This window comes from Bubalus kerabau, chromosome X, assembly GCF_029407905.1.
Source record: "Bubalus kerabau isolate K-KA32 ecotype Philippines breed swamp buffalo chromosome X, PCC_UOA_SB_1v2, whole genome shotgun sequence".
In the NCBI taxonomy this organism is placed as follows: Eukaryota; Metazoa; Chordata; class Mammalia; order Artiodactyla; family Bovidae; genus Bubalus; species Bubalus kerabau.
In genome coordinates, this window is record NC_073647.1 from 121,542,370 (window position 1) to 121,664,272 (window position 121,903).

At 40.7% G+C, this 121,903-nt stretch overlaps 1 protein-coding gene and 1 long non-coding RNA gene across 2 annotated transcripts; one reads left to right on the forward strand and one right to left on the reverse strand.

Annotated features, from left to right (window-relative positions):
- Window positions 1-21,382: 21,382 nt before the first annotated feature.
- OTC (ornithine transcarbamylase) lies at window positions 21,383-94,848 on the reverse strand. Its single transcript, XM_055565009.1, has 10 exons — window positions 94,722-94,848; window positions 79,669-79,807; window positions 77,489-77,570; window positions 66,085-66,172; window positions 44,723-44,876; window positions 42,597-42,719; window positions 33,687-33,740; window positions 33,457-33,606; window positions 30,750-30,887; window positions 21,383-21,890 (listed from the first exon to the last, which is right to left on the reverse strand). The coding sequence occupies exons 1-10, from the start codon at window positions 94,796-94,798 to the stop codon at window positions 21,831-21,833; spliced, it is 1,065 nt and encodes a 354-aa protein (XP_055420984.1). The 5' UTR covers window positions 94,799-94,848; the 3' UTR covers window positions 21,383-21,830.
- On the forward strand, window positions 21,792-28,870 carry LOC129639774 (uncharacterized). The gene is made up of 3 exons (XR_008708594.1): window positions 21,792-21,928; window positions 25,184-25,276; window positions 28,105-28,870. It is a non-coding gene; the product is annotated as an uncharacterized LOC129639774 (long non-coding RNA).
- Window positions 94,849-121,903: the final 27,055 nt, after the last annotated feature.

The following is a 121,903-nucleotide window of genomic DNA, read 5'->3' on the forward strand; positions in this document are numbered from 1 at the left end:
AAAAGATGTTGAAGCTGCATCTTCAGAGTCTGTCAGAGCTACTAAGTATTCTTTTGATGAATGCAAAACCAACATGAATAATGTTGAAAGATTGCCATGAATCACATTTGACACTTTATCTTGACCAGTATAACCTGATTCAATTAAAATTGGGTCATCCTTCCCCTGCATCAGAACCCATGGAATGAGGAACAGATAAGTCATATTATTTTAGTTTTGCAAATGGATGAATTTCAGTAAGGTCATTTGGTGAATTGGGTCTCCAGATTCATTAAACTGGACATGCAGTAATTTTTTTGTGCTTAAAAAAATGCCCAGATGTTTTTGGCAACTGGATCAGCTACGGATTTAAGAAAGAGGGGAATATATCATTAACCTACAGATGTTCCAGCAGCTTCTTCATCTTAATATCGTTACTGAACCAAACTTGGGTCTACTTGCCTGTGTACAATAAAGCCAGTCTACTGACATCGGGTTTTGATGAAGTTAAGTGCAGTGTGCATTGCAGGCTGCCAAGCAAGGAGTACAGAGCCACTAAGTGCTTAAAAGACCCAAACTCCCTGAAGGCTTTCATAGAAGGATTTTTAAAGACAGGGTGAGGGAGGGGAGTTGTGCAGTACGTGATCAGCTCATGAATATCCTTCTGACTGATTGGTTGTAAGGTAACGGGGCGTCAACATCATCAACCTTCTGATTCCAACCAGTCTGGAGTCTATGTGCTTGTGGGTAGCATACAGATAACTTCTTCCACCTGGCTGGGGTTTCAGTCTCTGCAAAACAGCACAAAGGACTTGCCTCAGAATATTATTTATAGCCCTGAAGGAGGAACTAAAGGTCCTTGACCTTGTTTAATGGCTAAACTATTATTCTTTTGTCTTGCTTGACTGTTTTCCATTCTTTCTGCATTTTTCCAGTTCTCTGATTAAATTTATTCTTTGACTAAAGTTTGCCAACAAAGGTCCATCTAGTCAAGGCTATGGTTTTTCCTGTGGTCATGTGTGGATGTGAGAGTTGGACTGTAAAGAAGGCTGAGCACCAAAGAATTGATGCTTTTGAACTGTGGTGTTGGAGAGGACTCTTGAGAGTCCCTTGGACTGCAAGGAGATCCAACCAGTCCATTCTGAAGGAGATCAGCCCTGGGATTTCTTTGGAAGGAATGATGCTAAAGCTGAAACTCCAGTACTTTGGCCACCTCATGCAAAGAGTTGACTCATTGGAAAAGACTCTGATGCTGGGAGGGATTAGGGGCAGGAGGAGAAGGGGACAACAGAGGATGAGATGGCTGGATGGCATCACTGACTCGATGGACGTGAGTCTGGGTGAACTCCGGGAGTTGGTGATGGACAGGGAGGCCTGGCGTGCTGCGATTCATGGGGTCTCAAAGAGTTGGACACGACTGAGCGACTGAACTGAACTGAACTGAACTGAAAATTTTTCTACAGACAAAAGGAGGTGGAGGACATGGGGGGAGTCCTTTTCTGGGAAGGCCCCATAGGGTCCTGCTCAGTTACAATATCTCATGTGAACACCTTGGTGCCCCCCAGAGACCTCACTCTTGAGAAAGGATCATTTGGATTTCCTGTGCTTTTAAAAAGGTCTCACTGCCACCTATATGCTGGGCCCCACCTCCAGCCTCTCCTCCCCTTGTACATTACCCTATGAGAGTCATACCTTCAGTTACTTTTTTTAATCTTTATAAATTTATGTATTTTTTAATCGAAGGATAATTGCTTTACAGAATTGTGTTGGTTTCTGCCAAACATCAACATGAATCAGCCATAGGTATACCTATGTCCCCTCCCTTTACCTTTGCTCTTCCACCTTCAGTTTCTTTAAGTTGGACTGACATCTGGTGGGATTTCAGACATTGAAATTTTAGAAAAGAAGATTTTTATTTTGCAGTTTGGAGGAGCAAAGGCCTGGGAGGAAATATTACTAGGACAAGAGTGGGACAGAAAGAGGATAGAGTATGAATTTGGCTTGAGTTTATTTGTTTTTTATTATGCTGTGAAGTAGAAAGCTTAAGATTATTCTTGATAACATACCCATGAATAAATGTGTCAGGAAGGAGTACTCTGAATCAGTCTTGTCACCAATAAGAGAGGAGGATGTCACCAGCCTCTGAAACACTCTCCCATGGGTAACAGATCTATTAGGCAGATAGCAGCAGCAGATCCAGCAGCAGAACACGATTAATGTCATGGAGAAAGCTCCATGGTGGCTGGTGAATGAACATTTTATAAACAAAAAAAAAGCCTAACTGTCTAAAACCTGAAATGTATGTATTTAATTTTCTTCAGAAATGGTTTGCAATCATCTTTCCTAATCACTGCATTTTTCAGGATGGAGAAAGCCTTTGTGTTGGTTGGTGGTACACTTCAAGTTCTCGGAGTGAATGATAGCATTGTGAGTTGAATGATTCAGAAGGATTTTTATTCTCTTTAATGTATTACTTTAATAAGTAAATTTAAGGCAAAGTATTCTCCACCCTAAGTGCTTTTGCAACATTCCACCAAGTCCCCGTAGTTTATAGAATAAGCCTGATTCTGTTGGAAAGGTGACCTGCCTAGCCAGAGGGAAGAGAAATCACTCTTGGGCCTAAACTTATTCCCAGTGTTGACATATCTTTCCAGATGCAAACCTTCATTCCTGAGAGGTCTGAGCCCTTGGGAATCATACCCTTATGAGGCTGGGGTGGGTATACTTGCCCATACACAGTCATCCACGGACTCTCTCAAAGAGTCGGACACGACTAAGCAACTGCGCTGAACTGAACACAGTCATAATTGGGTAAAAGAGTACCAAGAGGTGCGCAAGGACATCACCTGGGTAGCACACACATTCCCCATGCCACCATTATGTCAAAGCAGCCCTGCTACCTCCTGCTGATCAGCGCCAATTGCTCTTGTCACAATTGATTCCTCTTCTTGCCTTCTGGTCCCTGGGCACAGGAATCCATAGTGTCCTGGTAGTAGTCATGGCTTGTAGTTCAAAGGGACCCTTTCCTGCATCATCTGGCAAGAGTGTGCCCTCTTTGAGGACCATGACCACCAGCTCTGTCCATGTCCAGAGTTGATGGGACTGGAAGCATGGAGACCTCCAGTGGTAAGTGGGGCCACTCATGCTTCTACCCCTTGATCTCTGGATCCATGTATTCTTTGGATGTAGAGCCAGATAGAGGTCTCTGATTTTTAATATAGACACTGTATCCTGAAAGGCACTCCATTCTTTCAGAGTGTTGCCCCCAAACTAGCAATTTAGGTATTCCTTGGAGTGTTCTCTGAGGCTGAGTGCCTCTAGATAGTGTCACGTGTGATACAGCTATTGGATCCCATGGTCATGGGCCCACTCCTACCCCTCCTTTGCTGTAAAATGGGTCCCCTGGTCAGATGCCATGTTGCATGGGATTCCATGTTTGTAGATCAAGCCTTCCATAATCCCCTGGATAGTGATACTTGCTAAGGCTCTATAGGCAGGAAAGGTAAACCCAAGTCTAGAATAAGGATCTATACCTGTGAGGACAAATGATGGAAGAGACTCAATGCTGTTTACTTGATACCAAATGACCAAAAGATAGTGCCAGATATGGGAGCTCAGTTTAGGTCTCTAATGCCAATATGTTGGACATTTGGAGGCACCATTAAGCTAGATCATCTTTAGTCAGTGGGAGTCCATGTTATTGTGGCCATCTTGCAACCATGGCCACTACATGAATATGCCCATCATGCCAGTTCTGGGGTGAGAGATGATAAAAGGCTAGCTGATGTCAACTGTCTGAGTCATTTTGTCTTCTTAATTGTCAGGTGCCTTGTCTGTGGTGGATAATTTCTGGTGGACATTTATGTGTGATACAAAGACCTTCATATTTTATAACCACTCCCATACATCTACCCACATACCTCCAGAACTCCTTGGATCTGATTGTCTAGTCTTCCCATCCAGGCCATTGGCCACTTCCATGAGTGCAAATATTCTTACCTCAGACTACTGTTCCTTCTACACAAACTGAATGGCCAGATATACCACTTTGGCTCTACCCATTGGAAAATCATCCCTCCCATTTTCATTTAGGGCCGTTCTCGAATGTGATGTAATGTGGCCACCATTCATTTTTAGCTTTCCTTCACATACTGAGCAAGAGCTTTAGGCTTCTCCTTCAGCTGTGTGTATGAGAACCCTCCCCCTGGGTCTATAAGGTTCAATCCTTGCTGAGGCACTGGTATAACTCTTGTAGATGACATGCAGATCTAGGCTACCTGCTCATTCAGTTAACTTGAGTCCTGTGGTCTTACTCAAGCCCTGTCCAGGATGTAACATTTCCATGTTGTTATAGACTGATGCAAGGCCTGTCTTACTTTATGACTTAACAGTTCAGAGAGAACCCAACTCATAATGTGTGGTTCCAGCTGCATGTTGGTATCCTTAGTCAAACGTTGTGTCCTTACCAGGGCCCACTAACATACCAGGACCTGTTTCTCAAAAGGCATATAATTTTTCTGCTGTGAATGGCATACCCTTGCTCCAGACTGCAAGGACTTACATTTTTTTTTCCTCCCACTGGAGCCTGCCATAAATTCCACACTGTATCATTTTCCACCACTGACACTGGGAACACCCTAAGGTCTGCTGGATTGTATGGCCCACATGGCCATGTTGCTTGCACCATAACCTGAACCTCCTGTAGAACTTTCCTCCTCTGGCCCCCTACTTAAAGCTGGAAGCCTTCTCTACCAGAGTAATATTCCTAGGAGTAGAATGTCCTGCCTCCAGGACCGAAAGAGGCTGACCAGATGCTATGCTTCTTCTCTGTGGTAGGGGATGCAAGATGCAGCACTGTTTTTTACTTTAGAGTGGGTATTCCAGCACACCCCTGAACCCTGGACTCCTCCACTGGGATCACCACCAGTGAAACCTTTGGCAAGTAAGTTACTATGACTTTGAGCCAGAGACTCTGCATGTCTTACCTACCAGCCAGAACAGTGTCATCATTACCTGCAGGCAAGTGAATGACCAGGTTCCAACTCCACATCTTGGTGCCTATATTCTGAGACCACTCCAGTACCACTTATATAGTCCAGGTCCTGCAGGAAGTAGATGCCACAACAGAACTAGGCATGCAAGAGATTTCTTAGAGACAGTGCCTAGGACCAAAAATGGGGAAGGAACAAAGGGATGCTGGATGGAGACCTCAAAGCAGATTCAACTCTGTGTGAAGGAGAGAGAGAAGGGAGGAAGAAAGTAGGAAGGTTGGGTGGAAGCATCTTAGACTGCAATGCAGTTCTGAAGGAGTTCTTCAAGGCTGTCAGAAAGTCCCAAGCCAGAGATTTTATCAGAAAAGCCTTGCATCCAACATGGATGGACCTAGAGAATATTATGCTCAGTGAAATAAGTCAGAGAAAGACAAATACTTTATGTTATCACTTATATGTGGAATCTCAAAAATAAAAGTAATGAATATAACAAAACAAGAGAAAAGTCTTGCATCATTGGCTTCGAACAGGCTGTGAAAAGCGTGACCTTGGCATCTATACAATGGTACATTTCAGTGCAGCAGCTGGGACCATCAGTCACTTATGGTCCTTGCACTAGAGGATCTGAGAGCTCTATTTTCATGGCTGCCACAAAAGCTTTGTTTCCCTTCATGGAAAAGAATACTAATACGCACATGTAAAAATGTGTGCAATTTCATGGGGTTCATGGACCATCTCAAGTCCATTCATTGGATTGCATGGGTGGTTAAGAACACCTGTTTTCAGAATTTACTGCTGATGTCATTTAATGAGAATAGACTGCTTTGGGTTTTTATCTAAAAAATAAGCAGCATATCTTCAAAAGACACAGATTCCTTAACGATGTATTGTATCCTCTTCATTAAAACGAATGCCTATAGCCTCTTAATACATACAGTACTCTATAATCTGATAATCTGAATATCTTGACTGGATATAAGGATCCAAGCCAAAATAGTCCCATTTTGGGGAGAGTTTTAACAGTAGGATTGGGAAGCCATGAAGGCTTTTTGATCTTGAAACCCTCTCCTGTCTCATAGTTTAGCAGAGCAGAAGTTTGGTGAATCTACCAGTTCCAGACCTTTGTTCTAATAAACAAGATGCCCAATTTCTTTAATCAAATAAAATGTTTTCAATATGGTACTCATTCTTGGTAAGCAGTGCAGTTGAAAGAGTGTAGTGGAAAACATTTACAAATCCTGGCAAAGAATGACCCTGCACAACTCATTTGATCCCTGCGTATTAAGTTCCCCTAGAGTTGCAAAGAATAGAAAGAGATAAGAAAGCCTTCCTCAGTGATCAATGCAAAGAAATAGAGGAAAACAACAGAATGGGAAAGACTAGGGATCTCTTCAAGAAAATTAAAGGTACCAAGGGAACATTTCATGCAAAGATGGGCTCAATAAAGGATAGAAATGGTATGGACCTAACAGAAGCAGAAGATATTAAGAAGAGGTGGCAAGAATACAAGAAGAACGGTACAAAAAAGATCTTCATGACCCAGATAATCACAATGGTGTGATCACTCACCTAGAGCCAGGCATCCTGGAATGTGAAGTCAAGTGGGCCTTAGAAAGCATCACTACGAACAAAGCTAGTGGAGGTGATGGAATTCCAGTGGAGCTATTTTAAATCCTGAAAGATGATGGTATGAAAGTGCTGCACTCAATATGCCAGCAAATTTGGAAAACTCAGCAGTGGCCACAGGACTGGAAAAGGTCAGTTTTCATTCTAATCCCAAAGAAAGGCAATGCCAAAGAATGCTCAAACTACTGCACACGCTAGTAAAGTAACGCTCAAAATTCTCCAAGCCAGGTTTCAGCAATACATGAACCATGAACTTCCAGATGTTCAAGCTGGTTTTAGAAAAGGCAGAGGAACCAGAGATCAAATTGCCAACATCTGCTGGATCATGGACAAAGCAAGAGAGTTCCAGAAAAACATCTATTTCTGCTTTATTGACTATGCTAAAGCCTTTGTGTGGATCACAATAAAGTGTGGAAAATTCTGAAAGAGATGGGAATCCCAGACCACCTGACCTGCCTCTTGAGAAACCTATATGCAGGTCAGGAAGCAAGAGTTAGAACTGGACATGAACAACAGCCTGGTTCCAAATAGGAAAAGGAGTACGTCAAGGCTGTATATTGTCACTCTGCTTATTTAACTTCTATGCAGAGTACATCATGAGAAACGCTGGGCTGGAAGAAGCACAAGCTGGAATCAAGATTGCTGGGAGAAATATCAATAACCTCAGATATGCAGATGACACCACCCTTATGGCAGAAAGTGAAGAGGAACTAAAAAGCCTCTTGATGAAAGTGAAAGAGGAGAGTGAACAATTGGCTTAAAGCTCAACATTCACAAAACGAAGATCATGGCATCTGGTCCCATCACTTCATGGGAAATAGATGGGGAAACAGTGGAAACAGTGTCAGACTTAATTTTTCTGGGCTCCAAAATCACTGCGGATGGTGATTGCAGCCATGAAATTAAAAGATGCTTACTCCTTGGAAGGAAAGTTATGACCAACCTAGATAGCATATTCAAAAGCAGAGACATTTGCCAACAAAGGTCCGTCTAGTTAAGGCTATGGTTTTTCCAGTGGTCATGTATGGATGTGAGAGTTGGACTCTGAAGAAAGCTGAGCGCTGAAGAATCGATGCTTTTGAACTGTGGTGCTGGAGAAGACTCCCTTGGACTGCAAGGAGATCCAACCAGTCCATCCTAAAGGAGACCAGTCCTGGGTGTTCATTGGAAGGACTGATGCTGAGGCTGAGACTCCAATACTTTGGCCACCTGATACGAAAAGCTGACTCATTGGAGAAGACCCTGATGCTGGGAAAGATTGAAGGCAGGAGGAAAAGGGGACGACAGAGGATGAGATGGTTGGATGGTATCACCGACTCAATGGACATGGGTTTGGGTGGACTCTGGGAGTTGGTGATGGACAGGGAGGCCTGGTGTGCTGCAATTCATGGGGTTGCAAAGAGTCAGACATGACTGAGCGACTGAACTGACTGAACTTTTTTAATGTTTACCAATATTTTTATTTATTTATCACTTTAATTGAGGTGAAATTTACATAATTCACAATGAACAGATTTTAAAAGAACAGTTCAATGAATTTTTACACACCCATGTATGTAACCACCAATCAGGTCAAGATACAGAACATTTTCTAGGGCTTCCAGAATGCTCCTTCATGCTCCTTCCCAGTCAGCATCCCCCATATACATAAAAGTAACTACTATTCTGACTTCTGCAAACATAGATTAATTTTTCCTGTCCTTAAACTTCATGAACTCCTTTGTTTCTGGTTTTTTCCATCATACATTATATCTGAGATCCATCCATGCTTTTGTGGGTGACTATACTTTATTTATTTTCATTGTTGTGTAGTATTCCACTGCACAATCATCATTTACTAGCCCATTCTACTATTGATGGATATTAGCATTGTTGCCAATTTAAAACCATTATTAAAAAAACTGCTATGAATTCTTTTTTTGTTTGTTTTGTTTATTTGGTTTTCTTATAAAATTTTTTAAATTGAAGTATAGTTCATTTATAATGTTGTGTTAGTTTCACATGTATAGCAAAGTGATTCAGTTTTTATATATATATATATATATATATGTATATTCTTTATCAGATTCTTTTCCATTATAGGTTATTATAACATATTGAATATAGTTCCCTGTGATATACAGTATACCCTTGTTGGTTATCTATTTTATTTATAGTGATATGTGCTTGGATTCTTGAAGATGTTTTTTGATGGACACGAGTGCTCATTTCTCTTGAGTGCACATCCAGGGGTGAAATGGCTGGGTCAGTGAAATATGTGTGTTCAGCTTTGCTAAATATTACCCAATAGCTCTATAATGTGGTTGTACTACCAGTTTTCACTCCCATCAGTAAGGTGTCAGAGTTTTAGCTGTTTCCTATCCTATGCCGGCCTAACAGATGGTAGATACAGCAATTCCTTTAAACTTGGGCCATTCTGGTGGAGACTTTCCACTTTTAAGTAAGATTAACTGAGCTATTATCAGTCAGACAAAGGCATGTCAGTGCTCTCAGAACCTCTTAAAGAGCTTGGGATGGTTTTACCCCACTGGATACAAAAGGTTGTGATATATATATATATATATATATATATATATATATATATATATATATATATATTTTATTGACTATTTATTATAATATTCTTGGTTCTTTGTAAGCAGACCTATAGAAGTAACAAAAGAAACAGTTCTATAATTTCAGACGCCTTTGGAAAAGCCACTGGAAATGATTCCTGAAAACTGAAAGTTGAGTCTGTGCCCCAAGCTGAAGTGGTACAAGGAGTGAAATGGCCACTTCAGGGACCAGAGAAGTTGTTGGCTCCAGAGGAAGGAATGGATCATGCATTTTATTACTTAGAACAAGTGTCTATTCTTGCTTAAATGTGCATAACTTCTTCTCAGTGGCATTTAAAGGATTAATAATTTAATCATGAAAGGACTTGGACTTTCTTAGGTCAGAGAAAGAGAGATGTTCACATTGATAAGGTTCTGCTGTTATTGAGCTTTTACTAATGAAAGAGGAAGGACAAGGAAGCCATTATTAGTTATAACTAAGTATTTTCCATACTTCATTCTATTCTACTCTCAGATCCTTGAGCAGGAAATATGTCTGTTTGATCTATTAATCTTTAAACCAAGATTTGAAGACAAGAAATGGAGATCCATCATCTCCTTTAATCCTTTCCCTTAATTATTCTTACCCTCTAAAATGGCCTTGATATGTCTGTGGGGCTCTATTCCTAAATTATTTTGATTCAAAATAATTAAAAGTGAACAAACGTTTATTAATTACTTTCTTTGTGCTAGGTAAATGGCTTGGGGTTCCTGCATCTATTATTACATTTACGCTTCACGCCAAGTATCTTGCTTAAGTTCTTCTCATCCTGTGAAGCTAAGAGATTATATTTTATATTATATTTATGTTATATTTTATTAACATTGCTTTAAAGATAGAACTATTAAAGCAAAGAGGCGAAATGACCTGCTTTTGTATGTTTCCTTATAATTTCAAGTTCAAAGTGTTTATTCCCTTTCTTTGACTTTTGGATTCAAGTTGTCAAGCCCTGTCGGTTTTCTCTTGGATCAAGGCTTCCATTTCCACAGCTGCTACTCTTGTTCAGGGAACAAAATAGCCACAAGACTGGTTTCCCAAATAAATCTACACAGTATCACCATACCAATCTTGATGAAACATGCTTTCATTATGTCACTCTCTCCTGCCATACTATTCATTGGCTTCCCAAAGCCTGCAGGAAAAATTCCACACTTAGTAGCTTTTTGATGAAGACGCTCCTCAGTCTTGTATCAACAAACTTTTCCAAACACTTCTATATACAAATCCTCCATTTCAAACAATATAAACTACTTACTGATCATCATATAAGAATTCCCTCTCACACATTTGCTCACAGACCTGCCAACCTGAATTCCCTCTCCTTTTCCTTTGTCTAAGCAAATGTTGCCAGGTCTTCAGTGGTGAACTCATATCCATCCACTGACCTCATCAGGTATTTTCTCCCTTCTCTGAACTCCTGCGACATGTCTCAGTTGTATTAAGGAGACAGCAAATTACTTACAGAGTAACAACAGGATGAAAGTGGCATGGTAGATTTGAAAATAAATTTTGTGCTCCTTAAACTGAAAGAACTCAAAATGTGAGATAACAATAGAAGTGGAAAATTTAATTAGGAAATGAAATACATGTTAGTAACATTTTGAGCATTTTCTATACAGCAGTTCATACATTGTTTTCCTGGACTTGCACATTTATTTCTATAAATAGGCACTATTATTATTCTCTCTTTCCAGATTAGGAATCTGAGGCTTAGATGTATTATAGGATATAGCCAAGATCATCCAACTAATGAGAGGGGCATCTGAATAGCACATATTCTTATCCCTTAAAGTATAGTGCGCTTAAAATGTGATCCCAAGTTGCAGTTGCTCCAGGAAGACTACAATGAAGGTGAATACAGAGAAACAGAGGAGGGCAAGAATTAACAAAAGAGCAATGAAAAGATGGACTGAAGCATAAGTCAATACAATGGAGCTTAGGATTTTGCTAGCTTTGTCAACATTTGTCTTCCAGGGTCCTCCTTTTATAAAAAAATTGTAAATTTGTAGATTCTTAAATGGCTCAAATTTAGTCACCTATTTGGTTCTCAGCTTTAAAGCTGTGCAAATGTCATTTTCCAGGTTTATCAGCAGTTGTGTAGACTTTGAGGGCTAACTCATACCAAACAAATGTCTAAGAGATTGATGGATAAACCAGATAGCATATATTAATGTTGTTGTTGTTGTTACTTAGTTGCTCAGTCGTGTCTGACTCTTTTTAGTGACCCCATGAACTGTAACCCACCAGGCTCCTCTGTCCATGCCATTCCCCAGGTAAGAATGCTGGTGTGGATTGCCATTTCCTTCTCCAGGGGATCTTCCCAACCCATGGGTCAAACCCACATCTCCTGTGTCTCTTGCATTGGCAGGCAGATTCTTTACCACTGAGCTACCTGGAAATCCCATATTCATGTACAATGACACTATTTTACAATACAATCAACTCATAGCTGTCTGCATAAACCACTTCTAATGGATACATCCTATCAATGGCTTCCCATTGCACTTAGAATAAAAACCAAAATTCTTGCTTTGACCTCAAAGGCCTATGTGAACTAATCCCTGTTGAACTTTCTGGACTTGCTCCTCTCTCCCTTGCTCACTAAATTCTAGCTCTACTCACCTTCTTCCAGTTCCTTCAAGAAGTCAAGCCCCTTTTCACCTCAGGACCAACCTGTACACTATTCCCTCTAGCTGGAATACTCTTTTCCATTCTTCACTTAATTATGTGAGGATCAGAAATTAAATACCTTAATTTCTTTTACTGACCTTAGTTAAAGAAATGTAATTTTTACAATTATATCTAATAAAAAGTCTTGAGGGGAGCTAATCTTATTAGCGTAAGTACTTTGAGAATTAATTCAAAATGTCAAATGGTTGGTACAACTCTCAGGAAGATAATTGAGAGAACTCGGAGGACATTTAAATTCTGGTGACCATGTAAAAAGGCACTGTTGGAAAAATAGCCAGTAAGAACATAAGTTTTTAAATATAAAGATACATGCTATGTTCCTTGTTAATGAGATGAGATGTTCTATGATATGACTTGTAAATACAAAATGTCTAGTGTAATCATTTCTGCTTGTAAAACATGTTTGTTAAAGGGATTTGTAGTTATTTACTTTGGTGATAAAATAATTTTGTAATAATAAATGGAAGGGGCTCACTTAAGTAGTAAATGAACTCACCAGCCCTATTGCTCAACCTATAGCTGTAGATCTGGCATCACCTCAGACAGATTGGATCCAAATCCAGTTAAAAGCCTGGGCCCTGGCATTATTCTCAGCACTAAGGATTCCATTTTAAGGCCACCTTCTCTGAGAGGCTTTCTCTGAGTACTGTATTTAAAGCAGCACAACTCAAAATTTGGTAAAACTACAGAAGCCCAGGCCCTCCCTATTTCAATAAGCCAAGGCCCTCCATATGTCAAAAAGCCAAGGTCTCTGTAATCTTTATTAGCTCTCCAAGTGATTCTAATACTCACTGAAGTTTGAGAACTACTGATCCAAATGTGTGCTTTTTCCTTCTGTCCCTTTATTCTGTATTAGAGCATTCTGTTTGTTTCTGTCCCAGCTCCTATCATAGTATCTATTTCCATGTGGTTGTCTGTCTGCCCTACTAGACTATAAACACCATGAGGGCAAGGATCACATCTTTCTTGTCAGTTGCTATATTCCCAACATAAAACAAGTGCTGGGTGCAAAGCTGGGACTCTAAACAATAGGCTCAGTATGCATAGTGACGAGTTACAAGCTTGAACAACAAGCTTGCTATAAGCCTTGAACAATGCCGGGATTTGTGGCCTCTGTAGGAGAGGTGTTTGATCCAGGGCCAGTGATGAGGCTTGATCGCTCAGAGCTTTTTGTGTAATAAAGTTTTATTAAAGTATAAAAGAGATAGACAAAGCTTCTGACATAGACATCAGAAGGGGACAGAATGAGTACCCCCTTGCTAGTTTTTAGCAAAGAGTTAAAACCTATTAGCAAGCTGCTAATTAGAGAAAGGAAGGGCCTCAAAACTGAGGGAGTGGCACCAGGTTGCTCACCCACAACATGCATCTTGAGATAGCATTGGCAGGAGGTGAGTCATCCTGGCCATAAAACAGTTGACATGAATCTTGAAGAAAGGCAGATTTCCAAACAAATACATAGTTCATTAACATAGCTTAAGGAAGACATTTCCATGAGAAAAATGCATTGGTTAGCTCAAGGTTTGAAATAAAGTTAAGTTCTGGTGAAACCAGGTGTTGCCATGACAACACAGGATTAGAAGAGAAAAGAAAAAAATGTTTGAAACTTGGAGTTTTATTTCCTCCTGCTGCTTGGAGACCTCCCTACCAAGGCTATTAACACTCTCAATAGGATGAATAAAATGGATTTTTATTCATAATGAACCCAAGACTCACTTTATAAAAGTGAGTCACAAACTTTATTTTTCACAAGAATCCTTTTGGGGAATGCTGAAGTGAAAGTGAAAGTCACTCAGTCGTGTCCGACTCTTTGTGACCCCATGGACTATACAGTCCATAGAATTCTCCAGGCCAGAATACTGGAGTGGGTAGGGTAGCCTTTCCCTTCTCCAGGGGATCTTCCTACCCCAGGGATCGAACCCAGATCTCCCACACTGCAGGCAAATTTTTTACCAGCTGAGCCACAAGGGAAGCCCAAGAATACTGGAGTGGGTAGCCTATCCCTTCTCCAGCGGATCTTCCTGACCCAGGAATTGAACCAGGGCCTCCTGCATTGCAGGCAGATTCTTTACCAACTGAGCTATCAGGGAAGCCCTTTGGGGAATGCTGCTAAATATTAAATTAGATAAAATTAGAGTTGAGTCAGCTGTTCTGGTTTAATCAGAAATGGATGTTCTAGAGCTCTTTCCACTTGGCCTTCCATGGTTCTCTGAAGGCAGTACATGACCTTGCTTCACAGTGGGTGGTCCCTGCGCCAGCAGCATCAGCAGATGGTACAGAAGGAAGGGTAGGCAAGACTGCTGACACCTTAGCACAAATGAAGGCAACAGAACCAAAAGTCATTTTATTCTTTATCACATCCAAGAATTTTTTTAAAAGGTTCACTTATTAATGCCCTTGATGAAGCAGTAAAAATTATTAAAATTAAAATTTTAATACATGTTTCTTTAATATTTTGTGTGATGACATGAGAAGTAAGCACTAAGCCTTTCTGTTGCATAACAAAATGTGATGATTGTCTTGAAGAAAATAACATGTGCAGTTCTTTGAGTTGTATGTCAAACTAGCTGCCTTTTGTATGGTATACAAGTTCTAATTAAAAAAAAAAACTCACAAACTATGGTCATTTGGCAGACATCTTGAAAATGAACGAGGTGAACCTGTCAAGCAAAGTAACTGAAGGTATTTGTTGCCAAAGATAAAATTTGAGCCTTCAAGAGAAAATCAGAATTGTGTAAAATGTTTATCCCCTTTGCAATACTTAAATACTTTTCTAACGAGATAGGTCATTGTTTTAGCCTGTTCAAGCTGCTGTAGGCATTTACTTCCCATGGTTCTGGAGGTTGAGAAGTCCAAGATAAATGTACCCAGTATGATTATGCTCTGGTGAGGACCCTATACCTGGTTCATTGTCAGTGCCTTCTGTGTCCTAGCCTGGCAGAAGGAGCTAGGGAACTCTGAGTAGTCGCTTTTACAAGGGCATTTATCTCATTCATGAGGGCCCCATCCTCATGACCTAAGTATTTCCCAAAGGCCCCACATACTAATACCATAATCTTCAGGGGCTAGGATTTTAACATATGAATTTTGGGGGCACACAAACATTCAGACCAAAGCAGTGGTGGTGTGAACAAATGCAATTTTTTTTTATTTTCCATAATGTAATACAGCATTATTTGGAAGATCTGCATGAATCAGTGACCTAGTATTTTCCAAATGACTGATGTGGAATCACACATGTGCAAAAGATTTATTCAAAGCGAAGTTTACCTAACGGTGTAGAAAAGTTCACTGATGTGGTCAGATCCCACATTGCAACTCATCTCTAAGGAGCTATCACTTGCAGAGTTTCAGTGTAACATCCAAGAATATGGATGATTATTTGAAAAGCTACTTCCTGTTTTAACTGTTATACCTGTGAGGTTGGATCATCTATCTCCCTTTACTTCAAACCAACATAGTACCATGGATGGAAAGCAGAAACAGATATGAGAATACAGATGTCTTCTATTAAGGCAGGCAGCAAAGATGCAAAAACCAAATCAATGTCATCCACTCTATTCATGAACTTTGTTTTGGAAAATATGGTTATTTTCATAAACTATTATAGGTCTAGTATTGTTAACTGTAAATTAATCAATATATAAATATTTCTGAAATTTCTCAGCTTTAATTTCTAATGTGATATATACCACATAAAGGAATATCTTTGAGGTCTTTCTAATTTATGAGAGCATAAAGAGGTCCTGAGAACAAAACATTTAAGAGCTGCTGCCTTAAGAACAGTTTGAAAATTTCTTCCTCTGAGCACTTCTAGCCTCAAACAAAGATAAATAAACCCTGATGAGTGCTCCCTAATCCCTTTCCCCTTTTATCAGCTAGACCTCAAGCCAAATGCCTCGAATTTATTTCACATAAATGTACATTCCTGTCATGCTTCCCTAAGCAAAAGAGTTGTCAGTTTGATTAGATTTTGGGACTTATTGGCTTCCATGATTCAGTTGGGCAAAGAGCCAGGCCACTCACCTGGGTAGCATATGTATTCACAAACCAGCTTCTAGAAAGATATAGCTCTACTGAAGCATCAACTGCTGGGTTCTGCCAACTTCAGAGGACAAACTCATTCTTTGCCCTTTTTTGGACACCAGCTGTTCAACTCAATGTTTCTGATGGTGGGATATAATTTTGTTATAAAGGTAAAAGAAAAAATATAAAAGTATTAGAAACAATCGATCAAATAAAAGGAGGCTGGTGTTTATTTAGCACTGGCTTTAAGCCAAATACTCTTATATGTGTTACTTCATTTAAATATTTTAGCAACACTATGAGATGGGCATTATAATCCTCATTTTACAGATAAGGAAAGTGGGATTAGATGGCTGTTGTGTAGTAGAGAAGGGATAAAATCCAGGCCTCAGTGGCTCCAAAGACAGATTACTAGTCAGAGGATCTGGGTTATGTCAAATGCTTTATGATGGTGCTTTATGGATGTGGAGATAAAGACACCTCCAATAATTCTTTAGCAGTACTTCATACCAATGGTTCTCAAAGTGTGGTCCCTGGACTGGCAGCATTGAAATCCCTGGGGACATGTTAAAAATGCAGATTCTCAGACCCTGGTCCAGACCTGCTGAATAAGTAGCTTTGAGGGGAAGTGGGGAAGGAAGGACCAAGGACAGACGAGGTGCCAGAGGCACCAACCTCTAAAGGTGTTAAACTATCACATAAATAAGCCTGCAATATTGTGTCAGTTAACTCAGAGCTACTCCTCTCTGGGGAAAGAAAATTGGTCTATTCCACGCAGCTAATAAATCCCTCATTATGAATTTGAACATGTGACAGGAAAATATTTGTTATTTATAATGGTCTGCTTCCTTCTTAAGGAAGACTGATCCTGGTAACCGGAAACATTTTTTGCTTGCTGAAGTTTGAGCTCTTCACCATTTGTCTAATGGCCACTTATCTTCCTACTCCTCCCTTGATGCCTGAAGGATCAGCAGAACAGTGCAGACCTCTGAAAAATCTTATTCATGTATCTTCTTAGATCAGATTCCTGAGAAGCAGAGCCTGAGATGGGGACTCTTGTGCAAATGATTTATTGAAGGAGCACTCTTAGGAGAAGAGAAACGAGGGAAGAAGGTTAAGCATAAACTTGGGCTTCCCGGGTGGCTCAGTGGTAAAGAAGCCTCCTGCCAAAGCAGGAGACACGAGTTCCATCCCTAGGTTGGGAAGATCCTCTGGAGAAGCAAATGGCAACCCACTCCAGTATTCTTGCCTGGGAAATCCCATGGACAGAAGAGCCTGGCAGGTTACAGTCCATGGGGTTGGAAAAAAGGGTCGGACACGACTGAACAATGAAACAACAAAAATAACAATGACCAAGGATGTGGTCTCCAACAGATACTGGCTTCAGCCTGGGGCATGAGTTTCACCACTGTGTTCGTCTTGCCTGGAGGGAAGAGATCCTCTCTGTCAGTTACTCATTGGCTGTGAACTGCCAGTAGTGAGATGATTGCGAGAGTCTAACCTCCTGGGCCAAGTGGTTCCTGGTTGGTTGAGGATAGTGTTTCAGAAAAACGAGCAGCTGTGAGCCATCAGTATCTAGCCCTGATGGCAGCTGGGGGATGGGCAAGGCCAGATAATAGACATCTGGATGGGACACCAACAGCATCGACTCCATGAATGCTTTTTGGATCTTGGTTCACATCTCTGAATGTCTGTATCTATCTCGGCTTAGGTGTGAGCTCTCCTCTCATCTGCTGGCCTCACAGAGTCACAGTCCCAGACCAGCCAGTTCCCTATTCCCCATGTAGCCTTTGAAGGACCCCAGATAGTTTGTGGAGGGGTGTTGAACACATGCATAATCCCTCCCTGTAGAATATCTTTCTCTCCTAGGAACGTTTTGTTGCTGTTTCCTGTTTCCTTATTTTGTAAAATGAAGGGATGATCTGGATTATTTCTAAGCCTCATTCAAAAATTTATTTACCTAATGATTTTGTTCCAGAAGGCAGCTGTTGTGCTCGCCTTGCTCTGGGAATGAGCTCCAGAAGAACATCAGTTAGAAACTAAGTCTAGTGTCATTGATACAAGTCAGGCATTCTTCAGTCTGTGAAAAGATTTAGTTCATATAAAGGAATGCACTTCCATTTGCTCTGACCAAGGTTCTTTTCTCAATGCTGCTGCTAAGTCACTTCAGTTGTGTCCGACTCTGTGTGACCCCATAGACGGCAGCCCACCAGGCTCCCCCGTCCCTGGGATTCTCCAGGCAAGAACACTGGAGTGGGTTGCCATTTCCTTCTCCAATGCATGAAAGTGAAAAGTGAAAGTCAAGTCGCTCAGTCATGTCCAACTCTTAGCGACCCCATGGACTGCAGCCTACCAGGCTCCTCCATCCATGGGATTTTCCAGGCAAGAGTACTGGAGTGGGGTGCCATTGCCTTTTCTCAATAATTGATACTAAATTTTCTGGACAATTATTAGGGATTAATTTATTTTAATTAAAGAACTTCAGAGTTGATTGCAGATTCCTGCCTCCATGATGTGTCATGTATTAGCTACACAAAAATGGACAGACGTTATCATTTCCATTCTGGAATTTTGAAACTGCGGCAGAAACTGAGGCAAAACACCAAAAGCATCACTGAAGTGTCCCTACGTGTCTCACTTTAACAAGTACAAGGTGATATTGAAAAAAATTCCTGATGTAAATAATTCAAAGTAGGGTTAACCCTACCAGATACTTTTGTGTGACTTTTGCGTGCCTTTTTTGTGACTTAAAGCACCTATTCAGGCTTATAAAACTCTGAAAAGTGTACCCTCTGGGTGGGCAACTTTAAAAAAGTCATTCCTTCCTCCTGGCCGTAAGGCTCTAAGGAGGCACAAGCCTTGGCATCTGAAGTGTAGACCAGGTTTTAGCCCTTACCTTTGAAAAAGTAAAAGTGTTAGTCACTCAGTCATGTCTGACTCTGTGACCCCGTGAACCATAGCCCGCCAGGCTCCTCTCTTTGTGGGATTTTCCAGGCAAGAATACTGGAGTGGGTTGCCATTTCCTCTTCCAGGGGATCTTCCCAACCCAGGGATCAAACCCAGGTCTCTTGCATTTCAGGCAGATTCTTTAGACACACCTTTACCTGAGACCTCGGCACAGAGTACATCTTGGATGTCAGTATATGGTGCTCCGGTTGTAGGTGTCCAATCATTGTGACCAGACTGGTTTTCCATTCTTTGGTGAGACCTTTCATGTTTGTCATCAAGCCTACAAAATTGCTAAGTGATGCCATGTCTCAAGACATGCTGCAGCTCATCTTCATTGATGAGAATGTCCAAGACAAAAAGGCCCAAAGAAAGACTGTGTTCTGGACACCCTGTCTGTATGTATTCCTTATACCTTTTTATTATGTGACAAGGTTTGTCTTAGGTCTTTAGCATTGATCAAGAGGCTCTAACCATTTTAACTGAAGTTCTAGAGTCACTTATTTATGTAGGAGGTCAAATGTGGCATTACCATGTTCATCTAGGCAGATCTTTCTGCTTGGGGACATTATAATAGTCAAATCATTAGCACAATATTCATTCAAAATATCTGATGTAGAAATATTTTTCCAAAGTTCCTAGAAACTTATCACTGGAAGAATACAGGAGTGGGTTGCCATGGCTCCTCCAGGGGATCTTCCTGACTCAGGGATTGAACCAGCATCTCTTAAATCTCCTGCATTGGCCTGGGGATTCTTTATCACTAGTACCACCTGGGAAGCCCCCATTGCAGTATAATCATATGTATTTTTACTTCCAGTGTTACAGTAAAGAAAGCCTGGAAGAAAGGCACTCTTTGACTAGTTATATTAAGTTGATAGGATCTACTGCACCAGTGAGCCAAAGGTCATTGCTGGAGGTTTTTGTTAATCTCTGTCATTTGCAGTAGTTACACAGGAAAGGGAATGAAGGAGGAAAGGGTAAAATGAAACAGGAGATAAAATAGCTTTGGAAAAAAAATAATACTAAGTCTTCCTTCCCTGGTTTTCTTTATTCCTGACAATATAAATAATGTCTTCTTAAGAGGAAAAGTTAAGAAAGCAAATAAATTCCTATAGGCTTATAGGTTTGGGTTGAGAACAGTGTTAAATGGTGTGTTCATAAAATAAGAAAGCTTTGGGACATTTTGAGGTAGTGACTACATTTTGACAAGGGAATGATACAAGTTCTTTCCCTTTGAGGGAAGAAGATTGTACCTTCTCTTTGGCTCAAGAATAGCCAATAAAGAGATGAGAGTTCATTATAGTAGGGCAGCAGTCCCCAACCTTTTGGGCACCAGGGATGGGTTTTGTGGAAGACAGTTTTTCCACAGACTGGGGGTGGGGGTGGTTGTAGGATGCTTCAAGTGCATTACGTTTATTATGCACTTTATTTCTATTATTATCACATCAGCTCTACCTCAGATCACCAGGCATTAGATCTCCAAGGTTGAGGGACCCCTGCTATAGGGGATCATTTAGAAAGTGGAAGATTACTCAGGACATTGTCCTTTGTATGGAGGCAGTTTGAGGGAAAGCCCCTACAACCCACACAGCACCTCTTGGTTAAATTGTCCTTATACTCTCTGCTGAAAGAAGACAGCTTACAAAACTCCACTCTTTCTTTCTTAAGTGTTCCCAATAAATCGCCATCAACGTGAAAGTCACCTTTGTTATTTACTAGAAAAATTGAATTTTTCCCCTGTAATATTATGCGCTTCCCCCCTCTCCCTACTAAATATGTTTTATTGCATCTTCATTGCAGATCTAATTTGTAATTCATCTCATACTCACTCATTTAAGTCATAGCTATCTGTTGAAGAATATCAGTCAACTAGGCTGGAAACATTCTTCCAGTAGTAGAAATGGAATGTCAAGTTAATTACTCTTCTTGTCCTCTATAAAATACATTACTTTTGAAAAGTTTCACTTATTTAACATTTGAACTAAAGATTTTAAATTATATCATAATAATTCAATACTACACGTTTCATTCACCCACAAGAGACATCTAGCTTTAATTACATAAAAATCCAGTGGTGCAAATTGTTCTTAGCTTGAAGAAAAATTAGAGGAAAATATAGAGTAAAATGTGGCAAGTAGTGGATTTATGGGAATATCCAGTGCATGGTATGATGAGCTGCATGACAAACACAAACATGAAAAAAAATTAAATTGCTCCTGCTGGAGAATTTGAACCTATGAAAATGTCACTAATGGACATTATATTCCTATTTAGGTATCCGTGGTTTTACTACTTGTTCACAAAGGCTTCTTTAGGCTTGTAGCATTAAGCATTCATTACAGAAGAGAGATGTGTGCTCTCGAAGGACCCTCCTTCCACAAATGACTAGAAAAAACTCCAGAGTTTGGACACAATTATAGCTGTTTTTCTAAGAATTTCACCATTTTGCCTCCATAAGTGAATGTCTGTTTACCCCATTTGCCTGCAAATTGTGTTACATCAGCGAGATGGATCATTTGGCTTCCTTGTTGGTCCTAGGGGATATGAGCACAGCCCATAGGTCTGCCAGCAGCTGACTTCCTCATAAATGTTTACTTATAAATTAGCGTGGGTGATAATTTATTAGAGCAATAAGCATAGATTACTTTTAATGGCATAGGCATTATGTGTTATGAACACAGTATTTTATGTTTAGTTGAAGCAAATGTATATGATTATTAATATCGTACCCAAATGTAACTCAGAAATTGTGAATTAGAAAGTTTAAACCAAGTTAAGCCACATGTTACAGTGCATCAGGACTGAAATTAGGAGCTTCAGGAAGGTTTCACAGTGGCAAAGCAATAGCATACCATTCACCTATACCATGTGTTAGAATTTGTTTATTTCTGTGATTTGTTCTCTTCTCCTTCCCTCATAAACTGACTCATTCTGTTCCTGAAGAACATGGTTTCTCTCTTGAGAAGCATCAGCGCATCAAAACTTTGGCTTCTGGAGCTGAGGCGAATAATCTGTCAGCAGGGATACCATGACAGCCTGGAATGACACACAGAGAAAGAGAAAGAAAGAAATGGGTAAATATTAGCAAGATCCTACTTAGGGACCAATGGAAGAGGAGCTGGGTTACAGCTTTGAAGACCTATGGCAGACATGTGTTTCCTAAGGAAATGATAAGGGGTCGCTTCCAAACTAATACTTATTTTTATTAAGGGAGCTCATGAGGGATCATGATGACCCAAATATATACACAAACACCATGCTTTTTTAGGCCTCACTCCCGGACCAATAGGGGTGAGAGCCGAATGGAGGTACTAAGGCGGTAGCCATGATTGGCTTTTCTAGTCATAAGTGAAGCCTGCTGCTGCTGCTGCTGCTAAGTCGCTTCAGTCGTGTCCGACTCTGTGCGACTCCATAGATGGCAGCCCCCCAGGCTCTGCCGTCCCTGGGATTCTCCAGGCAAGAACACTGGAGTGGGTTGCCATTTCCTTCCCCAATGCATGAAAGTGAAAAGTGAAAGTGAAGTTGCTCAGTCGTGTCTGACCTCAGCGACCCCATGGACTGCAGCCTTCCAGGCTCCTCCATCCATGGGATTTTCCAGGCAAAAGTACTGGAGTGGGGTGCCATTGCCTTCTCCGTAAGTGAAGCCTACTCACTGAAATTGAAGAAAGTGGAGAAAACCACTAGACCATTCAGGTTTGACCTAAATCAAATCCCTTATGACTATACAGTGGAAGTGAGAAATAGATTTAAGGGATTAGATCTGATAGACAGAGTACCTGATGAACTATGGACAGAGGTTCGTGACATTGTACAGGAGACAGGGATCAAGACCATCCCCATGGAAAAGAAATGCAAAAAAGCAAAATGGCTGTCTGAGGAGGACTTACAAATAGCTGTGAAAAGAAGGGAAGCAAAAAGCAAAGGAGAAAAGGAAAGATAAACCCATTTGAATGCAGAGTTCCAAAGAATAGGAAGGAGAGATAAGAAAGCCTTCCTCAGTGATCAATGCAAAGAAATAGAGGAAAACAATAGAATGGGAAAGACTAGAGATCTCTTCAAGAAAATTAGAGATACCAAGGGAACATTTCATACAAAGATGGGCTTGATAAAGGACAGAAATGGTATGGACCTAACAGAAGCAGAAGATATTAAGAAGAGGTGGCAAGAATACACAGAAGAACGGTACAAAAAAGATCTTCATGACCCAGATAATCACGATGGTGTGATCACTGACCTAGAGCCAGAAATCCCGGAATGTGAAGTCAAGTGGGCCTTAGAAAGCATCACTATGAACAAAGCTAGTGGAGGTGATGGAATTCCAGTGGAGCTATTTCAAATCCTGAAAGATGTTGCTGTGAAAGTGCTGCACTCAATATGCCAGCAAATTTGGAAAACTCAGCAGTGGCTACAGGACTGGAAAATGTCAGTTTTCATTCCAATCCCAAAGAAAGGCAATGCCAAAGAATGCTCAAACTACCGCACAATTGCACTCATCTCACATGCTAGTAAAGTGATGCTTAAAATTCTCCAAGCCAGGCTTCAGCAATAAGTGAACCATGAACTTCCAGATGTTCAAGCTGGTTTTAGAAAAGGCAGAGGAACCAGAGATCAAATTGCCAACATCCACTGGATCATCAAAAAAGCAAGAGAGTTCCAGAAAAACATCTATTTCTGCTTTATTGACTATGCCAAAGCCTTTGACTGTGTGGATCACAATAAACTGTGGAAACTTCTGAAAGAGATGGGAATCCCAGACCACCTGACCTGCCTCTTGAGAAACCTATATGCAGGTCAGGAAGCAACAGTTAGAACTGGACATGGAACAACAGACTGGTTCCAAATAGGAAAAGGAGTATGTCAAGGCTGTATATTGTCACCCTGCTTATTTAACTTATATGCAGAGTACATCATGAGAAACGCTGGACTGGAAGAAGCACAGCTGGAATCAAGATTGCTTGGAGAAATATCAATAACCTCAGATATGCAGATGATACCACCCTTATGGCAGAAAGTGAAGAGGAACTAAAGAGCCTCTTGATGAAAGTGAAAGAGGAGAGTGAAAAAGTTGGCTTAAAGCTCAACATTCAGAAAACTAAGATCATGGCATCCGGTCCCATCACTTCATGGCAAATAGATGGGGAAACAGTGGAAACAGTGGCTGACTATTTTTCTGGGCTCCAAAATCACTGCGGATGGTGATTGCAGCCATGAAATTAAAAGACGCTTACTCCTTGGAAGGAAAGTTATGACCTACCTAAACAGCATATTAAAAAGTGGCTCAGATGGTCCACACAAATAGGTAAGTATCTAAGATAATAAAATATGCTGTCACTTTTAATCATGTTAATTAAAAAACAACAAAATATAAAAAAATAAAAACAAAAAGCAGAGACATTACTTTGCCAACAAAGGTATGTCTAGTCAAGGCTATGGTTTTTCCAGTGGTCATGTATGGATGTGAGAGTTGGATTGTAAAGAAAGCTGAGTGCAGAAGAATTGATGCTTTTGAACTGTGGTGTTGGAGAAGACTCTTGAGAGTCCCTTGGACTGCAAGGAGATCCAACCAGTCCATCCTAAAGGAGATCGGTCCTGGGTGTTCATTGGAGGGACTGATGTTGAAGCTGAAACTCCAATACTTTGGCCACCTGATGCAAAGAGTTGACTCATCGGAAAAGAGCCTGATGCTGGGAAAGATTGGGGGCAGGAGGAGAAAAGGACGACAGAGGATGAGGTGGTTGGATGGCATCACTGACTCAATGGACATGGGTTTGGGTGGACTCTGGGAGTTGGTGATGGACAGGGAGGCCTGGCGTGTTGCGGTTCATGGGGTTGCAAAGAGTCGGACACGACTGAGCGACTTAACTGAACTGACTGACTATTGGCTGGTTGTAGAGAAATAGAATTCCTCCCATCCTTGTGTTTACACTGTGGTTTGGATACTTGTAACCTAGAAAAGTTTAGAATAAATTAGATGTAGATTATTAAGGTTAATGAATAATGTCTTTCTGAATCTGGGTTCTCCTGAAAGAATATTTATAAGCTAGAGTACAGCTGCCCATCAGCAGCAAACAGGAATTTTCACTTTTACTCTTCTCAACTTCCAAAATCACAACAATAGTAATAATATCAGAGACAGTGATGATAACAAATGCTGACTGAGTGCTTACTATGTACCAGACTAAGTGTCTTACCATCAACATCTGTCGTCATCACTGTTGCTGATATTATCACTGTGCTAGGTACTGCAGTAAGGTAGAGAGAAATGTTTGTAAATTAGCTCGTGTAACACAACAACCTTCTAAGGGAATCTCTACTATTATTGCTTCTAGATGAGAAACTCAAGCCTGGAAACAACACAGAACTGGGTTTGGACCCAAGTTTCTCTGACTCCACTGTTAAGAGGTAGTTTTACTGCGTTTCAGGTACTTGCTCTTGCTTCCTTTTTTTTTTTTTTTTTTTTGCATTCTTCCTTTTATTTTATTTTTATTGAAATATAATTGCTTTACAATGTTGTATTGGTTTCTGCTGTACAACAAAAAGAATCAGCTCTAAGTATACATATATCCCCTGCCTCTTGAGCCTCCCTCCCACACCCCTTGCCAATCGCACCCCTCTAGGCCATCGCAGAGCACCAAGCTGAGCTCCCTGTGCTGTACAGCAGCTTCCCACTAGCCATGTATCTTACACACGGTAGTGTATGTATGTCAGTGCTACTCTCTCAGTTCATCCACCTCCTTTCCCCTGTGTCCACAAGTGCGTTCTCTGCATCTGCATCTCTATTCCTGTCGTGCAAATAGGTTCATCAGTACCATGTTTCTAGATTCCATGTAGATGCATTAATATATACTTGTTTTTTCTCTTTCTAACTTACTTCACTTTGTACAACAGGCTATGGGTTTATCCATATCACTACAAATGACTGAGATTCATTCCTTTTTATGTCTGAGTGCTGTTGCTTTTTGACCAGACTATGTAATATCCTTTTCTACTGTGTGAGGTAGGAAGAGATATGAAATACAGATGAGGAGACTGCAGACCAGGTATTTCCTGAGTGGTGGCAGTGAGGCGTGGATCTGTACCTGCCTGTCCTACTCCTTGACCACCATTTTCATATGAATAAACTGGACTTAGAGGAGTTATGATACTTTCCCAAGACCACACGGAGAGCCAGAATTTTAACTTGATTTCCAAAGCCCATGTTCAAGAACCAAACAGTATTCTATATTGCCTTCAGGCTACAAAAATGTATTGAGCACATATCATTATAGGGAGAGGACAGGTAACAAATAAAAAATAAAATATCAAGGAGTGATAAATGTCATTAGAAAATTACAAAAAAAAAAAAAAACAGGATAAAGGAGGTTGGGGAACCACTTAGAGAGGGTGGACAGGGAAAATCTTGTTAAAGAGTGACATTTAAGTTGAGATCTGAATGACAGGAAGAAGACAGAAAGGTCAAACACTAGAATAAGAACATCTTCCAGTAAAATATTTTAAGCTTTTTTATGGGTTCCTGGGATCACCTCTTAGGTTTGGTTTTGTTCTTAATGGTCATAGCATATGTCAAATTTATTTTCAAGTATTAAATCTTAGAAAGTTAATTATGAGTAGAGCTGCTGCCAGATGTAGTTAGATACAGACATAACATATATACATACATACATAAGTAGGCATTTCAGGTCAACAACAATTTTTCTTAAACTATAAATATGTTCCAGATATTACATAGGACATGTCTATTGGTGGTGGTGTTTAGTCACTAAGTCGTGTCCGACTCTTGCGACCCCATGGACTGTAGCCTGCCAGGCTCCTCTGTCCATGGGGTTCTCCAGGCAAGAATACTGGAGTGGGTTTCCATTTCCTTCTCCAGGGGATCTTCCCGACCCAGGTATTAAACCTAGGTCTCCTGCATTGCAGGCAGATTCTTTACCGACTGAGCTATGAAGAAAGCCCTCAGGACATGTCTATACTAAACAATTATTTATTGTCTTAATAAATTGTCTAAACACCACACCACATTTGAAACTCCAATGTAGCTGGGTATCCTGTATTTTATCTGGCACCCCTCACTTGCAGAGAAGAGATGGTAAAATACTGTGAACTACATTCGCAGTGGTGTTGTATATCTAAAGGTCATCCTGATAGTAGTACTTTGAAGTGGCAGATTTTTTGCAGGGTCCCTTTAGGTTTCTTTAGCTCCACGGTAAAATTTGTAGGCAGAGGAAGAAACCCACCTCACGTTTCTTGAGTCCTGTAGCCTTAGTAATTATTGAAAAATATAAAAGCAAGCTTTGTGGTGAGGAGAGGGTGTGTGTGTGTGTGTGTGTGTGTGTGTTGTTTTCTTTTTTTTTTTTTTTAAACAAAGAGATCCAAAGGCCTGTGCACTATGGAGAGAATGATGTGATTACCAGAGTGTTCTGAAAAGCACTGCTGGAAATCTCCCAGTATGAGGGCCTTAAAAAGCTAGTGTGAGTGCTGAATGAGTACACGTTTGCTTTAAAAACGTTATATGCTTTTAGAACAAGCCCGTCACCTATTTAGTTATTACATTAGTCATTATGGGCACCTCAGAACTTGAGGCTGGATTGTGTCTCTCCTTCCTTCTTCTATCCTGACTGTAAATGAAACTGTGTGTGTGGAAATCACTCTTCAGACAGTAGTGCTGCTCAATAGGACTTTCTGTCATGATGGAAACATTCCCTATCTATGCGGTCAAATACAAATAGTGGAGCCACCAGCCCTATGTGACTGTTGAGCACTTAAAATGTGGTTAGTATGTCTGAGGAATTGAATCTTATATTTTATTATCTTTTAGTTCATTTTTGTTGTTTGGTTGCTCAGTTGTGTTTGACTCTTTGCAACCCCATGGACTGTAGCCCTCCAGGCTCCTCTGTCCATGGAATTCTCCAGACAAGAATACTGGAGTGGGGTGCCATTTCCTTCTCCACTTAGTTAGCTGAAGTCTAAATTTAAATAGCCACATGCCCCTAGTGGCTACTGTGTTGGATAGGGAGATTCTAGAGGAAAACAGGTATTGTATCTTTAGAACATTCCAGGAGAAACTAGCAGAGCAGTGCTGAACCTAAATGCCATTCTATATAAGCCATGTAAGAATAATTTCTCTGCCTATAAAATAGGAATTTAGACTACATAATCTGTAAGGTCTCATCCCACTTGAAAATGCCATGCTTCTATGAATTGTACAGACTGTGCAGAGACTGAACAATATTCTTTTTTTCCTAATCTGCAGTGCCTGGAAGAGAGCCTGGCACACAGTAGATGCTCAGTATATGGTTGCTGAAATGAACTTAACTCTGGGACGTCCACATCATCCGGTTTGGAGACATAAAGAGGACAGCGTGTGTGTCACCAACCCCCTTCCAGAATCCATGTCGGGTATCACTAATCAGTTATGTCACTCTTTCCTTCCGAGACCACAGGCAGGCTTAGAAGCTTCTGAACGTAGGACTCCATGTAGCCTGCTGATGAGATTGAGGACCTAAGATTAAAAGTCATTTGCCATCTAGATAGCTCAACCTACTTATTTTATGTGGAAGGAAACTGAGACCCAGAGAGGTCACACTTAGCCAAAATGATGTGGCTGACTAGTATCAAAGACAGTTACAGAATTCAAGTCTTCTCACTCCCAGTCAAGCATTCTTTCTATTTTAGATTCTTTACTTTCATTTTAATATGGCTGTGCATCTTTTTTTTTTTTTTTTTAATAAATTTACCCATTAGGGGAAGTCGATACCTCAGGAAGGTGGGAGATGGAGAGAGGGTGGTAGGACTTAGATGGTGGAAAATGGGTGGGCATAAGACTTCACTGTGAATATGCGTGTGTATATATATATATATGTGTGTGTGTATGTGTGTATAATATATATACACACAAGTGCATAATAAGCTCTTTAAAAATTCAGAAGTACAGAGCATCCTCATAATTATATTTTGGAAAATGTACTTTTAGTTCCCCCTCTGGCCCCTGAATTTCTACAAAAGAATCTATTTTAACAAATTTGGGTTGATCTATCTTTGTCATTGCCGTCATCTTCTGATAAAGAGTAGAGCTTGAGGAAAATTCGTTGCTATCTTTCTTCCTGAGGTATATGGCTGGAGAGCTCACTTTTTTTTTTTTGGCATCTGGATCTTTGCTATTCAAAATGTGGTCTGCAGGACAGCAGCATCTTCATTACCTGGTTGCTTATTAAAAAGGCTGAATCTTGGGCCACATCTCAGACCAAATCCAAATTTGCACTTAACGAGTCCCTAGGTGATTCAAATGGATCAAGTGGATCAAAAGCTTTAGAGGCACTGGTCTAGATGACATGATAATTGCCATTTTGGCCAAAGTTAGTGTCCTGAGGGTGTAAGCTGAAAGGTACAGTTTAAAAAAAAAAAGTCATTCCTCTTATTAGATATGACAACTTGGGCCTGATATACCACTTTTCATTGCAAAGGGAGTCATGTGTGTGTGTGAAAGTCACTCAGTCGTGTCTGACTCTTTGCAACCATGGACTAGAGCCTGCCAGGCTCCTCTGTCCATGGAATTATCCAGGCAAGAGTACTAGAGTGGGTAACCGTTCCCTTCTCCAGGGGATCTTCCCAATCCAGGGATTGAACCCAGGTCTCCTGTATTGTAGGCAGATTCTTTACCATCTGAGCCAGCAGGGAAGCCATACTGGAGCTCAAATCTCTGCATTAGATCAACAGTGAAGACGATAGTGGTGATGATAATTATAATAACAATATTTACAGTGTATTAGATAACATACTAAATGTTTTGTGTATGTGTGTGCTCAGTTGTGTCTGAATCTTTGCAATCCCCTGTACCATGGCCCGCCAGGCTCCCCGCTAGGCTCCTCTGTCTATGGGATTTCCCAGGCAAGAATACTGGAGCCAGTTGCCATTTTCTCCTCCATGGAAGCTATAATGGGTTATCGGGCATTTCGTTTCCAGGGCATTAGGTACCAGGCTATGGGAGTCTGTGTCAGTGGTGTTTTGGTTACAAAAGAAGCACAGTGTTGTTGGGCAGTTTTCCTGCCTGTGTTTCTGAATATGTGACATACAATAATGAATCATTCTGGGAAGTGCCTAATGTCTTTTAACAAATTTCTTTTTATTTCTCTACCTGAAGTAGACTTTTTTTGTTTTCCAGGAAGACCCTAGCTTATATAGTAATGGAGATCAGTTAAATCACCAAAAACTAAAAAATGGTGGTACTAAATTATGGCACTGGAGTGTTCCATTTTCTAGAGAAAAACATGGTATTTGAGATATTGTAAAGCAGAGATGTGAGGTTAATGTTTCCAAGAATAGTGGTGGTGAAGATGAAACTAGTGGCATTTTGTTAAAGGGACTAATAATATTTAAGATTAGTCTTGCTGCAATTTTGGCAATGTTCTATACCTAAGAACAATGTTTATCTACTGTCTAAAGCCAGTAGAGAACCAAACAATTACCTAGGCAATGACAGAAGGGAAGAAAGAGAGGAGGAAGGAAATAATATTTCTTTCAATGCCCATTTTGTGCCAGGCACTGAATTAGGGGCTTCTGTAAACATTAACAAGGGGATTCTAAAATTATTGTATAAGAATTATACAACCTATTATGGTTGACAGGCAATGGTGGCTAGTGTTCAGGCTGATCAACAATGGTAAGAATTTTTACTAAAATAGATATATTTACATGGGGGTCAGTCTTACTCCATTAAAAACTATACATGCTTTAAGCACTAATGATCTCTTGTGAACTTTCTGGAAAAAAATAGATACCATATGAGCAAGTAATGTATGTGGGTAATACCAGCTGCTTATTGTTTACCAAAAGGTGTGAATGACCAAGTTGGGGCCACACAGAGAACTCCCCATCCTCCAATCCCCATTTCTTGCTTACCATGATTGTCCACTTTCTGTTTTCTGCCTCTGGGAATACAAGAGATCGTGGAGAATAAAACACTTCATCGTCCACTTCTTCTGGCTTTCTGGGCAAGCAGTGTAAAAATGTCCAGTCAGGGGCAGCAACTTTAGCAGTCTACAGAAGAGATGGAGATAAGACTGTGTTTTGATATGTAGCTATCACATTTGTCTTCTTCAAAGTCAGCATCTCTGACCTGGAGTCAAGTGAAGTCACTCAGTTGTGTCCGACTCTTTGTGACTCCATGGGCTGTAGCCTGCCAGGCTCCTCCGTCCATGGGATTTCCCAGGCAAGGATACTGGAGTGGGTTGCCATTTCCTTCTCCAGGGGATCCTTCTGATCCAGGGATCAAACCCAGATCTCCTGCACTGCAGGCAGACTTTTTACAGTCTGGGCCACCAGGGAAGCTCAAAGGTCCATGCAAAGGGAGAGATAAAGGAGCAGACTGAGGATTTCAGCTCAAGGCACCCAGCAGAAATGTATATACTTTCAGCTTATGAAACTTTCTAGTCATTTTTTTAATTCGGAAGATCACCACTCCAAATAAAACCACTAATTCAGTTTTCTAGTACTCTGTCTAGTGAGATAGTGGACCTTTCAGTAAAGAATTCTACTAGGGTAAGATGCAGATGAGAGCAAAAATCACCAATTATATCCCAACGTATTGGGTTTGCCAAAAAGTTCGTTTGGGTTTTCCTGTAAGATGGTACAGAAAAACCAAAATGAAATTTTTAGCCAACCCAATATATTAAAGGTTGCCTTTATATGATTGTATTATATTTTTTAGCCTGTCTCCAAATTATGGTTTTTAGCACTTGAAGCAAATTTTTTTTTAATTTTATTTTATTTTTAAACTTTACATTTAATTATTGGTTAAAACAATGTTGAAAAAGAGCTCTGAGATAGGAGTGCATTAAACAGGATTATGGGCACTATATACACTAGGTGATTCATTCTTCATGTAAATGTTCTAACAATTTTAATTTTCTCTAACAGTTAATTCCTAAAAATTACATTTTCCCATCCATTTTAGTTGTTCACTTACAGATTCAAAACTATATTCCCTCATAAATTCTTCCCTCAAAATTACTGCCTTTGTGCTAAACCTTTTTTGTTTTGTTAAAAAAAAATAGAAAATGGGCAAAGAATATGATATGATATAATATGAAAGAATATGATAGCAGTTTATAGAAAAACATATGGAAATGGCCAATAAACATTCATAGATGTTTAACTTCACTAGTAATCAAAGAAACACAAATTTTAAAAAGCATGAGATACAGATTTTTCAAAATTACAAATGTAAATAGCAAATAAATGGAGAGAGTGTAGAAGGAAGTTATAAATTGTCAAATCTTTTTGGATGGGCAGTTTAGCAGCATTTCTCATATTTTAAAAAGTATATACTACTTCACCTAGAAATTCTTCTCCCTAAAAGAATTCTATTCTCTATAATACCTGCACAAAGAAATATATATATGAGGATCTTCACTGCAGCATTGTTTGTAATTGGGATAATTGGAAATAGCCTAATTTTTTTACAGGAAACAGATAAAATAAGGCCCACTCATACTTTGGAATTCTATGCAGTCATTAAAAAGAAGGAAAAATATCTAAATGAATGGACAAGAAAATCTAAGATTTGTTAAGTGGAAAAAGTAAGTCAGAATAATATGTCTAATCTATCATTTATGATAAATCATTAGCGGTGTAGGGGTGTGGGTGTGTATAGGAATACGTAAATACACAGAAAAGGTCTGCAAAGAGACACATCAAATTGTTAAACAGTGGCTACCTCTGGGAATAGTCACTGTTAAGGGGCTAGGGCAAATACATTTTCACTTTATTTTTCTAATTTCATTCTATTGTCATGTATAAATAAGGGGCTTGTATTTATATTTTAAATATTTTATCAATGAAGCATCTATTGCAATTGCTTAATCCGATTCTCCACCAAACAAAGGAATTGCTCTGCAGACAGAATCCCAATGTACACCTGACTTTTAGGATATTCCTGCAGAACTGTGGTTCTCAAAGCTTGACCCTGGGGCAGCAGCATTGCACCACCTGGGAACTTGGAAGAAATGCAAATTCTTGGGTCCCACCCCTGACCTACTGATTTAGAATCCCTGGAGAAGGGGGGTCCTGCCAGCTGTGTATTAACAACTCCAGTCAATTCTCAGTCACGCTCAAGGTTGACAAGCCATGCTTCAGAGCTTAATGAAAGGCATCAGACTAGATGGAATTCCCCTGGGATTGCCCTGGAGGCAGTTAGCAAAACTAAACTGGCCTTAAGAGTCCTTGGAAAATAGAGGCAAGGGCTAGCCTGAAGTCCTGAACTATAGGGCTTTTCTTAGAGCTGAAATCAAAAGAAACTGCTTGCAACAGAAGTCGCCTAGTATATCTAAACAGATCATCAAGCATTCTGATGCCTCTGCTGTTGCAAGAGGGAAAGGCTGGCTTCTCTCTTGTGCCTGGGTTTCAATTCCTTCATTCTGGACAAAAGTGTCTTTCCAAAGGGCAGAGCTCATCTTCAGGAGGAGAGAAATCACTGGGGGATACAATCAGCGTGTCCTTGATAAGGAAGGAAAGGACGGTCTGCTCTCCCAAAAGTGATTGAGTGATTAGCTGATTCTGGCCTTTATGAATGGGATTAATGAACCTTCAGAGAGGCATCAATTTGTACCTTCATTGTAACCTGGTAACCTTGGAAAGCCTGGAGCCGCTTTTTCTTCTCCTCTTCTTGTCCCATGCTTATCCAAGTGTCTGTAATTAATACATTGCCTCCACAAGCTGCTTCCAATGGATCATTTGTCAGCGACAGCTTGGTACTGTTCTGGCATACACAAGCAAGCTGGTTAAAGAACTTCATGAGACAGGGAAAGACAATGACACCTTTACATATAAGGAGCATACCTCCTTGGCATACTGCTCTGCCAACTTGGTTATACTGGGATCCGGCTCATAACCCTGCAGGGGAAAGAATTGACTGTTATTTGGTGTGGTTTTTTTTTTTTAATTATATATGCATCACTTTCAACAATATTCCTGCTCTCTTTCCTGTTTCTGCTTTAAGTCATAGCCCAACCTACTGAACATGCCTACTCCCCATTTTCAGTAGAATATGATGTTGGCATCTAGAATTTCAAACCTTAAGAGTGCTTTTGGGAATTTAAAAAGGTAATCAATTGCCCCATTTTGCTTTGATTATTTTTGACCTCTTTAGTCCTAAAGATAAATGGGGTGTGGTGCTTTCCAGCTCTTGGTAGCACCTTTTCTTGTTCCTCTAATAGTTTAAGAAGATTATATACATAAGTCTACAACTACCTGCATTTTTGTCTCAGAGTCTTTCTACAAGCGTTTTTTTTTTTTTTTTTAATGCTTTTGTTTTCCTTTGGTCTGAAATGCTTTTTCCCACCCACTCCATGTGGATAATGCTTTCAGGTCTCAATGCTCTCAGCTCAAATGTTTCCTCCTCAGAGAAACCTCCCCTCAGCGTCTCAGCTAAATACTAAGAGCCCGCGCACACGTCTTAGTCTCTCCAGCCAGTGTTCTGCAGGCAGGGAGCTGGCTTTGAAATGGCCTTTGCATAGCAAATGTACTGTTTTTGCTGAAATATATGTGTTTGGGTTTGTTTGGTGAGGGCAGAGTCAGGACTTGAGTGAGGCACTCACTGACAGTCGTGCAAGCATGAATTTTGCGCCCGAGGTTCCTTGCTTGCTCACTCTGGTCTCCCAATCCCATAGAAAGGCAATGCCAAAGAATGCTCAAACTACCGCACAATTGCACTCATCTCACACGCTAGTAAAGTAATGCTCAAAATTTTCCAAGCCAGGCTTCAGCAATATGTGAACCGTGAACTTCCTGATGTTCAAGCTGGTTTTAGAAAAGGCAGAGGAACCAGAGATCAAATTGCCAACATCTGCTGGATCATGGAAAAAGCAAGAGAGTTCCAGAAAAACATCTATTTCTGCTTTATTGACTATGCCAAAGCCTTTGACTGTGTGGATCACAATAAACTGTGGAAACTTCTGAAAGAGATAGGAATATCAGACCACCTGATCTGCTTCTTGAGAAACCTGTATACAGGTCAGGAAGCAACAGTTAGAACTGGACATGGAACAACAGACTGGTTCCAAATAGGAAAAGGAGTACGTCAAGGCTGTATATTGTCACCCTGTTTATTTAACTTATATGCAGAGTACATCATGAGAAACGCTGGACTGGAAGAAACACAAGCTGGAATCAAGATTGCTGGGAGAATTATCAATAACCTCAGATATGCAGATGACACCACCCTTATGGCAGAAAGTGAAGAGGAACTAAGAAGCCTCTTGATGAAAGTGAAAGTGGAGAGTGAAAAAGTTGGCTTAAAGCTCAGCATTCAGAAAACGAAGATCATGGCATCCAGTCCCATCACTTCATGGCAAATAGATGGGGAAACAGTGGAAACAGTGTCAGACTTTATTGTTTTGGGCTCCAAAATCACTGCAGATGGTGACTGCAGCCATGAAATTAAAAGACGCTTACTCCTTGGAAGGAAAGTTATGACCAACCTAGATAGCATATTCAAAAGCAGAGACATTACTTTGCCAACAAAGGTTCATCTAGTCAAGGCTATGGTTTTTCCTGTGGTCATGTATGGATGTAAGAGTTGGACTGTGAAGAAGGCTGAGCGCGGAAGAATTGATGCTTTTGAACTGTGGTGTTGGAGAAGACTCTTGAGAGTTCCTTGGACTGCAAGGAGATCCACCCAGTCCATTCTGAAGGAGATCAGCCCTGGGATTTCTTTAGAAGGAATGATGCTAAAGCTGAAACTACAATACTTTGGCCACCTCATGCGAAGAGTTGACTCATTGGAAAAGACTCTGATGCTGGGAGGGATTGGGGGCAGGAGGAGAAGGGGATGCCAGAGGATGAGATGGCTGGATGGCATCACTGACTCGATGGATGTGAGTCTGGGTGAACTCTGGGAGTTGGTGATGGACAGGGAGATCTGGTGTGCTGCGATTCATGGGGTGGCAAAGAGTCAGACACAACTGAGCGACTGATCTGATCTGATCTGATCTTAGGTGAGGGGACGCTGTGGAAACAGCTGAAGGCCCCCCCAGCTCTTCTAGACCCCACAGGTAGCCCATCTTCTTCCATCCTCAACCTCCAATCTGCACTATACACAGCAGCAAGAATAATCTCCGAAGCCTTCAATGTTTACCACTTGTTCCATAAGTCGAAGTTGATTAAGGGTATTAAGGCTTCCCGCCGACATGTCTTGCTTCTGTCTCTTTTAATTTTTCTCAACATCTGCTGCAGGAAAGCCAATCTCATTGTCATACTTGTACACGTCTTTCCCTTTGCTGCCATCACAGCCTTTCACCCTTGAACGCTTCCCCCTCTGTCCCCTCCTAGGCGTCTTTATTGGAACATGTCAGCTCCTCCTTTGTCAAAACCCTGGGCCAGCCCCACCTCCAGACCCTCCAAGTGGAAGGCTCGTCAGTCAAAACACCATCATTATTCTCAGCTTCCCCATCCTTCTCATTTTCCTGAATTCTTAGAATTGATTTATGTCTCATTTTTATAATGGGGAGGGAGGAGGGAGGAGGGTTCGGGATGGGGAACATATGTATACCTGTGGCGGATTCATTTTGATATTTGGCAAAACTGATACAATTATGTAAAGTTTAAAAATAAAATTAAAAAAAAATAAACTCTCAGTAGGGCACAGCGATGGGTGTGGTATGCCACCCAGATCCCCTTCATGAATAATGGACTTGTGCTCCAGCTGCTGCGCATGCGCTGGAAGGTGGCTTTCAGCTGTCAGCCCTAGTTGGGCACTGGCACAGCTGCAGAGAGCTGATGCACCCAAGGTCGCATACCCTTCCAAGGCCACCTGCATTCAGGGACTGATTGACAGAGGGACATGAAAACCTGACTCCCTCCTCCCAACCTGCGACAACGCTTAAATGACCATCTCAGATCTAGAATTCTCTATCAGGTCAGCTGAGGCTGCTCGCGGGCCTGCATCGCAGTTTGACTTCTCCTGTTTCCTTCCCCGCCCTTCTCAAGGGCACGCCGGTATCAACAACATGCAGGCTGAAACCTGTCTCAGAGTCGGCTTCTCAGGAAACTCAGCCCACAACAGGGATGTTCAAGTTTATTCATTGGAAATTGTGTTATTTACACATGTTTATCTATCATAGTTCCTTCTCTCAATAAAAAAATTCTTGAGGATAGAAGCTATCAGATGGTGATGATTCCTGCAGATCTTTTCGCAGCTTTATCACCCTCAATAGCCATAAATAGCTAATTAATAAAGCCTTGCTAATTTTGTAACTCATGTTGTGACCATTCATACTGGTAAACATAAATGAAGAGGCTTGGCTCTTACCCCAGGTACCTCCTGCCCTGAAAATTCAGCCTTCCCTCTGGAAAGCAGGTTTTATACTTCCAAGTATAATCATTCTTATAGAAGGAATCAATAAGTACTTAGAGAACCAACAGAGTGGTTTGGAAATTACAAAATCACCCAACCTTGCATGCATTGGGCCATGACTGCGAATACAAAGAGGAATTCTTTACTCACAGCTAAGCTTTCAGTACTAAATCACTCATTGGCTTTGACATAAATCTCAAAACCAGATGAAGGTGATTAACAGACCCAGTTCAGTCTAAATACTCACTTAGAACAATGTTAAAATCATTACCATCAATAGTTTATGGAATAACTTTACAATCCAGGACAAAATTATGTTTTCTCAAACATGTAAGTTATTCTTGGTTAAAGGATGGAGAAATAGATTAATTATGGCCTTGGAAATTTTTCAGTGCTTCTTAAATTTATAATAAACCTGCTAGCTTTATCTTTAAAGGAAATGGGTCTACTTAAAAATTGATGGAGCACCTTCTACACTACAGACTTTCCAGAAGACTTTAAAAACTCTTACTCCCACCCAGATTTAACCACGTTTTAGTACTTGTTATCATTTAAATGAGTTTCTGCATAAGAACAATACTGAAATTACTCTGTAACATTGGAATTTTTTCCCTTTGATGTTAATAAAACATCTTGGACATGCAATAAAATGTTTAAATCATGTATTTCTCCAACAGAATAAAACCTTTCCAAAAACACCTTATAGCAGGGAACAATAATTGTGAATATATATTTTATTTGTAAAATTGTTTGCATTAATATAGAGCCCTTCCTCAGACTAGATTTGCAGCAAGAGCATGCTGTTTTCCCATAAAATGAAGAACTACCTTATTCACATGTCAAGTCTGACCTTTTATCCCAGTTTTTGCTGAATGAGAGAGAATTCTCTCTTATAAGAGTTAGCTCTCTGAGTACCCAAAGTTTACTATATATAATAGGGTGACACCCTATGCTGCCTACCTGGCATTTCTTCCATGGCAAGTGTATTAGGTAGAAGAATGTCTTCCAAACATTTATTCCCCACCAGAACCTCAGAATGTGACCTTTTAAAAATATATTTATTTTTTTGGCTGTGTCGGGCCTTAGTTGCATGCTCAGGATCTTAGTTTCAGTATGTGAGATCTTTTATTGCAGGCCACAGTCTCTATAGTTGTAGTGTGCGGGCTCCAGAGCATGTGGTCTCGCTGCTGCTGCTGCTGCTGCTGCTGCCAAGTCTCTTCAGTCGTGTCCGACTCTGTGTGACCCCATAGACGGCAGCCCACCAGGCTCCCTCGTCCCTGGGATTCTCCAGGCAGGAACACTGGAGTGGGTTGCCATTTCCTTCTCTAATGCATGAAAGTGAAAAGTGAAAGGGAAGTCGCTCAGTCGTGTCCAACCCTTCGCAACCCCATGGACTGCAGCCTACCAGGCTCCTCCATCCATGGGATTTTCCAGGCAAGAGTACTGGAGTGGGTCGCCAGTGCCTTCTCCGTGGTCTCACTAGTAGAGGCTTATTTGCTCCGAGGCATGTGGAATCTTAGTTCCCTGACCAGGGATGGAACCCACGTACCCTGCACTGCTAGGTGGATTCTTAACCACTGGACCACAGGTCCTAGAATGTGACCTTTTTTTAGAAGCAGGGTCTTTGCAGATGTACTTAGTTAAAAGGAGGTCATACTGGGCTCCAAAATCACTGCAGATGGTGACTGCAGCCATGAAATTAAAAGATGCTTATTCCTTGGAAGAAAAGCTATGACCAACCTAGACAGCATATTAAAAAGCAGAGACATTACTTTGGTCTCTGCTAGATTACTAGATTACAAAGGTCCATCTAGTCAAAGCTATGGTTTTTCCAGTAGTCATGCATGAATGTGAGAGTTGGACCAAAAAGAAAGCTGAGCACCGAAGAATTGATGCTTTTTAACTGTGGTGTTAGAGAAGATCTCTTGAGAGTCCCTTCAACTGCAAGGAGATCCAATCAGTCCATCCTAAAGGAAATCAGTCTTGAATATTCATTGGAAGGACTGATGCTGAAGCTGAAACTCCAGTACTTTGGCCACCTGATGTGAAGAACTGACTCATTTGAAAAGACCCTGATGCTAGGAAAGATTGAAGGTGGGAGGAGAAGGGGACAACCTAGGATAAGATGATTGGATGGCATCACTGACTTGATGGACATGAGTTTGTGTAAGCCCTGGGAGTTGGTGATGGACAGGGAAGCCTGGTGTGCTGCAGTCCATGGGGTTGCAAAGAGTCAGAACCAACTGAGCAACTAAACTGAACTGATACTGGATTAGGGTTGGTCTAAGTTTAATATAACTTATATCCTCATAAGAAGAGGCACATGTGGACAGAGAAAATGGGAATAAAGGAAGGATGGAGGCAGAGGCTGGAGTGATGCAGCCACAAGGCAAGAAATGCCTGAAATTACTGGAAGTGGGAAAGAGACAAGGAAGGATCCTCCCCTAGAGGCATTGTGTGTGTGTGTATGTGTGGTGGTGGTGGGGTGTTGTCCTGCCAACACTTGGATTTTGGACTTCTAGCCTCCAGAGCTGTGAGAGAATACATTTCTGTTGTTTTAAGCCACCCAGTTTGTGGGAATTTGTTATGGCAGTCCTGGGAGACTAAGGCAGCAGGGTACATTGACTCGAACTGGTTCAGCAAGAACACGAGGGGAAAATATTTTCTTTTGCCTTGTTTGTTGCATTTGGTTTTTGCAGGATGCAGCAGACAATGCTGGTGCTCTACCCAGAGGCCCTCAGAGGACCCTGATCTATATCTTTTGCCCCCTCTTCCCTTTTCAGTGTGCTTTTTACATATACTTATTTATTTATTTATTTTTAGTTTTGGCTGTGCTGGGTCTTCATTGCTGCACCAGGGCTTTCTCTAGCTGCCATGATGAGGGCTACTCTCTAGCTGCGGTGTGCAGGCTTCTAGAGCATGGGCTTCAGTAGTTGCAGCTCGTGGGCTTAGTTGCTCAGTGGCATGTGGATCTTCCCCGACCAGGGATTGAACCTGTGTCCCCTGTATTGGCAGGCAGATTCTTAACCACTGGACCACCAGGGAAGTCTCCATCAGTGTGCTTTTAATACCTAACACTCAGCTCCTCTTTAGGAGATGGCCCTCTGACTCCCCAGCTGCTCTTCCTGCCAAAGTGGGAAGCTGCTGTATGGGCACAGGGAGCTCAGCCTGGTGCTCTGTGACAACCTAGAGGGGTGGGATGGGGTGGGAGGTGAGGTTCAGGAGGGAGGGGACCATATGTGTACTTGTGGCTGATTCACATTGTTGTATGGCAGAAGCCAGCCCATAATGTAAAGCAATTATCTTCCAATTATTAAAAAAAAAAAAAAAAAAGAATCCAAAGATAAAATCCAAAGCTAGTAAAACACAAAGAAAAAAAGTGCCAGAGGATTCACCACCCACCTCTCCATGCTGCCCTTGACCAATGACTGCTTCCAAGGATACAAGCCCATCCTCCCTGTCTCAGGTTGGGGCGACACTGGGGCATAACCTCCACTCCAGAGCTCGCCTGTTGGATCAGCCCGAAGCACTGTGCCTGACATGGCATTTGGGTGACCAGATCACTCTAGTTTGCCTGTGGCCTTCCTGATAGTCCCGTGTCCCTAGAAATCCCTTAGTCAATCTTAAACTCAAGAAGCAGAAGCAGAGAGTGAGTTTTAGGCCTCATACACTCACCTCTGAATGTCTTAGGTTATCAGAGTGAACTACAGCAGTGAGCAAAACACATGCTCAGCCAGAAACACACTGGTGCACAATATTATAAATCATCGTCCCTTAACGGAAAGGTCAATTCTGTCCTTTGTTTCTGCAATGGCTTCTGTTTAGAGCCATTTTCCTTCCAAAAGACTCCTGATCAGAAATCATAACTAATAAGAAACATAACGAAGAAAAGAATTTAGTAGAGATGGGTTGTGTAAAAGGTTCTGTGGGGATCACTCAGAACTGATTTGTGTATGAGTCACTTGTAGGATTAGTTTTTATCCTCTAAAAGGCCTACTCATTCTGTATGAGGCTAGGAGTATCTTTTTTTTTAATTTTTTGAAGTTTAGTTGATTTACAATGTGTTAATTTCTGCTGCACAGCAAGGAGACTCCATTATATATAAAAAGAACATACATACATATATGTAAACATATAATATACATATTCTTTTCCATTCTGGTTTATCACAGGGTAGCGAATATATTTCCCTGTGCTGTACAGTAGGACCTTATTGTGTAGCCGTCCTATATATGCTGCTGCTGCCACCAAGTCATTTCAGTCGTGTCTGACTCTGCGACCCCAGAGGCGGCAGCCCACCAGGCTCCCCCATCCCTGGGATTCTCCAGGCAAGAACACTGGAGTGGGTTGCCATTTCCTTCTCCAATGCATGAAAGTGAAAACTGAAAGTGAAGTCGCTCAGTCATGTCTGACTCTTCGCGACCCCATGGACTGCAGCCTACCAGGCTCCTCCGTCCATGGGATTCTCCAGGCAAGAGTACTGGAGTGGGGTGCCATTGCCTTCTCCATATATACTAGTTTGCATCTATTAATCCTATACTCGAAGCTGGGAGTTTTGTAACATAGGGCTTCTCCTAGGAGGATCTGCACTTTTTAATTTTAGTGTATTTATTTATGGACTTATGTAATCATGTACGTAAAACATTTACATGTTAAGAAATTTAAACCATATAAAAGGATATATTGCAGAAATAAAGTCTCCCTCCTACCTCTAACCTTGAACCTCCCAGCTTCACTTCTCACAGACAACAATTATTACTAGTTTCTTGTATATCAAAAGGGTTACTTTGGACCTATAAAAGAAGGCCTGTTCCCGTTCCCATACATCCTGTGAGAGATTAACAGCAGGATAGGAAGTAGGGTAGGTCAGCTTCGCAGCCAGGATTCAGATTTAAAAGGCTGAAGGACCCTTGGATTTGAGTTTTGAAACACTAAGCTGATGCAGACGCCATCACTGTGTCCTTCACATTAGATTGAATTTTTTTTTTCACCAAACTGTAATATTCAAACAATGACAGCATCTTCCCCATGCCTTGAGATTTCTAGGCTGTCTGGATTTCATTATTTTCTTCAGCCTTTGTGGTAGCAATACACAAGAAAGCCAGTTATCATAATGGCTGGTTTCAGGGCATTCAAAAGGATAATTCAGACATGCTTTTAACACAGAAACTCACAAGATGAAAGGCATCAGCCAAGATTATCTCTTTTTGTAGAGATGAGAAATTGGACACTCAAGAGGCCGGAGAGCTGTAATAGTAGGGATAGCAACATAACCTAAATTTTGTAGCCTCAACTGTGCTCTCCTTGAATGGAAGAGAGGTTTGTTTTTCACTAGGTAATTGTATCTGGGAATGATTTCAAAGGGGGGTTAGTTTCAAGGCAGAAAGTTTCCCTACCTTTGGGGTAGCCACCTGAAGGTGCATCCCGAATTTAGCCGCACTCATCATGATGGAGTGCAGGATATTATTCCCATCCCCAATCCAGCTGAGGGTAAGGCCTTTCAGAGAGCCGTAGTGTTCCTGAAAGTCAAGGGATGGAGGAAATTACATCCAGGAGGAAATCCACTTCTGTGAAACAATTATTAGAGTTACTATAAAAGAAACAGTCCACATCTCGATTTTAAATGCTTTGTTGGAATGAAGAAACTACTTTTTTTTTTTGCATTATACAGAGCAATTTGATAACATGAAGGTACAATCACCAAAAAGAAGTCCTAATCACCAAAAAATATCCTAATATCTCAAGCCAAGACATCATATGAACATATGAAGATTCATATTTTCATATATCACAAATCTGAATCTGTGTTGCATTTGTTCTTTCAGTTAACAATTGAGAACCATCCATGTCCAGACACTGTCCTTGGCCCTGGAGATATAACAATGAACAAAGGAGACAAAACCCTCTGCCTTTATGAAGCTTATACTCGTTAGAATAAGAAAGGGGAAATACAATGCACCTAGAACAATATAGCATGGGTATTGAGAATGTTCCTGTTTATATAGCTGAAAAACCATTAATATACTTGATTTCTTATGGATATTGACATGGACAGTTAAAGTATGAACATATGCTTCGAAATCATAAATACAAACACCAGGATAAAATGTTTTTGAGGGGTTGAAGGAAATGGGATCAAAGATAGTTACACAGCGGACTTGAAATCTACCTGTAATATTTTTTGGCCACACTGCATGGGATTGCAGGATCTTAGTTCCCTGACCAGGGATTGAACCTGCACCCCCTGAAGTGGGACCCTGGAGTCTTAACCACCAGACCACCAGGGAAGTCCCTGTAATATTTTACTTAAAAACAAAAAATTCTAAAGTAAGATTTGCCAAAACTGCATAATGGGCACATGGGTGTTTGTTTTACTTTTCTTGAAGTGTCTGTAGGTTTCATATATTGTACACATTTATATATTTACAAATGTAAAGAGATTTAAATGTAAGTGTAAAGATTTTAAGATTTTTAAGAGAGAAAGGCTAACTAATTTGGAGATCACAAATTAGTTAAGTGGCTAAGCTAGGATGTAAATCCAGGTCCATCTGATTTAAATTCCATGCTCTTAACAAGCTGCTATTTATTCATTCAGCTCCTACTTTGAGCATGTCTGTTGTGAAGGCATTGCACCAGGTCCTGCAGGGGACAATATGATGAATAGAACATTTCACTGTCCCTCATGAATATATAAACTAGTAATGATGAAACCCCAGCGAGAAGCATTAAATTATCTGGCATACATGTAAAGCCATACCTACAAACAGCTGCTTGGTGTCTAACATAGTATATCCTCTCTGCATTCATCTTATCTTCATCACCAAAGAGTTTCATTTTGAGTTTAACCTCACATTTACATGTGTGTGGCATATTCAAATGAGGAGCAAGGTGGACCTGTCCAGTTTGCCCTGTCTCCCAGAATAGTTCATAGATGCAGAAACCATGGTTGTTAGGATTCCCAGTGGCAAGACTATGTAGACTGTCTGTGGCCAACCCAACAGGATGAATCTTTCAAAGTTACTCAGGTTCATAATTTGAATGGACATGGCTAAATCTGCACCTCCATTCTATGAATTCTGCATGCTCTTAACTCCAGTCTTAAGCAGTTTATTAAAATAATAGCAAATGGCCTTCTTCTCAGAAAGTGATTTAGTAGTTGGCCATTTTGAATATTCAAAGCCCTCTCCATCAGTCTTCACTCCCAAATCATTGAACCTGACATATTATGCATGACATAAAGATGTTTCCATTTTCTGTGCTCCAGCACTCCCTGTTCATTCATTGTGTTAAATAAATGTGGCACCCAAAAAGCAAAGGTTTGAGAACTGAAGTGTCTTCTAGTCTGTTTTCAATAATGCCCTATCTTCCTTGGATATCAAGTTGTACACATATGCTATGCATCTCTGCCAAGATGTTATTTGAAAACAAAACACCAATACCACAATTTAAATGCTTCCATTTAGAGCTACTTAGGAATTATTTATTGATTTTGCTCTTGTGTGAGGCAAAGAAGTAAGCCAACCTGGAGCGTGAGGTAATCAGCCAGGATCTGGATAGGGTGGTACAAATCTGACAGCCCATTGACAATTGGGATGGATGCTTCTTTAGCCAGGAGGTCCAGATCTGATTGTTTGTACACTCGCGCCAGCACGGCATCTGTCATGCTAGACAACACACTGTGGCAAATGAAGAAAAGATTATCCAAGTTGATTAGACTTAATAATTCCTTCTTAATTTGGGATCTTAAAGAGTCATAAGAAATGCTAATACATGAGAATTTTTACTGTTACAACTACCTATCAACATGACAGGTTTAAAAGCTAATGATAAATATGTAGTCATTACAGAAGCCAGATGTTGTTCCCCTGATGTCTTAGCTTTGATTTTAGTATTTTTTGCAGTGCTAAGAAGCCAATTGTGGGCCTATCAATTGTAATGATGAACTATAATTGATATATGGCAATTGGGAAAGTTGAAAGGGACAAGACCAAAGACAAGATATATAGAGAAAAATTAGTAAACTGGATTGTAGCATTTGGGAGGGGGGACATCACCCCTCAAGTATGCAGTTTCACTACAAAATAGAAAGTAGCAGTGTGGCAACCGTGGAGGTAAACACACAGATTGTTTTTCAAGAGAGAACCTTCTGGAAGGAGTGCCATTAGCTGACAGCCCCCAGGTGCTGCACCTTTGGGATCTGTCACAGCATTTCTGTCAAGGCCACAACCTCCCCAGCCTGTTCCCACCAAGGGCCAAGCACAGTGGGCTCCCCAGAGCTGGGCCATTCTGCCTGACATGGGACGTCTCTGTTGGGCAGTGAAGATGGATATAACTATTCTAATTTTATAGCTGAAGGACCTGAAATACAAAGAAGTTTAGTAACTTGCCCCAGCTCACACAACTCATTACATTGGAAGAACTCATCTTCAAACCAAAGTCAGTTTAATTTCAAAAGTCCATGATCTTACCATTATAATACATTGCCTCAAATGTGCAGATGATAAAAACCTGGAATGAGAATCTGGGATCCAGAATTTAAGTTCTCTCCATGTGTCAGAGTGATGGCGGTCCCTCAGCTAAAGTTTTAGCCTTACAAAAATAACAGGGATGGCTTTTTGTTTAAAATCTTGCTTTTTTCATTATTATATCTTATTTCTTATTAAACAGAAACCCCACAGCAGAAGCTTCTAGTCATTTCAGTTTTAAGGAACTCTTTATAATGGCAAAAAAGGGAAAACCTCTCATGATAGTAGTTTTATTAAATATAGAGTCATTATTATAAGGTATCCTTATACCTTATAAGTTAGTTATTATAAGTTAGTCTTATAATAAGTTATTATTATAAGTTAGACTTTATAATTTTGAGTCTCTAAATTACTAGCTGTGTGATCTTGGACATGTTATTTAATTTCTCTATAACTTGGTTTCTTCATCTGTAAGACATGGAACAACAGACTGGTTCCAAATAGGAAAAGGAGTACATCAAGGCTGTATATTGTCACCCTGCTTATTTAACTTATATGCAGAGTACATCATGAGAAACGCTGGGCTGGAAGAAGCACAAGCTGGAATCAAGATTGCCGGGAGAAATATCAATAACCTCAGATATGCAGATGACACCACCCTTATGGCAGAAAGTGAAGAGGAACTAAAAAGCCTCTTGATGAAAGTGAAAGAGGAGAGTGAAAAAGTTGGCTTAAAGCTCAACATTCAGAAAATGAAGATCACGGCATCTGGTCCCATCACTTCATGGCAAATACATGGGGAAACAGTGGAAGCAGTGTCAGACTTTATTTTTCTGGGCTCCAAAATCACTACAGATGGTGACTGCAGCCATGAAATTAAAAGATGCTTACTCCTTGGAAGGAAAGTTATGACCAACCTAGATAGCATATTTAAAAGCAGAGACATTACTTTGCCAACAAAGGTCCGTCTAGTCAAGCTATGGTTTTTCCAGTGGTCATGTATGGATGTGAGAGTTGGACTGTGAAGAAAGCTGAGTGCCAAAGAATTGATGCTTTTAAACTGCAGTGTTGGAGAAGACTCTTGGGAGTCCCTTAGACTGCAAGGAGATCCAACCAGTCCATTCTAAAGGAGATCAGCCCTGGGATTTCTTTGGAAGGAATGATGCTAAAGCTGAAACTCCAGTACTTTGGCCACCTCATGCAAAGAGTTGACTCATTGGAAAAGACTCTGATGCTGGGAAGGATTGGGGGCAGGAGGAGAAGGGGATGACAGAGGATGAGATGGCTGGATGGCATCATCGATGGATGTGAGTTTGAGTGAACTTCGGGAGGTGGTGATGGGCAGGGAGGCCTGGTGTGCTGTGATTCATGGGGTCACAAAGAGTCGGATATGACTGAGTAACCGAACTGAGCTGAACTGAAAGCCATTATAACAGTATCTATCTCATTGTGTTGTTGTGAGGATTATATGAGATAACCTACATAAGATGCATAGTATGATGCCTTGTTCATGGTGAAAGATCAAAAAGTAGTTGATGATATTACCATGTCAAAAGAAACTGTATAAAAACTAAAGCTAGTATGTATTTAGTAAGTATTTCATGGATTTGTATTTAAATCATAGTATATTTGGAAAATTAATCCTTTTTATATGTCTGAGCAACAGACTGGTTCCAAATCGGGAAAGGAGTATGTCAAGGCTGTACATTGTCACCCTGCTTATTTAACTTATATGCAGAGTACATCATACGAAATGCAGGGCTGGATGAAGCACAAGCTGGAATCAAGATTGCTGGGAGAAATATCAATAATCTCAGATATACAGATGACACCACCCTTATGGCAGAAAGTGAAGAAGTAAAGAGTCTCTTGATGAAAGTGAAAAAGAGTGAAGAAGCAGGCTTAAAACTCAACATTCCAAAAACTAAGATCATGGCATCCGGTCCCATCACTTCATGGCAAATCGATGGGGAAACAATGGAAACAGTGACAGACTTTCTTTTCTTAGGCTCCAAAATCACTGCAGATGGTGATTGCAGCCATGAAATTAAGACACTTGATCCTTGGAAGAAAAGCTACGACCAATCTAGACAGCATATTAAAAAGCAGAGATAGTACTTTGCCAACAAAGGTCTACCTAGTCAAAGCTATGATTTTTCTAGTAGTCATGTATGGATGTGAGAGTTGGACTATAAAGAAAGCTGAGCGCTGAAGAATTGATGCTTTTGAACTATGTGTGGTGTTGGCGAAGACTCTTGTGAGTCCCTTGGACTTCAAGGAGATCCAACCAGTCCATCCTAAAGGAAATCAGTCCTGAATATTCATTGGAAGGACTGATGCTGAAGCTGAAATTTCAATAGTTTGGCCACCTGATGCAAAGAACTGACTCATTTGAAAAGACCCTGATGCTGGGAAAGATTGAAGGTGGGAGGAGAAGGGGATGACAGAGGATAAGATAGCTGGATGGCATCACCAACTCAATGGACATGAGTTTGTGTAAGCTCCGGGAGTTGGTGATGGACAGGGAGGCCTGATGTGCTGCAGTCCCTGGGGTCGCAAAGAGTTGGACACAACTGAACTGAACTGATATGGACTGAACTCAGTCCATAGAAAACTGTTGGCGCTTATAAAATTCAAGCACCACTAAAAAAAATTCCTTTATCCAAGAGATTAGACAATCAAAGATTGAAAATCATATTCCAGCAACAATAGTTTCTAGACTTGGATTAATTTTTTCAGCTGAGATGTGTAACATGCAGAATCCTAGTTCCCTGATCAGAGATGGAACCCATGACCCCTGCAGTGGAAGTGCAGAGTCCTTACCACTGTAAGTCCTTGGACTTTTTTTTTTTCATATTTTCCTATTTTCTCATACCCATAGCTTCCAGATTTTCAGATTTCATGGATCAGCAAAATTTCTAAAACCATACGGCAATCAACATAAGATTTCTAACTTTTTGTTTATAAAATTAAGGACATGAGAAACAAACAAACATATAAAATATGTTAATATCTTCATTTAGTAAAAGACATTTTAACAACAAAAAATGTGTGAATGACTTAATCTCAAAAATCATCCTTGAGCTTGAATTAATTTAGCTTTATGACATTGACTCTGTTGTCTTTATTTTCTTATTTTAAAACTTCTGGTTAAAAATTCGTATGGCAGGGCATCAGGGGAGGGGGTCAAGACTTGCAAACCAGTGCTCTGAGCTGTCTAAGCACATTGTACATTGCAGTTTGAAAGAGGTGACTAAAAGAGCCACTTTAGAGTTTCTCCTGTGAAACAGGTGATATTTGATGGTTGACCAAGGTCAGGATCTTCCATTTTTGCTGCATATGAAAGTCACCCAGAGAATTCCTTATACTCTTGAGGCCCGGGCCATAATCTCTATCAATTTCATCAGAAAAATATAATCTCTAGAGATGCAACCTACTGATCAGCACTTTTAAAGACTTTCCAGGAAATTCCAGTGTGCAGCCAAGGTTAAGAACCAAGGCTGGAACCTCACTGCTCAAATCAACAGTATCTGCATATAACCTGGGGCTTATTAGAACTGCAGAATTTCAGACCCCACCCTGAATCAAAATCTGTATTTTAACATGGTTTCCAGGTGACTCATTTGCATATTAAAGTTCGAGACTCCTTATAAAGAGGAAATTGATGCCACCATATTTTCAAAAGTACCATCCATTCTTTTCTTTGAAGCCTAACCAGCCTCACCCAACTCCGCAGAAATCAAGAGATCAAGGGATGGCAGCCCACAATGACAGAGGACTTTGTCCACAATCTCATTGGCAGAGAATGCTTTCTAGTTTAGTTGAAAGAAAAAAGCACCTCAAATCCTGAAAAATGAATCATTTACTCTCTTCCATTAAGGCTTCCATCTTTAGAGTAACCACCTAGCTTGATCAATCTCATGCCCTGAGGCAATGGTTCACAAACTTGGATGTGTATTAGAACTAAGTGAATAATAAACCACAGAGGTCCAAGCTCCTGAAATAGAGTAGGCCGGGTCTTTGTACTTTTACCAAGTTCCCCAAGTAACTCAGATAACCTTTCAAAGTTTTTGAACCATAGGCCTAAGACATAGGCTATCATATTAAAAGAATTTTAGATCTTCTCCCCTTTTTTCAAGATCACAGTACAAATTTCCTTCACCGTACAGAAATACTGACATTTCATATTACAGAATACAGGTTTTTGACTCTATGTTGGGAGAGTTATTTAGATTGCAGTAGATATCCCAATCGGAGAAGGCAATGGCACCCCACTCCAGTACTCTTGCCTGGAAAATCCCATGGATAGAGGAGCCTGGTAGGCTGCAGTCCATGGGGTCGCTAAGAGTCGGGCACGACTGAGCGACTTCCCTTCACTTTTCACTTTCCTGCATTGGAGAAGGAAATGGCAACCCACTCCAGTGTTCTTGCCTGGAGAATCCCAGGGACAGGGGAGCCTGGTGGGCTGCCGTCTATGGGGTCGCACAGAGTCGGACACAACTGAAGCGACTTAGCAGCAGCAATAGCAGCAGCAGATATCCCAATAAGGTCTATAATTATAAACAATTATCAATTTCCTTTTTCAGAAGAATTGGTTAATTTTATGATCGTTAAAATCCTATCAGAGAGCAGTAGAGGGGTGTTTGACCCCAAAGGACATCTTTAAATATGCATCACTTCCCTCAGTGTGTAGAGATGGGATTAAAAAAAAAAAATCTGGATTAGCAGATTGCAGTTGACCTTCTGGAATCTCCCAGTCAGAAAAACTGATCTGACTTCTGTTGTAACCTCTCAGATAGTTTTAGGGAGCTAGTACTGTGGGCTGCCAACCTCTTGGTTCATGAACTCTACAATGCCCTGTTTTGTAAATGTTATCTTAATCTCATAGATTAAGAAAGCTTTGAGAAAAGTTTTGAGAAAAAGCTTTGAATTACAGTAAAGTTAGGAAAGATTGAAGAAAGGTGAGGCTGACAAAGGGAAACACTGGGAGAGCAACTGGAGAAGTCAATGCCCTATACACTTGAAATTTTCAAGAATATTGAAAAAGGGCAGTTATCGTTCCATGCCTTGAACAATCCCAAGAGTTCTGGAAGCAAAGAAGCCAACAGGCAAGGAGGTATTTACTTGCCCTGTTTATAACATGGACTTTGTATCCCTGGGACCTTTGTGGTATAGTCTCATAAAATAGTGACTGGTCTGCTTTTTGAGGTTGCCCAACACCTTCTAGAAGGGTTCTTGACCTTGGCTGAACACTAGTATCACCTATGAAGGTGTACAAATGCTGATGCCATATTCAGCCCTTTGGAAGTTTAAACCAGAAGCTGTGGTGGGGGATTCATATCCGTATTTGTGAAGCTCTCCAAGTTAGTCCAATCTACAGACAAGGCTGAGAACCATTGTCTTAGAAAACAGAGATAGTGAGGAGGTGGCAGAAGAGTGGGATACTCCGCTTCTGGGTGGAACAATGGATCAGTGTAGAGGAAGAAAGTCTCGGTAGTGGCTGAACTCTCAGACTTTAAGAAAAGTAAGGGATAACACAATATGTTATGCTGGAAAGAACAAGATCTCATACACATAAAAGAAGTACAGCTGACCCCTGAACAACGTGGGTTTGAACCACAGAGGTCCACTTGTACGTGCATCTTTTCAACAGTAAGTACTAGAATATAGTCCCTGGTTGGTTGAATCCCTGGATGCTGAGGAACCACAGATACAGAGGGTGGACTGTAAGTTGTATGTGGATTAACTCCTGTGTTGTTCAAGGGTCTACTGTATTTTCCTTTCAGTTCAGTCACTACCAAGAGCTGCCATGGCAGTGGCAATAGCTATAATCTTTTCTCCCCTCAACATTTGTAAGCATCCCTAGTGCCCGAATTTTGGTCTTAATATTGTGCTATACCTAAAAAAGGAACCACAAACCAGAGGCTAGTTAATTCCATGTCCCTCGGCAGGATAAAATCAGTATAGTCTGTAACACCCTGTTGTTGCTAGGAAGCCAAAGATATTTTTAAAATAGCAGGGGCAGTGCTAAGAGGAAAAAAGGAGCAGCTTAACCGTTTGTCAAGTTGTGAGCATTTATAGCAAAAGTCATTAAGTAAAGCAAGCTGTGCTTATAAAAAGGCCATGAAGCTCATAAGAAAAGAGTGAATATAAAGAAAATGTACAAAAATATAATTGCAATGTCAAAGAAGGATGACTATTACCATTACATTTAAATGTATTTACTCAAGTAAGTAGGAAAATGCTTATATGTAACTGTGTAGATACAGATAGATATTTTGTGGGTTTTTGTTAAGTATATTTCTGTTCATAAAGTATAGATATCTGCCATTTTTAGTGTGTGTAAACCACAAATAATTAAGACAACTTGGAAGTCAAATTGTCCTAGAAATAGTAGAAGCTATAACATGAATGGAAAAGCCCCATCAGCATTTGTGGTCTTACATGAAGTGATGTAGAAGAAGAATCCTGCAGCTAACTAGCACCTGTTGTCATATACAATTTCCAATTAGAAAGATGATACAACCATTTATTCCAAAATAAATATTTAGTGTACTGTCCTGAAGAAGAAATCTAAATTTTCAAACTCACTCTCCTGTCACTCTGGGAGTGAAACCTCTCGGTGATCCAACTAATTATAAAACAATGCCAATCAGAAAAGCATATATTTTAAAACATTGAAACCAGGCCAGGTTAATATAGCATAAAAATATTACAATGAGTCATGTCCTGCCAGAGACTGAAAACAAATAAAAATTGAATGATACTCCATCTTTTAACTTCTTTAATAAATGAGAATTCGTATGAAAAACAGAAGCAAGGATCCTATGGAAGACAGGATAAGCCCCCCTACCCCCACAGGACATTCTTGTCCTAATACCCACAGCCTGTGAGTGTTACCTTACATGACAATGGAAATTTTCCATGTGTGATTCAATTAAGGATCTTGAGATGGGGAGATTATCCTGGGCTGGGTCTAATCTAAGAGAGAGGTTCCTTATAACAGAGCAGCAGGAGGGAGACATCCCTGGTGGTCCAGAGGTTGGGGTTTTGTGCTTCTACTGCAGGGGGCATGGGTTCAATCCCTGGTTGAGGAACTAAGACACTGTAAGCTGCACAGTGAGGCAAAAAAAAAAAAAAAAAAAAAAAGGAGAGAGAGAGAGAGAAAGCAAAGCGGGAGGTCAGAAGAGAAGATGCTAGCTATGTTGCTGGCTTTGATATGGAAGAAGGGAACCATGTGCCATAGGATGTAGGCAGCCACTGGAGGCTGGAAAGACCAAGGAATTGGATTCTCCCCTGGAGCCTCCTGAAGGATCACAGCCCTAGGGGGTTCATTTTAGACCTCTGACTTGCAGAAGTGTAAGATAATAAATCTTGTGTTAAGTCACTGCTGCTGCTGCTAAGTCGCTTCAGTCGTGTCCGACTCTTCCCAACCCCATGGACTGTAACCTACCAGGCTCCTCCATCCATGGGATTTTCCAGGCAAGAGTACTGGAGTGGGGTGCCATTGCCTTGGTAATTTGTTAAAGCAGCAATAGGAAACCAGTATCAGATCCCATTGTTAAAAGAGAAAACTAGGTGATAAAAATATATTCAAGCTAGTGGATGGCAGCTTGAATTTAATTCATCTTGAACTTAGCAAGCAGTTCCCGAACCCAACCAAAATTAAGTGATCACCAATCTGCTTAATCTGCATTTCTAGCCTCTTGAGATGATTTTTCTTCTTTCCAGTCTGCTAGAATTACACACACGCATTTAAATTCCAGGATCATGTAAGGATAAGAATAAAAGTAGGGGCAAGAATGTAAACAAAATTAAATCTATGATATTAATAGCATTGTGCTTAGTTTTATTGTTAAAAAATTAATCAGCTCTCTCATCAATGCGGTGTTTTGTGTGTATATTTTCCTTTTTAAAATATTTAGAGCATTCAAGGAAATTTGAAATGCTAGGCTTGTGATTAAGTTAAATGTTTTAGAGCATTTGATTAAGTTGCAATCAGTGTTTAAATGGTTGATGAGACTTGTTTTGTTCATTTAATATGTATTTGATTTAATGGCTGTATAAGTTAGTATGTGACCATTTAAAGCAATTGCTCTGAAACTTAAACACAACATCAGAATCACCAGGAGGGCTTATTAGAACACAGCCAATTGTGTTTCTGATTCAGTAGGTCTGGTTGTTGTTTTAGGGGCCCCCAAATTTGCATTTCTAACAAGCTGCCACGTACTGCTTATGCTGCTGGTTTGGGGACCACACTTTGAGAACCACTGAGGAATATGAGAAATGGAATATTCCCTGACTTATCGGTAAACAAAGGATATCACAGTCATCAGTGATTAAAGCTACCATGGATGGTGAGCTGGTGAGCCCTGAAAAAACTCAGGATGTGAAAACACAAGGTACTGGCCCCAGACAACTGAGGTGCATATCAAAGGAATGATTTCAGTGAGCCAGACTCTTACATTTCCCATACATGAAAACCCACTAAATTCCTTAACTTGGGATATCTGGCTTTCTACATTCAGACTATCTGCCCTTTGTTGCAAAACTTCTATACAACCTGTCTCCTCCGATCAGTTCTCTTGGGGTTACTTGAGATGCTGCCTCCTGGGCTTGAAGTCACAAAAGTTCCCGCACAATAAAACATAACTCTCAACTTTTAGGTTGTGAATATTTTTTAAGTCCATAAATATTTGCTCTTTTTTCTAATGTTGCTCTTTTATGTTTATTGAAATGCTAAATTCATAACACTATTATATTGGACTTCCCCGTTGGCCCAGCGGTAAAGAATCTGCCTGCAATTCAGGAGACGTGAAGACACTGGTTTGACCTCTGAGTCAGGAAGATCCCCTGGAGGAGGAAATGGCAACTTACTCCAGTATTCTTGCCTAGAGAATCTCATGGACAGAGGAGCCTGGCAGGCTATATAGTCCACGGGGTTGCAAAGAGTTAGACATGACTGAGTGACTAAACAAAACAAAAATATTTACTCTTTTTTCTAATGTTTACTCTTTTTATGTTTATAGAAATGCTAAAATTCATAAGATTAAGATATTGAACTGTAAAACAAAGTACAAAGAATAGGGAATTTTCTATAGACAATAAAGCCTCTTGGACATTAAAGAATCTATGAGCAAGGGGGAGCATGACAAAGGTTAATAGAAAATGTCACTTCAATCCTTCAGCCACAGAAGCTACAGGTGAAACGGATTCAATGATATGGGGGAAGGAGCAACTCCTAAGCTGTTTTCACATTGGAATCACTTGGGAAAACAAAGATATTAGAGATCTTTAAATAGTCAATATTATTTTGTCAATAATGTTGCTTTCTGCTTTATGTTTAAAGGCACTATAAATCATAGAGAAATCACCATTCTTATTTTCCTTCCAGTCTACTATAAATCTTAAAAAAAAAACACTTTTCACTGGAAACAATGACAAACCTGTAATTTGGGCTGGACTTAGAGGCCCACTAACAGTAATCTGGGCTTTTTATGTTGTCGTTTAGTTGCTGAGTCACGTTTGACTCTTTTGTGACCCCATGGACTGTAGCCTGCCAGGTTCCTCGGGCCATGGGATTCTCCAGGCAAAAGTACCGGAGTGGTTTACAATTTCCTCCTTCAGGGGACATTCCTGACCCAGGGATCAAACCTGGGTCTCCTGCTTGGCAGGAGAATTCTTTACCATGGATTCACTGGGCTTTCTATATAGCCCTCCAGAAATTTAGTATCCCAGCTTTACATATTGTAAGAGCTGTGTTATGTGTTACAAATGAAAGGTTGACAAAGTTAAAAATACTCTCTGGCTCTGTAATGACTTTTCATTTTGGTCCCTCTTCATTTCCATTGAACATATAGTTTTGTTTGCCTTCCGGTGGATTCCTGCAGCTTTGCAGTCTTAGGAATCTGTCAACAGTGGTAGCAAAACAGCTTTTGCAAAATCCAAAGTACCCAAATTTAAAGTTTCTGACACTGATCAATTTGCTCTGGATGTTTAATTAGCTATATGAGGATTTAAAATGAATAGTCAACAAGCTCAAATATTTACTCAACTTGATTTTGCCTAAATGTTTTAAAATGGCAACTATTTTTCACCATTATCTCTTTTCCTGTTGTTTAGAAAAAGGAGGAGCATGACATAGGATTTTAAATGGGAAGATGGTTGAGGAGATAAAATGTTAACATTGATGATTTCTGGATGATGGCAGTATTGGTGGTTCTAACTATTTTAAAAATCTCTTTTAGTATTTTTTTCTTTTTTTTTAACCAAAAAGAGTATGACTGTAATAACCAGAAAAAAACATACCATTCAAAGAAGGAAATTTCTCCCAAACATGATTTTGAAAGTAATTGAAAATGAAATAGGACTTCCTAGAGTAATGGCTAATTCTTGGCCTTAGTGAAGAAATGTGCAAGGGAGTTATCAAAGACTAATAGCGTTATGTCAAAATGACCCAGTAGCCAACTTGAAGACAGATCACATTGGCCAAATAGGGTACAATTTAAGCACCAATAAGAGTATTAACTGCAATGAATTGAAACCTTCAAGTATTAATATATTAAAATGTATGAGTTTATGAATATACTACAAAACAGAGGAACATTGAGAAGAGCCATAGTAAGATCTATTTTAATTCAGTGTAAAAGAGAACTCTCTGTCAGTTTCTATGAATTCTGGTCAGAAAAGTCAGACCATATAAAAATGGAACAAGATAGCTCTGCATATAAAGAATACCCTGATGCTGGGTATTTTCATGCAGGCTAAAGAATGATTTCGAAGGAATGGTGTGGAGGAGGCATGAAAAGGATGGTTGATATAAAATAGCTCATAAAGATCTTTGAAATCTCAAGTTTCTATTATTCTTTAATATTTTCCCCTTTGGTATGAAATCAAAACTTGTTTAGGAATTAACTAAAACTCCCAGAAAGCCAAAATAAAGCAAAAAACCAAAACAATAAATACTGTAAAAAAAGTCTCCTACGGCTGGAGGAAGACCTGATGCAGAGTCCGTGTGTGGGTAAACAGATACTAAAAACAAACAAAACCCCAAACCCAAATAGTGTGCTGGGCCAGATCTTAAGAGCAAACATGTATATGGATGAGATGGGCAATCACTCAACAATCCTGATATGCTTAGAAAGAGTTGCTGCTGCTGCTGCTAAGTCGCCTCAGTCGTGTCTGACTCTGTGTGACCCCATAGACGGCAGCCCACCAGGCTCCCCCATCCCTGGGATTCTCCAGGCAAGAACACTGGAGTGGGTTGCCATTTCCTCCTCCAATGCATGAAAGTGAAAAGTGAAAGTGAAGTCGCTCAGTCGTCTCCAACTCTTCACAATCCCATGGACTGCAGCCCACCAGGCTCCTCCATCCATGGGATTTTCCAGGCAAGAGTACTGGAGTGGGGTACCATTGCCTTCTCCGTAGAAAGAGTTGAGTAGTTCCTAAACTATCAGAACATGGTGGATGCGTTGCAAAAGCTGAAGACAGACAGCGGTTGTATTCTCATAGGGTCATACCATGCATTCTTTCCTATGTCCCTATCCTGCCTTGAATTTCTGTGTGTCCTAGTGTTGACCTAAAAAAATATTAAAAACCTGAAAGTTGAGAGTTATGTTTCATTCAGTGGGAATTTTTAGGACTTCAAGGCCGGGAGACTGAATCTCAAGTAACCAGGAGAGAACTGCTCCAAGGAGGTGAGGAGCCAGGTTATATAGAAGTTTTGTTAACAAAGGGCAGGTGGTCTGAACATCTGAAGATTGTTGTCAATTAAAGAAAACTAGGTAACCTAACAAGGAATTCAGTTAACTTAATTCAAAAGGTAACTTAACTTAACTTTTCTTTGTATGGAAAGATGCAAGAGTCTGGGCTCACTGAAATCATTCCTTTCATACTCATCTCAGCTATCTGGGGCCAGTATCCTGTTCTCACATCCTGAGCTTCCTTCCTCAGGGCTCACCTAGGTAGTGGCCGCCATTCTGATGGCTGCTAGATCACAGGTACTCTCCTTCCTGAGTGCCCTTAGGGCTCACCAACGCACATTGGAGGGTTGCAGTCACTGATGACTGTGACTTCCTTGTTTACTGATATGGCAAGAAATATTCCATTTCTCACCCCTAATTTCCAGTATGTTATCAATGATGTCTCTCTCCAACCAGTTGAATAACTGATTGGCCAACAGTGGGAGGAATTTTGGGCTGTGTATGATGATACCATTGAGAATCCTGTAATCATTTAAAAATGGGCATTTCCTGTTTTTATTTTTTATGGAAACAGGCTAAGGCCCTAGAGAAGGCATAGACTTTATCCCCAGTGTAAATTGGCCAAGGAATAAACTTGCTGACTGAATCTCCCTCTGGGATGGAGAATATTCCAGTGCTCTGATATTCGCTACCCAGGTTATAATTTTAGTTATATCAATGTAAGAATGACAAGGAAACAAAATAATACCTTCAGCACACCTAGATTGGCTCCCCTCAAAGATGGAAGCACAGGGATGTTTAATGAAATTGCCATATGCAATTTCTTCAGGTAGGCTTCTATGATGGTCAGACTATTTTGATGTATATGTTTTGAAGATCTCAGAGATAAATGGTTAGGGCATAATGGTATTCATAACGACCTCCTCAAAATGTGCTATAGGAATTTTAGTGTTGGGTTAGTGTAAACTGACTAGGAGACCACTAAGATGGCCAGAATTGAGTCAGAGCTTCTCCTGAGATTGAATTAGACTGTAACTTGATTCAGTGAAAAATACACGAATTTCTCCCGTGTGCCTGTCCTTTAAAAGCACTATGTGATTTACCCTCATATAACTCATTGGGATACATATTTGTACATCCATTTTACAACTGAGAAACCTAAGTCTCAGAAGCAACTGGTCCAAACCACAGGGCCAATGTGGTATGAGCTGTGACCTAAAGTCCAACCCTCCTTCAAAGCCCTTACTCTTACACTATGGCAAACTGCCTCTAAACTATATCATATTTCATGTAGTGAACAACTGGCTTTTGTTACTATTTACCCAAGGACATAAAACTGCCATGCTGCTTGGTGGCCTCTGTAAAGATTCATGGAGACATCATATTTCCTATTTAGATACAAATTTATTAGTATCCAGTTAGGTACATATTTCCCATTATGTGCCAACATTTTAAAACATTTTACCAAGAAACCTAAATAAGATTACCTTTTTTGGTCCTAAAATCATTACTATAAATATCTTAGGAACAGTATTCCAGCTTTTCAAAGCATTCCTTTCAATATGACAATAGTTTAACTCCTACTCTTTTTTTTCACTTTCCTACTCTTAAGGACTGTGTCTTATCCACAAATTCCTTTGTAACTTCCATTATTTGAACTACCAGAATGACAATGATTTGAAACCCTTCCATGTTGCTGCAGGGCCATGTGGATATGTGGTTGTGTAGTGGGTTGAATGTTGTTGTTGAATGTAGTTGCTAAGTCATGTCTGACTCTTTGCAGCTCCATGGACTGTAGTCTGCCAGGCTCCTCTGTCCATGTGATTTTTCCCAGGCAAGAATACTGGAGTGGGTTTCCATTTCCTTCTCCAGAGGATCTTCCCAACCCAGGGATCGAACCTGTGCCTCCTGCATTGGCGAGTGAATTCTTTACCACTGAGCCACCCCCAAGCCCAATGGGTTGAATGGTGTCCCCCAGATTCATATCTACCAGGAAACTGAGAATGGGGCCGAGTTTGGAAGTAGGGTCTTTTCGAAAGTTATTAGTTAAGATGAAGTCATGCTGGGGTAGGCTGGACTCTAAATCCAGTGCAGATGTTTTCCTTAGAAGAGGAGAAGGAACACAGAGATATACAGAGAAGATCAAGGTGGAGTCATAGACTGGAGTGACAAGCTACAAGCCAAGCTACAAGCTGAGGAGAGCCAAAGCTTGCTGAGAGCCTCCAGAAGCTAGGAAGGGGTGAGGAAAGATTCTTCCCTAGAGCCTTCAGGGAGAACATGGCCTTGCTGACATGTGGATTTGGGGCTTCTAGCCTCCAGGACTGGAGAAGGCAATGGCACCCCACTCCAGTACTCTTGCCTGGAAAATCCCATGGATGGAGGAGCCTGGTAGGCTGCAGTCCATGGGGTTGCTAAGAGTCAGACACAACTGAAGTGACTTAGCAGCAGCAGGAGCCTCCAGGACTGTGAGAGAATAGATCTGTGTTGTTTCTAAGCCACCAAGTTTGTGGTAATTTGTATGGCAGCCCTAGGAAACTAATACAGTGGTTTATGCTGAGTTTCCTTCCTACTGGTTTTACACTGGCAGAAAACACTTCAGCAATCACTACCATAAGTAAATTACCTCTATAGGGGACTTAATTAGAGTAGAACAATGTTACATTATTTGGTTTTATATGGTGCCTTTCATACATATGTTTCCTGAAGCTGTTTTACTAAGTACTGTGTTAAAGTGAAAATGACTGTGAAGCTATTGTATTATGAACCTTTCAATAGTGGACTCAGAGCATTAGGCATGAACAGCTGTCATTATGGAAGAAACAGAAAGGCTTGAAAGTGGAGTGATAATGTCCCACTACTGTTGCTAAGTTGCATCCATTTTTAAACTTCCAAAGAATAAGTGATCTGGAGAAGGAAATGGCAACCCACTCCAGTAGTCTTGCCTGGAGAATCCCATGGACAAAGGAGCCTGGTGGGCTACAATGCGTGGGGGTCACAAACAGCTGGACACGACTGAGTGACTAACACACACAAGGTGTCATATCTAAAAAGACAAGCCCGGAGTGAAGGGAAAGATAGAACATCTAACCCTTGACCCTGGTAGAGCACCTGAGAATTAACAAAATCTGAAAATAACACCAAATTTGAAGCAAATATAATGGAATACATATGTATATCTTTTGTAGCTTCTGATATGTTAGGGGTGGGAAAGAGTCACTAAGAGAGACTTTTCTAAAGAGGGAAGTGAGCAATGGTCAATTTTCACCAATGGGAGACTGACCCTACAGGGATCCACACTGAACTGAGGATCCACACTGAATCTTTGGGCTGTCTTTCCATGGGTGTAGGATGCATGTCCTTACTAGTTTAGCAAAATTCAGAAGCGAAATCATGGCCCATTTGTTGGGGGAAAAAAAAGAGTTAACACAGCAGTCCTGAGATGGCTGTCTTTAATAGGCCTGCTTCCTAGGTTGGTCCTTGGCTGGCATCTGGGAACTTGAACTTTGGTGGGAGGGTTTCCACCATTCCCAGAAACAATAAGGATGGCTCACTCCCTAAACTGTTTGTAAAAATACTATGGATTATGCTGAACAGAATCTTTTTGGGAGTCTAGAAGCTGGCTTCATGCTAGGCAGACGGTGCCTATGTGACCAGTCCCCAATAAAAGTCTTATGCACTCTGTGTCTAATGGGCTTCTATGAAAAATAGCATTTCACACATGCGGCCACAGCTGATTGCTGGGGGAATTAAGCATGAACTGTGTGACCCCACCAGGAGAAGACCCTTGCAACCTTGTGCCTGGTCTCCCCTGGCCTTTGCCCATGTGCCTTTTCCCTTTGCTTTTTATCCTTTTTTTGTAATGAATCTTAGCCATGACCATATCCTGAGTCATGTGAATCCTCCTAATGGATCATTGAACCTGGGGTTGGTCTTGGGACCCTGACATACCAGCTCCTCCACAATATCAGTCAACAGCTCCATCTGAGCACTCCCTTTCACTCCCCAGTGGTGCCCTCAGATTATATGATACTCAACTGAGACTTAGCTAAAGAGGACTCACCCATGATATATGCTGTATATATTGGCTATGTTGTTGTTCAGTCGCCTAGTCATGTCCGACTCTTTGCAACCCCATGGACTGCAGCATGCCAGGCCTCTCTGTCCCTTACCATCTCCCGAAGTTTGCCCAAGTTCTTGTCCATTGTATCAGTGATGCCATACAGCCATCTCATCCTCTGATGCCCTCTTCTCCTGCCCTCAATCTTTCCAGGCATCAGGGACTTTTCCAATGAGTCAGCTGTATATATATTGGCTGTATCACATGGCATGCAGGGGCCTTAGTTCCCTAACCAGGGATCGAACCCATGCCTCTGGAGTCTTGACCACTAGACTACAAGGGAAGTCTCCTGTCCCCCTCACCCACTACATTTTGACAAGTGAACAGGTTTAATTATTGTAATCAAATCAGAAAAGAGCAATGGGGCTTCCCTTGTGGCTCAGCGATAAAGAATCGGCCTGCAATGCAGGAGCTGCCGGAGATGCAGGTTTGACCCAGGTTAGGAAGATCCCCTGGAGCAGGGCATGGCAAGCCACTCCAGAATTCTTGCCTGCAGCATCCCATGGACAGAGGAGCCTGGCAGGCAGGCTACAGTCCAGAGGGTCACAAAGAGTCGGACACGACTGAAGCAACCTAGCATGCATGCAAGAAAAGAGCAATACATTTTATTTTGAATGTATTTAGGTCTTTACTTCTTGATCTGGTTTTTCCTTCTTTTGGTGGCTTAGACAGGACCAGCTTGTAAGGGTACATTGTTTTTTAAATTTGCAAGTTAAAACTATGTTTATTTGCTGATATAAAAACGTTGCTGGCTGTCCTTCTGTTCTCCAGTGCATCAAACTTGTTCTTGCCTGAAGCTTTTGTACCAGCAGCTCTTCCTGTCTGAGACGCTTTCCCTATAGCCTTGAATACCTCGCTCTATCTTTTCAGTGAGCACTCCCCTTAACAGTCACCTCCTCAGAGAGGCCTTCCCTGACCACCCACTCTAAGGGAGCCCCCACTCTACCCACAGATCCCCCTGCTTTGACTTCATCATAGCACTTATTTCAACCCTCTATGGTATTCATGCTTTATTTTTTGTTTACTGAAAGCCTCCTCCCTCTAGAATATAATTTCCACTTGAAAAAGTATTTTGTTTGATTTGATCAGCATTTTATTCTCAGTGCTAAACCAACACCTGGAAGAAAAATCAGGCATTCGGTAAATATTTTTGAATAAATGAATAATTAAATCATTTGATTAAATAAATGACATTTTGGAAATTGCACTTAACAGTTTTCAGGACACTGGCCCAATTTGCTTTATTTCTGTTTTCTGTTGCCATATTCAGTATTTTCCCCATCAGGTTTTTTTCACCAGGCCCCCAAAGCAGCCAGGCAGGCAGATTAGTGAAGCAACACTGTCAATCAACGTCAGCTGTACGCTTGCCTCAATTCCACCTGTGGCGGATTCATTTTGATATTTGGCAAATCTAATACAGTTATGTAAAGTTTAAAAATAAAATAAAATTAAAAAAAAAAAAAAAAAAAGAAAAAAAAAAAAAAATAAAAAAATAAATCCTTTTTGACATTAAAAAAAAAAAAAAAAAATAAAGATTAAGTGAGATTCAGTACATAAAAAAAAAAAAAAATAAAAAAAAAAAAAAAAAAAATAAACACATCCAATCTCTTTGCATCTTTCAGAGTTTAACTGCTACAAAAAGTAAGGAGACAATTGCAATGGGTTGTACTGTGCATATTGGCAGGGTCGATGCCATTAAGATTCACTTCCTTACTTCTCCTGTTCAATTACTTCTGTGCAAGGCGGTGGATTTTCCTTGTCTTCTTCAATTTAGACTTAGCGAATTTCTGAATCTCAGCCATATCTTGTTTGTCAGGTATTTGGGCAGATGAAGCAGTGATGGGGTGCACAAAAGAGTCAGATTTCCACAGTATCTACTCTACCCACCCCCCATTTCTGACATCTCCATCACCCATTCCAGCCTCTTATGATATTGCACTGCCCTAATTTTCCTTGTACTTAACAATGTACTCCTGTCCCTCCCTAAGTGTACCTGTCCTTGAGGTTTGCTGCTGCTGCTGCTGCTGCTAAGTCACTTCAGTCGTGTCCGACTCTGTGCGACCCCATAGACAGCAGCCCACCAGGCTCCCCCGTCCCTGGGATTCTCTAGGCAAGAATACTGCAGTGGGTTGCCATTTCCTTCTCCAATGCATGAAAGTGAAAAGTCAAAGTGAAGTCGCTCAGTCGTCTCCGACTCTTAGCGACCCCATGGACTGCAGCCTACCAGGCTCCTCTGTCCATGGGATTTTCCAGGCAAGAGTACTGGAGTGGGGTGCCATTGCCTTCTCTGGTCCTTGAGGTTTCAGTTCAGTTCAGTTCACTCAGTCGTGTCCGACTCTTTGCGACCCCATGAATTGCAGCACGCCAGGCCTCCCGGTCCATCAGCAACTCCCGGAGTTCACTCAGACTCACGTCCATCGAGTCAGTGATGCCACCGAGCCATCCCATCCTCTGTCGTCCCCTTCTCCTCCTGCCCCCAATTCCTCCCAGCATCAGAGTCTTTTCCAATGAGTCAACTCTTCGCATGAGGTGGCCAAAGTACTGGAGTTTCAGCTTCAGCATCATTCCCTCCAGAGAAATCCCAGGGCTGATCTCCTTCAGAATGGACTGGTTGGATCTCCTTGCAGTCCAAGGGACTCTCAAGAGTCTTCTCCAATACCATAGTTCAAAAGCATCAATTCTTCGGTACTCAGTCTGCAATTCTCCCACAATGAGACGTGCGTGCTTAGTTGCTCAGTCATGTACAACCCTTTGCAACCCCGTGAACTGTAGCCTGCCAGGCTCCTCTGTCCATCGGGATTCTCCAGGCAAGAATACTGGAGTGGGTTGCCATGCCCTCCTTCAGGGGATCTTCCCAACTCAGGGATCAAACCCAAGTCTCTTGTGTCTTGCATTGGCAGATGGGTTCTTTACCACTAGCAGAACTTGTGAGCAGATTGTTTTTCCCAGGATCTGTGTAGAGCTCCTCTAACAAAGGACTTCCAGTGGCAATTGTTGTGTGGTGAGCAAGCACAGAAAAGAACATGTTTACACTCGTCCTCCGCTTTCAACCCATGCTTGGCTATTTGTCTCTTGCTTTGGAGGTCCTGCCCACTCCCCTGATTGCTAGGCCCTGACCTCTTTCTGGCTACCGATCTGCACTTCTGCACTCCTTCACTCTCTATTGAATGCTCATCTATTTCTCCAACTGTACCTTCTTCCAACCACTAGTTCACATGTGACACTCACTGTCATTCACTTTGTCCTATATAGAGGATCCCCACTGAAACTTCTTTCCTGGTTGTGTCCCTGGCTTCATCCCCTAACCAGCTTGTAATATTATTCTGGAACAAAGCATATTTCACTCTGGTGGAAACAGAATTATTAGGCAAATAGAATTCTAACCAGTGACAGCATATTTAGAAGAAAAACTCTTTTATGTTTATTTATTCTTCTTGTCCCTTGCATCCAGAAGATGAACACAACACGGCTTAATACTAACACTGTCTCATCTGAAATAACATAACTAAAAGTTTTAAAGATGAGTTATTTCAAATCTCTTCAGCAATTCAAATGAGGTGGATTCTTTAGTACATACTAGGGTAGCGGCCATAAAAAGCAGGCAGTGTCTGCAGGGAGTTGCTTTATGACATATCGTTTTCAGAAAATAATCATTAGTCTTTCATATCAAGTGTGAGATATTTAAACAAAGACATTTGCTCTGTGTTTCTCTATCAGGCATGATACAATGGTGAGAACACTGCATGGGGAGTCAGAGGCCCTATGTTTCAGTCTCTAATTATAGTATAGTGATTCAGAGCCTTTTCTCACCTCTACTTTCATCCAGGTAGGGCTGAGCTACTTAGTAGTTGCTGATAGAATGTGAGTGGAAGTGATTGTGCTGCTTCCCTGCTAAGGTGGCTTTGAAGTGAGCATCCTGTCCCCAGGCACTCTTCCCTAGCACCTGGCTGGATGTTGACACCCAGGATAACCTTGGAGGCCACATATTGAAGACAGCAGAGCCATTTTCATCCCCAGTCCCTAAATGGCCACATAAATAATCACTCCTTCCGTCTTATCAGGAACATTTGTACTATGTTAAGCTACTGACATTTTGAGATTTTTGTCTTATAGTAGCTAGTATGTCCCTAATAAAGTTGTTTCACTTCTTTATGCCAATCTGGGTTTTTATAAGGATTAAATGAGTCAGAACAATGCCTTACACATAATAAATGTCCAATAAATGTTAGCCCTCAATATTACTTCCTGCTCTGATGCTAGCAGGTTATGGGTCTTTGAACATGTCAATTTCCCTGGCCTTCCATTTCTTCAGCTGAAAAACATAAGAGTCATGCTTGATGACTAAATCTCCTGGAGTTTGAAATTCTATAATCAGAAGCCTCTTCAAATTGCTAAGAAAAAAAAAAGAAAATTAACCCAAGGAAAGTGGCCAGAAGATGAGAGAAATTCATTCAGGACATCAGGTAAAAAGGTAAAGAACAAAAACAGAACAGTCCAAAGGATGCTGAGAGGGAAAACCGCTAGTTAAAGAGAAGCATATTTTCTTTTTAAGATGTATCCATAAATTGTGAAATAAGCTTCCAAGAGAAGATTTACAAACCGGGCTGTATCTGTGAGACTTTCATTCACACCCAAATGAATATCGTCCGTAGTAAGAAAACAAGGGTGTCCTCCCAGAAGTGCAAAGCCTGCAGTAAAAGAGAGAGAAGAAAGGCTTTTTGAAAAAAAAAGAATTAAAGTAGCAAACAAAATCATGAGGTCTCAGCACCATCTCAATTGAAAAGTCAAAATCTTTCAATCTCACCAGCCTCTCTCATAGGGAATTCCCAGGGAAAGCAAAATGAGGAGCTGAGAGAAGGATATGAGATTTTCTGTACTAGCACTTAACTCTCCTTCAGATGTGTGACCATCTCTCCACCATCTTTTCAGAACTGTGTGATTATGGGCCATTGTTCCTTTCTGGAGGCTATACCTCATTTTTAATCTTAAAATATATAAGTGATGTCCACCAGGAAAATGGGAACATCAACTGTAGTATGGGATGTCAGGGATGGCAATGGAACACTGCTCAGTAATTAAAAGAAATGAACTGTACACACAACATGGATGAATCTCACAAACATTGTGCTGAATGAAAGAAGCTAGACACAAAAGAGTACATAATGTATAATTCCATTCATATGAAGTTCTACAATGGGTGAAACAAACATAGAGTGGCTGAAATTAAAACACTTGTTGCTTCTGGAGAGGGTGATTGGCTGGGAAAGAGCATTGGTGAACTTTCTGGGGTAACAAAAGTACTTTATTCCTTGACAGAGATGGTAAGGTTACATACCAATACATGGGTATATGTATTCTTCAATACTTACTGAATTGCACACACTTAAGGTCTGTGCATTTTCCTATATATACATTATACCTTTATAAAAAATTGAAAATAAAGTGAGCATTGAAATGGCAGTTTCAGTTCTCTAAAAATAAGCAAGATCGAACTTCTCTGGTGGTCCAGTTGTTCAGAATCCATCTGCCAATGCAGAGGACATGATTTCAATCCCTGGTCTGGGAAGATCCCACATGCTGTGAGGCAAGTAAGCCCATGCGCCACAACTACTGAGCCTGCACTTTAGAGCCCGTGAGCCACAACTACTGAAGCCCATGTACCTAGAGCCTGTGCTCTGCAACAAGAGAAGCCACCACGCTGGGGAGTAGTGGTGAGTGCTGTGGCCACTGTGATGGCCTTTATGGAGCAATGAAGACCTAGCCCAGCCAAAAATAAATAAAATTTCAAAAGTTAGTGAGATCAAAGGTCATGCAACTGTTTTATTTATCCTCCAACCAAGACAGAGCTAAGCACCACTTACATATTACCCTCGCCACTTTTCAACCCTCCATGAAATGTGAGATTACTGCAGACTTCTAAGCAGATGAAGCTGGCCCCTTTCCCACCCTCATAGCACATCCCATTGGTCTGGGAGGATGACAGACAGGGGTCTGCCTCAAGCCATAGCTAAACTCTGTGGGAACAAGGAGAACCCTTTTATCACACACCCTGGGGCAATATTATGGGAAATGATGACATCCAATCAGAACTTTACTCTCTCATCTGAGACAGGTTCAATAGGCAGGCTTTCTTAGATATATATACATATACAATGTAAAGGTATAATTACAAGATAGAGATTTGTCTGAGGGAGTTTGCAAACATTACTTTTTCCCTCCTTGGAAACATTACTTTTTTACCTAACTTGTCTTTTGGGAAATATGCAACAGTCGCAATTTTCTAATCCTACCTGTTTCCTGTGAGAAAGAGAGAAATCATTAATTGCACGGAGAATTGTGTGATAAGGAGTATTAGACCTATAACAGAAACTCAACCCAAAGTCTCATGAAACAACCCAGTGAAGCCTTAACACATTTTTCTTTTTGCATTCCACAGTGAATTTTTTTTTTTAATTTTAGAAAGAACATTCAAACTACTGCACAATTGCACTCATCTCGCACACTAGCAAAGTAATGCTCAAAATTCTCCAAGCTAGGCTTCAACAGTACATGAACTGAAAACTTCCAGATGTTCAAGCTGGATTTAGAAAAGGCAGAGGAACCAGAGATCAAATTGCCAACATCCATTCGATCATAGAAAAAGCAAGAGAGTTCCATAAAAACATCTACTTCTGCTTTATTGGCTACACGAAAGCCTTTGACTGTGTTGATCACAACAAACTGTGGAAAATTCTTCAAGAGATGGGACAACCAGACCACCTTACCTGCCTCCTGAGAAATCTGTGTGCAGATCAAGAAGGAACAGTTAGAACTGGACATGGAACAATGGACTGGTTCCAAATTGGGAAAGGAGTACGTCAAGGCTGTATATTGTCACTTTGCTTATTTAAATTATATGCAGAGTACATCATGCAAAATGCCAGGCTGGATGAAGCACAAGCTGGAATCAAGATTGCTGGGAGAAATATCAATAACCTCAGATATACAGATGATCCCACCCTTATGGCAGAAAGCAAAGAGGAACTAAAGAGCCTCTTGATGAGAGTGAAAGAGGAGAGTGAAAAAGCTGGCCTAAAACTCAACATTCAAAAAACTAAGATCATGGCATCTGGTCCCATCACTTCATGGCAAATAGATGGGGAAACAATGGAAACAGTGACAGACTTTATTTTGGGGGGCTCCAAATTCACTGCAGATGGTGACTGCAGCCATGAAATTAAAAGATGCATGATCCTTGGAAGAAAAGCTATGACCAACCTAGACAGCATATTAAAAAGCAAAAAGCAGAGACATTACTTTGCTGACAAAGGTTCGTCTAGTCAAAGCTATGGTTTTTCTAGCAGTCATGTACGGATGTGAGAGGTGGACCATAAAGAAAGCTGAGTGCCAAAGAATTGATGCTTTTGAACTGTGGTGTTGGAGAAGACTCTTGCGAGTCCCTCGGACTGCAAGGAGATCAAACCAGTCAATCCTAAAGGAAATCAGTTCTGAATATTCTCTGAAAGGACTGATGCTGATGCTGAAGCTGAAGCACCAATACTTTGGCCACCTGATGTGAAGAACTGACTCATTGGGAAAGAACCTGATTCTGGGCAAGATTGAAGGCAGGAGGAAAAGGGGACAACAGAGGATGAGATAGCTGGATGGCATCATTGACTCAATGGACATGAGTTTGAGCAATCTCCAGGAGTTGGTGATAGACAGGGAAGCCTAGTGTGCTGCAGTCCATGGGGCCACAAAGAGTCGGACATGACTTGAGTGACTGAGCTGACTGACTGACTATGACTTGAGTGACTGAACTGATGACTGACTTCTAGGTATCTCTGTCACATCTCACTCCCATACTCCAAACTAATACCCAGTGGCCTCTTCATCATCTTTGCTGTGTGTCTAATAGACATCCCAAACTCCACACTTCTAAAACACTTCTAAAACTGAACTCCTGATCTTCGTCTCCATCCTGCCTGATTGGCTCTATCCTGCTCCATCCTGCTGACAGTTGCTCAGATGGAAACCTTGAAGTCATCCTTCACACCTCTCTTTTACCCGATACATCAGGAATCTTGTTGACTCTCCCTGCAAAATATTTCCCGAATCTAGCCCTCTTATCTGGCCCAAATCTGCCATCACCATGGCCCCAGCCTCTATATACTGTACCTACCTGTTGACAGCTTTCACTGCTTCTATCTTATTTCCACCCCTGAAAAGTGAAAGTGAAAGTCTATCAGTCATGTCTGACTCTTTGCGACCCCATGGACTGTATAGTCCATGGAATTCTCCACCCCTAGTGCCCCAGTTTGGAGAAGGCAATGGCACCCCACTCCAGTACTCTTGCCTGGAAAATCCCATGGATGGAGGAGCCTGGTGGGCTGCAGTCCATGGGGCTGCTAAGAGTTGGACACGACTGAGCGACTTCACTTTCACTTTTCACTTTCCTGCATTGGAGAAGGAAATGGCAACCCACTCCAGTGTTCTTGCCTGGAGAATCCCAGGGAGGGGAGAGCCTGGTGGGCTGCTGTCTATGGGGTCACACAGAGTTGGACATGACTGAAGCGACTTAGCAGCAGCAGCAGCAGCAGTGCCCCAGTTTATTCTCAACAGAGCAGAGAGATCCATTTAAAATGGAAGTTAGGAGCATCCCTTGTGATCCAATGGTTAAGACTCCTCACTTCCAATGCAAGAAGCATGGGTCTGATCCCTGTTTGGGTAACTAAGAGCTCATATGCTGAACTAAGGCCTCACATACTGTGTGGCATGGCCAAGAAAATAAATTTTCTTTTTAATTTTTTAATTTAATAAATAAAATGCAAGTTAGACAATGTTCTTCCTCTTTTCAAAACCCTCCAAAGATTCCTCTGTTTACTCAGAGTAAAAGGCAAAGTCCAAATAATAGGATACATATCTTTCCCTCACTTGCAGGCAGTCTTGTCTTTATTGAGAGCATTGATCACCATCCACCATGATATATCATTCACTTACAATTTATTATGTCTATTGTTTATTGTCCGCATACCAACTAGAATTTCAGCTCCATGAAGGCAGGGATTTTCCTATCTTTTATTCACTGATAAGTTATAGCCAAGCAGAACCCTTATGGGGCCTTCAGGGAAAAGCCTTCCCCTGTATGCTCTGCTTTAGGTCCTCTCTGAAGTACCTAGGTAATGGTATTTGATGCACATTTCCTGAGTTGTTCTGCAGATGTAAAAAGCCATCCTCTCTCCAACAAAGGGAAGGTGTTAAGTACTTGAAGATCTTGAATACAAAGCCCCAGGCCTCCTGGAGCCTAAAGATTGGTAAAGCTTGTGACATCTCCCTGCTCCCTCACCATCAGCCAGTCAGAGAACCCTGCACAAGCTAATCACAGACCTTGTGACCCCCGCTTCTGCACCTGGCTTTTAAAAATGCTTTGCTGAAACCCTTCTGGGACCTCAGGGCGTTTAGGGCATCATCCACCCTTCTCCTTGCATGGTTCTGCAATAAACCTTTCCCTGTTCCGAACTCTGACCTTTCAGTTTGTTTGGCTCACCGTGCATTGGGCACACAAGCTTTGCACTAACAATATCAGTCTCAAGAACCTAGAATAAATATGGGCACATAGTAAGTGGCTTCCCTGGTGGCTCAGATCAAGAATCAATCTGCGATGAGGGAGACCTGGGTTCGATCCCTAGTTTGAGAAGATCCCCTGGAAAAGGGAATGTCAACCCACTCCAGTGTTCTTGCCTGGAGAATCCCATGCACAGAGGAGCCTGGCGGGTGGCAAAGAGTTGGACACTACTGAGCAGCTAACATTTTCAGTTTTTTCTTTCACATAGTAAGTATTCAACACAAACTTGTTGAAGAAACGTAGGAAGGATTTTGACTCTGGGGAGAGAACCCATTCTTCTTACTTGCAAACGTCTCCTACTTTTGTAAATGGACTTTTCTATTATCTGTTAAATGAGCTAATAGGATTTTGTGATGATTATAATTATGAATCACTCTTGAGCACTTAATCTGTTTCTAAACAAGGGAAATCACCTAAACAAATATGAATACTGCATATTCATCAAGAAAGTATTTATTATGCCCCTACTATGTGCCTGGCATAGGGAAATGCCACTGAGGGTTGGGGGCTGTGGAGGAAGGTTTCAGTTTAAGACCTCCTGGCTGGTCTACTTGAAGTCATGCTCTTACTTGGACTAGAAGTCATTTTGCTAACAATCCAGGTTTAGCTTGTTGTGTTTTCATTTTTTTCTTTGTGCTATAAAGAAGGTTCACATCAAATCTGGACTTAGCTGATAGGGGTAGGAAGAAAGGTCACAGAAAGTGTTAGGAAATAGCAGCGGAAGCTCTGACAGAAAAATGTAGCCTGCCATATCAGCAAACAAAGGATGCTGTGGCTGTCAAGCCATCAGCCACTACCACTGCCCCAAGTGTGAGCCTTGAGGAAACTCGGGATGAAGACAAAAAGGCTGCCCACTCCCAAGCCCTCAGCCGCTGCAGCCACCCCAACAGTGCACCCTGAGGGGACTCGGGATGGGAAAGAACAGGATGAGTGCTCAGTCACTTCAGTCCCGTCCGACTCTTTGTGACCCCATGGACTGTAGCCCGCCAGGCTTCTCTGTCCATGGGAATTCTCCAGGCAAGAATACTGGAGTAGGTTGCCATGCCCTCCTCCAAGGGATCTTCCCAACCAAGGGATCAAACCTGTGCCTCCTGTGTCTCCTGCATTGCAGGTGGGTTCTTCACCCAATGAGCCACCATAAAAGCCTAAGGACAGGATACTGGTGCTGGATAGCTAAGATGCATATCAAAGGAATGATTTCCATGAGCCCAGACTCTGGTAATACATAGAAAAGCTCTTCCAATACATAGAAAAAAACTAAATTCATTAACTTGAGATGTCTGGTTTCTTTCATTAATGGTAATCGTTCAATGTTCCAACGACCTGGTTTTAAGTTCAGAATTCCTATGTATCCTGGCTGTTCCCTGACCTCTTCTGAGCAGTCCCTCAGAGCTAACTGAGAGACTGCCTCCCGGGCTTCAGTCCTCAGCAAGTCCACTGAATAAAACATAATTCTCAACTTTCAGTTTGTGGAATATTTTTCAGTTGGCAAAGCCTTCAGCAGTTCTTGAAGGAGATAAAATGGGAATCCATTGCCTCCGAAAAGGAATTGCCTCTGCAATTTTTGGTCACCCATCAGAAAGAAGCCTCAGACCCTAGTCCAAAAGCACAGGTCAAGCATTTGCCAGTTTATCTGACCTGGGTGGCATTAAGTGCTTCAGTGGTGCTAGTGGTAAGCAACATGCCTGACAATGCAGGAGACAGGAGATGCAGGTTCAATCCCTAGGTCGGGAAGATCCCCTGGAGGAGGAAATGGCAACCCAGTCCAGTATTCTTGCCTGGGAAATCCCACAGACAGAGGAGCCTGGCAGGTTACAGTCCATGGGGTCACAAAGAGTGGGACACAACTGAGCATGCCTTAGCATGCAGAACGCTTATGGAAGATGTCAGACATTCTGAGAAGCCACCAGGAGCTGCCATTGCTGAGGAGAGGAGGGCAGAGGGACAGATCTCTATTCTCTCTTCACTCTTCATCCAGAGGGAGTTTGTTTTTATCTCTTTCATTTGTGCATACATATTAGATATTTTTGAACAAAGGGTTTCATCTGTTAATATCTAAATTTCTGTCTGAGAAAATAAAAGTCCATCTTACTTTGCTCTTTCTTGTCTTCAGGGATCCCTGCAAGCTTTGGAAGAAGGGGTATAAATAGAATTCACCTAGGAAATGTGAGGGCTCCAAGGGTTCTTGCTGGTAGAGATAAGGCAACTGTTGCCCTCTCTGTGCTTTACTTTCATACCCATGGCATAGTATCACGGTTTCACCTTTGCAAAATGACAAATTTGAAAGAGCTTGGAAAGCACAACCTTGAAAGTCAAATACCAGTGTTAAATAATGAAAAGAACCATCTCTTAGCATGCCCTGTGCATTTTTCCATCCAATACTGCACTTACCGAGATTAATAAATGTATCCATCTATCTGCTCAATTAATTTGCAATGAAGGAGTATAATCATCAGTAGTCACACAGGAGAATTGTCTGGTTTGCCAGGCTGGCATACACAAAAAGTGAGTGAGGAATGAATGAGCTACAGCTACAGGCAGCGACATTGATACAGCTCCCAAACATAATGCTGAGCAAAAGAAGCCAGACACAAAAGAGCAGGTACTGAATGACTCCATTTCTATAAAGTTCAAAAACAGCTAAACTAATCTGTGAGGTTAGAAGCCACGATAATGATTACCCTTGGGGGTGGGGCAGAGAGTAGCAAATGGAAGGAGATACAAGGGAGGACTTCTGGGTGCTATTCACATTGTTTCTCTATCTGGGTATTAGTTACAAGGATGTATAACAATTCATTGAACTGTGTAATTAATTATTTGAGCATTTTTCTGTATGTGTCTTACATTTTAATAAAAATATTACATGAGTAATAAATATGGCTTGATTTGGGTGGAGAATTTTATTTTGTCTCCTAAGATAACACTAGGGAAACCTCAGTGGCTCAGACAGTAAAGAGTCTGCCCACAATGCAGGAGACCCAGGTTCAATCCCTGGGTTAGGAGGATCCCCTGGAGGAGGGCATGGCAACCCGCTCCAGTATTCTTGTCTGGGAAATCCATGGACAGAGGAGCCATGGTGGGCTACAGTCCATGATGTCACAAAGAGTCAGATAAGACTGACCAACTAACAAACTAATACTGCTGTATCGTTGCAACTCAGGTTTGGGATGGAATCCTCAAGGACTGTCCAGTGAGGATCACCCCATCCCAGAGGCTGGCGCAAATCTGGGGTAGAAATAGTTTTAATTACATCCTATTTTCATTCTAAATAGCAGGGTAATAGGTTTTGATGAAAAATTGTGCCAACAGACGACTATTAAGATGCACATATACATAATAGAAATGTACTGCCATGTTTTGGGTTGAGGTTTACCATTTCTATATGCATTGAAATTAGCTGCTTACTCTGACTGATTCTCCTACTATTGAGTTTGGCAGGATGCCATCTCAATGAAACCCATGGGTATTTATTGAAGATCATGATGAATACTCTGAACCATAACTTTTATGGTCATATGTTCCATTCCTCATGTATTTGTTGATTGTAATTTTGTGCAGATTTCTATAAAGAGTACTTTATAGAAAATCATCATTTAACAAAATGCTTAATGCCACCTGTAGAAACCATTTTGCTGGAATAAAACATGACTAACACGTGCTCAAATTAAATTAGACGTTTAAAAATATGTTTAATAATAGCTTCTAATCCTGGGCCTGCCATTTATTAGCTATATGTCTGCGGGCCTTTTGCTGAACCTATTTTAGCCTATTTTCCTCAGTGGTCTCACCCTCATGGAGTTGTCCTGAGGATTAAGTGAGATAATCCATGTAATTAACGTAGAGCACTTAGTGTAGGGTCTGTGCCCAAAAGCTTATTAAATCTTCACTCTTGGTTTTATTAGTAGCTTATCTACCACCTGACATGTGCATGGTAAAACTGATCACTTATTCAGGGATACGTGAAATTAAAAATAACATTTGAACAGAGAAACATGGTAGACAACATCAACAACTAAGAAAAAAAATAATTTGAGAAAAACTTAACATTGAGAAAATTGTATGTATTTAATCAATTCTTTGATGGCTTCAGAAAAGAACACCTCTCTTAAGTACTAATGATTTTTAAAAATGATAACCAGTGTTGAAAAGGAGCAGAATTTCAGAACTACTGACTGGTTTATGCAATATTCATTTTTCCATTGCTGGACATCAGATGTCAATGTGACCTTTTAAAGGACCCAGCTTTAAAGAACAAACTGTTCTCATCAGTTTTCTTCCTAGGACTTTAAAGATTAGATGACACCTTATATGTTTCCTTTCTTCCTCATTCCTTCTCTCAATGGGCAAGGGGAGTGCATTAACAAGAACAGTAAACTTGAGATCTGAACCCTGGTGCTATTTGTATTAATTGCATGAACTTAGCAAGTCACTTGATCCCTCTGAACTCCATTTTGTTATGTATTTGAGATACCTCATTACTGGTCCTTACAATGCAAGAACTGCATGAAGTGGTTGTTTGCTTCTGAGCCCTAGAAAGTTCTGATGCTTGTAAGTAGGATAAGATACACAAAGAATCAACCAATATGTTTTCGTCTGTGGTACCTTTTCCTCAATCCTATCCATTTGCCCTTTGGGGCAGTCATGTTATTGATTCAAGGGAGGTCTGATGGAGTAGAAATGCAAAGAGAAAAAAGAGGTGATGAATTTCAAAATAGGTTTTTTGAAACTCATTACAGCAATCATAATTTGAGAAAAAAGATATTTTGAGTGTCAACAGCTAGGATTTCAAGTACAAACAACAGACTTGAAAGAATGCATGGTAGTTAAAGCCAGTTTTTCCTCCTCCTTTATCACCTGGGAACTGGAGGGGAAGAAGATGAAGAGCAAGAGCAAAAAAGCAACAGAAACAGACATTGGTGGACCTTTGACACTGTTTGATCAGTTTGTGCACAATGATTGGCTGATGGTGAGTTAGAAGGGTAGTGTCACAGGGGTTAACATTATCAGTCCTTAGAGTCCTGCTGTCTGCTGTCTGTCCCCCAGGTCACGTACTGAAGGGTGGGAAGCATAGTGGAAATTTCAGATAAGTTTGGGGGACACCAGAGCTGAGAACATCTGTCTCTTTTAAGACAGAGTTCAAGGAAGGGGCAAATATTCTAGAACTCCCTGGTACCCAGAAAGAGGAAGGAACAATAGAGAGAGCCTTGCAATATCTCTGTGCCCACTGTGGCGTGGAGAGCTGACAAGAGCTTGAGAGTATAACCAAGCAGGACCCTATAGGATTTCTCAGGGACAGACCTTCCCCCATATCCTCTGTTTCAGCTCCTCTCTGAGACATCTATATAATAGTATTTGGTGTAATAAATTCTCAGAGTTGTTTATCTAAAAATCCCCACCAAATGGAAGATGTTAACTACTTGATGACTCTGATCACCTAGCCCCAGGCCTCCTGGACTCTAAGGACTGATGATGTTAACCCCTGTGACACTACCCTTCTAACTCACCATCAGCCAATCATTGTGCACAAACTGATCAAGTACCTGCAACCCCCACCCCCACCCCCTCACCTGGCTTTTAAAAATGATTTATCGAAAATCTTCAGGAAGCTCAAGTCGTTTTAAGGCTTGAGCCACCTTGTCTCCTTGCATGGCTTTGCAGTAAACCTTTCTCTGCTCCAAACTCCAACATTTCAGTTTGTTTGGTCTCACTGGAAGTCAGGTACATAAACTTGTGTCAACAAGTGAGCCTAACCAAGAGCTATCTCAGATCTTGTGATAGTAAAACAAACTCCTCCACAGTGAATGGGAGCCAGTCAAGGTCCAGTAGGGATACAGAAGTCCCAGCAGATTCCAGCATAGACATTTGATGATGATGTCCTGATGCTCAAAGACCAGATCCCTATAGCCCTAGATGCCTTGACATTGAGATTCTCTCTAGGACTTAACCATGACTGTGGGAAAAGTATGAAGAGACCCTAAACTGACAAAATAAACGATGAAATGACAGGATTTGGATTGCAGAGATTGTTTCCATCATCCAGCAGAATTGATATAAACAAGGAAAAGCTCTTTACACATTAGAAAAATGCACATTTCTTGCTCATGTTGAATTGAAAGCCTGAGAATTTATGACCACTAATATTCTGTACTGAACATGAATTATTTGAGATGTCTACTCAAGTCCTCATGGAATTCCTGCAGATGAGGCTCATCTTCCTGCTTGCAGCTGCTGTGGGAATCAGAAAGAACATTCAGAGGCTTCCATTGCTACTCTTGGTGACATTGTTTTCCCTTTGTTGTTGCCAAAGAGACAGATAAATCCCACCACTGGGCTCCTCCTCCCAGGTCCTCACCCATTGGCCCCCTCTTCAACACAAGTCCAAGTTTGTCTGTGAACTCACCTGTTTCTGTGGACAATCTTGTTCGAGTACTTCTTTTTTCAAAAATCATGCCTAAGGACTTCCCTTGCAGTAAAGGCAAATACTGAAAGTCAAGGATAATAATACAATTAAACTAATTAAAATGAAATATACATTTTATATCTACTAGCAAGGATTATATTTTAAGATTTACTCTTTACATTATCAGAAACTGTAGAATAATTAACACTGCTCCCAAATAAGCATTCATATGTTATTTACAAAGTGAATTTAAAGAGTTTATTTCCTGTTGTATACAAATAGGGGAAGGAAAGAGGAATCCCACAGCTTATTGACATGTAATGAGAAAGTAATATTAGTTGCTCTGGGTTCAACCTGAACACTTGTTCCAAAATGTATTCATATTTCATATTGGAACCATCTTCTTACTTAAATCTGTGGAAATGTTACAGGGAAGAACTGACTCCATATTGGATCTGTTTCTTTTACTTTAACATTTGCTTCCAGTTGCTTTTGTTCACTAAAAAGATACTGTCCATATATAATGGCCTGCCTTGGTGAAACCTGCTCATCTTCCTGAATGTTAAACCAAAATGCCTTTGTTCAGGACCCTGTCCACTTGTGGATGGCTACAGGAAGGAAGAAATTAACATATCCTATCCCTAAATCTGGCCATTCCAGGACATATTTGCAAGATTAATGTCCTTTTTAATTTACTTCCTCACCTCCCCCATCTCTGTTCTATAAAAGAGCCTGGCATCCAGACCCTGATAAGATGGCTATTTTGAGATATTAGTCTGCAGTCTTCTTGGTCAGCCAGCTTTCCGAATAAAGTTGTATTCCTGTCTTCAACCCTTGTCTCTCAGATTCATTGGCCTATCATGAGGCAAGCAGAGCAAGCTTAGACTCAGTAAAAGAAACTTCTACCAATGTTCAATGATTTCAAAGATGCTTGTTTGGGAAGTGTCTTCTCAGCTAGGAACATGCTTCTCTGTCACAACATGGGGCACTCAGACTCCTAAAGATGACACCCCAGAGTTTCAAATACACTTTCATCATGCATCCTTGGGAGAGCGCAAAGGCTTCGTTTCTAGAGCGCAAAGGCTTTGTTTCTAGAAGTCATGTGGAAATAATCTGAGTTTGGGTGTGGGGTGCGGCTCTTTCTCCTTCCTCTGCTATAGATGGAATTCCTGATAGGATGAGTTCTAGAACAAATAGATTCCTGCCAGCTAACCTTCCTCACCACAAAGTGTGTAAAACAAAAGCCTGGGGTCTCGAGGTGGGGGGCTTTTCTCCTTGTTTCAAGGTCTTCTATAGGAACCGATAGCATTTGGAGTCACACCTGTTTTTGGTTCATTCATAGGAACTTGGAGAGTTTGTGAGCTAGATAAGAGAATCAAGATTGTGTACAACTTTCTCAATCTGAAACCAGCTCTTTCAAATGCTTTTGAACAAGCTTGGAATATGAAAACACTTTCACAGTTAAGCAGTCTAAATGAAGCTGCTACATTAATTGTGTTTCAAACATAAATTGCTCAAAATGCAGAATAATGCTTCCAGCTAAGCACCATATCCCATTTCTTCTCCTACTTGGTTACCTTTTAACTGGTTCTTTGCTAATCTAAATTTTTAACACCATCACATCATCCTGAATTTTCTGAAATTATCCTAATGATGAAATATCTGATCTTCATCCACCACTGAAGTTTGTTGCTAGGAAAAAAATATATCATCCTTATTTTAAATCTGCTAGAAAACAGAAAAGAAGGTAAGGGTAAAAATAAAATCGTTCCATAGAAATGATTCCTTAGGTTCTGATTCAGTTAATAATGACTTTCAACATTTCACATGAAAGAAATGCAATGACTTGTCATTGAATAACTGATTTTTATGCTTTTTGTATGCCTGTGCACTCAGTGATAATCAATTACCTTGCCTGTGTGATTTCATTACTTAGCTACTGTTTAGGAATTTTAATGTATTTTCTTTTTCTTCTTTCTTTGTAAAGGCTGTCTTTCAAAAGGCTGATTGAAACTTCCCTGGTTGTCCAGTAGTTAAGAATCCATGCTTCCTTTGCAAGGGGCATGGGTTTGATCCCTGGTCAGGAAATTAAGATCCCTCATGCCATGCCATGCAGCCAAAAGAAAAAAAAAAAAAGACTGATTGGTAACAGTGGAAGGTAATATGGAAATACCACATACCTCTCCTTTCTGTTTTATCCTGAATTTCAGGTCTGCTGATAGCCATAGCATATACTTAATTTCTTCTCCTGTAAAGTTCTTTAGAGTGAGGAGGTCACGGCCCTTCAGCTGTACTTTATCCTGTAGTGGTTGCCCACATCTATGAAAAAGAAAAAGAAAAATATATATTTAAGAAAACAAAACCCATGTCCTATGGTAATTCATTGTTTAATTTTTGAAACAAAATATAGCAAATCACGTGTAAACTCATGTGTCTCTGCAAAGTGCTAATGCTTTCAAATTGATATGGCTGTGGTTTACATTTTACATATCCAGTTTTTTGAGTGTTGAGAGAAAAGAAAAACTTGAGGAAAGAGGTTGAATTCTGTGCTGAAAATAATCATAAGTGTCTTTGTTACTTCATAGTTAGTCAAGTTACCCAAACTCTCTGCACTTAAATTTCTCACCTAGAAAATGAGTATAAGAAGCTCATAGAGTTGTTGTGAGGATGAAATTATTCGATATATGGAAATCAGATAGTGTCTGGCATATAATAAGTATTTGATAAATTTTAGCTAGTACTATTGAAATCATTGTTGTTTAGTCGCTAAGTTGAGTCTGACTCTTTGCAACCCCATGGACTGTAGCCCGCCAGGCTCCTCTGTCCATGGGATTTCCCAGGCAAGAATACTGGAGTGGGTTCCAATTTCCTTCTCCAGGGGACCATCCCGACCCAGGGATGGAACCCACATCTCCTGCAATGGCAGGTGGATTCTTTACCACTGAGTCACCAGGGAAGCCCCGTAATTGAAATCATTAGATGGTACAAATAGAATTTGTATGTACATACAAGAGAAAACAATTTCATTCAATTTCCTCTACTGCCTTTCAAATCTATCCTTGAAGAATTGTTCTTTGTTGTCCCCGGTCAGCTACAGTGGATCCTGTGGCTTTTCTAGTAACTTTCAGGGAAAGAAAAAGTTCTCTGCTTACGTTACTCCCTCAAAGAGTCTTGGTTAAAGAATGTATAATAATAATGATAATTTTTTTGACTTTAATAAATGTACTGCAGGTTAATACCCTTTTCCTTCCAGCTCATGCCTAATTTAAGCTGGCCTCCTCCACAGGGGAAGGAGAACCATGAACTGTTTCCTCTGTTTCCTTACCTTCAGTTCCTCCAAGTAAAGTCAAAGGAAGGTGAGGAGTTAAGGGCCAGGCAAAGTCTGGTTCTGTTCTAGCAGTCTAGCATTGGTATAGGTGTTTGAGGCTGATTCTTTTCTGGGGTACTTTTGAGGGTCCATGGAAGAAGTCTCTCGTCACTGGGAATTTCTCATAGCAGTTCTTGATGGTGGACATTTACATTGTCTTTGCCATTCAAGGAAACATATCCAAACTCGTTTTGCTGGGATCTCCCCAACCTGGGTGTTTCAGGAAGTCTTTTGGTCATAATGTGACACAGCACCATGATAGGTCTCTTTCTTCATCCATATTGGTTCACGGGAAACCCTGCATGTTCTTTGCTCTGACTAGAGTTGAGTCCGTCCCAGCATAGACTCTTGTTCTGCCATCAAAATAGCTAGCCAGCCAGTCCCTCTCTATATTTTCCACTTATAGGCCTGACATCACTGTACTGTGTCTCCAAGCTCTCCTACTGAAGATATTAGTGCCATCATAGCCACTTGCCCTAGTCTTGAAGTGAGGGAATAATTCTCATCCATGTGAGGCACATCATATACAATGGTGGTTGTTGTTGTTCAGTTGCTAAGTCGTGTCCGACTCTTTACTACTCCATGGACTGCAGCACTCCAGGCTCCTTTGTTCTTCACTGTCTCCCAGAATTTGCTCAGATTCATGTCCATTGAGTTGGTGATGTTATCTAACCATCTCATTCTCTGCTGCCCTCTTCTCCTTCTGCCTTCTATCTTTCCCAGCATCAGGGTCTTTTCCAGTGAGTTGGCTGTTCTCATCAGGTAGCCAAAGTATTGTAGCTTCAGCTTCAACATCAGTCCTTCCAGTGAACACCCAGGACTGATTTCCTTTAGGATTAACTGGTTTGATCTCCTTGCAGTCCAAGGGACCCTCAAGAGTCTTCTCCAGCACCACAGTTTGAAAGCATCAATTCTTCAGCACTCAGTCTTCTTTACGGTCCAATTCTCATGTCCATACATGACTACTGGGAAAACCATAGCTTTGACTGTATGGACCCTTGTTGGCAAAGAGATGTCTCTGCTTTTTAATATGCTATCTAGGTTTGTCATAGCTTTCCTTTCAAGGAGCAAACATCTTTTAATTTCATAGCTGCAGTCGCTGTCCACAATGATTTTGGAGCCTAAGAAAATAAAATCTGTCACAACTTCCACTTTTTCCCTTTCTATTTGCCATGTAGTGATGGGACCAGATGCCACGATCTTAGTTTTTTATACAATGGTACATAGCTAAAATCCTCTTCAAATCTACAACTCACCTCCTGGTTTCTACAATCCATTTTAAAAGCTGGAGGCAATCACCAGTGGGTTGCAAAACTAATTCTTGTGTACCTCCTTTGCAAGCCCTGTTTTAGTGGTCTAGCATCTCACTTTGGATTGAGGAAAGAGTCAGAACCTATTGGGCCTGGGCAGAAACTGAGACCAAGTCCCATTTTAACATTCTATTACATTATGATGACAGTAATTGTTATTTGGGATAATCAGTATATAAAATGGACAGCATTTATTCTCAGTGTTCTCTCTATTTAATAATAATTAGTATTGTATACCATCAGAAATTATAAATTATGAATAACCAAGGTCAAATTGTGATTTACCATGTATATTAAGCATTCATTTTACTTGGAGTAAAATGACTGTCAGAAAATAATCATGCTTGAACTCCAGCCTAAGAAAAAAAAGCTTGTGCTACTTGAAATGAAGAGTAAATTATCTGGTGGAATTTATGTCTTTTTGCATTGATAACAAGATAATAAGTAAGAAAATAACAAATTCTCTCAATTTGTTGTTTTCACTGCATGATGTCAAATAACTCAGACAAATGTATATTTTCCTAAGTATCCAACTTTCTAGCAGAGCTTGTTTAATGTTCAGAAGGTGAATAGATTTTTTTTCAGTAGACCTTTTATGAGATAAAGCCCTTCAGAGATTCTAATTAGTAAGGAAAGGGGCTTCCATAAAGATGGAGGGTTTGTGGGTTAGCTGCCTAATGATTAATTGACAGATTTAATACAAGATCTAATGATATATTCAACTCTAATAAAGATTAGAGTTTTAAGCCTATATGTGCATTAAAATTTTGCTCAACATTCCTAAGACCTACCATTGTCTTCAACTTTTAAAAATGTGTGATTCAAACACTCTTCAGATGGAAATTTCTTTAAAGCAATTGTCTCAATTTTTTTAATAGAGATGCAAAACATTAAAAAATTTTGAAGATAGATCTACAATATATGTTTACTTATTTATATGTATTACTATCCTAATAGATTCTGCACATAACAAAACATAAAAAAAGAAATAAAAATTCTAAAGTGTAGAATAAGATTCAGATATTTTAAAAATAAATTTGTAAGTATACAAAAGAAATTGCTAGCTAAAGAAGTTTCTAGAATAGATATTCATTTTCTTCCTTTTACTGAAACCCTAGTAAAAAGCTTACAAAATTGTGTCCCATATCTGGGTAGTAACAGAAAACAATTTGATAACTTTAGAGATGTGGCAGTTAAGCAGGAAATTTAATTTTATGTGTGTATGTCGGTTTTATGTTTGGCTCTGATAATATTAACTAGTGATACTATCTAGTACTATTTAGTGCTTGGAATATACAAGTACTGATACTGTTGAGAAGTAAATCCTTTGTCTGGTATTCATGCATTTTTCTCTGTCAGTTGGATCCTTCTAGGATCTGTAAACAGGTTTAACATGTCTGGCTTGGGATGGAGGCATGGCAGCTTAATCTTTCCCAATTCACACTGTCAACTACAAATAGGTACTTGCCATGGGCACTTACCATCTACCTCTACAAGGATTAAATCATGAGCTACTGTAGCTGCTGACCTTCAACACTCCATGAAAGGAGTTCAGGGTGGAGAGCAGGAATGAGGCACTCTGTGCTCAGGGGAAAAGCTGGCAGGACAGATCTTTAGATAGTTAGATAAATTCAGGAGCTAATTTTATGAGCCCAATTCCTGTATCTCCCCATATTTAGAAAAGCACTAAAATCCTTCACAGTGATGACTGTTCTTCATGACTAGCAAAAGCGTCCCGAGACTAGTAGAAACCTTCTGGAAAAATATGTGCTTGATTGCATGTACTTCCCCTTTACCAAAATCTCATACATACTGACCTTCCCCACTGTCTCTTTGGAGCAGTCTCTTAGAGCTACCTGAGGTGCTGTCTCCCAGGCTGCAGTCCACACCTCATTTTGCATCCACACTGCAATAAAACTTAACTTGCAACTCTCATGTTGTGCATTTTTTTTTAAGTCAACAACATTTAAGGCAGCTCTGAGAGTATTATTTCTTCTGGAATAAGGTCCAAACAACATAAAATCACAGAAGATAAACTTTCTTGACTCTATGTCTTACAATAACACATTAATATTCCATGGGTTAAGATGTCACCTGATATTATATTAAAAGGGGAAGGGAAAAAACCTTCCTGGAAAACCCTACTCCCTAGATTCAAGAAATTTGGGAAATATCACTACAGTTGTTGAATTTGCATCCATCAAAACCAGAAAAAACAAACCACGAGCTAATTTTCAGGCCTTTTTTAATTCCCTAGAGTTCAAGCTCTGACTCCTGGCTATATTGGAGCCCACGAAAGCTGAGTTGCCAAACTCCAACACTTAAGGGATTCAGTATCCTCCCTTACTTTCGGCCCCTATAGGGTTCTGTTATATTTGTGTGCTTTAGTCGCTCAGTCATGTCCAACTCTTTGCAACACCATAGAGTGTAGCCCACCAGGCACCTCTGTCCAGGGGGATTCTCCAGGCAAGAATACTGGAGTAGGTTGCCACGCCCTCCTCCAGGGGATCTTCCCAATCCAGGGACTGAATCCAGGTCTCCCACATTGCAGGCAGATTCTATACTGTCTGAGCCACCTGGGAAGCCCTTGTTGCATCTACTCTGCTCTAAGTACTCACAGGACTATATGCTTCATTGAATGCATATCACAGATTTTAGAATTGTGGTGGTGTGGTTGAATCTCAGAGAAAAATAATTGGAAATGAAAAGGAAATAGAACTTTTGAAGAGCACTGATTTTTCTCCCCCCTTCCCATGAAAGGAAATAGCAAAATAATGGTGAAAGAGGAGGGGCAGCAACACCTTTAGCTGCTGCAAAAGAGCGTCAACTTCCAGCTCTTTATTGCCCAAACAGAAAACAGATTGGAAGAGGTAAAAGGTCTCTGAAGCTTTCTCAAGTTTATCCTTACAAACTTTAAGAAATTTCTAAGTTGGAGGTAGGGTTAGAGTTAGGGGTGATATTCTGCTTTTGGGATTGTGTTGTGAGAGGCTCTTTTTATTTCTCCATTGACAGATTTGAGTTTAAAAATAAAAGACACCAACATCCTGCTCGAATATTCCCTTCTTGTCCAGACCGTTCATTTTCAAATTTATATAGTGACAGAAGCCTTATTTCAAATTCTTTTCCTTAAACCACAAGAGATCAGAAGAATACCTCTTGTGTCTCTAGTCTCCACAGGGCGGCAGCTGATATGTTGCCCTCCTTCCTGTTACTGTGGAATCACACCTCCAATAAACCAATAAATCTTAGCAGATAAGCTATTTAAAAAAAACACAGTTCTGGCTTTGCACAGCAGTGAGGGACTGTAAATAACTATTAAATCTGAAGCCATGTAAAACAACCTTAATAATCAAAGGGAGAAATCACAATTGTTCTGTGACTTAAGTTTTTTTGGCAAAACATTACAAACTCTCTTATAGTCAGTTATAAAGGCTTAAGGAAATGAAAAAAAGAGTAAAACTGATATATATTTAGTACATTGTCATTTAAAACATTAGAAACATCAAGAATTACAGTGTTTTATTTCTTTGTAAAAATTATCAGGTAGTTTGAACAGTGTATGCTGTCTTCTTATCACGTTTGTTATGCTTTGGTGAATTGTTGTACTTCTAAGTTTGAATCAACTTCCAACATTTTATTCTTTGAACTCTTAATATTGTGAAATCTCTCTGAGAATTCCTTTAATTCTTTAAATATTTATTATTTGGCTGCTCTGGGTCTTAGTTATGGCATGTGGAATCTTCTAGTTGCAGCACATGGGATCTAGTTCCCTGACCAAGGATTGAACCTGGGCCCCCCTGCACTGGGAGCACAGAGTCTTAACCACCTGACCACCAGGGAAGTCCTGAGAATTCCTTTAGTGTGAAATGTTTTACTGGTATCACTTCCTCTGTAATATCTTCATACTTTTGGTCACACCACTGTACTCGTTTATGTCGATAAGTTTGTTTTCACTAAGTTTCTCTAGCTACATAGCTAGAACCTCTCAAATAGTAGCAGGGTCAATAACCCCACAGTCAGCTATTTCTTCTATAAATACATTTGCATTCACATTTAACTTGTCAATGTTATTATTTTTCTTTCTCTGCTGCATTTTCACCTCTTTCAGACAACTCTGTCTTTTAATTATCCATTTTTTATTAAAGTGTCACACAGGCTTATCACTGGAAGAAGAGAAGGCAGAACAACTATACTCTTTAATGTGTGTAGGTGAACTGGGTAACAGCTGCACAGTGAGCAATCAGCAACAGACTTTGAAAGAAGTGATGTGATTGGCCACCGATCATGAAGTGCATCTGCTATGAACACAGTGATTTGTGAACTGAAGAGCCAGCAATGGATGGATGTGAGAGTTGGACTATAAAGAAAGCTGAGCGCAGAAGAATTGATGCTTTTGAACTGTGGTGTTGGTGAAGACTCTTGAGAGTCCCTTGGACTGCAAGGAGATCCAACCAGTCCATCCTAAAGGAGATCAGTCCTGGGTGTTCATTGGAAGGACTGATGTTGAAGCTGAAACTCCAATATTTTGGCCACCTGATGCGAAGAGCTGACTCATTTGAAAAGACCCTGATTTGGGGACAGATTGAAGGCAGGAGGAGAAGGGGACGACAGAGGATGAGATGGTTAGATGGAATCACTGACTCAATGGACATGAGTTAGGGTAAACTCCGGGAGCTGGTGATGGACAGGGAGGCCTGGAGTGCTGCAGTTCATGGGGTCGCAAAGAGTTGGACACGACTGAGCGACTGAACTGAACTAAACTGAGCCAGCAATGAAATCTTTACTTTAGGCAACTAAACCCAATTAATGTCCCATAGCAACTGAAATTTGAACAGTGTACTTGGGAGACTGGTGTTATTTACTAAACTGTGGTAATTAAAATTCCTGCGTGTGGGGACCATACAAAGGAACGACTGTTTGTACTCCAGATGCATTCCCATCACAGGCTTCCTTTCACATACTCCTCCCTCTGTCCACAACACTCGCCCCACAGCTATCAAGCTCTCTTTCTCATCCTTAGGCTGGGGGCTTAAATACCACCTCCTATGAGACTCCTTCCCTGTACCAAGTAATCTCTGCTTTGGCTTCATTTTCCTCAAAACACCTATCACAATTTTTAATACAGCGGGTTGGCCAGAAAGTTTGTTCAGGTTGGAAACCAGAAGGAACTTTCCGGCCAACCCAATCTATTTGTGTCTGTCCACTGCTTACTTTTTTTTTTTAAGGTCTTTAAAAAATGTATTTATTTATTTTTGCCTGCATCGAGTTTTAGTCACAGCACATGGGATCTGTTATGGCATGCAGACTTCTCTCTAGTGGCACTCGGGCTCCATAGTTGTGGTGCCTGGGCTTAGTTGCCCTGCAGCATATGGAATCTTAGTTCCCCAACCAGGGATTGAACCCAAGTTCCTTGCATTGGAAGGCAGATTCTCAACTCCTAGGCCACCAGGGAAGTCCCTGTTCACTGCTTACTTTTAATCTTCCCATTAAATTACATGACCCACGATGTCAGAGGTCCTGCCTGTTTTGTTCATTAATATATCCCAGTGCTGCTTGCAATGCCTGGAATATAGTAGGCATTCAATAAATATTTCTTAAGTAAATGAATGATTGAATGAGGTAGAAGTAAATCAATTTGTATAAGAAATTCAGCAGATTTCTGGGCATGAATTTAGAGAGATTCGCCATGATGGATTCTTAAGGCCCTGACTGAAGTCTGATGACCAAAAAAGATACCAAAAGTGCCCCACCCCCAAAAGAATTAATGTTGGGGCAAGAGCAAGTGTGGGCTGTGGTCCAGGCTGAACACAAGGCCTAAGAGTCATGGAGGAGAATTGATTGCAGCCTGGTATGTTGCTAAAGCTGAAATTCCCTAAGGTTCTACAGTATTTGCACTGCTGGGAAGAATAGTTGGACATATACACATGAAACAAAAAAAAGCATTATAACCTCGAATCCTACAGATAGTAGCCTGAGACAAGTGCAAAAACTAGAAAACTGGTGAGAGTACCTGGTGGATGAGTTTTTGTCCATAGCACCATGAGGGTCAAATCCAAAATACATTAATAATGAACTATACCAATATTTCGGAGAAGGCAATGGTACCCCACTCCAGTACTCTTGCCTGGAAAATCCCATGGACGGAGGAGCCTGGTAGGCTGCAGTCCATGGGGTCGCTAAGAGTCAGACACGACTAAGTGACTTCCCTTTCACTTTTCACTTTCATGCATTGGAGAAGGAAATGGCAACCCACTCCAGTGTTCTTGCCTGGAGAATCCCAGGGATGGCGGGGCCTGGTGGGCTGCCATCTATGGGGTTGCACAGAGTCGGACACGACTGAAGCGACTTAGCATACCAATATTTTGGTTACCTCTTTCCATGAACCCCTTTGGACAGAATAAGTTCCCAGGGTTCTTGGGGACAAAAAGATTGGAGCAGTAGATCCTGTCCATCTGTCATACCAGCCTGAGCGGGTTTGAGTGATTAACTGGAAAATTTTTTTTAAGTTATATCTCACCTGGTTAAGGGGTTCATAATGTTTACACCATTGAAAAACCATTAGAGCAGCCACCACCTTTTCTCAGTTCTATCCAGGAGGTGGGGCAGGAAATGTTGGCTTGGGAAAAAGACCTGTTTTTCATAGATATCAAGAGCTAACCAGGACAGTTTATCACTGGAAGGAAAGCAAACACAATGGTTCCAGTTTAAATTCCTATCCTGTTTACTGTCTCCTCATAGACCTCCCCTTGGCTCCAAAATGGAGTTGCCACACCTCTTTCCTGAGCTACTCAAAAATTAAAGGAAAATTGAAAACCTCCACAATTGTACCATGTCAAAATACCTCCATTACAGGCACCTTCCTTTTTTTTTTTCTTGTTTGTGTTAAGCATTTCTTGCTCTCTGGTGATAAACCCACATTCTAGTTAGTTAGCCAGATAAAACTGCTGACCTAAATGGCTTTTAAGTTCTCATAGAGACCCTGTGCTTCAGTTGGAAGCAGCCCAGTCTGGTTCATGAGCACCCAAACCAAGGCCAGAATCACTATTTCAGTGTTCCCATAAAATGCCTGGTCTCTTTGTACTCAAGTGTGTCTCCTTGGTAAACCAGCCCTAAACCACATTATCATTCTTCAGCCAACACGTAACAGGGAGGATATAGTATTGGAGAAAACAATGAGAAGCATGTATAGATTTTTCCATCAAAACTGTCATGGCAATCGGGTTAAAGCCAGAGCTTTTGAAAAAAGGCAAGACTCATTCATCACATTAATTTTATCCCTTCAAAAAATAATTACAGATGTTTTTCAACCCTAGATCACTGAATGCTAAGAAGTTAGGCCAAGGTAATAGTAGACCCTTGTGTTAGCTTTACCCAAATATCTTCCTAGCTAAAAAATGGAAGAGAATTCTCTACTGGCAGAATGAAGCCTTTCATTGCTAGAGTGCATTTTCCAACTCTAGTAAACTGTTTGGAGTCTGGGGGAAGACCTGGATGTGTTCCCTTGTATAATTGTATTTTGTTGGAAGAGAAAGTGCTTAATTTGAGTAAAATGTGGTCAGTCAGAAACAGACTTTGCCAGAGTAGGAAAAAACTCAGTGTTAAATGATATTTTGATCCCCATGGAGAATTTGAGATAAAGACTTTAGCTTCTGGAGGCATAAGAGAGGGCCAATGGATGATATGGCAGAGGTTTTTTGGTTTCTTTAACATTACAGACTGATACAAAAGGCATACTTTCTTGGTGTTTTTTTCCTTCTTTACTGAGGTATTTTGCTTATCTTTAAAAGGGGGCGGAATATTGAATAAGGGTAGATTGGCCAATTTGATCAGTGTGGAAGGATCAAAGTCATCAAGCAATGGAATGAAAAGAGCTGCTGCTGCTGCTGCTAAGTCACTTCAGTCGTGTCCGATTCTGTGCGACCCCATAGACGGCAGCCCACCAGGCTCCTCCGTCGCTGGGATTCTCCAGGCAAGAACACTGGAGTGGGTTGCCATTTCCTTCTCCAATGCATGAAAGTGAGAAGTGAAAGTGAAGTCTCTCAGTTGTGTCCGACTCTTAGCGACCCCATGGACTGCAGACCACCAGGCTCCTCCGTCCATGGGATTTTCCAGGCAAGAGTATGGAGTGGGGTGCCATTGCCTTCTCCGATCATTTTCCATTTTTGGCCTTAAATCCTCATTTGAAAAATTAAGAAAATGAACTACAAATCAGTGATCCTTCATGTCTTTGTCTTCCACAATAGTCCTGAAGTTCATATATACAAGATTTCCCACAGGCCACACTGGAGCCAGCTGAATTCTCAGTGGCCGAACTTTCATTTCATCCCATTGTTTCCATCTCAGAAAAAAAATATGCACTGCATATTGCAATGCGTGCCAGGGAGAGTGACTCTTTTTTCACAAAACCCTTGAAAATGATCCTATTGATCTGGGAAATCAAAGCACAAATTGTTTCCAAATTTCTGTATTTTTAAACATAATGATAATTTATTAATAAAAATATACTTGCAGCCTTTCTCACTGTTGCCACATGGTCGTATGCAGTATAAATTACTACTGATAACTGGGTGACTAAAGGATGTCAAAGCTAACTTAGATTGTCAGTATTCTAAAACTGCAAAACTTAGCCCTCATCTGAAAATTGAAGACTGGGATAAGGATTAGCTTCATGTAGACTTACTATTAAAGGGCTGGAAACCAGAAACTGTTGAAAATCTGTGGCCACCTCTCTTTCTTTTATCTTGGTTAAATCGCTAAATTACTAAAAATAACAAACTAGAAATAAAACCCCAATTCTACTCTTGGCCAAGGCCCCATTCCTTTCTTGGTCTCTTGCCTTGCAGAGTTTTCTGAAGTCAATAAATATGTTTTTTTAAAGGCCTTTATTTTTAGTTATGAAGGAAAATGTGAATAATCAAAGAGGACTGTCTTCTCTCCATGACATGAGAGCACGGATGGCCTGTAATGTCTGTGTCTGTGTCTGTGTGTCCACGTGTGTGTAGATGGGCATGTGTGTGGGATGAAGGGAACTTAATGAGTTCTGTAAGCCCTTAGAGAGGTCTGGAATGAAATACCTGAAAACCAGTCACCTCCGGCTCCAATCCATAACCTCCACAGAATTGGGTGGCTTAACTCAATATTCTCTGAAGAAATTTCTATTTGTGAGATGAAATTGAACTGCACTTACAAATGGGTCTTTTCTGATAAAGAAAGATATTTTTTTAGTGGTTCCTTTAAAAGCTGTGTTTCCCATAATAGGCGACAAATCATAGAATACTGTCTATTATCCAAACACAGCCAGGCTCTCGAGCCTTGTTTGTGAGATGAAAAGCCGATGGATTTGGGTGTTTTTGGCAGTCTTGGTGTCTGATCATATTGATTTTGTAAAAAAAAAAAAAAAAAAAAGAAAGAAAGAAAGAAAGAAAGAAAATTGACTGAAAATGATTGATCTGGGAGCCTGTGTAGATGGCTTTAGCCTCACTCAAGTGGTTATTTTATCACGTCCATGGCCATATGGCTGCTCACTTCAAAACTGTGAAGCCCCAACTTGTGGCATTGCCAAACCCTAACCATGTATTTCCTACTGCTCTCTAGTGCTAAACGCAGGTGGTGTATTTCATAACAGGGACCCTCCACCGTTCCAAGAGAGATGGGTGGGGGGTGGCTGGGGGGGTTGAAAAAGAACCTGAATCTCTGAAGAAGGCTGAAAATCAAAGTAAAAATACCGTATAGGTGGAGATGACAAGAAGATTTTCTCTGTTGTTAATGGGTCATCAAAGACTGTAGGTATTATTGAGTGCTTGCTAAGTCGTTTCAGTTGTGTCCAACTCTTTGCGACCCTATGGATTGTAGACCATCAGGTTCCTCTGTCCATGGAATTCTCCAGGTAAGAACACTGGAATGGGTTGCCATGCCCACCTCCAGGGGATCTTCCCGACCCAGGGATCGAACCTGTGTCTCTTATGTCTTCTGCATTGGCAAGCGGGTTCTTCACCATTAGTGCCACGTGGGAAGCCCCAGTAGGTGTTACTGGAGATCAGCAAGTTTGAATTCATCTAACTGGTAGTGTGGCTCACTAAAAGAGTAGGAAAGAAAAATACTCACACCTCATGAAAATGACAGCATTTCCATGTTAAGTAGTCATTTTTCAACAGACTCATTCTCTATAGTTTCTAATAACATGGGTGAGCCGAGGCTTTCGTATTTTCAAATGGCCAATATGGATTTGAGGTGATTTAGTCTTACTTTTGCCTCAGTCCTGACTCACTGTGAGAGACACCTAGCCAGGATTTTCAGAGTCATAGTCTGGCTACTGGATATAGAAAATAGAATGTTAATAAATACCCATAAGTGCCTAAATATTTGTTTCTTATTTTTCGTTTTGGCTGCGCTGTATGGCATGTGGGATCTTAGTTCCCCAACCAGGGATCAAACCTGTGCCCCCTGCAGTGGAAGTGTGGAGTCTTAACTACTGGACCACTGCAATTTCCTACCTAAATACTTGGAAGAGGTTTTAGTAGCAAAAATTTTACTTGTAATAATGTTAAAAGGGGGGAGTTCCTTGGTGGCTCAGATGGTAAAGAACACAACTGCCAATGCAAGAGACATAACAGACATGGGTTCTATCCCTGGGTCAGGAAGATCTCCTGGAGAAGGGCATGGCAACCCATGCCTGGAGAATTCCATGGACAGAGGAGCTTGGCGGGCTACAGTCCATGAGGTCACAAAGAGTCAAACACGACTGAGTGACTAACACTTTCACTTTCAATGGTAAAAAGTCATCACTGTGATTTTCAAAGAAAAGTATAATTTTAAGCTCCAAGCTTTGGTTATTCATTCAGCTGATTATTTCTAGCTCAGTGATGAGCCTTTGTTAAAAAAGTATGGAATAAAATTTCATCACACTCTTAATAGATGTAACTCAGTGGGATGGAATGATAAAATAATGAACACTTGCCTGTCACTTTACAGTTTCCACACAAATTATCTTACAGATTACTGCTAGACTGTGAATTCATGTGTCTGGAATGAAATAACTTTTTATCTTATTTACCGCTGTATCTCCAACACCTTGCTTAGAGCATGGCACAAAGTAGGCACTCAATAGCTATTTATTAAATAAATAATTGAACCACACTGTGATGTAGGCAGAACATGTATTACACTTTCTCTCATTTTGTAAGTGAAGCAATGTCAAAGAAAAGTTTAATAGCTTGCTCAGGGTCATATAGCCAATAAGTGGTGGTGACAGGCCTTGAACCCAGTTCTTTAGACTCTAAACCTGAGCTTTCCTCTGGCTTCTATTGTCTAGCTCTGCCACTAACTAGTAAACCTCATTATCTCTCTGGACCTCATTTGCCTTATCTATAAAATAAGAGAAGGCGTTATTCTGTAGCTCTGAGGTCCCAACTGCATCTAATTCTATGGGTGTAATTTACAATATCATTTACTATGTCATTCTGGCTTCTGAGTGGTGCTAAAGGTAGAGTCCAGAGAGTCCAGAGCTGTCAGGTGGCCCAGAGAGGGGAGGCCCAGGGCCACTTAACAGTGGGAGAAAACTTCAGACTAGAAGCTTCTAACTTTAGGAAGTCATTGAGGTCGTTTTGAGATTGGTTTAGGTTGTCAAGAGGCACTGGGAAAATTCTGATTGTTAACAGGCAACTACTCCAGAAGTCTTCTGGGAACAATGTCCAAATTTGAGAGCATTGTTTCCCCAATTAACACATCACCCCTGTCTCCTTTCCTGGGGGACAGGCTCCACACTGCCTTCAACTGTGTGCATGGACAATTGACTAATTCTGAGCATGATGTAGCTTTTTTTTTTTTTCTTAAATATTTATTTTTATTTATTTGGCTGCACCATGTCTTAGTTGAGGTATGCAGGATCTTAGTTCCCTGACCAGGGATGGAACCTGGACCCCCTGCATTGCAAGCTTGGAGTCTTAGCCACTGGACCTCCAGGGAAGTCCCAGGATGTAGCTTTTTAATGAATTCATTGGAGACAGCCTCCTTTCACATGCTAACAAAAAATTCAGAAATCGATTTTAAATTTAGATTTTCTTTTAAAAATATCATTATCATCATCACATACAAGGCTTCTTTCCAGCAGCTTGCAAGTAAGTCATTCTTTTGGGGTCTGTTTTTTTAAAGAATGAATCAATCCCCATGCTCTAGAATGATATATTGTTTTCAGGCTGACCTAAATACAAGCAGAAGGCCCCATGGAAATTAGTTTCTCTCATTTCCTTCAGCCACTTGCTCCTTTAGAATGTACACAAATGGAAGATGTCAAGAACATTTAGTCTGTTATACCTGCCACAGTCCCCCCATCCCAACCCCACCCCCTAGCACCCCGTGAAATCTGATTACAGGGGATTGAGAAATGAAAGCTCAGCTGGAATTAGAGAGAGCTGTCTACAATAAGGATAGAACTTGCCACTATAACAGAAACACTATAGCAGAAAGCAGCTTTAGGAGGTGGCACTCCTCTACAGAATAGAACTTCATTTATCACCACGGCTCCTAAGTCAGACTCTAGTCTCTGGCCATCACTTACCGAAAATTTCGAACCACGAAATTGTGACCATTTCTAAGAGCTGCATTGTTCAACAGGGTCCTTAGATGAAACAGCATCTTCTTTTGATTGTGTAAAGGGTGATTCTGTGCTGTTGAAAATGCCGCACCAAGGTAGCCAGTGGGGTCCACCTGAAAGCTAAGAGTGTTTTCGATCACAGTGAGAGAGCAAAGGTAATATTGCCCTTCAACTACCTTATCAAGTTCCCCAGTCTAGAGATAGTGCAGGGCAGGGTCCAGGAGCATTTGAACTTTAAGCCATGCTCTACCATTGTGTATTTTTTTTTTTTTTTGGTGGTGTTGGGGGTTGGAATCCTAACACTTTTGGTGCTCAGACTCCTCATTTTTCATAATATATTTATGCTGTCACATACTTGTACCAAATCAATTGACAAGTACTCATTGAGCGTATAATACATGCAAGAGACTGCAGGGCTGGCTGCTGCAAAGGTACACAGAAATAACTCATTCAGAAAATGCGAATTGGCAATGCAAAACCCCAGATGTAGACATGACATCCCTGAGTATTTCCAGTAATAGCACTTTCCTCCCTCTAAGCCTCAGCCCATCCACAAAAACAAAGAGAAAGACGTGCTCTGGAAGGTGGTTTTTTTTTTTGTGTGTGTGGCAAAAAAGCTGGAGAGGGGCTGGAGATGGAGTAAAAAGATCTCAAGCCGGGAACTCCCATTGTGCCTTGCACATAGTAGGTCTTCAATAAGTAAGGAGCTGCCTATTAACTCCTGCAGAAACCCATCATCTGCATAAGTGAGGAGGTGGGGTACCAAATGTTCCTCCCCTTGCAGCCTATCTGGGCAACTAAGGGGCCAATCCAGAGGTTCACCCTCACTCATTCATTCATCCGTAGTTGTAGATCGGATGTTTTAAAAATCTGTTCTGTGGCAGATACTGGGCGAGACTGGAATTTCAGGGAAGGAAGATGATCTCATCTTTGCAGACTTTAGAATTTGGTAAAAGTCATAGATCTGTAAATAAATACCCATAACAGATGCCTATAGGGGACACCTTATTGGAGACATCCAGGTAAAGTGCAACCTCATCACAGATAAGGGAGAACTCTGAGCTGGGGAGGGTGGGAGGCAGAGTAAGAGGGCAAGGTAAACACTTGCTTGATGTTTGTGGAATGCAAAAAAAAATTAGTGTCATTTTAAAACCAACTATGACCACTTCAGGGGTAGGGAGGGTTGTGATATGATGTTATAATTAGTAGCAGGGAAATTTATTGACACGATTTCCTTCTACTCACAGAGAATGAGGTGGGATATAGAGGGAAAGATTGAAATCTCCAAACCTCTGCCACATCTTCTGTTCTGGAAAGACTATTCCAGGCAGACTGTTTGCAGAGGCGGGGCGGGGAGTGGGGGGGTGGTGGTGGTGGTGAGAAAGCAGATAGTGAACGCACCACGTGGGAGACGAGATGGCAGCTCTGTTTGAAAAGATCGCTTTAAAAGCGTTGTTGAAGTGACAAAACTGGCCTCTTGTTGGAGAGCTTTTAGTGAACAGATCTGATCTACCTAATACAGGGAAGGAAACTGGATGCTTGTAGGGAGTCACGAAGAGAAGTGGGCAAACTGCACTCAACTGCATGCTGATGTAAAGCCCACCTCTTCAGTCAAGGATGCTACCCACACAAACAATTCATCTGAACAAAGCTCAGGGAGAAACCATGCAGTCTGCCATGCCACATGGCAGAGAACGTGGGCAGCACTGCTGAGATGCCAAAGTGACTCACAAACCCTCATCCTTCTATGCAGGTAGGAGTTCAGTCTCCCAGAAAGGACTAAGAAAAGCTTACCCTCCACTTAACCCCCAGAGAAACTGGAAGAGAGGTGCTGTACCACAAGTGCGATGAGCGTAAAGGTCATTTCACTGAATCCCAAAAGACAAGCTGTCTCAATGAACATTTGGGTCACAGGTGGAAAGACAGCATACAGGGTTTGCCATCAGTCCTCAGAATTCGTCCAGGCACTCTTACGGACCACCCCCATGACTCCTCTAATTCCACTTCAACTGCCGGCTTTGGCTTCTGACCTAGTTCCTTTGTTCACCCAGCCCTTCATTCATTCCCTCTCCTTTGCCACCACCACCAGTAGGCTGGGGCTCTGTGCTGGGCGGGCTTTGAGGGATACAGTGATAACCAGGAACGATAAGTCCTTTCCCACAGGGAGTTCACCATTTGGAATGACTCCAGAGCACAACTTCTGTCTCTGGCCCCTGACCTCGTGCATCCGCACCAAGAGGGTAGGGCTTATCCCTTGTGCCCTTGCTTCAGGCCCTTTGGGACCTCCAGCTTGGAGAGTCCCTCATCCAGCTTCCATTACTGGTGGTTGGGGATTAGGTGGGGTTCCTGGAGGAAGTAGCACTGATCCTTGATGAACTGGAATGAATTAGGGAATTGTCAAAACTGGAGGGGGGCTACAACAGATAGACCCAACGGAACAAATAGGGTGTGTGGGGTAACAAGAATTAGGGGAGTGGATCCACTCTATCCTTGACCATGTAAATGAAGCCCTGCCACCACCAGGCCCACTATGAAAAACACAAAACCATAAGCATCCATGTCCTGTTTGTATCCCCTTGGTATTCGGTCTTCCCCTACATACCTGCCAATTCTTTTTTAAATTTCCTGACATAATATTTTATTCAAAATGAAGGAAATAGAGAATAAGTCTATAATTGGAATACACTATTTTTCTATTGTCTTTTTTCCCATAAATGATTATTATTGTGATTACATTTATTGATACCTATTATTAATCACACCATAATAATGAGTGATGATTATTATGGTGATTTCAGATACAAAATCCTTCCTTCCCCCAAAAGTTTTCTTCTACTTGAAATTTTCATCCATAGTATCATTGTTTGGGATTAAGCATTACTTCAGATGAAATTTATTACATAAAATGCATAAAACAGCAACTGGTTAGGATAATACTGGCATAGAAATAAGCTTTAAAAAATCATTTGTAAGAGTTTCCTAGGACAGAGATCATGGTGAGGGGGTGATGACTTTTGTTGTTGGGGAAGCATACCTGCCACTTTTTTTTTTTAAATTCTGGATTTATTGTTCAGCATGCAGGTATCTTAGTTTCTAAGCCAAGGATTGAACCTGGGCCTCCTTCAAGGGAAGCACAGAGTCTTAACCACTGGACCACCAGGCAAGTCCCCTGTCACTTCTTAATGCACAGGCCCATAGCTGTCTGGCTGAGAATAAAGTCCTCATATTCCTCAGTCCTGTGTGGCAACCATGAGGCATGTTTTACATGCTCTTCCATAGGTCCCCAGTGGGACTAAGCCCTGATCGCCCACAGTAGTCACCTGACTGTCAATTCACCCTCTATTAACTGCCTTCTCTTCACTGTCTTACTTCCCTCCATCCCCTACCAGTGCTTCCTGGGATCATCTCCCAAATAAACTACTTGAACCCAAATCCCTTTCTCAATATCTGCTTCTATGGGAACCCAGTCTTTGCCCAGGTCTACCTTCTTAAGAGTTTTTCAGTGCTCTGCTTCTTACTTGTTTCTTCAGGGCCCTCCTATCTCTGATTTGGGCTTTCAGTGTCAACATCTTTGTATCCTATAGTATTTCAAACACTCTCAGGTCTGGTCCTTGTTACCCTGTACCTGGTGGTATGCTGGTAAATATTTAATAACCAGCTCTTCAAAAAAGAAAAAAGTTCTGACTTGTGGCATTGACCAATTTGTGTGGTATAAATGTTCCCACCGTGGACAGCTTCAGGCTACAAAGTGACATCACTGAACACAGAGTTGGGAAGAGAGGTGTAAGATTGGCTCTTGCAAGTCATTGTGAGCTGACAACTCCCACCCAGAAAGGAGGATTCTCTCAAGACTGGAAAGGAATAATGAAACCAGATTCTTGAGGGCCTTGAAATCCAGATTATGGAATTAAGAATTTAATCTATCGTCAGAGGAAGATTATTAAAGTTTTAGAGCTGGGGCAGACAGGGGGACATATGCCATTGTCTGCATTGTGTTTTGAATGCTTTAATCCAGCAGCACTGTGTAAGAAGTACAGTGGGGAGAAAATGGAGACAAAGAGAGGTTATTGTGTGGGATTAATTGAGAAAGTAGCATTGGCATATATGCACTACTATGTGTAAATAGATAGCTACTGGGAAGCTGCTCTATAACACAGGGAGCCTAGCCTAGTGTTCTGTGATGACCTAGAGAAATGGGATTGAGGGGGTCGGAGGGAGGCTCAAGACAGACAGGATATATATACATATATATATATATGTGTGTATATATGTGTGTGTGTGTGTATATATATATATAGTTATGACTGATTTGCCTTGTTGTACAGCAGAAACCAACACAATATTGTAAAGCAAATATCCTTCAAGTAAAGGTAAATAAATAGAATAATAAAGGCCTGAGAACATACTGCTGCTGCTAAGTCGCTTCAGTTGTGTCCGACTCTGTGCGACCCCATAGACGGCAGGCCACCAGGCTCCTCCGTCCCTGGGATTCTCCAGGCAAGAACACTGGAGAACATACTAGGGCTGTGGAAATGGAAAACTAGAGATGGATGGAAGAGAGATTTAGGGTTTAGAATCCACCTATCAGGACAATTGGGTGGATGGTAAGGGAAGAGAGATGGAGAAGTTAAATAGACTCCAGGATTTCAAGTGTATTCTATCACACTTGGTCTAAAATTCCAAATAGCTAAATGTCACCATTAGGGATATAAAAATCATTTCTTGACATTTAGAGCTTGTAAGTATCATATATGAACTTGCAATATTTCTTTGAAATTGCTACTGCACTTCCCTAGTGAAATCTAAGCACTGAAGAGGGAATCAATGTTACATAAAGGAAAGAATTATGGGAAGGACATTTGAAGATCAAATGTGATCTCTGGGTGAGTCACTAATGGTGAATTTGGCCAAGTCACTGGACTCCTCTAAGACCCTCAGAGTCTTTATCTGTTCAACTAAAGGTTTTATCAAAATGGGCTATGACACTGGGAAATTTTAACATGCTAACCAAACATGGGCTTCCATGGTAGCTCAGGTAGCAAAGGGTAAAGAATTCGCCTGCAATGCAGGAGACCTAGGTTTGATCCCTGGGTTGGGGAGATCCCCTGGAGAAGGGAATGGCTACCCACTCCAGTATTCTGGCCTGGAGAATTCTATGGACAGAGGAGCCTGGCAGGCTACAGTCCATGGGGTTGCAAAGAGTCTGACATGACTGAGTGACTTTCACCTTCAGCTTCAACCAAACATGGGGTTCAGTGTCTAAAAACATTGACATAGCTATTTAGCCAAAGATCTATTACAAATCTGAGTTCTGTACAAATAAGACATATGGCTGTTAATTGCAGTGAGAGGCTCTGTTTATTTCAAAGGGTTACTATTTACATAAATACTATTTATGGCGGGTTGTCTAGAGTCTTTAAGATCCTAAGAAACCACAGCATTTGCATGCAGTACACGCTTCAGTTACAAGCTCTGTTGGGTTGTTGCCTGTAGTTTGTCTTCCACCGGATATGAATAAAGAAGCATGTATCTGTCTGAGACCAGTAGGCATCTTGTGGCCATGAGGAGAAGCAGCCTTAGAATGAAACTGTGGTTTGGCAGAGTGAAAGAAGAAAGGAATCTTGATCATTTATGACATCATTGAGTTGTAAAATCAACCAATCTCACACTCTTCCTACCACTGGACACCTTGTTATGCATTTCTGTGCCGTCTATGCTTAGTGGCTGTTGTGTCCGACCCTTTGCCACCCCATGGACTGTAGCCCACCAGGTTCCTCTGTCCATGGGATTTCTCAGGCAAGAATACTAGAGTGAGTTGCCATGTCCTCCTCCAGGAGATCTTCCTGACTCAAGAATCGAACCCAGGTCTCCCACATTGCAGGCAGATTCTTTACCGTCTGAATATTGTGTTGGCCACAAAGTTTGCTTGGGTTTTTCCATAAGATGTTACAGAAACACCTGAATGAACTTTTTGGCCAACTCAGTAAGATAATAGGGGCTTTTTTGGTGGCTTAGTGGTAAAGAATCCAACCACCAATGCAGGAGACGCAAGTTTGATCCCTGGTCCAGGAGCATCCCACAAGCTGAATGACAACTAAGCCAGTGTGCCACAACTGCTGAGCCGGTGCTCTAGAGCCCAGGAGCCAAGTCTACTAAAACCCGGGCACTCTAGGGTCCATTCTCTGTGAAAAAAGAAGTCATTGCAATGAGAAGCCCAAGCACTGCAAGGAAGTGCAGCCCCCGCTTGCAGCAACTAGAGAAAGTCTGCACCTAGCACAGCCAAAAACATTAATAAAAATAAATGATAAAATTATAAATAAAATGGTAAATGATCTTTTTCTTTAAGTCACTCCAACTGGGATTTTTGTTACCAACAACCAGGTGGTGCTAGTGGTAAAGAATCTGCCTGCCAATGCAGATGACATAAGGGACGTGAGTCAGGAAGATCCTCTGAAGGAGGGCATGGCAACCCACTCCAGTATTCTGGCCTGGAGACTCCCCATGGACAGAGGAGCCTGGCGGGCTACAGTCCATAGGGTTGCAGAGTCAGACATGACTGAAGCAACTTAGCGCACACACACACACACACACACACACAACCAAATGCATGCTAACTAATACAAAATTTGGCTAGGTTTTTGAAATTTAATACTCATGGAAAACAACAGGAAAATAATCATGTATTTCATAAGTCTAGGTTCTACTTCAGAACTTACCATTTATTGGTTGAATGACCTTGGACATCATAAATTAGTTTCCTTATCTGCCAATGAAGACAATATTCTTTTTCTCTCTCTATTCTTCTGGTTAAATGAATGTATTTGATATGCTTTGTAATTTTTAAACTTTTAGAATTAGCACAGTGAATGACTTGTGTGTGTGTGGTGCTATGAGTTGTAACATATGTATAGATTGATGTAGCCACCACCACAATCAAGATACAAAACAGTTCCCCTCAAAAACCTTCCTTTAAATCCTTTCGTAGTCACACCCTCCTCTTAGCCCTAATTTCTGGTGTATTGAACTTTCTCTCTCCTTTTACTTTTGCCATTTCCAGAGTGTACCGTGAATGGAATCATACATTATGTAATCTTTTGAGACTGGTTTCTTTCATTCAGCATAATGCCTTTGGGATTCATCTGTATTGCTGTGTTTATCATTAGTTTCTTCCTTTTGGTTGTTGATTAGTATTCCATTGTGTGGGTATATCACAGTTTATCCATTCCCCATTAAGGGACATCAGAGAAGGCAATGGCACCCCACTCCAGTACTCTTGCCTGGAAAATCCCATGGATGGAGGAGCCTGGTAGGCTGCAGTCCATGGGGTCGCTAAGTTGGACATGACTGAGTGACTTCACTTTCACTTTTCATTTTCATGCATTGGAGAAGGCAATGGCAACCCACTCCAGTGTTCTTGCCTGGAGAATCCCAGGGACGGGGGAGCCTGGTGGGCTGCCATCTATGGGGTCGCACAGAGTCGGACACGACTGAAGCGACTTAGCAAAAGCAAAGCATTAAGGGACATTTGGGTTGTTTCCTGGTTTTGGAACTCACACACAGAGCTGCTACAAATATTTATGTATGGGGTTTTGTGTGAACAGAAATTTTATTTCTAGGGTAAATATTTAGGAGTAGAATGGCTGGGTTATATGGGAAGTACATGTTTCACTTTTGAAGAAACTGCCAAAATATTTTCCAGAGTTGCTGTGCCATTTTGTGGTTCCCCCAGTAAAGCATGAGAGTTCCAGTTGCTCTGTGCTCTTGTCAGCACTTGGCATTATCAGTATATTTCATAGTTGCCGCCCAGATGGGTATGTAGTGGTTTCTAATTGTGGTTTTAGTTTGTATTTCCCTAAAGGCTAATGATGCTGAGCATCTTTCCACATGCTACCTATGTATCTTCTTTGGTGAAGTGAAGTGAAAGCGCTCAGTCGTGTCTGACTGTTTGCGACCCCGTGGACTATACAGTCCATGGAATTCTCCAGGCCAGAATACTGGAGTGGGTAGCCTTTCCCTTCTCCAGGGGATCTTCCCAACCCAGGGGTTGAACCCAAGTCTCCTGAATTGCAGGCAGATTCTTTACCAGCTGAGCCACAAGGGAAGCCCAAGAATACTGGACTGGATAGCCTATCTCTTCTCCAGTGGATCTTCCTGACCCAGGAATCGAACCGGGGTCTCCTGCATTGCAGGTGGATTCTTTACCAACTGAGCTATCTGGGAAGCTTTGGTGAAGTATCTGTTAACAATTAAGGCAAAACCAATACAATATTGTAAAGTAATTAGCCTCTAATTAAAATAAATAAATTTTAAAAATAAATAAACAAGCTGGGCTACTTTATTTGTTTATTTATCAATTTTTATTGAAGTATAGTTTATTTACAATGTTGTGTTAATTTCTGCTGTTCAGTAAGTGATTCAGTTATACATATACATATTCTTTTTCATATTCTCATATTCTTTTCCATTATGGCTTTATCACAGGATGTTGAATATAGTTCCCTGTGCTATGTTATAGGATCTTGTTTTTTATCCATTCTATATATAAGAACTTACATCTGCTAATCTCAAACTTTCAATCCATCCCTCCCCCACCCCCTTGGCAACCACAAGTCTGCTCTCTATATCTGTGAGTCTGTTTCAAAGATATGTTGATTTGTGTCATATTTTAGATTCCACATATAAGTGATATCATATGGTATTTGTCTCTCTCTTTCTGACTTACTTTTGCTTAGTATGATAATCCCTAGGTCCATCCATGTTGCTGCAAATGGCATTATTTCATTCTTTTAATGGTTGAGTAGTATTCCATTGTATATATGGACCACATCTTCTTTATCCATCCATCTGTCAATGGACATTTAGGTTGTTTCCATGTCTTGGCTATTGTAAATAGTGCTGCTGTGAGTATCGGGATGCATGTATCTTCTTGAATTATAGTTTTGTCCAGATATATGCCTAGGAGTAGGATTGCTAGATCATATGGCAACTCTATTTTTAGTTTTTTGAGGAACTGCCATACTGTTGTCCATAGTGGCTACACCAATTTACACTCCCACCAGCAGTGTAGAAGGATTCTCTTTTCTCCATACCCTCTCCAGCATTTATTATTTGTAGATTTTTTAATAATGGCCACTCAGACCAATGTGAGGTAGTTTGGATTTGCATTTCTCTAATAATTAGTGAAACGAGCATCTTTTCATGTGCCTATTTGCCCTACTTTATTCTTTAACTGAGTCGTTTGTTTTCTGATTTTTTTTTTTTTTTTTAGTTTTGAGAGTTCTTTATATAGTCTGGATACAAGACCTTTATTGGATATGTGACTTGCAAATATTTTCTCTCAGACTGTAGCTTGTCTCTTCATTCTCTTGCAGAGCAGAAGTTTTAAATTTTGATCAAGTTCTTTTTGGGGATTACACTGTTGCTGCTATATTTACAAACTCTTTGCTAACCCAATGTCACAAAGCTTTTCTATGTCTTCTGAAAATTTTATAGCCTTATAAATTACATTTAGATCTATGATCCATTTTGAGATGTCTTGTCTAAGGTAAGGGGTTTAGGTTTGCGGGGGCAGTTGGGGCATAAGGATGTACAGCTTCCTTTTTATGAAGAGCTCTCTATGTTGTTGGTCATATCTAATTTGCTGAAGAATCCAAAAAGTCCTTTTGTATTAATGTCCCTGGAGTGCTTCATAAACTGCTCAGTCATGTCTGACTCTTTGCAACCCCATGAACCGACCCCATGGACCATAGCTTACCGGGCTCCTCCATCCATGGGATTTTTCAGGCAAGCATACTAGAATGGGTTGCCATTTCCTTCTCCAGGGGATCTTCCTGACCCAGGGATCGAACCTGGCTCTCCCGCATTGCAGGCAGATGCTTTACCGTCTGAGCCATTATATCATAAAATATAAACCTGTGCCCTATTGTAAAAATGTATTCTTATGAGGTCTGGATCTGCATAGGAATTGGCAAAAGAAAATAAATCAGAATTTTGAAGTAAACCACCCATCAGCTGGCTACTATTATATTCCTCTCCACTCATAAATATGTCAACCACAGAGCACCTGATAATCTGAAAATTACTTTTTAATTAACAGATGGTAATAGGACTTTGTCAAAATATTGATTCGGGGGTGTTTTCTTGCTACCTCACTGCTAAGTATTTGTTCAAACATGCAGGCCCTAAGGGAGATTGTGAAATCAGTGAAGAAGATCTCTGATCCCCTCTCCACTCCCTTTCCCACCATACCCTTTCAACCAAGGCATATGAAGAAGGTAGACGGGGTCCTACATGAGGACCAAAATAGGACCAAATTCTAAACCAGAGCGTGAAATACTGATCATCAAATTCAAGTGTAATCTCTCTTCTCTGTTGTCTTATTAAACCATATTTCCACTGAAGTCATTCTGTTAATCATTTACTCTGGCAGTTGTTGATTTTAAGTAGAGCCTAGGATTTTTCAGAGCTTAAATAGGGATAAAAATCTCAAGTTTTCAAGCCTGGGGCTTTTTATTTTGTGATCTTGTAAATTTCAGCATTAGAAAACAAGATTGGGAAATTCACACGAAATTCAGGAGGTAGATAAAGGGTAAATAAATCTGATCCAACCTTTATGTCAATGGCAGATGAGATGCAAAAGGTGAGGTTATCTTTCAGGAGTGCACTTTTGTTTACTCAAGCTCCCACTCAGAATCCTACAGCCTTCTCTTCCCCCATAGGCTGATTCCAATTCCTCCCCTTGGAAGCATAGAGGTCAAGCTGTGCATAAAGGAGATTTTTTAGCAGACCAGAGGCTATCAGGCATTAAGCAAACAGGAAAATCACAGAGGTTCAAAGTTTACCACTGTCTCAGCAATCATCCATGATGCTCTCTAGGACAGCCAGATCCTTCTAGAGTTTGAGTGATGTGGGGCCCCTGTAAGGCTATGGGGATCACTTTACTGCTGCCCAGGACTTGGCTTAGAAGCACTGTCTTGGATTTCCCTGGAGATCCAGTGGTTAGGACTCTGTGCTTCCACTGCTTGGGGTATGGGTTCGATCCCTGATCAGGGAACTAAGATCCTATGTGCTGCAAGGTGTGACCAAAAACAAGCAAAGAAAACAACAATAAAACCAAAAGAAGCACTGTCCCAATAATAACTTCCACAGGGATATTCTCTCCTCAGCTTAGGACATATATACTGTATGTTCTCAAAGATTACAGCTTAGTGAATGACTTCCATGCCCATTTCTAGTTCTTGGTGAAAGCTATAATCATCTTTGTGGTTGGTGTCTCCCTCTAGATAGTCCTTGGAAAATTCACTTGACCTGATTATGATTGTTGTATTTGGCCATCTCGACTAAGGAAGGGCTTTGTCCTCACCTTAAGCCAACAGGAAATCACAGCCTTCTTCTCTTAAGGCTGCTCCACTGTTAATAATTCTGTGGCTTCTAAAGATGGGACCTACCCAGAATCCAGAAGATGAACTATGGAAATCTTGCCTCCAAAACAGGAGAGAAACAAGCCCTTTTCTTGGAATTTTCCTGAGTATTTGGCATCTAGGTTGTGGAGATTGGGCATTTACCAATACCAATTTCATTCCTCCTGCTTTTATTTTATTTTTTTTTACATTTTTGCCTCCTAGCAAGTGGGAGTTCTTAGTTCTGGTCCAGGGATTGAACCCATGCCCGCTATGGTGGAAATGAAGAGCCTTAACCATTGGACCACCAGGGAAGTCCCTCATCCTCCAGCATTCATTAACTGGAGTTTGTGGATTCCCAGGTCATCCTCAATTGTTACAGTGTGTTTCTACTAGTGCTCGGCTTCTCAGTCTTGTCCCACTCTTTGTGACCCCCATGGACTGTAACCTACCAGGTTCCTCTGTCTATGGGATTTTCCAGGCAAGAGTACTGGAGCAGGTTGCCATTTCCTCCTCCAGGGAATCTTCCCGACCCAGGAATTGAACCCATGTCTCCTGCATTGGCAGACAGATTCTCTACCACTGCGCCACCTTGGAAGACCATGTTATTACTAAGGAATAAACAAATCACCTGGGAAGCAATAGAAGGAGAATGAATCTAGGGATGCGGGAGTCATTCCATTTCTGTTGGAGAGCTCTTTGTTGTGAGCAAATTTCTCTCTAAGCCTCAATTTCCCCTTTCTTTAACTGGTGGTACCAGCAGCCCCATCCCTTGGTTTTGTTGTTTAGATGAAGTGTGGTAATGGATATAGAGTCCTGTAGTACAGTACCTCGCTCAGTTTTTAATAAATGTTAGCTGTTATTAGTTACTAGCATCAGTACATGTGGTGAGAACCCCCATGCCTGCCCTGGTTGTTGCCTTATAATTTTCGCTTTCCTAAATGGAAGTGTGGAGGTGCCCTCCTTTTTTTCATTGCTATCCTCTAAACTAATCAGAAGTAAGAAAGAAACAAAAACAATGTTTCTCAGTGAAGACCTGTGATGTGTTGTCTTCTCTCTTTCCCCTTTCCCCTTAAATGATGGAAAACCCAGGGACTTATTCACCCTTAGTACTTCAACTGCTTAACTATTCAGGTTTCTAATCTTTTATAGTCTGATAGTATTTTCCTTCTGAAACCCTGCCATGCTAACCAGCCTATCCCATTTGAGATGGAACGGAGATAAAGGAATTACTGATTACTAAGTACTTTGAAGATGTGAAGGTCTCTCTAAGTGCCGAGTCATTATTGCCTTCCAGTATAACAAAATGGTATCATAAAAATGGATCATAAAATCTCTTTGCTACCATGGACCCTACTCTTTTTTGCCAGTTAAAATTTACAACTATAGCCTGTTTGTTCAAAGCCACGAGGGAAATGATAACAACCCCATCATTTTCTAAAGTTGGTGTCAGTGTCCCTAATCAACTGAACATAAAATGACTCTGGAGATGTGAGCAAATTCATTTTGCAGCGTCCATATAAGAATAACACATCATGATCATCTTCAGTTTCTAATGATATTAGTGACTCTTTCCTCACCTGCAAGCTCTTTGCAACGAATGTGCTGTCCACATCTCTTGGGCAAGTATTTGTTAGTTTACATCACTACCTGGTGTTTCCTATGCATCCTGCTTCAGAGCAGCAGAAACTGGACAGAGAGAAGAAATCATCCAGGTAACCTTGGATTAGGTAAAGGACAAAGTAAACGCATTATTGAGTTTAGAAGACACTGTTTAATCAACTTACAGAAAAGCTATTTGCTAGTTTTCCTATTATGATACCTATGTGCATGTGTGTGCTTGGTCGCTCAGTCGTGTACAGCTCTTTGCGACCCCATGAACTGTAGCCTGCCAGGCTCCTCTGTCCATGTGATTCTCCAGGCAAGAATATTGGAGTAGGTTACCATCTTCTACTCCATGGGATCTCCCCGAACCAGGAATCGAACCCACATCTCCTCTGTCTCCTGCATTGGCAAGCAGATTCTTCACCACTGAGCCACCTGGGATAGGACAGCTTAAAATTTTTTTTTAATTGAAGAATATTTGATTTATAATGTGTTATTTTCAGATGTATAGAAAAATGATTCATATATATGTATATAAAATATATATTTTCAGGTTCTTTTCCATTATAGGGTATTAAAAGATATTGAATATAGTTCTCTATGCTTTACAATAGGTTCTTATTGGTTATCTATTTTATATAGAGTGGTTTAAGCTAGCCAAGTATAATTGCCTTACCTGGAAGCCCATCTATTTCTTTCTGTTTGGGGAAGACTAGGGACTTTAGTAGGATTTGACAAATGAATAATACATGTGGCATGATGCAAAGAATTGGGTTTCCATTAGAAGCTCTGAACATATTCACAACCCAGGATACAGGGTTGTTTTAGAACCAGATTCATATAAAAGTATTTAATGATTTTGAAATTGATTACAATTTTCAAATCCTTCTGTGATTTTATTTTTATCCCAACACTGCCCTTTGATTTGACAAAGTAATGTTGGCACCTGACACTATTCCTTAACTTTATTAAGTGAATATAATTAAAAGTTATTTGCATTCAATTATTTGCTTATCTGCTTCTTTGATTGTGCTTTCTCTTTTTATCAATACCAATTTTAGCTTCATTTAATCAAAGTGGTGAAATAATTAGATAGATAAGAGATTTAAAGTAAAACTGATGATTCAACCTTGATAAGACCCTAAGACCTCTTGGAATATTAACTTCCTTTATCACTGCTCTCCCTAAGGTTCACCTTGATTTTTATATACATTTTAACTTGGGTGGGATCACGGGGTGGGGAATGAGGGGTAGACAGGTACTGAGGGAGCTATTAAAATAAAAATGAAATGCCAAAAGACAAGTAAGGTCAAAATGCTTCAATATCTACTATTATAAGAGGAATTCTATACATATTATGACTTGTTGACATATGTAGAACTTTCATATACAGTAAGAAACAGTGTCAAAAATGTTCCTCTAAAACTACTCATTAGATAAAAGGAAATATGTTAGATTCTGCCTTTATTAAACTTTTAATGTAAGCATAGCAGCTTTCTTACTAGATTCTTGAGAGATCTGAGATCATAGAGTGTTAGACATAGATGGACCATGGATATCTTAGTCCAGCTCTCTCCTCCAGAGAGAAAGCAAGTGAGGGAATGAGAAATAGAAAACAGCTTGTGGACTCCTAGTGAAAGCTGTTTACATGATTGAATAGGAAGAATTTTCACTAAGTAAATCCCCTACATACGAACGAGTTCCCTTCTGAGAGCACATTCATAAATCCAATTTGCTTGTAAGTCCAACAATGTTAGCCTAGGTACCCAGCTAACACAATCAGCTTTCCAGTACTGTACTGTTATAGGTTTGTAATACTTTTCACACAAATAATACATAAAAAGCAAACACCAAAAAATGAGTAATGTCTACCATCTTATCTCCTCACTCCACTCTCTCAATTATTTTCTCTTTTATTTCCATTGTTATCATTTGGCACTTCTTAGCAGTACCAGCTACATCACCACTGCTTTTATACTTGCTTCCAGACTTTCTGGGCTTGAAATAAAGACACTATCCTCTATACCATATTGTACAGTAAAGTACACAAAAGCACAGCCACTTATACAGGATGCCTGCACACGACAAGGTATATACCACACATGAACACTAACTTACATGATTAGACATGCGAAGGCATGTTCACATCTTTGAAAGTTCGCAACTTGAAGGTTCACATGTAGGGGACTTGCTGTACCCAGCATCCAAAACCCCATCCAGTTCTCATTGTGTGAGTGTTGGTGTAGAGCCTTGGTGTTAAAACATTCTCTCCCTCTCTCCACCCCCTGCAAAGTCAGATCAGGGGCACATGATCCAGCAGATTCTCTCACCTGGGGCTTTGAATCTTGAAGGACTAAAGAAAAAGAGTCTGGGAGATGAGTCGACAATGCTGTAATCTACCAGCCTTTCTAGCTGTGTCTAGTGACTTTCACACTCTTGCCATAGTGACTAGACCCATCGGTGGCCATGGACTACAGCAGAGTCAGCAGTACCATCCTAACCCAATCTGCTACCTTGCCTCGCTACTTAATCAAGCATTCCTCTCGTCAGTTCTATGAGTTTCCTGATGGTTTCCCACTGTCTTTTTTTTTTAACCCCAAGAACTCTGACTGATTCAGAAATAAGTACCACAAAGTGAACTGCGGGCAACTGACACTTGGGGAAAAGTGATAAAAAAATTTGGAATGATTAAATGACATTAAAACTCCCCCTTAGAAATACAGTGGCAAAGCAGCTGCTTAAACCATTGCTTATGGCCACCTGGAATGCTGATGGAGAACATGATTTAAGAATAGTATGAAGGGCATGAAGAGTTCAATGACAGCCAAGGAAATGACTGCTTCTTATAATGTATGGCTTAATGGCAGGAAAAAGTCATCTGCCTGCACTGATCTGAGATGGTCAAAGATAAACTCAAACTTTGGTCTGATCCTGGGTGCTGATGAATTACAGTGGTATTCACAACCCTGACAGGTTTCTGAGGTGCACATTTTGGCATTATTTGGGTTAGACCAAATGCTGGAAAATTGACATGGAAATATATGAGAGGATTTAGAGAATCCTAAGAGTGCTGAACCCTTAAGTCTCATTGAATCTCCCTTGTCAGCCCAAGAAATCTCCCTTGGCTTGTCTGGTGAAACTGTCCTTTTCTTGAATGAAGACATTCTATTACTTAAGGGAGTTGCCTTGCAAGCTGAAGTCAGTTTACTTCATCCTTCCCCACCAAGCCCCAAATTGTCAGATTCTAGCATGGCCCTTGGAGGGGGCTGGCAATGACAAATTCAAAGCCAGAGAAGGCCAAAGATCTCCCGGATTTCTAGTTTATGTTGAAAAACTGTGGGAAGTGTGTGTGAGAAGAGAGCCTAAGGATGTTTGATCAAGGATGAGAAATGTGATTTTGGATTGTCTGTACACAATAATGAAAGACTACTGTAGATTGAGCAGGTATATTGAATCCAAGGGATGAAGAAGGAAAATGTTCCCAGGTATCAAGGCTTATACCTCCCTGACATTTGACCTGGAGGGAGAGAAGCCCTGAGGCATGGGTCTGTTCTGATTCATAAGCACTAGTTAATTTGGCCAGATGATTAGGTGCATGGAAGGAATAAGATTCAAGACTGCAGACAAGGAAGTCTCAAGAAAATTGTGAGTGGGCTTCTCAGAGGAAATATTGATGTTCCTTGTGATACACACAAAAAAGCAAAAGTCTCTTATGTCTGTCTCATTTATTACTGTATCTGTTTAAAAAATGCTACACTGAATTTTATGGACATAAATATAAACACTTTCTATATAAATGTTGCTTAGTCACTAAGTCGTGTCTGACTCTTTTGTGATCCCATGGACTGTAGCCCACCAGACTCCTCTGTCCATGGGATTTCCCAGGCAAGAATACTGGGGTGGGTTGTCATTTCCTTCTCCAAGAGATCTTCCCAACCCAGGGATTGAACCTAAGTCTCCTACTTGGCAGGCGGATTCTTTATCACTGAGCCACCAGGAAGTCCTTCTATATAAATAGCAGCTACCAAAAAAAAAAAAAATCCTCAACATTGTATTGAGAGAAATACATGCTCAATAAAGTTTAATATTAACAGCACAATGGGTTTAGGTGTTCTATCAGGAAATCATTAATTAGGGCATTCTATTGGGTGGGCTGATTATATTATTTGGCTGTCCAACAGTTGAACCCCTGATTAGATTTGAGGATCTTAGTCCTGCTTTCTTATAGAAAGATCTAGATAGATAAAGGGAACTTCCTAAGATCAGGAAATGGGGAAGGAAGGAAATGAGAGAGAAAAGGCAGAGAACTGGAAATAAAAACCAAATCTCTACTTTTGTCTGACAGTCTTACTGCTGCAGATTACAAAGGATATTTAGGAGGTCATTTGTTAATGGAGATTTGTCTTTTTTTAGAGGAGACAGAAAACGCCTTGTTCTGAATATCTAGAAATTCCCAAGTGTGTGAGTCTTAAAAGAAAGTAGCAGTCCAGTTCCCATCAAGGAAGCCAAAGTGAAAGAAAGTGAAGTCACTCAGTCATGTCCCACTCTTTGCGACCCTATGGATTGTCCGTCTGTGGAATTTCCCAGGCAAGCATACTGGAGTGGGTTGCCATTTCCTTCTCCAGTGGATCTTCACAACCCAGGGATTGAACCCTGGTCTCCTGCATTGCAAGCAGACGCTTTACTGTCTGAGCCACCTGGGAAGCCCCCAACAAAGTAAAGGAGGCAATATTTCCTGTCCCCACCTCTTAGCAAAGAGGGTGATCTAGCAGGTGAGCTAACCTCAGTCAATTGGATGTTCCCATCCAGGACTTTGCTCTCAAGAATGTAACTGAAAGATGAAGGAAGAGATTAGAAGCATACTGAGAGCAGGTGTCCATCCAGCAGTGGTGTCCTAGTCAGATTGCTCCTGTTGGGTAGCTTTCCTTGATCTCTGCCTTTTTTTAAATGAGCCTCATTCCCCAATCTTCCCATTGATTCTCTTCACCAGCTGATAGCCTCTAGTGCAAAATACCTACCCAGGAAAGTTGGGAGGGGGAGTAGAGTAAAGTCAGAGTCTTCTTGTTTCCCATGAGATTGCCTTGGGTTGGCTGTTCCTTGATAGAAATGCATGTTCCTATCGAGGTGACCTACTTTACACCACTCTCCTTCCAAGTTCCAATGAACTCTGCATCCCTCCATCTCTTTGGGCCAAGGGAGAGCAAGAGTTCCACGGCCTTTAGCCCTGGGTCTTGGCACTATACCTTGTGGTTGTGCCCCAACCCCCTTCCAACCCTTTGAAACTTGTTCCTTTGTCAATAAATCCATTTCAAATTATTCTAATAAGAAGGTTTCACCTGTTTGTCAGAAACCTAACTGATATGCCTTCAAGTATATTTATTTTCCGGTTAGCTTTGTGCCAAAGAAAGCCTACAGTCTTAGCAATCTGGGAGGAGGGGAAAGAAGAAACAAAAGCTGAGAGTTGGGGTCAAAGGTGAAATTTTCAGTCACTGGCAATAAATGGGGCTGAATGTAGCCAAGGGACCCTGTTAGGAAAAAGTTACCCGTGTAAAGGCATAGATAAAAGTAGTTCAAAATACTCTTAGAGTCTTCAAGCCTGATTCTGATCACAAAGGGCAATGGCAAATAGCATATGTAAAAGGGAACTTCTGTTCACAGATATACAATTACTGAACAGTCAGGCCATTCATTTTTTAAGTGTTTGGACAGTCATTAAGTCCTCCTTCCCCCCCCCCAAGTTCCTATAGTGTTCTGTGCAAATTAAAATGCACATTGGTTCTTCTCCATGTCTCTGCCCAACAGTTTTCTTGCTGTCAGGCAGCGGCACAGTTTGGAATTATGCAGCATGACAAAGCTATTGATCTAGCGCCACCTAGACACACCAAATCAAACTGCAGAGCTGCCTCCACTTCATTAATGGAATAGTGAATTATAAGACACAGACCATAAAGCAAATAAGGGGAATTTTGTATTATGAGGGAAAGTAAACCATGTGGAAAAAAACTTGCTGAAAGCCAGGCACTACAGGTTTCGAGCACATTAGGAGTTATTATCCTGATTTAACAGATAAAGAATCAGAGGCTAAGAATAAGCAACTTGCCTGGATGACTCAGCTAACAAGTGGTAAAGCCAGAATTAAAAACCATGCAATCACAAGCCTATTTTCTCAATTGAGGTGTGTGACCCTCCCCTCCCTCACTGAGGGGATGCTCAAGATAATCCATCTTGGTGGAGCAAACCAAATATTAGAGCTTTTAGTTTTGTTTATTCTTTATCTCATAATTTAAGCTTTTGTGTATGTTTTACAATATACACAGTATATTATTACATGCATACACACATGTATTGCTTTCTGCTCTGTAGCTTTTCTTGATCTCTGCCTTTATTTTTTCTGAGCCTCATTCCTCCAACTTTTCACTGATTCTGTTACCAGCTGAGAGCTTCAAATGCTAGATATCTACCTAGGAAAGTTGAGGTGCATGGGTACATTGACGAGCTCTTTTTTTTTTTTTTTTCTGCCTTCTGGTTGGTTATGAATGAGATGTGTGATCTATAAGTTTGAAGACCACTACTCTGTGCTCTTTCAAAAGGCAGTATAGTGGACATGAATTGGAGCAAACTCCAGGAGATGGCAAAGGACGGAGGAGCCTGGCGGGCTACGGTTTATGAGGTCACAAAGAATCGGACACAACTTAGCAACTGAACAACAACAACAACATAGTGTAGTTATTTGGAGCTTAGATTCTGGAACTAGACTCTGTATTCAAACCTCAGCCCTACCACATTTTAGCTAACTTTGGGTCACAACTTCTCTGTACCTCAGTTTTCTGTGATAGGCAAACTTAAATAATTAATACATAGAGTGCTTAAACCAATGTCTGGCACAAACAAGAGTGTCTAACAAGATTACTAAGGCATTATCATCGCATCACATGAACCTTAAAAGTAGTCATCTAGGAAATAACCTAGTCATACAACTACTGCCATATACCCCTCATAATTCTTCTTTTGGTATTGTCTCTTGAGTTAGTCCATGAGTCACAGGAGATCATCAAGTCCATTTCTTTATAGTCACTCTTTGTCACCCCAAAGCATATTTTTTTTCTTGAAAATCTTTTATATTTTTCATCCATTTAAGTTCCAAATTGTTCTTCAAAATAAATCTCTTTTATGAATCTAATACAAGTATAGAGATTTAGGATTTTCACTCCCATGGCTTTTTACAAGAACATAACTCAAGCTCCAGAGTCTCTTCCAAAAGAGTCAAAGCACATTTCTAGCAGTTTCAGCAATGCTAGACCAAGTGACTGCACAGAGAAAGAGAAATTTCATTTGGATATCTAAGTTATGTCTCATATTCCTGCAAAAAAAAAAACCCATTTTATCAAATGGTTTATCAAAGCACAGTGTAATGTAGGGAGTCCAGTAACCAGTGTCAAAACTCGGCTTGATTACTGGTTCAATACTTGCTAATAGAATCACTTACAGATCATTAACTCGTGTAGCATGATTTAATGATTCCTTGCTTATGAGTCTAGGATGGGAGATGAGCTCAGTGAGGTATAGAGCCAAACGAGTAAGCTATTGGCTGGACTTTGCCTTTTATTTTGAATGAGTAGGGAAGCCATTGGAGGGTCTTGAAAAGAGGAAGGCATATCCCTTAAAAGGATCATTCTGACTCCTGGGTTGTGAAAACTGTTAGGATGGAGGCAGGACACTGATTAAGAAGTGATGTGCAGGGTATATTTCTGTTTTGTATATAAGTTCATTGGTATCATTTTATTTTTTAATCCACATATAAACAATATTATATGATATTTGTCTTTCTGTGTCTGGATTACTTCACTTAGTATGATAATCTCTAGGTTCACAGATAAAGAAAACAAACTTATGGTTGCCAAAGAGGAAAAGGGTTGGGTGGGATAATTAGAAAAATTTACACACTACTATATATGAGATAAATAACCAGCAAAGATCCACTATATAGCACAGGGAACTCTACTCAATATTTTGCAATAAACTATAAGGGACAAGAATCTGAAAAAGAATACACACACACACACACACATCTGAATCACTTTACTGTAAACCTGAAACTGATACAACATTGTAGATCAGCTATACTTCAATTAAAAAAAAAATTACAGTGACATTTGACTTTAACAGATAATTGATAATGTATGTTGTACTCTAGGGCTACAAATAAAAACTTGGACCATATTTTAAAAAAAGAAATTATGGAAGTACTCCAGATGAGAGGTGATGGTATTTTGGAGCAGGGAGGTAATTTTGAAGGTGATAAGATATGAGGAGTTTGCAGATATATTTTGATATTTTGTAGCCAAAAGGAATAATGTAAGTAAAAGGCCCCAATGAGGTATCTGGTATACATTGAAACCAATAAAAAGACACAGTCATTATTACTTTATACTCACAACTTGTACAGTAGTCACTGGGTAGCCAGTTGTTCAGGACTGTTATGAACTAGGATCTTCTAAGATATCCTTTTCCTTCCTAACATATTTTAATTTTTCCTCAGTAGACATATGGCATAGTCCCCAGAGTTAGGGTATTGTAGACAGACAAGTATGACTTCAAATCTTGACTCCACTGCTTACTAGCTGTTTGATCATAAGCAAGGTGCTTAATCTCTCTGTACCTCAGTGTCTTCATCTGTAAAATGGACTCAATAAAATATACCCCAAGGAGTTTTATGAGGATTCAATAAGTTGATATATGTAAAGTGCTGAGAAATATGCCTACCACATCATAAATAATCATTAAATGTTAGCTGTTATGATTGTCAGCTTCAATCAGCATTTCTATTTATTATTTTCATTTCAAATCTCTTTGATTTTGATTGAAAAAGCAAACTGTGTTCATTATTAAAAAATTAAAGCCATACAGATATAAATGAATTAGAAATTAGAAGTCCCTTCTAATTCCTCACCCCAGAGGTAACCACTACTGCATAGCACAGTAAAGGTTGGTCCAGATATTTACCTATGTGTATATCAAACCTATGCATGTAGTTATATCGATTAATTTACTTTTATATAGTAGGGTAATACTCTGCATATTATTTTACAACTTGTTTTTATCACTAAAAATGTGATCTTAGATATCTTCCCATATAAGTACACACAACTCATTATACTGATTTTCAAGGTTGCATAGTATTCTGTTGTATGGAAGCCTAATAATTTACTTATTCATTAACTTATTGCATACTTTATGTGTCTTTAATTTTTCTTAAATAATGCTATAATGAACATCCTTGTACATATTTTTGGTGCAAATTTGTATATTTCTGTAAATTCTGTAAAAAAACAAACTTTCTGTAAAAAAAGTTCTGAAACCATGTATCTCCAGAAGTGATTATGATGAGTAAGAATTATATGCTTTTAAAATATATATGTTTAATTTATATTGCCTTTGAAAAGGAAATGTGCTCATTTCTCCTGCTGACTAGGTCCTGGCAATCTTCTTAATCCTTGCCAGTCTAATAGGCAAAATAAAGAAATATTATTGCTTTATTTGCACTTTTAATAGTAAATTATCTTTTCATATGCTTAAAATTTGGATTTTTCGGTACAAGCTTCCTACTTTTGTCCATTGCCGGAGTTCCTTTTATTTATTTTTTCCTTTTTTTGTCTTTAAAATTTGAAAAAAGACAAGCCATAGGCTAAGGAAAAATATTTGCAATATGTAAATTGACAAAGGATACTGGATGTTTATCCAAAAGAAGTTTAAGCATTTGTCCACAAAAAAATCCTGTGCATATCCATAGCAGCTTGGTTTATTAGAGACCCAAACTGGAAACAACCCAAATGTCCATCAATAGGTGGACAGAGAAATAAAGGTATACCCATAAAAATGAACAAATTACCAATATGTACAACATGATATCTTCTCAAAGGCATTTTCCTGAGAGAAACCAGACACAAAAGAAATTGTACAAAAGACAATACTAATCTATGCATGATGAAAAATCAGAATGGTGGGTTTTTTTCCTAGAAGGTGGAAGTGGAGGAGGAAAACACATATCTGGCTTAGGGTGGTAGTTAAATAGCATAATGGTATACACATTTGTCAAAGCCCATCGAAGTATACACTTAAAATGGGTGTATCCATTTTTAAGTAAATTATGCCTCAATCATGTTGACTTAAAGAGAAATAAATTGTTTTGTTCCTGAATCAAAACATTTCTCTTGTACATTAAAGTACAGGAAATTAGTACAGAAAATAATATAATAGTCCCTCACACATTACCACTCTAATTGAAAAGATGTTAACATTTCAACATATTTGTTTGAGATCTCTGTTCTTTTGAAGGAAATAAACCATGACTGAAACTTATGAAGTTTCACTGTTCATCTCTCACCCTTCCTTCCTGTTCCAGAGGAAATAACTCTTCCTAAAATGATGTTCGTCCTTCCCATGAATGGTCATGTTGCATGTCTCTATACAAATATTCTATTTATCATGTGTTTAAAATTTATAAGATAAAATAGCATGACATAGCACATATTTTGTATTTTTAAAATTTTTCTCAACAGATAAATTGTTGAGAATTCCTCATGTCCAGACATGTAAAACCTCATGTCCAGACATTATAACTGCTATATGATATTCCTCTGTGTGAATAAATAGTATCCATTCCTCAACTGATGGAAATTTAGATTATTTCCACTTTTTTTCCAAGATAAACAATGCTGAGATGTATATCCTCATGTATGCCTCTTTGGGACAGGTTATCTTTTCAACTTCAGTTTTGACAAATTATTTTCTAATGCATTTGTACTAATTTGTGCTTTCACTAGCAAGTTTCACGTATTCTTAAATACACTTATCAATATTATTATATTGCCAATAATATGAATATAAAATATCATTTCATTATCACTTATTTTGCATTCTCCTCATTTCCAGTAAGATTAAACATCTTTTTACATGCTTATTGACCTCTTGAATTTTTATCTCTGTTAATGTAATGCCCTTTGCTCATTTTTTCTTTCTTATGATTTTGTCTTTTTCTTATCAATTTGTTAGTATTCTATACATATTCTGAATACTAGATCCTTTATCCATTGAAGTGAAGTGAAGTTGTTCAGTCGTGTCCGACACTTTGCAACCCCATGGACTGTAACCTACCACGCTCCTCCATCCATGGAATTTTCCAGGCAAGAGTACTGGAGTGGGTTGCCATTTCCTTCTCCAGGGGATCTTCCTGACCCAGGGATTGAACCCAGGTCTTCTGCATTGCAGGCAGACGCTTTACCATCTGAGCCACCAGGGAAGTCCTTTATCCATTAAATTGTCCATAATTACATTTACTAGGGACTTCCCTGGTAGCACAGGTAAAGAATCCATCTGCCAGTGCAGGAGATTCAGGTTTGATCCCTGGGTTGGGAAGATCCCCTGGAGAAGGAAATGGCAACCTGCTCCAGTATTCTTTCCTGAAAAATCCCATGGACAGAGGAGCCTGGCAGTCCATGAGGTTGCAAAGAGTCAGACACAACTCAGTGATGAACAGCAAAAATCACATTTATCAGCCTTTTCCTTTACTGCTTCTATAAACTACTTATGCTCTTCCACAAGTTAATCCCTTGTTACCTCGAGTGTGATCCATGGACCAGTAGCATTGATAGCATCTGGAAACTTGATTATAAATGCAGATTCCTAGGACCCACTCTGATCGCTAAATTAGAATCTAAATTTTAACAAGACCAGTAGATGATCTGTATGTGTGTGAATGATTTTTAAATACTAGATTAAATGATTAAGAAATATGCAAATTTTCTTACCTGGGGTAATAGCCCAGTAATCCCCACCTTTCTCTTTCTTCTTTATAAATAAAAGTCCTGCCTTGGACCTGTATGTCCTCAATTCATATATCTTGGAGTGTGTGTGTGTGTGTGTGTGTGTGTGTGTGCGCTTAGTCTCTCAGTAGTGTCTGACTCTTTGCAACCCCATGGACTGTAGCCCACCAGGCTCCTCTGTCCATGGGGATTCTCCAGGCAAGAATTCTGGAGTGGATTGTCATTCCCTTCTCCAGGGGCCTGACCCAGGGATCACACTCAGGTCTCCTGCATTGTAAATGGATTTTTTACCATCTGAGCTACCAAGGACACTACAAAATTTCAGAAATCAAAGAAGCTGTTAGAATCTGATTTGTAAATTCACATGTTTATAGGATTTCATAGTGGAGACACACCTGTTTATCTGATTCCAAAGAGAGAAATAAGCAGTGATAGTAGCCGAGTTGTGATAACATTTAAAATGCAGGCTTTGGAAGTTTTGTTGAATGCTGTCAAGGAAGGAACTAGTTAGGATGTATAATCCATCAAATGTCTTCCTTGTTCATAAATGTGTCTATTTTTAGTTGACACAAAATGCTCCAGAAATGAGTCACAGCAAGAATTAACAGGGGAATTTGCCAAGAGTTGTACCTATTATCAGATGTGTGATGACGTGTATATATCAGCGTGATTTGCTAAGGAGCATATGAGTGGTTGGGCTTTCCAGGTAGCTCAGCTGATAAAGAATCTGCCTGCAATGCAGGAGACCTGGTTTGATTCTTGGGTCGGGCAATTCCCCTGGAGAAGGGATAGGCTACCCACTCCAGTATTCTTGGGCTTCCCTGGTGGCTCAGACAGTGAAGAATCTGCCTACAGTGCAGAAGACCTGGGTTCTATCCCTGAGTTGGGAAGATCTCCTGGAGAAGGGCATGGTAACCACTCCAGTATTCTGGCCTGGAGAATCCCCATAGACAGAGGAGCCTGGCGGGCTACAGTCCATGGGGTCAAAAAGAGTCAGACACGACTGAGCGACTAAGCACAGCATAGCACAGCATGTATGAGTGGTTGGCCATGTATGAAGGGGGCACCAAAGAGCACATGACTGCAGTGGGGAGTCATGAAATTTTACTTTCAAACTCCTTGTCTCCTGCAACATGAAGCAGGTGACTCCACAGGTTGAAAACATCTTGCTACAGGGATGTGGCAGAGGTATTTCCTATTCATTCAATGTCAGAAGTGCTCCCACAGTTCCCCACCACCATGCAGTGTTCAGGAGCACAGAATACGGGATCTGGCCAATGGGTGGTAAGAAGGCGAAACTGTTTTGTTTGTGTTAAGCCACTGAGATGTGGGTGGTGGTCGCACTGCAGCATAGCCTGAGTTACACTGACTGATGCAGTGAGAGCATAGCAGACTGCCTTAATACTGTTGCATGGTACTCTATGCCAGACACCAAGCAGTAAGTACTACCCGGTACCCCATAACAACTTTCTGAGATAGACCATAGTATTATCCTATATGAGAGATATCTATATCATGTGTATCAATAGTATTTGATATCACTGCTGTGTAGATATAGATATATGGGCTGTTATTGTTTAGCTGCTAAATCATGTCTCTTTTGCATCCCCATGGACTATAGCCCACCAGGCTCCTCTGTCCACGAGATTTCTCAGGCAAGAATACTGGAGTGGGTTGCCATTTCATTTTTCAGGGGATCTTCCTGCCCCAGGGATCAAACCCATGTCTCCTGCATTGCAAGTGGATTCGTTAACACTGAGCCACCTGAGAAGCCCAAATCAGGCAAGAATACTGGAGTGGGTTGTCATTCCTTTTGCCAGGGGATCTTCCAGACCCAGGGATTGAAGCTGGGTCTCCTGCACTGCAGGCATATTCTTTACCATCTGAGCCACCAAGGGATGGTAGCTTTATGTGTAGCTGTAGTATATTGTGAAGGATGTGTTCTTCCTTTCCTCTTGTTATGCTGGAAGTAGTGTCTCCTTCTCAGTAAGGCAGTCCCTCCACGTGAGATCTGGATGCCGTCTCTTCCTCCCTTCCATTAGTGATTATTCCTTCACTCTCCTGAATCTGGTTTTCCCCACTTCTGTTCAGTTTGTCCCTCAGCATTCCCAGGTCTCTCCAATCTTCATAAAAGCCTACCATCCACCTCATTTCCTCCTCTCCTGTCCCATCTCTCTCTCCTGTCTCAAAAGTGTTCACCCTCCCTTCCTTCCCTCAGTGTCCCCCTTCTCCAACTACTACGGTACCATTCTTCTGCCATCGCTCTACCAAACAGCTACTTTCAACACCAATGATGATCTCCGTGTGGCTAAATTCAGTG

What these genes read in the sequence shown, in the direction of transcription:
- OTC (XM_055565009.1), bottom strand. Translation starts at nt 94,798, where the DNA reads ATGCTGTTTCATCTAAGGACCCTGTTGAACAATGCAGCTCTTAGAAAT. An exon ending in AGTCTCACAGATACAGCCCG is followed by an intron (nt 44,877 to 66,084) that starts GTTTGTAAATCT and finishes CATTTGCCACAG; the next exon opens with TGTGTTGTCTAGCATGACAG. An exon ending in TTCAGGTGGCTACCCCAAAG is followed by an intron (nt 33,741 to 42,596) that starts GTAGGGAAACTT and finishes TTTCCCCTGCAG; the next exon opens with GGTTATGAGCCGGATCCCAG.